Source organism: Juglans regia, chromosome 15 (genome assembly GCF_001411555.2).
Source record: "Juglans regia cultivar Chandler chromosome 15, Walnut 2.0, whole genome shotgun sequence".
Taxonomy (NCBI): domain Eukaryota; kingdom Viridiplantae; phylum Streptophyta; class Magnoliopsida; order Fagales; family Juglandaceae; genus Juglans; species Juglans regia.
Window position 1 is genome coordinate 13,393,242 of NC_049915.1, and position 144,179 is coordinate 13,537,420.

Here is a 144,179-nt window from a genome sequence, read left to right on the forward strand (position 1 = left end):
GCACAAGTTCTACGCATTTATTTAAAAAAAAAAAGTAGGATTCATCGTTAAAAAATAATTTTTTTCATGTGGGTTTTAGATTTACCTCCTTTTTTTAAAACGAGTGGGCATGGGTTTGCACATCCTAGGATTGCAAACATTATTTCTCTTATGTAAATTAAAAAGAGATTGAAAAATCATAAAAACATAACTATAAACTATTTTTTATATAGATCATCGACCTTAAATAATCTTTCTTGTATTTTCATTTTAGATTCCATATTAAGAAACCCAATATTGCATAACTAAAAACTTTGGGATCCATATTAATAAGTTTATTATTCCTCTAAACTTAGTTTTAATTTTAATTTTGGAGAAACCACATCCTTGAAAATAAATAATATATAGAAATTAAACAAAATTTTCGGACAATAAAAAAATTAGAGAGAGACATTTCTAGATTATAATTTTTTTTGGAGGCCATTTTCTATATTTGCAGAATTATGTATAAAATGCATGGGGTATTTTATGTTCGGAAAATGATAGTAGAATCCCTCAAACTTACCGCTCAATCTTATTGCTTGTGTATTTTAATTTTTTTTCTATTTATTTACTTAATGGTTAAGAAACTGATTATTAATAAAATTGTGTATTTTTTTTATTTTTTATTTTTAATGATTAAGAATGTTAAAAAATTACTTTAAAAAAATAAAAAAAAATAAAAAATATATAACTAGCGGTACCTCTAGCGACAAACATTAACCGGCCCCGCTCGCATGATACTTGACGTTTTCACAAAGTTTTAGGGAGGCCATGGCCCCTCCTTTGTACGATGTGGGTTCGCCACTGTACATAATTGATGTGAAAACCTTCTATATTAATTAGCATTCAACAATATTTGTATTTTGAATTTTTGTTATAACTGTGTTTCTACACTTATTTGTAAATAACAAAATTAAAAAACCATTAATAGAAGCGTCGAGGGCCTTGGACCTATTAGCTTTAAACAATAAAACAACTTTTAATAATAAGACCTCTAGAAAAACATATCATGGCGATAGTTCAGTTAGTACGAGTTGATATTTCATGACTTCGAAATTAAGAGTTCGAGTCAGAACATAAGTTGAAACCATTTATAATAGCAAAATCTAAAATTTGGGTTATGAGATGTGCTTTGAGCCAGCTGGCTACTTTGGGATGTGTGACGAGCTTACTTTTGGGACAGTAACTATAGTTCAAACATGATATTCCACAGTAAGGAGAGGCTCCCTATAGTCACACTTAGAGAGAGTTGCTACGCTGGTTGCCCATGTCTCACTTTTTGAAAGAAAAAAAAATAAAGACCTCTAGAATAAAAAAATAAAAAATTGCGTCTATAATCAAAAGTTCAATTATATATCCCAAACAACTCGCAATAGGCGCATAATCGGATTAGAAAGAGGTGAGATCTATTGGTCTAAGATAAATGATATTTATCATTTTAGAGTGTGCAAATTTTACGTAGTCTTTTTAAAAAAAAGTAAATTTGAAATTCATATAAAAAAAAAAATCATTTTTTGTAACGATGGACCTCCTTTTTTTTTTTTTTTTGAGAAGTAACATATGACATTCATATAATCAGTAGATACAAAAGGTCTTCCAACCAAACATAAACAGCAAAGAAAGTTACATAACAACAAGGCCAGCAGCATCCACCATAATGATACCCAAAATAAAATCCGGAGGTTCATACCACCATTGAGTAGTATCACTCACAAAACATGTATGTGTCATTGTCTTGTTTACCAACATATAGAACATGAAACTAGGACCCTACATTTTTTTAAATGAAGTGCGCGGGAATTGAAAATGCCACTTACTAGGTACGTGTACATTTGAGTCCCGTAAATTTATAATTTTATTTGACATTATAAGTTTTAAATAAATAATAATAATAAATATAGAATTAAGTATTGTATCTAAAGATTCATAAATTGTTTCTCAACAAGTGTATAAATCTATGGGTTCCAATCTTGAAAAATAAATGGAAGCCTAGTTTGGGTACGGGTAAAATACCTCATTACTATTTATTATTATTTTTTACATATTTTTTATTATTATTTAGTATTCTATCATTAGTTTTTTACTATGACATGTAATTAAAATTATTTACATAAATGTTTAATTGATGTTACATCCATGATAAATAAGACTAAGGGCAGGTTTGAGGGGTGAGATGAGAATTTTATATTTTGTTTGAGAGTTTAAAATATTGTGTTTTTATATTATTATTATTTTGAAATTTGAAAAAGGTGAATTGAGATTTGAAAAAGTTGAATTGTTTATTATATTTTGTATGAAAATTTGACAAATGTGTAATGATGAGATGAGATAAGAATTTTGTGTCTCATCCCACCCCCCAAACCTGCCCTAAGCCTGTCTATATTTCGAAACGACTTAATAATGTGTACAGATTTAAGGTATAAAGTATGAGAGATGCATAAAACGAAAATTATAATATTTGTAATTCTAGGATGAATTTTAGGGATGGTATTAAATATTAAATACTTATAGATAAGGCTATATTTTATTTAAAAAAAAAAAGAAAAAAAAGGCTATATTTGAATAAAGTCGAATTGAATTTTAAATGAGTTTTTCAAACAAATTTATAAAAATTTTATTCACGAGTTTATTTGTTTGAAATTGTGGTAGGAAATATATATTTTTATAATAATACTTTTAATTATAGAGCTTTACCAAAAATATTATTCTATTGTAAAAATTTGTTTACTGTAGGGTAAACATGCATATGAAGTACTTTTAAAATAAATTATTATAGTTTTTTAAAAATGCAGAGTTATCTGTAAGAGCTTTTCAATAAAAGTTTCAATTTGTTTTTTCTTTTTTAAATGGACTTTTAGCTTTTTTCAAGTGCTTAAAACACCTTTTATAAATTTACCAAATATACTATATTTTCTTTGAAAGAATTTTTAGATTATTAAAAATAACTTTTAAACTTCCAAATTCAAGCCTAAACAATGAGAGGTTTGTGGTCTTAGATGAGACATAAAATTTTCATCTGATCTCATTTTATCTGATCTCATCTTATTCTTAAACATAATTCAAATACAAAATTTTCAAACTAATTATTACAACTTTTTCAAATTTTCAAATAAAAAACAATTCAAACTTTTTCAAATCCACAAACAAAAATAATATTATAAAACTATATTATTATTATATTTTAATTTTATAATATTTTATATTTAATTTTTTTCTCTCATTTCCCAAAATCTAAAAAATATTCAACTCAAACTATCTCATTATTATTCACAAAATTCTCATCTCATCTCGATCTTCAAACAAGCCCTTAAATCAACTCAAGCCTATATCATTTATTGTTTTAGCCTCGTTTGTTTTTACAAATGAGTTGAGATAAAAGTTTAAAATTGAATAAAATATTGTTAGAATATATATTTTTATATTATTTTTATTTTGAAATTTGAAAAATTTAAATTATTTATTTTATTTTGTATGAAAATTTAAAAAATTTGTAATGATGAGATGAGATAAATTGAGATAGATTGTGAGATAAAGAAAAAAAAAATCTTCTTATAAACAAGTTCGCGCACTAAACCAGGCACTGATGTTGATATGTATGACATATGAGTCATATGTTTAACGAAATAATACAAATTGAAGATAAAAATGATTTTTATGAAATATATGACCTTCTTCTTCTCTTAATTTTTTTTTTTTTAATAAAATAATTATATAAATATTGATACGCGGTTTGGTATCCGAACTCGATTGTATTTAACAACTAACAAGGCTCTTGTGAAAACAAACCACGAGTTGAAAAAACAAACAAATTTTGTGAACCAGGTGTATACAAAGGAACAAGAACGTGTTGGTGACGTGGAAGCCTCGCCACCGTCGATTTTTTAAACTCGAAAAAATATGAAAAATGAAATAAAAAGAGCAATATTCCTTTTTCAATGGAGTCATGAGTCATCATCCCACCATTTTCCCTCTCAACTTCCTCTCTCTTTCTCTCTCTCTCTTGGTCCGCCGATAATAAAATTATCACAATTCTGAATCTGCAAGCCTTCTCGAAGCATTCATTTCTTAGCGTTTCGGGTTTGCTTACTCCTCCCACGGCGACGGCGACAACTACGGTGAGCTTTTTGAGTTTGTCTTGGGAGATCTTTCTTTGCGAATCTACTGTAGTGTAGCTGCTGGTGGAAAGATGTTCCAAAAAGGGTTACCTGAATTCAATCAATACTCCTTTTAACTCCAGTTGTTTCTTTTAGGAATTTAGGATATTTTCCCCTGTTTATAGGACCCTTAAATCGAGATTATGCACAGACACAAGTATGTATATATGTACGTATGCACATATGTATGTGTATATAAATATATATATATATATATATTTATATATGTTGCTCTTGGCGTCTTTTTCGGTTTATTGTGTTTTATGCTAATTTTTCTTACGGATATTGATGCATTAATTCACACTTATAAGTTCTTTTTATTGCTGATTGACTTATTTATTTGTTTGTTTCTTTTCCCATCAGATTCAGACATACGTATACTAGAAGGGATGACGAAGAATGTTAAAAGTGTTGCTGATCCTTCTATGGAGCTTGCTGGTGCCAATCTGGTAATCTCAAAATCCCACTGAAACTTCACAAAGTAATATTTACTTTGAAGTTTTAATTCAAATAGTAGGAGCTATACTTATATATACTTCTTTCCACTTTTTCTAAGCCTCTTTTTATATGTCATGAAAATTGGTGAATGTAAGGGAAACTCATTGTCACACCTAGTGGATAAAAGTATAGGCACGTGTTCTTGCAACAAGTTTTCTGAAATTTTTTTAATCTCCTGATCCATTTTCAGTTGAATTCAAAAGGATGTTATTAGTTTCTGATTTTCTATTTCAGTTCTATATGGTTTCTTTCGTCCCTTTGGCAAGATGATACCATCTGCAACATGTTCTGAAAGTGTTGTTTTTTTTTTTTCGTTCATCTTCTTCTAAAGAGATCAATTTTCCATATTTGAATTTTGGGGGCTTAAACCAAAATTATTCCTCACTTTCTGGGCCTAGGAATTTTCAGGGTAATCGAAGATGCGTGATAGGCTTTTACAAGTTTCATTCTTTGATATTTTAAGGACATAAGTGATGCTATACTGAATATTATAGCATTCTTTTATATCTTTTCTCCATCAATAATTTTCTCAAAATTGGATATTTTCTATGGCTATTTTTTATTGTAAAAAAGGGAGTCTTTCCTTTGCCTAAAACTGGTTTGTTAACATGGGTACATAATTTTAGGCTCCTTCGAAAGACACGGGCCCACAATTTGATGCAACATCATGTATATCATCTGCGGGAGACACAACAGGAAGTATAAAAGGAAGTGAAGTTGACCATGACTCCCTTGCTACTTATCAAGGCATGCCTTATTCAACCAGTGGCTATTATGGTCACTACTATCCAGGTTAGCTGTGGGTAGTCAGATACAGTTTGCTGTTATAGTATTTTTTTTCTTTAATTGGTTCAGTATTTATGTCTTCACATCTTACGTTAACACGTTGACAGGTTATCATGGTTTCTATGGAGAGTTGGACAACCAAGGATACTATGTTGCTGGTGATGGAATGGAACTTCAATATCCTGTAATTATCTTGATCTTTTTCCTGTATTCTCGTGACTAATGGTCTGAAGTCTGTAATTGTCTTTGACCTGCTTTCTACCCCTAAAAAAAAACCATTCATATGTTCCCTTGATTGTTTACTTATTAGATTGTTTACCCTTGACGGCTGATTTTGGGTCATTTGATTTGTAATGGAACTTCGTAGTACTTGAGATTTATGCACTATCTAGTTCTCAAGTAGATGATAACATAATTTAAAATGCTTTTTAGATAAGTTATTTTTAGCTTGTTCTTTTTGTGCTTCCTTTTCAAGAGCCGTGAAGATTATTAGATTCTTCTGATTAAGTCACTTTCTTGTGATATAGATCACAAGATGCAAATTTAAATGTATGGAAGAGCAAAACTTTACTCTGGATATAGTTATTCTTACAAACTAATAGCTGTGCTTAGCTGCCCAGATAATTTTTCATTTTTCGGTTGGTCTTTGAATTACCTTGGATATCTAAGGGTTTTTTTTTTTTTTTGTGTTGGAATTCAATGAAATAATTATGCTCAGCCATTAATATTGGTGTCCCCTTGGCATGTCAATTTAATTTCTGTCTTTGCTTTTTGAGTTTTCCCTGTATGATGATAGCAAGCTACAAATATCATGCTTTTGCAATTAGAAATTGCATAACAAGTCAGACTTATTTTCACTTTTGCTTCATTTAGGTCAGTCAAGCAGATAATGGATCTTTTGTCTACTTCATGCCAGGATTTCCGCCTGGTTATACTCCGTATTTGCCCCTATCGACAATTGGCGTCAATGGACAATATGTTGATCAACAGGCATATCCACCAATATTGCAACCACCTACTGCCTCACCTGGTTATTATCCTGCTTCTCTTCCTTTTGGGAAGTTGGCACCATCACCCTACATGTGGGATCCATCTCTTCTTGTTGGAGATGGATTGTTTGGAAATAACTATGCTGGGATTCCAGAATTTCCAGTCCCTAAACATAATTTATCTTCCCCAAGTAATACTCACTCTCCTCTTTCTAAATCTTTTACTGAGTTTAGTAATCTATTTGATATTAATAGTTACTTGCCATCGTTGTGTCTCGTCAGGTCACGGCAATCACAAACACCTAAAACCAGTGAACAAGGTAATCTAGTTATTTTTGGCATTTATGCTCTGTTTTAGCATGTGCTCTCCTACTCAGGCAATGTTACTGAATTTTGTAATTATTTTTAGGCCTTGCCTCATGGCTCATCTATCCAGTTGGATGTAGACGCCAACGGTTACTTTCCCATTTCAAAATCTGTAGCCAATACTCAAGAGAAGAGTGGAGTGCTCTATTCAAACAACCCAGTTAGTTTAAAAGCAAATGTGAGGGGTTGGGGTGGCAGTGAGAAGTTGAAATCAAGAAGCAAGACTAATGGAGTTAGTGATATTGGATTGCTTGATGAGCAGAACCATGGCCCTAGAACAGCCAATGCAAAAGGCACACTGATTTCTGGAGGTGCCGCTGATTCCCTGGATACTGATGGGAATGGAAACAATTGCGGCATAACCTCTCTCATCAGCACGAATCAATATAACCTTCCCGACTTTCCGTCCAAATACGATCAGGCATTTTTCTTTGTTATCAAATCTTACAGTGAAGATGATATTCATAAGAGCATCAAGTACAATGTATGGGCTAGTACTCCTAATGGGAATAAGAGGCTGGATAGTGCATACCAAGATGCTCAAGAGAGGATGGTGGAGAAAGGCAGCAAGTGCCCAGTGTTTCTTTTCTTTTCGGTATGCTCTTAGAGTTCAAAGTTGATTCTAGTTCATGAGTTTCCACTCTGTACACCTGTTCCCCAAAAAAGCAACTAATGCCTCTTTTGTGTTTGTTTGTCTGGTTCAGGTTAATGCGAGTGGCCAGTTCTGTGGAGTAGCGGAGATGATTGGTCGAGTTGATTTTAATAAGAGCATGGATTTCTGGCAGCAAGACAAATGGAATGGTTATTTCCCTGTTAAGTGGCATATTATAAAAGATGTTCCGAATCTGCATTTACGGCATATAATACTTGAGAATAATGACAACAAGCCAGTTACCAACAGTCGAGACACACAGGAGGTATGTGTAATTCACTATTAGCCACATACATTAGTTTTCTAGTTTTTAGTTTTTTTAATGAACGCAATTCCTGAGTTGCTTATTTCTGTTGTCTTTCATTCCTAGGTGAGATTTCCTCAGGGTATTGAAATGTTGAATATTTTTAAGAGCAATGTGTCCAAGACATCCATATTGGATGACTTTGATTTTTATGAAAGCCGCGAGAAGATGATGCTAGAGAAGAGGATGAGGGAATTTATACCCTACTATAATCTGCAGGTTTTGCCTTATTTCCTTATTTCCTCCTCACGCTTCATTTATCCTAATGAGTAAATTTGTTCATCACTTGTCTGTTCTTATTCAAGCTTGTCAATGGGTGCATTTAACGCGGGATCTTGTTGAAGTAATTGGAGGTGGTGGATTAGGAATCATATGTTTTTTCAGGACCAATGACTAACAGTGGGATTGTTTATCTTGAGATTCTCTCTTTGATTACAAATAATCAAAGAATAAAGAAGGTTCTTTATACTAGTAGCATAGCGTGGAGTGTTGTACCAATGAAATTTTTCTAATGGCTGTTGACTTTATTCTGTACCATAGAATGGGCCTTGATGGTGGTTCCTTATTTTAGTTTTACTTAAATCGTAAGCCCATACATGTCTTTTCTGTACTACTGATCTTTGATTTTGTTTTGGTTGCTTCACTTGTTATATATTTATGTGGCACAGCAGGAGATAGTTGAATTAACCTCCAGTTTTAAGACGGTAGATCTGTCAACTGTGAAGAGTATTGAGCAACCTGAGGTCGGAGATAAGGTGAAGAAATGACGACTCAAATGAAGGGAATATGGACCTCCCATGGTTTTGCCAAGAAAAAAAGGAGCGGCATCTTGGAAGCCGTCACAAAGGGTCCAACTGCCGTGGAGACTGACTCCAACGGCGAGATATAAGCGTTCTCAGGCAGAAGGCAAATTTTCTTTCTGAAGACTTTCAGTGTTCCTTTTACAAATAAAGGCTGATCCTTTCAAAATATAGATGGTGTCTTGGCTGCCAACAAGCTGTTTATGTACCATAAGTGTGAACCTTGGATGACCCCACTGATTTATATGATTATTGGGTATGATGCGGATGCAATCCAAGTGTTTTCGCTTTTCTATTTATTTTCGCTTTTCAAAATTTCTCTTCCTGTAAGGTGTATCTAGTTTTTCTTATTTTTTTCCCCTAAAGAATTCGTACGCATTGAAATATCCTGGTTAGTACCAGTGCTCCTAATGTATGTGTTGGAACTCTGTAAACTAAGAGTGAGGTTTAATTGGATATTGGGGGAAGGCAGAATGACAGTTCCTGATCTTTTCCTTTTTCCCTTTAAATTTCTTGTTAATGATCTTCCCTATGTTTAGAACCTAATAAATCAAGTGAAATGATATTTGCAGTCGTGAGTGTGCAAGAGCCGTGCAGTCGCTTTGAAAAAAGTGAATAAATACGAGATCTACATGAAAATAAATTAATTTTTTAATAGTGGATTTTACTTTTTTTCAAAGCGACTGCACGGCATTTACACATTCCACGACTGTATATAGCATTACTCATAAATCAATCCTTTTTGGTGCAAATAAAACAAACAGAAGTAATCTGAAGACTAGTTTACAAAGATCCTTCCCTCTAGCTATGGTTCTTCACCACAAATAAACTAGGCTGATATGGAGAGCCTTTCTTTTCCCCTAATTAAATCTCAAGTCATTTTGGTTCCATCCAATCCAACATAAAACAAAGGCTCAAAGCCACCTTCGAAATCCAGAAATGAGAACCAATGGTGGCCTCAAAAGAACAACCAAAATGAAAACATATAAGAGATTCTCTGAAATAAAAAGATCTGAAATCATCTTGCTTGCATTGAACTCTCGGAATATTGTACTTTTTCACCTGTTCACCACGAGTAGGAAGAGAAATGAGCAAACTTGATAAATCATGGAGATCGCACGTGGACCCAAAGAGAAATAAAATTGGTCAAAACTTCATTACTCATTTTCTCACACTTTCTAGGTCCCCAAACGACCACTAAACTGAAGATCTTGACTGTCATAGGACTGTGAAGAGATCACAGGTTGACCGACTGAGATTTGTCAAAATTGATAAATCGATTGATTTGAAATTTATGTGGTTCACTCTCTACGTTTTCATTTTTTTAACTAAATTGATATGGAAAATATTTTAACCACTAACATGACTTGATGTGTTATGTCAGATTGTAAAATTATTTTGATTATAAAATAGATTTAACAGATCTTATAAAATTATATCTGTTTGTAGATTTACTTTTATGTAAACTCTTTATAACTGTAGCAATTCTTGATCGATATATAAGTCTCTTACCAAATCGATATAAAGTTATGACAAATTTGGTTATGCACAGGCCGGAGCACCACCTCGGCAACTATGGGGTGGCCGAGATCTAGCAATCCAATGGTGGTTGAAAACAGGCCACCATGAAGGTCAATTGTGTAATGGGTAGGACATGAAGGGCTATGTGGGATACATAGGAAAATGTGGGATGTTTGAGTCTGGTCCGTGTGGGATTTGTCTTTTTACCTTTTATTTCCTTTTAGTGTTGTTGTTTTATTTACCAAGTTGACTGGGTCAGTCCATGATGGAATGGGTCTTAGTGGTTTGTTGTACGTGGGCTTGTTAGTTGTTGCATTCTTTTGGGAGTCGGTTATTTCAAAATGTAATTAAATTTTAAGTTATTCAGCAATGAAATACATCATCTTTTGCCCACACAATGAATCTGTGAAGTTTGGAGGTTATTTGCTCCTGGAATTGAAAAAATTCCCTATTTTACATTTACTGTTGCTATGTTCATAACAAGTTGTATTAGAGCTAGGTTTCTGCGCAATGGCGGAGGGTACTTGTCATGCTCAACTTGCTGATGCAGTGTCTACTCTGAAGGGTGAAACAATTCATTTGAGAGAGGAACAAGAGCGGCAACGATAGTTGCTGGAGATGGTGCTGAAGCAGATTAGTAATTTGGAAGCCAACTACAATCAATTGGCTATTACAACAAGGGCCAATAATTCAGGTGAGGGCTCTGTTGGACTGGTGATGAAAATCAATGGTAATCCACTGTTTGAGAGAAATATAGGGGTTCAAACTTGGACACTTAGGCTTGATTTTCCAAGGTTTGATGGTTCGGAACCCATGGAGTGGATTCTCAAGGCCTAACAATTTTACGCTTACTATAATACTCCGAAAGAATAGAAATTGTAGATTGTTTCCTTTCATATGGAAGGTAAGACTCTCTCATGGTATTATTGGTCGATGGATTCCAGCCCAATTCATTCTTGGGAGGAATTTGTGGTGGCACTCAAAGTTTGTTTGGGGCCTTCGGCCTTTGAGGATCCGGTTGGGGGTTTCACAAAGCTCCGCCAGACAAGACAGACTTAGTAGAGGAATACTAAACCCAGTTTGAGATATTATCCAATAGAATCAATGGGCTTACTGAGGAGTTTCGCATCAGTACCTTTTTCAGTGGGCTTAGAGATGATCTAAGGATAATAATTACCATGTTTAAACCTAATACTCTTTCTGCTGCTTTTGGTTTGGTTTGTTTGTAGGAGGAAGAGGTCACTCCCTGAGCCCAAAAATCTCTCATACACACTACCCCAAGGCCCATCACCCCAACTCAATACTCCTAGACTACCCGCACCTGCACCCATCCTAGGCTACCCCCACCTCCTCCACATCCAGAAGCAAGAAGTCTCCAGTCCAACAATCCACCACTCTTAGACTACTCTCCAATATTACATATGGATAGTTCTTTAACTCAATTGATTTTGACTCCACAAACTTACCACATATTTGAGAGGTAACGGGGCAATCCCAAATACAAAACCCTCAAAGTTTTCCCACTTCTAATGGTAGAACTTGTATGCTTCTACTTAAATGGAAAAGAAACAATAATTCATTTGCTCATTGATGCATTCTTTTTATGGGGTCGGATCCCAACTCTTTCATTCAACTTTCTTTATCTTTTTCTCTTCTTTTTATTCCTGACAATGTGTTTTCAATGGATTAGACACTAGTTGATTTTATATCTAACATAGATCATTTCACAAAAAAATAGAAGGTTATTCTCTGACATATTCGAAGGCCAAATGTTCTAAAATGCAGCTTTTCAGAAGTGATCTCGTTGGAAGGATATTATTGAAAACTTTTCAAACAAAAAGTTTGAGTCTGTCCTGGATTTTTAAAGACCACATTTTTTTTTCCAAGTTGAGGTGTTCTGGACATTAGCTATAGCAATACTGCTGTTTTGATTAACAACAACAGAGTAAGCAAATTTGATTGAGAATTTTCCAGAGGAGTGATGGATCCATTTCAGACTATCCCTTATGTTATGAAAATGTAGCTGAGCAAGAGGGATTTTTTCTATTTCTCTGGTAGTTTCTTGAGAGAAGAGAGTTTGTAAAAGGAGAGTGTTTCATCTTCTGGGTCCCTCTAGAACCAATTTAGAGACTCTCAGTTGCGGATCTTGGAATATGAGAGAGGATAATGGTGTTGGAATTGGAGGAGATAAAGTAAGAATCGATGGGTCACCCCAAATTTTGGTATTGACCCCGTTATTAATCTGCATGCAAAGACTAGAGGCTAGAAGTTCTTTTTGTTTTACCAGGCCTTTTCAAAATCTCGAATAAGTTGGTTTAATTTGTATAGACATCCAAGATGCTTGCTTCATATATTTTCCAGTTATGAGAATTTTCCACATACTGGTGTCATTAGTGACAAGATGCCAACCCAGTTTGCCTAGCAAGGCTTTGTTAAAGTGAGAAGTTAATCTCATGCCTAAACCTCCCTAAATCACCTCCCATAGATTTAGGTTTGCATGTAGAACTCCAGGACTTGGGAGTGAAATTATGAGATTTTTTGGATAACAACCCCACCAGAATCGCATGTGTGATTTGTCAATTTGTTTTTAGATTGTTTTAGGAATTAGAATACTAGACATCATGTAGGTTGGAATGGAACTAGCAATTGATTTGATTAAAGTAGTTCTGCCAACTTGGGATAAGAGTTTCAATTTCCAACCAGAGAGTTTTGTTTGAATCTTTTCCAAAAGATCATTGTAGTTATTACTAATTGGTCTTTCAAAACTTAAGGGGAGACCTAAGTATTTGATCCTAGATGATGAGGTTTTAAGACTAGACCATGATGACTTAGTATCCATGCATCTTAAGAAAGAGTTTGCATTGCGGATAGATGCGTTACTAAAGAGAATCAGGTCATTTGCAAATAACAAGTGGGATTTAGAGGGCTCATATCTGCTAATTTTAATGCCCTGAATATTACCCAAATTTTCCTCTCTATTGATGAGTCTAGAGAGTATTTCGCTTCCTATTAATCTAATCTAATCATTACAATTTTTTTAAATTCTCATACAAAATAAAATAAACAATTCAACTTTTTTAAATTTCGAAATAAAAAAAATATTATATTATATTTTATTCAATTCTCAATTTTATCACAATTAATCTCATCTCATCTCATCTATAAAAATAAATGAGAAAACCCTGCATACTATATGTTGGAGTGAGAAATGCCAAAAGACTTTTTTTGCAGATGCAGACCTCAACTAAATACAACTCATGAGTGCGTGTAAAGCATCTACATGTCTTGCTATGTTGGACATTGGCAACTGCTAAAGCTGTATTGTTTTGGTACCAGTGAAGTTCATCTTTTATGTGCTCTTTGAAAGAGAGGAAAAAGAGTCAAAAGACAAGGAGCAGTGAGGCAAAGAGCGATAATACCACAATTACTACTACCCAGCTACGGTGGAGCTTGCTGCATTAGGAAAATGATGTGTCTACACATTTGCTACAAAAGCGAACTACATAACTGATGTGACACTGGTATTGGACTCGGGAGTTCGTAAAGTGCATGAAAATTTCTAACATACTTCAGAAATGCTGAGCATACTTATTTGAAGACTGAAATAATTAGATATACACATCAGTTGTGTAATTGCTTTTGTAGACATTGTGTAGTCGTAGACTGATTTTTAATTTTGTTTTTGTTAGTTTGTGTTTGTGCAAGGTGAATATTCTGACTTTGTTCTCAGTTAAATTTTTGCTAATAGTGCTTTTACCACCAAGTATTATGACAATTTCTATATTCATACATCGTCGATGCAAAAGGAAAAGTAATCAACTTTTTTATGAACAGGGAAAGCAATTCGTAGATTCATTAGATCATTAAAATGGAGAGACAATCATACACTTTTCCAGTAGATCGTATTTGCTTCTGTGAGTGCAGGGAACAGCTTAGATGATTCGTTAACAAAAGGACGTACGTAAGCCACTATACAAAAGATCAAAATTGATTTTAGGTAATTACAATCACTTGTAAGTCTTCTGCATGCATCTCCTGTGGAAGTTCTATATATAGAATGCAGAGGCAAAATCTTAGAAAGGATATAATTAGAAAACAATAGGCAAAAGCACCAAGCTTTAACCTTGTTCATTGGATGATTGTCCACGCCCATCAGGTCCACCACGCCCACCACGTGGACCTCGAGCACGTGGGCCTCGAGCACGTGGCACAGCTCTTCCACGGCCTCTAACCACTGGAGATGAGACCACACCTAATCTCCTCGCAGCATTCTGCCTAGCTCGCTCTGAAAGATTAATAGTAGTTGAAGTAATACCTACAGGTGACCCCTGCCTTACCACGTCGGTTTCTGTGTTGACAGTTGAAATGCCTTGTTCTGATAAAGGACTACCTTGTTTTGAGACATCAGCTTCTGTAACTCCACCACCTGAAGTATTCTCGACTGGAACATAGGAAGTTTCGCTGACCTGAGCAGTTTCCACCACAATTTGTTCCTTCCCATCGTTTGACTTATCGGAACCCTCAGCAGTCTCTACTTCCGCATAACCTTCCTCATTTTTCTCATCATTTAAAGCCTCTGGAGAATTTATCTCACCAATCTCCATTGCTGCAGCAACTAGAGTTTCATCACCAGCCCTAGCTGGTGAAGCCAATGGGGTTGCAATAGCCTCCGGTTGTCCTTCCCCTATTTTTGACTTCCCCATTGTGTTAGAAATATCACCAACCTCAGGGTCGGTAAAATCAGGCATGAGCTCACCCTCTTCTCTTTCACTTCCAGATTCCAGATTCCCCTTCTTCCTCTCCTCTGCTTGATCCTTTGGCCCATCATCAGACACCATATCCGATCCATCTAGTCTATCTTCATTCTCATCTAGAACACTCTTCTTATCACCATGCAATCCACCTTGTCTATCCACATTCTCATCTGGAACACTCTTCTTATAACCCAGCAATCCACCTTGTCTATCCACATTCTCATCTGGAACACTCTTCTTATCCTCTGCTTTATCTCCTGTAGTCTCAACCTCTTCCTCACCATCCATTACTTCCTCATTTGGACCTTGAGGAAACTCACGAACCTCAGATAATCCTTCAGTAGCCACTAGTGTCCCAAGATTTTCAACAGGAACAGCAAATTGACATTCAGAACTCTCTTGTGCAGGTTCTGAACCTTTTGTTTTTTTGAGCACAGGTACACCCACATCAGTGCTGATTTCTCCTTGGATAACTGTCTCCTCATGCAACTCAGAAGTGGATGAAGATGCTATACGTTTGCGGACCAATGGTTGGGTTAGTAAAGTAAGATTTCCCTGAGTTTCTGTGTCACTAGAAGGTGCAGGTTTGCCCGCATTGTTTGCTCCTTCAACCTCTGACATCTCCACATCCCCTTGGGGCTCATCAGATTTTACAATACGTGGCCGGACTAGGACTAACTTCCTGCCAGCTTTTCGAGTCTCAACATTGGTTTTGGCCAAAGTGAATCTCTTCTCACTTTCTTCAGTTGCTTTGGCTGGCAAGCCACTTGTTGAAGGTCCCAGTGGGATTACAAGACTAGGGGCTTGCATAGAAACTATAGGACCTGCAAAGGGAATCATAGCTTTATGAAGGATAAATCAAATATTGCATGGAAATAATTGCAAGCAAAATATGAGATGAAAACACAGAGAAAAGGGAATATTAATGGTGATAACACGTGAAAAAGGTGAGGGGAAAAAGAAAAGAAAAAAACACCTGCAGCAGTAGTCAATGAAGTGTCTGCAATCGAAGAGGTGTCCGTGGGAACACCATGAGCTCCAAGTTCACCCAAAACTGAATGTGCTACCTTTTCTAAATTTTCAACGGCCATGACATAGGGAGCAGCAAGATCATCCAGAAGAGTGCCAGAAAGAATTTGAACCACTGAAGCACCCTGAGAAAAATTAATGAAACAGAGCTTGAAGTTTGGGTTAAATGGCAACCATGGGCAGTTCCAAAAGAGAACACTTTGCTTCTTTGTAAAAGTTCACCCTGTAATGTCACAAGTGGTTGGGAAAAAGCTGCTGTTTCCTATTCTTGAGAATTAAAATTCAAAAGGTAGAAAATATACCACAATATGCTTACCTTGATTGGTATATTTTCATGTTAGGAGTGGGGGAGAAGGCAAAGAGAACAATCAAAATTAAGATTCAGTACAATAGTTCATTGACATGACATTTAAATTCGGATCTCCCTTCCTCTTCCTATCTCCCCCCAGCAGTTTATGCAGAAAAAAAATCCAAAAACACGAGATTAATGACTAAGAAATATAGTTACCTCAGGTAAACTGTCTTTCGCATGCTTAAGCTTTCGAAGTTCATCTGAAAGCTGCTTCAATGCCTGCTTATGCATCTCAAGCTCATTTACAAACTTTGTTTTATCCTAAGGTTGGAAAATGGGAACTATCATTCAGAAACTTATCACACGCATATTGGGCTGGAAAAAGAAGAGTAGGGAAACAATCCACAATGACTTTAAAAATAGAATGAATGTTCTGTTTATCATGCTTTGCTTTGTAGGGGAAAGAATGTTCTTGTATTTGATAACGTTCCTTGTATCCTATAGCTGCATTAAATTCTCAAACTTGTCTGGCTTTATTCTTTCCTTGTTTTTTGGATAAGGTAATGATTCATTGAATAGCACAAAAGGCGATATTTTAGTACTAATGACTAGAATTAAGATTTGCAAATACAAGTGCACTTCCATTAACTTCTATTACAAATACAAATACAAGGTGATATTTTACTGTGGCTTGCTCCTTTAAGAATATAGAAGCAGGAGTATATGGCCCTAATCTGGATTCGGAAAGAAGGTTATTCTGGGAAGATTTGGCAGGGCTTCTTAGTTGGTGGGAGATACCAAGCTATATAGGGGGGCGGGGGACTTTAATGTACTTGTTTTCTGAGCAAAAGATCGGGGTGCGTCTCAAATTAACACTGCTATGAGAGATTATTCTGGTTTGATTTTCAAACATGATCTTATGGTCCATTAATTCCGCTAACACCCATCTTGGTCGAGGATTGATAAGTTTTTGATAACTCCTAATTGGGAGTTACATTTTCCGGATGTAATTCAAAAAAGACTACCCAAGTTATGTTCAAAACCATTTCCCAATCATCTTAGACTGTGGAGGCATCTAAGGGGGCAGAAGGTATTTTAAATTTGAGAATATGGTGGTCGGATGTAATTCAAAAAAGATCACCCAAGTTATGTTCAAACCATTTCCCTATCATCCTAGACTGTGGAGGCATCCAAGGGGGCAGAAGGGATTTTAAATTTGAGAATGTGGCTTAAATCTGACGGTTTAGTAGACAGGATCAGACAATGGTGGTCGTCCTACTGCTTCCAAGGCTTCCCAGTCTTCCTAATGGCAAGAAAGTTAAAAGCATTGAAAAATGATCTGAAGTGATGGAATGAACAAGTTCTTGGAAATGTGGCTCAATAGAGGGTCTCTCTCTTGGAGGAGTTGTAGGGTCTAGAGAGGGTGAGAAGGAGACAAGAACTCTCTCTGAATCCGAGGGAACTCGCAAGAGTTAGGTAGTCACGGAACTTGAAAGAGCAATATTGATGGATGAGATCTCCTGGAGACAAAAATCAAGGGCACTATGGCTAAAGGAGGGATACAACTACATGGAGTTCTTCAATTGGGTGGCTAATTCACATAGGAGGAACAATGCATTTGAGATGTTGATGGTAGACGGAGCAGTTTCCTTGGACCAATTAGCCATCAAGAACCACATCACATAGTACTACAAGCATCTTCTCTCAAAACAAATGCATTGAGACCGAAAGTGGATGGATTAACTTTTGAATCATTAGACCAACAAGGTTCAGTGTAGTTCGAGAGGCCCTTCGAAGAAGATGAAGTTTGCAAAGTCATCTGTAGCATGGTTAGTGGCAAGGCTCCAAAGCTTAACGATTTTACCATGAGTTTCTTCCAGGTTTGCTAGGATGCGATCAACGATGATCTAATGAGGGTGTTTCAATAGTTCCATGCTAATGAAAGGTTTGAAAAAAGTCTCAACATGACCTTTTTAGCCCTCATTTCCAAAAAGATGGGTTAGAGACCACCACCCTTTTAGCCTTGCAAATGGGGTGTACAAGATCCTTTCTAAAGTTTTGGTGAATAGATTGAGTATGGTGATGGATAAATTAATTTCAAAGCCTCAAAATGCATTTGTCAACAGTAGACAACTTCTTGATTTAGTATTAATTGCAAATGAATGTTTGGACAGACGGCTCAAATCTAAAGAACCCGGGTTACTTTGCAAACTAGACATGGAGAGAGCTTATGCTCACGTCAACTGAGACTTCTTGGTTTATCTACTTGCAAGAAGTGGCTTTGGGGGAGGAATGGTGTGCTTGGGTAGCGTATTGTTTTTCTACAGTTCAATTTTCTATCTTGGTGAATGGTTCTTCGGTGGGTTTTTTTGGTACCTCTAGTAGTCTGAGAAAGGGGGATCCATTCTCTCCATTACTCTTCATTATTGTAATTGAAGCTCTCAGCAAGATGATCTCGAGCCTTGTGGAAGGTGGCTTTCTCTATGGCTTCTCGTTGGGGAATGGTGATTACAGCTCCATTCATATTTCTCATTTGCATTTTGTTGATGATACTCTCATCTTCTGTGGAGAAAATCATTGGCACATTCAATCTTCGAGGGCACTCCTTTGCTTTGAAGTTATCTTTGGTTTGAGAGTGAACCTTTCAAAGTTTGAATTGGTGCCGGTGGGGGTTGTCCCTACAAAGGTTTACAACTGTATTAAGAAGCTACAACTGGATTTCTTGTGGAGTGGAATGGGGGACGAGTTCAAATTTCATCTGGTGAATTGGTCAATTGTTTGCACACCAATATGTGGGGGTGGATTGGGGATTTGTAACTTCATGAAGTTCAACCAAGCTCTTTTGGGTACATGGTTGTGGCGGTACCGGCAAGAAAGGAGGGGGGCCCTATGGGAGACAATTAAAGGTTGGGGAGGATGGTGGTCGAATGAGGTATGTAGACCATATGTGGTAGGTTTGTGGAAACACATTAGAAAAGGATGAGAGATTTTTCTAAGAGTTGCACATATTGAGGTGGGTGACTGTTCTTGAGTCAAACTTTTGCATGACAAGTGATGTTGTGAACAAAGCCTCGAAGACCCCATTCGTTGCCATTTTTTGAGCTTGTACGGGCGAAGGATGCCTTCGATAGCTGATCTCTTGGTCTTCTATAGTGGCTCCCCTCAATGGAATGTAGATTTCATTAGGGTAGCACAAGATTGGGAGTTGGAGGTTATCAGAGAGTCTTTTGCTTTATTGTAATCCGTAAGAGTGACCAAGGGCACCATAGACAAGATCGATTGGAGCCCCTCCAAGAAAGGTAGATTCACAGTCAAATTATTCTACCAAGTTCTAACTAGTCATGGCATGACCACTTTTCCATGTAAAAATATATGGAAGATGAAAGCTCCTTTGAAAGCAGCCTTCTTTGTTTGGACAGCCTCCTTAGGCAAGATTCTTACTATAGAAAATTTGAGAAAATCTCATGTAATGGTGTTGGATTGGTGTTGCATGTATAAGAAGAATAGAGAATTAGTAGATCACATGCTTCTACATTGTGAGGTGGTTAGGACCATGTGGGATGACTGTTTTAGCAGGAATCAAAATATCATGGGTCACCTCGTAGGCTGGTGGATTTTCTAGCAAGCTGAGAGGTCCCTAAGGCAATCCCCTAGTGGCAGCAGTTTCGAAGATGGCCCCTACATGTATGTGTTGATGCATTTGGTAAGAGAGAAATGATAGAAGCTTCGAGGATGGTGAGAGGACAATGGATGAGTTTAAAGTTCTCTTTCTTAAAACACTGTTCTTATGGGCAAGGGGCATTGATTTTACTGGGCTAAATGTCCATGATTTCCTATTTGCGGTTGTAAACTCTAGTTAGGTACTTCCCATGTATACATCCTGTGTATTTTGGCTACGCCTTCTTTTTTTATGAATCAAACTTCTTGATTACCTATGAAAAAAATTCACTTTAGACATTAGGTTTTCTTTTTCTTCGTTATAGTACTTGAGTTCTACAAATTCATGAAAAGAAAGAGACATGCACCCCAACATAAGACAACATCCAATCACACGAAGACTCCGAGAACAGAGTTTTTAAGTTTAAGAGTAGAAATCTCAACACAGTTAAAGGTCCAATAATTACTCTACAAAAAATCCTCATAAGGTAAAGAGGAGTGGCAAACCACACTAGGCTGTTCATACGTCACCAAATGTTTCTTTAAAAAAAAACACAAAATACTTTCTTTCCCTAAGGAGAAGATCGAAGATGACAACTCATTAGCCACTGAGCAATGAAGTAGTAGGTGATCTCTTTATTCCTCACTGAATATTACTTCCAAACACATGCTAACAAAAATTAAGACAATCGAAAAGGTCTATCGATGAATTTCAGATCAAAAAGCAATCTTAAACCAGCTTTAAGCCTGCCACAGAAATTACTCAATCTAAAGAAAATTAAACATTCCTCTCCATCCATAAACACCATTCAAGACACAATGAGATAACTTTCCAAGTCATACTATATGTGTTAATGAGACAACTTTCCACCAGACATGGCATACATGCTAGTTCTGTATACCGCACACGGCCTTCGTACGCGTGATATTTTGAAATGCAACATTGACGAAAAAAGGTGTAAAAAATAATATGTACATGTACAAGCACACTGCTGCTTAGTAAGTCTTGTAATGGCTGGTATGGATTTGCCTATACCACAATAGCGACATACTAATTAGTAACATAAAAATTCATACAAAACATAGGATCCTTAAAACAAAAAGGGGACGAGAGTAGAGGAGTTGAATAAAAAGATTATCATACGATGCCACATTACTTGTACTCTCATAAATGATCAACCAAGGTACCAAACAATACATGATGGTCAATCACACAAGCTCCAAATTTCAATTCATCTTATTTTCAATTTTCAGTTGATAAGTTTACTTGGGTGATTTGATAACAGATATTGGATGTTGTGTCAATCATGAAAAATGTCTTTTGCAGTCTCAATTATAGCACAAGGTACTCGAAGAGCATTAAATCATGCATCACTTATGCATCTCTTATGTGCAAAATCACTTACACTTTCTTATTTTTTATTTTCTCATGAGATTCATTTCCTTAAAGTTCTAGTTGGTTTTTTGGTTTAATCTCTTATTTTACGATTAAGATATATTAAGATTACAATGTTATTAATGACGAAAAAGGGTGTTAGCCCACTACATAGGAAGTATACAAGAGGATCACCTACCAAGCAAAAGGAATAGGTGCTAGAAATTCTGGAAGAGTAAAAATAGAAAGAGAAGAACCATGTTGGGCCATTATTGTCAATATTGGTCTGAATACCTCTTTCTACTATTTTCCTTCATTTATATAGAAAAGGGTTACAACCGAGCATTGAAGCCAGCGCTTAATTGCTGCTGGTTTTACTATACACGTTAGCTGCTATTTACACGTTAAGTCTATTTACGGTACACGAAGAGTCTATTTACTGTACACGTTATCTATTTATCTGATATACTATCTAGATATAGAAAGCATAAAAGTATCTCTATAAAAGTATCTCTGTAACAATTATCTGATGATAAGGAGTGTTAAGAAAGAAACACTTGAGCACTGGTTCCATTTTTTTGCAATCCTTGAAGCTACACTTATTTCCTTCACTCCATAGACACCATAATAAGCATGATGGTGTCATCTACCACAAAGGTGCTCCTTGATTGTAACTAAATTGTCGTTTTCAACATGTTAAGGGGGCCATCACCTGAGAAGCATCACCCAATCTATCTCAAACAGACCAAAGACCAAGTTCCAAAGAATGCTGCGAGCTCACAATGTAAAAGAAGGTTATCGAGTGATTGACACTTTTCTTGCACATGCAACAAGGCTTCATGACTAGTATCCTGTTTTCTCACGTCCTTCAAAGTCGGAATCGTCCCAATGCTGCTGTCGAAGTGACAAAAGAAACTCTAGGGGGGCCTTATTCCTCCAAGTAAGCTTCCAAGGGAAAGGGGCCTTGTCAAGACCACACAACACATTGTTAAAAGACCTTACTTCAAACATGCCTTTCCTAGGTGGGCCCTAGACCATTTTGACTTCTCCATTTTTTCATCCTGCACGAGTACAATCAGTTGAAAACAGATGAGAAGTGATCCACCTGCTACTCATTAGCCTCCTTTGTAAAGTTTACTCCCTATTGAATAGAACCATGCAAAAGATGACAAAGATCCATCACATAAGCCTCCTTAACCAGAACAGTTCTGAATAATTCTGAAAATCTACTCTTCAAGGGTTGATCACCACACCACATATCATGCCATAAGTGAATTTCAGACCGTCACCCATCACGAATCTAGTAAAGCAGAAAAACGTCCCAACCTCTTCTAATGTTTTCTTCGAAAAACCAACTGCGAAAGACAGTTGTGGGTGGATTTGGGCTTTTGCAGGGTCTTATGGTCCCAACATAGATAGAGATAGACGACGGTTGTGGGAGGAGTTGGCGGGAATACACTCTTTATGGGATGTGCCGTGGTGTATGGGGGGTGATTTTAACATTACTCGTTTTCCTAGTGAACGATCGGGGCATCATTGACACACTTTGGCCATGGCGGAATTCTCTGAGTTCATCTTTGATATGGATCTTATGGACCTCCCTTTGGTGGGTGGTGAGTATACTTGGTCTAATGGCCGTGCTTGGTCGAAATTGGATAGATTTCTTGTCTCGCCGTTATGGGAAGCCCACTATCCAGAAATTAGTTAGAAAAAGTTAGCTAGAGTCAGCTCAGACCATTTTCCCATCCTCTTAGATTGTGGTGGCATTCAAGGGGGTCACCGGTATTTTAAGTTTGAGAATATGTGGCTTAAGGTAAACGGGTTTGTAGAGATGGTGAGAACTTGGTGGACTTCGTACCAGTTTAGTGGCACTCCGAGTTTTATTCTTGCAGGTAAGATGAAGGCTCCAAAGCAAGACCTGAAGAAATGGAACTTGGAAGTTTTTGGTCACGTTGGCAATCAAAAGTCTATTTTGTTGGAGGAGTTGCAGGAGTTGGAGGGTAAGAAATTATTGGGAAGGGCCTCAAAGGAGGAGTTATTGAGGAAAGTAACGGTTGTGGCAGAGTTGGAAAGAGTTTTGCTGTTAGAAGAGACTTCATGGCGTAAAAAATCCAGAGCCCTTTGGTTGAAAGAGGGTGATAGGTGTACGAAGTTTTTTCACAAAATGACTAACTCTCATCGACGTAATAATGCAATTGAGTTGTTACATTCAGGTACACAGGAGCTATCTTCTTCGGCTGATCTAGAAAGTCACATTGCACATTATTATGAGACTCTGCTTACCGAACCAGTAACTTGGAGGCCGAAGCTTGATGACTTACCGTTTGAGGCAATTGATCCGCAGCTTGTGAGTGTATTGGAGAGACCTTTTGTGGAAGATGAGATTTTCAAGGTCATATCTGGTATGGCTAAGGACAAAGCGCTGGGTCCGGATGGTTTCTCAATGGGTTTCTTCCAAACTTGTTGGGATGTGGTGAAAGGTGATGTCTTGCGGGTGTTCAATGAATTTCATGCTTATCAAAAGTTTGAAAAATCACTTAATGCGACTTTTATTGCACTCATTCCTAAGAAATATGGGGCGTCGAATATTGAGGATTTTCGCCCAATAAGTTTGGTTAGCAGTGTCTATAAAATTATTTCAAAGGTCCTTGCTAATCAGCTTAGTGTAGTGCTGGAAAATATTATCTCCAAGCCCCAGAATGCTTTTATTCGTGGGAAATATATACTTGATTCGGTGCTCATTGCAAATGAGTGTTTGGATGCTAGATTGAGGGAGGGAAGTCCAGGTATTCTTTGCAAGCTAGATATGGAGAAGGCTTATGATCATGTAAACTGGGATTTCCTTTTGTATTTGTTGAAGAGGTGTGGTTTTGGAGATAGGTGGATTTCTTGGATGCGTTTTTGCATTTCAACGGCCCGGTTTTCAGTGCTAGTTAATGGCACTCCTGCTGGTTTTTTTTATAGTTCGAGGGGTTTGCGACAAGGTGATCCGTTATCTCCCTTTCTTTTTTTCATAGTTATGGAGGCGTTGAGCAAGATGTTGCAGGCTACTGTTAGTGGGGGTTTTTTTATCTGGTTTTCAGGTGGGAAATGGCTCTGGTAGCTCTTGTATCATTTCACATCTTCTTTTCGCAGACGACACTCTGTTGTTTTGTGAAGCGGATAGGAGTTAGGTCCAAACTTTGCGTGCATTATTACTTTGTTTTGAAGCAGTATCAGGACTTAAGGTGAACCTTGACAAGTCTGAGTTGGTTCCGGTGGGTGTGGTCCCTAATATACGCAATCTAGCAAGTCTTCTGGGTTGCAGGGTGTCCTCGTTCCCAATGAAATATCTGGGTCTTCCGCTAGGTGCTACTTTCAAGAGTAGAGCTATATGGGATGGGGTGGTAGAAAAGATAGAGAAAAGGTTGGCTTGATGGAAAAGGGTGTATCTATCGAAAGGGGGTCGTCTCACTCTTATCAAGAGTACCCTCACAAACCTCCCCACTTATTTTTTATCCCTTTTTCCTATGCCTGCAGGGGTGGTGAATAGAATTGAGAAACTCTTCAAGGCATTTCTATGGGGAGGCTTAGGGGAGGAGAAGAAAGTTCATTTGGTTAATTGGAAGACAGTATGTTCTCCAGTTGAGTATGGGGGGTTGGGTGTGTATAATTTGAGAACTTTTAATAAAGTGTTGTTGGGGAAATGTCTTTGGAGATATCATATGGAAGGGGGTTCTTTGTGGAGGGAAATAATAGATGCTAAATATGGGGTTGATTGGGGTGGTTGGTGTTCTAAAAAAGTGAGAGGGGGGACATGGAGTGGGGCTATGGAAGTTTATAAGGAAGGGGTGGATTATTTTAGTAAATCATATTCGTTTTGTCGCAGGTGAGGGTAACCGAATCAGTTTTTGGCGGGATGTGTGGTGTGGAGATCATGCATTGGAAAGGGTGTTTCCAGCTTTATATCGTATTGTAGTTAACAATGAGGTTTCTGTGGCGGAAGTGCGATTATTAGCTCATGGTTCGCATCAGTGGAATATTCTATTTAATAGAGATATTCATGATTGGGAATTATCTATGGTTTCAGATTTTTTCAGCTTGTTACACTCTTTAGGGTCTACTATGGCACAACAAGACAGCTTGAAATGGAGGTTCCAGGATCATAAGAAATTCACAGTAAAAACGTATTATAAAATTTTGATTTCACAGGATCACACCTCATTCCCTTGGAGGAACATTTGGAGATCTCGAGTGCCCTCTAGAGTTGCTTTCTTTGTTTGGAATGCCGCCCTTGGGAAGATCTTAACCACGGATAATTTGAGGAAGAGAGGATGCGTTGTGTTGGATTGGTGTTACATGTGTAGAAAGAGTGGAGAATCGGTAGATCATCTTTTACTGCATTGTGACGTAGTAAGAGAGTTGTGGGATGAGATTTTTCGACGGGTCGGTGTGGCTTGGGTAATGCCTAGGAGAGTGGTGGAGTTGATGGGTTGTTGGAGAAAATTGCAGGGCAGTCATCAAGTGGCAGCAGTTTTGATTCCGTTGTGTATCATGTGGTGTATTTGGACGGAAAGAAATATACGTTGCTTCGAAGACAAGGAACGAACAATGATGGAGCTGAAGAATTATTTTCTGTGCACTTTATTGCTTTGGTTTTCAGCTATTGTATTAAATGGGGATGATATTCATGAATACCTATCTTTAGTTTAACGCTCTTAGAATGTATCTAGGTGTTCAACTGTATACTTCCTGTGTACTAGGTATATGCCTATTTCATTCACATCAATAAAGTTTATATCTTACTTATAAAAAAAAAAAGCTGAGCATCCATCTCCTCCATGTTTCCATGCTTCTGGGTGTTAACTCCCTTCGAAGGCTCTATCTTTCAGAGGCAAAATGATATAACCACTTCCCCAAAAGAGGTTGTTAAAGAGAATTAACTTTCTCCCCCTATCCCGCCTTCTGCAACCGATGAACACACCTTGGACCACTTCACATGAAGGAAGTTATGTACCTCTCCCCATAAGAAATCTTGCTGTAACTTCTCCTGTCGGTTAGGGAACTCCAACAAGAAGTGGAAAGACAGACATGATAGGTGGTCAAGTTAGAAACCATGCTTTTAACTAATGTCCTCCTTTCACCCACACTCCATCTCCTCAATGATACCATCCCAAATAGCTCTGGCTTTGAAGGGAGCTCCCAGGGGAATCCCAGGATCGGTCATGGGTAAGGAAGGGAGGCTACATCTCAATACATATTCCAAACTAGCTACATTCTCAACTTGTCCAACTGGAAGCAATTTCGACTTACCCAAGTTCAACTTCAAACCGGATACTGCTTCAAAACAAAGAACTACACAAAGTAGGTAACGGAGGTGATCATGGTTGGCCCCACAAATTATTTAAGTGCCATCTAAAATAACAAATAAGAGATGCTAAGCCCAATTCCCTTTCTGGCATCCACTAAATTTCTCAACAAGATAACTGTATGCACTGTAGCATAATCATTATACTCAAAACCACATAATAATGACAACGGCAAAGGAGAAAAGGGATCCCCTTGATGCATACCACAAGTACTGCTGAAGAACTTGTGAAGGTACCATTCACCAACATCGAGAAACGGACTGAAGAGATGCATCAAGTGATCCAGCCACACCATCTTTTCCAAAAACGCCCAGCATATAAATTAAGAATTACCACTTCACATATTCATAGACATTTTCAATGTGAATTTTGCTAAGCAATCCTAGCTCTCCCAATGTCAATTTACTATCACTACATTCGCTAGCAAATAGACCTGAGTCAATTATCTGCTGCCCATTCACAAAGGCATCTTGAGAGTTAGAAATGATCTTTGACAGCATGGATTTTAGTCTATTTAAATACGCTCCCCCAACATCAACCACCCCAAGCTTCTTCGTAATAAGGGCAATGAATGTGGCATTATGGCTCTTGCCTTCCATAACTTATGGAACACCTTCATAATGTCTTCCTTTAGAACATCCAAAAAAGTTTGGGAAGAAGCCATGGAAAAACAATCTGGAAGTGGTGCCTTATCTCCACTTAGGGGCTTTCACCACCTCGATCTCCTCAAAGGGAATTTCCAATCATATGGTCTCAGCTTCCTTAAGGAACGCAAAAGAAATTCCATCCAACTTAGGTTGCCAATTAAAATGTTTGGTGAACAAATGCCTGATAGAACTGCACAACGTGATCTCCTCAGGGATCTGAAGAGACAATTTCTTCAATGATTAAGGAACCAAAAGGATTATTTCTTCCATGAGTTCACCTCATCAAAAGAACCTCGCACATTTATTCCCCCTTGCAAGTACAAAACCCAAGTTTTTGTCTCCAACATACCTCCTCCATCAGAGTTGTCCCCTCTAGATCATCGAGTAGCCTTAACGATTTACAGCAATAAATCGGACTCATGTACACCATATCACTAAGGCCCATTCCGAGGTATCAAACCCTAGAATAGGCCTTGATGGATCTGGGCTCAGCACTAGGTTTAACACCAAGGCTTTCTCTGACACTGCTACCATAGAAAATACGCCAATGGATCCTTGAGGATCCCCCATAGACTACCTAGTCTGCCCTATCAGAGCTCAATGATGTGTATACCATGTCAGAAATATGTAATTGGATTGTTTCGCTTGCCAATCCATCAATTTTTGCTGACCCTGACACGCAGTTCTCCTTTCGGCAACTCTACAGGAATCATCAGTATAACTTCAAACTCTGATGACGACGTAGGGACTTCACAACCTTTGGATAGCTGCAGCTCATCCCTCTTGCCACCTGGTTAGGCTGTAAACTCAACGGTTGAAGACAATCATCTCAAAGCCACCATTGAGACTTTTTTTTTTTTATAAGTAAAAGAAATGGAGACTAAGATATTGGGCCCTCATCTTATTCTCCATTAGGATAAGATATTGGGCACAATATCCTAAGGGGTTGTATCAATAACTAACATCTTATTCTCCATCAAGCAGCCATTGAGACTTGAGGATGTTACTTCATTAGGATAAGATATTGGGCCCTCATCTTTAAAAGAAATGGAGCCCAGCCTGTTTGAGGTATAGGACTGCAAAGCATTTTGGGATAACCTTCTATGAGGCAAAAACTCATGATTAACCTCTTGATGAAGCAATTTGGGCCTGTGGGAAGGTGCTGAACAGAGACTATCCTAAGGAGCTAACTGCAAAAATCTTTCCAACCCTTCCCCTCTCTTCCCTCTGGAACTACCAACAAACCTCTCTGACCACCTCCATATTTTGGAGTTCCAAACAGAGCAACAACTGTTTGAACAGCATTATACCTAATGTCTCCAAAGGGGTTGCAATGGTCTACAAAATCATTGCAACCCCTTAGCTTGGAGTAGAGCCTCCACAAAGGATATTAGCCACACAACATCGATTGTTAGGTTCTATATTTATCAACATGTATCAATAACTAACATCTTACCTTTATGACAAAAAAAAAAAAAAAGAATGCCAAAAGAAGAATAATTAAGCACCCTGTCGTCTTCCTTTTGAAAATTAAAAAAAACCCAATATTTGCAAGTAGAACACTATTCAGCAGTTGAATTTGATGTCACAATACATAATGTAATTGTAAGACTAAAACCATAGCATTCTTGTGTATCATCATCTTTTACCAAATCTGTTTCTTTCCTCTATGCTGAACGGTGTTAACCATATTGGATATAAGGGCCTCCAACAGAACATTTAGCAATATTCTATTTCCAATAGTAATCTCTATTAACAGTTTCAACTTCATTTGCAGCTTGATTTTTAACAAGCATTTGGTGCAGATCAGTTCATATGAAGGATGTCTATGCTGTGCGAAGAGGTTGACCACAGGTGTCTGCACCTTATGATTAATTGTTATCCCCTCGGAGCAAACATCAATCTTACTATGACTCAGAACAGGAACGGAAAAACATATACATCCCATGCTATATATATCTGTGATACCTCATATGATATGGATAAGGGTAGGTGGTGTATGAGATTCCACATTACTTGGGAAGGAGAAGTTCTTGGTCTTTATAAGGTTCCAATGAGGCTCCAATTGTATCATTGACTAGTCCTTTTAGAGTATAAGCCATGTGGTTTGGACTTTCCATTGGGGCATTACAAATGGTATCAGAGCCTATCCCAACCAGAATGTGGGACTTGAGCTGTGCCACCTATATGGACAGGCCCGACGAGGACGTCGGGAATTTAAGGGGGGTAGATTGTGATACCCCATATGATATGGATAAGGATAGGTGGTGTATGAGATCCCACATTGCTTGGGAAGGAGAATTTCTTGCTCTTTATAAGGTTCCAATGGGGCTCCAATTGTATCATTGACTAGTCCTTTTAGAGTATAGGCCATGTGGTTTGGGCCTTCTATTGGGGCGTTACAATATCATATCTGAAAACTTGGGGAAAATGCCTTGGCAATGAGAAGGCACATTCTCTAAGGGTTTGTCTGAGTGTGCAAAAATCAATATAGTCACCCACGTCGAATACCAAACACATGGAATGAACGAAAAAAATGAGGAAAACCTGCTCAATTTTATTATAAGAATCTCTTTGTGCCTTCTCAGCATTCAGACGTCTTTCTTTCTCCTTCCTTAACTCCTCCCTCTGCCTCGCCAAATGTTTCTCTAGAGTCTGGGTAAGCAAAGAGCATAGTAAGTACATGATAAAGAGAGAAACCAAAAGAGAATTGAGAAAAACAGCTGATAGTTGGATGAACCTGTATTTTGGTGTCTTTCTCCTCCTTTGTGGCCTGCTCACCAGCAGTATCACTGATAGACCTCTTCCCTGCAATGCATGATTGAAAAAAATAATAACAAGAACTTGATGGCTAACTTATATAAGAAGGGAAGACTAGTTGACTACCTTGTTTGACCTCCTCTAACTGCCCAGAGAGAGCTTGATTCTCCTTGCTCAGTTCCTCCTTTTCCTTTGACAGAGTCTCAAACCTCCTCTGCAGGATGAAACAGAAAATAATGGCAATTAAACAATAGAGCAATACAACTTACAAGGAATAAAACACATGCAACTCCATAGCCTAAACCCAGTTAATTAGGATAAAAAGGACATCTTATTACTAATACTAGGTGATAAACTTAAATTTCATGAGCTCAGTATGAATGTTTAACAACCTTCAACTGAATAAACATCTTTCTTTGCTTCTCGGCATCTAGCTTTGAACGAGCCTGCACATGTCAGTCACAATAAGGAGCTATACGATGGCCAAAGGAAGTCTCTTGGCTGTATGCCCATATCTTTCTCTAATCACATAACTACATTAAATACCTCAACTTGCAAAATCTCATTTATCCTCTTCTCCCTCTCACTCAGTTCTAATTTGCGTTTTGAAAGATCTTGTTCCAATTTTGATGTTGTATCCTGCCTTTCATACAGAAGCTTTCTGATCTCAGCTATCTGTGCATCCTTATCTTTCAGTTTCTCCTGATGGAAACAAAGCATAGGGCACAAATAGATGGTGAGTATAAGATACTAAAGAAAATTAAAGAACAACCAAAGATGCATCTTGATAGAAATAAAAACCATAGAAAATTGAAAGCAAATAATATTGATTCTTACATAGTTTAGTCAAACAAAATCCACTATAGTAAAATAAGCAAAAAGAATTAGAAAAAACAAAGGCATTTTTCTACTTTATCTCAATTTACACTTGAAAGATCTTACGCACGTATGATACTTTCTATTCGATAAGTGATAATTGTTCGTTAATGAGCACAAAACAAGTACATAAGAAGCACACAAAAGAGATGCCTATCAAGAAGAAGATAAAGATACAAGAAAGTAATGTCTATTTAGTCCTGTAAAGTGTATGGAGACAGTCCAAGATAGAAGAATATTGATAAACTTGATCCTGAAAGATATGATAAACCCAATAATATTTGTGATATCAACTTGATCCTAAAAGAAAATTCTGGAGCATCTGAGTATAACAGGTGTAAAAAATGGCCAATGAACACTGTTTCTAGCAAATAACTAAACGAAGATGAAACTGAAATTATTTAAATAAAGAAGAAATCAACACCGTTTCTAACATAATACTGGGAAGATATGCTCTTCCAGCACTTGAACCCATAATGAAAAACAGAAGGGAAAAATACACAAACCACCCTCAAACTACCACCCAAATTACGATTGCCTCCCAACCACAATGAAATTGCAATGCCTCTCCTTTTCCACGTACAAGATAAAATTGCTCCCAAAAAAGCTAAAAAAAATTCAAAATAACCAATTGAATTAAAAAAAAAATCCACTTTTGGAAAAACTATTTTCTAAAATATAAAAATATACTCCAAAAAATTAATTCTTCATTTAAAATTTAAAATATTAAAAAATAAAAATATTTTTCAAAAGAGATTAAACAATTAATTTTTGATATTTTTTATTTTTCACGTTTTTATTCATTTATTTTTTTTATCAAGGCATTTATGCCATTTATTTTCATGGAAGGTAGATTCCAATAGCTTCAACATTTTTTCTTCTCAGTTCGGTCGATTTAATAAGTACTAACGATACAAAATAATTGACAGCTTGAAGGCTCAATCTAAATTAGCAACATCTACTACCAGAATCGCCAGCCTGAATGCCAGCTTGAGGCCTCATGCTATTTCCAAGGGCAAACTAAAACTAAGGAAGTTTTAAAAGTTTATGCCTTCTGCATATTGTACACCACTTAAAAAAAATTCTGTATGCTAAAAATTGCACAGGAGCAATGAGTGGGGGCTAAAGAATAGCTAGTTCCAAGAAAACTAAGTTCAATATACGGCTAAAGAAGTTTACTGACCATAATTATGGTAAGAGTAATTTTTTAGGGAAGTAGCGGTAAAAAACTTTTTCTCTCTGTACATTTCCCATCTGATACTCATAAACCCTAATACACCCATCCAGCCGGCACCCATTACCCACCATTGATTGGAGAGTAGAACCTCACCTCCGCCACAGACAAGGCCGACGGACCCCGGCATCCTCGCCAAGGGCCGCCCGGCGTCGGTCCTCTCCGACGAACAGCTTCTTTTCGCGAGATCTAGTTGTCGGAGCTTATTTTCGCAAGATCCAACCACACTTGCCGGCGAGGGTATCCTCACCACCTCCACAGACAAGGCCGACGGGCCCTCGCGACCTCGCCGATGGGCCATCCGGCGACGGACATCCCGCCTGCGACCTGGATTTTCCCTAGGTCTTTTTATGCCGCTTTCCAAAGTGCTCCGGTGGCCGTGCTGCTGACAGGGCTATGGTCAACAGCCGCATCTTTCCATTCCCTTCAGCTGGCAATCTAGTTTTTCTCCCCTTCGGCACAGATCTGGTTTCCTTCAGCACAAACCTGGTTTCTGAAAGATGACTTTTGGTTGCTGACTAGGTTTCTTTTCACGACTGGGTGTTGGGGCTGTTTGGGGTCATAATGGGTTCTTCTATGGAGTTAGTCATAGAATCTAAATCCTTTACACTCATGAAGGAGGGGAGCATGTTGGGCATTACTGAAAGGAGTCGAAGGGTGATTTCGAAATTGGTTCTGGGTTCAACAACAATAAAATCGCTGGCAAAGGCCATGGCTGCGTGCACAAATGAGAAACAAGATTTTTACTCCACTGTCCGGGAAGGCAGACATACTTTCATGGCACATTGCTGCTCGAATTCTCGAGCACGTTATATGGCGGTGGAGGAGTATGGTGGTGGTGGGAGGAGGAATTTTATATTCATCCCTGAGGAGGGGGGCAGTGGCTAGAGAAGAATAGGGGAGGTACTGCATGATTTTTCCAACAGCAAAGATGCCGGGGGGCCAGTCCCTCCAACTCAAATGCAGGGGGGCTATAGCAAACATGTAGGTGGCATGGAAGAGAGCTTGGAAGGGAAAGACCCAAGTACATTCTCGGTGTCGAGGCGATCCTATGCGACTGCTTTGAAGACGGGTCATGCCTCCGGGGTTCAGAATGGGGGGGGGGGGGTTTACAAATCATCCCTCAGGACCCAACTGGTCGAGTTGAAGGCAGCAATAGCTTGCTTGTCTATGAAAATAGACCTGCTTTCAGCTAGAGACAATAGGGTTGTAAGAAACAAGACGGGTCCAAACCCTTTAAACTCTAAAGGAAAACAGAAAATCGGATTCGGCCTTGTCCCTATAACTAGATCCAAGAGAGTATGGCGGGTCAAAAGGAAATCTGGAATATTTGAAGCGGGGTCTACATCCAGTATCAACGTTGAGACATCAGTAATGGAATGCCATTCGCCTCAGGTTACACCCTTGGTCCCTGAAGAAACTATGGCTCCCTCGTCAAAGTTGAACAAAAATGGTGTACTGCCGAGGTTTGAAAGAGATGTAGAATCCGATACCACCCTAGAGGTGAAGGAACTTGCTGTCACCCCAGAATCTCCAATGGGCCTGAAACCATTGGAGAAAACCGATGGAGTTGCTAGAGAACCAAAGAGCTTGGCGTTGGTTGTCAATGGACAGCTCTGCTGTCCATATTTGTTTCCATATTTGTTTCCTTGATTTACTCTTCAGAATCATTAGCTTAACAATTGACAGATTGTATAGGGATAGAATTAGCGTATTCAATGTTATTTACATGTATAGAATCCTTTCCATGTATAGAATCCGATGTACAGTTTATATATTGGAGAGAAACCACAAGGCCGGGTACTTTTTTGGCTATTTTCATACAATATTTCGACCTATCTTGACATGGTATCAAGAGCCGTCTCCTAGTTTCTTCTCCTCGACAATTTTTTTTTCGTTTCCTCGGCAATCCCGTTTCGGGTCTGGTGGTTTCGGCACTTTCTGTTGTTGGGTGGCTGTCGACGCAGTCTTCTCTAGCCTTTCGGTCCTTTCTGTGGTTAGTTGCTTCTCGGCGCAGCACTCTGGTAGTGTTTCCGGCGTCTCTGTGCCTTCGTCGTTGCCTTCGCAACTCTCTGGCAATTTCTCGGCTCTGGGCTTCTCGTTGTTGTGACTTTCGGCTTTGTCTGGGTGGCTGTAGCGTGTTCTGGTTATTCCGTTTGGGTTCTCAACTTCGTCTGGGTGCAGCTTCTCACGTGGGATTTTCTTTCTCTCGGCTTGGTCAGTTTTCTTTTATGTTCTGTGGCTTTCGGCTTCTGTCTTGATTTTGTTTCCTGGAGAATTTTTTGGTCTCGGTTAAATTCCCTTGCTGTTTCCCTTGCTGTTTCTGTTTCTTTTGCTTTGTCTTGGCTTCATTTATTTGCGATGGACTCTGCACCTGTATGTGTCAAGTTTACGGGCACAAATTACTCTACTTGGGCATTTCAGTTTGAGCTTTTCCTCAAGGGAAAAGATCTTTGGGGTCATATTGATGGCACGGATATTGCCCAAACATCTAATCCTGACACATCCCATGATCTCAAGGCTTCTCCTTCATGGGCTGTGCTTGATGCTCGGATTATGTCTTGGCTTCTTGGTTCGGTGGAACCACATATTGTTACCAACTTACGGGCTCATCGTTCCGCTCAATCCATGTGGAATTACTTGAAGAAGGTTTATCATCAAGCTAATGATGCTCGTCGCTTTCAGTTAGAACATGCAATTGCCATGTTTCAACATAGGTAGTCTTTCCATCCAAGATTACTACTCAGCATTTCTAACTCTTTGGCATGAATATACTGATTTGGTTACAGCGGATGTTCCTGTTGCCGCTCTTTCGACTATTCAGACTCTTCATGAGACTAGCCGCCGTGATCAGTTTCTTATGAAACTACGCCCGGAATATGAATCTATTCGCTCCTCTCTGCTGAATAGATCACCTGCTCCTTCTCTTGATATTTGTTTTGGTGAGTTACTTCGTGAAGAACAACGTCTCAGTACTCAAGCTCTTCTGGAGCAATCTCATGGTAATTCTGGGATGGCAACTGTGGCTTATGCTGCCCAAGGACGAGGATCACCTATGACTTCTAAAAATTTGCAATGTTTCTGTTGCAAGGAATATGGGCATATTGCTGCCAATTGTCCCAAGAAATATTGTTCTTATTGCAAGAAAAATGGTCATATTATCAAAGAATGTCGCATCCGTCCACAGAATCGTCAAGCTCAAGCATTCCAGACTTCTGTTATTGTTCCTCCTGCAGCAACTCCTGTAGCACATGGCTCCTCCTCAGGTGCTTCCTCTGATTTTGCACCTCCTGCAGCAAATTACTGTACACCAGAAATGGTGCAACAAATGCTCATTTCGGCATTATCTGCGATGGGATTTCAAGGTAAAAATAATACTAAACTCTGGTACGTAGACTCGGGCGCTTCTAATCACATGACGAATACTTCCACAACCCTGTGTCATGTTCGGCCCTATGCTGGTCAATCTGCCATTCAGACTGCCAATGGCAGTTCTTTGCCTATAGATGCTGTTGGAGATGCCTCTGCCACATTTACTGATGTGTTTCTTGCTCCTCAGCTTTCCACAAATCTTATTTCTGTTGGACAATTAGTTGATAACAATTGTGCTGTTAATTTTTCTGGTGATGGTTGTGTTGTGCAGGACCAGGTCAAGGGGGAGCCGATCGCGAAGGGACCTAAAGTGGGGCGCTTGTTTCCACTATTTTTACCTATTCCCACACTTTCTTCAGTGTCTTCTATTAAATCTTTTGCTTGTAATAATGTTCCTGATTTGAGTATGGTATGGCATCGTCGTTTAGGCCATCCCAATACTCAGATCTTATCTCATGTATTGCACTCTGGTTTTCTTGGTAATAAAGAACGTTCTTCTTCTTTATCTTTTGAGTGTGATTCTTGTAAACTTGGTAAAAGCAAAACACTTCCCTTTCCTTTGCATGCTAGTAGAGCGTCTCATTGCTTTGATCTTATCCATAGTGATGTTTGGGGACCTTCCCCAGCTAGTTCACATGAAAAATTTAGATACTATGTGACTTTTATTGATGATCATAGCAGATTCACTTGGGTTTATTTTCTTCGCTCTAAATCTGAGGTTTTTCGTACTTTCACTGAGTTTTTAGCGTATGTCGATAATCAATTTTCTGCGACTATTAAGACGTTACGCACAGATTCTGGTGGTGAATATTTGTCTACTGAGTTTCAGGCATTCTTGGCTTCTAAAGGTATTATCCATCAACGTTCATGTCCCGCTACTCCCCAACAAAATGGAGTAGCTGAACGCAAAAATCGCCATCTTCTTGATGTGGTACGTACTCTCTTGTTAGAATCATCTGTTCCCTCCATGTTTTGGGTCGAGGCTCTGAAAACTGCTACTCACTTGATTAATCGTTTACCGTCCCAAGTCTTACACATGGAATCTCCCTATTTTCGTTTGTTTGCTAAGCAACCTAGTTACGATAATCTCCGTATCTTTGGTTGTGTCTGTTTTGTTCATTTACCTCCTCATGAGCGACATAAATTATCTGCTCAATCTGTTAGATGTGCATTCTTGGGATATAATGTGTGTCAAAAGGGATTTGTTTGCTATGATCCTAATTTACATCGCACACGCATTTCTAGGAATGTTATTTTCTTTGAAAATCAACATTTCTTTCCTGTGTCTTCTATGCCCTCTTCTTCCACTGTGGTCCTCCCCTCTTTTGAGCAGCAGCTCTCAGATCTTCCTCAAGTCAGTTCTCGCTTTAAACCAGGTATGGTGTATACAAGACGCTCCCGCCCACAGTCTCTTCCGGTGGCTCACCCGCCATCTGATCCTCACATGCATCAGAATCAGTTAGTTGCAGCGCCTCCAGAGCCTTTGGTACGTCGCTCTCCTCGAGTGTCTATACCCCCAGATAGGTATGGGTTCTCTTCTGGCAATTCTATTTCCGCTCTTACTGCTGCTTTGTCCAATTTTGATATTCCCACATGCTACTCACATGCTGTCAAGCATGACTGTTGGCGACAAGCTATGCAGGAAGAGATTGCCGCTCTAGAGGCCAATCATACTTGGGACATTGAACCTTGTCCTTCCACTATAGTTACTCTGGGTTGCAAATGGGTTTACTCAGTCAAGGTTCGCTCTGATGGAAGTTTGGATCGTTATAAAGCTCGGCTTGTTGCCCTTGGGAATAATCAAGAATATGGTGTCAATTATGAAGAGACCTTTGCTCCTGTGGCTAAGATGACTACTGTTCGTACGATCCTAGCTCTTGCTGCTTCCCATGATTGGCCACTACATCAGATGGATGTCAAGAATGCTTTTCTTCATGGGGACCTTAAAGAGTGTATTTATATGAAGCTGCCCCCATGATTGTTTCCCTCTCCGACCTCCAATGTATGTAAACTTCGTCGTTCTCTTTATGGTCTCAAACAAGCTCCAAGGGCCTGGTTTGATAAGTTTCGAACCACTTTATTACAATTTTCCTTCAAGCAGAGCAAGTATGACACTTCATTGTTTCTTCGAAAATCAGACATGGGTATTGTTGTCCTGTTGGTTTATGTTGATGATATTGTGATCACTGGTTCCGATTCTGCTTTACTTGTCCAGCTCAAGACTCATCTCTCAGAATCTTTTCATATGAAAGATCTTGGGTCTCTCACATATTTTCTTGGTCTTGAGGTACATCGTAGTTCCTCTGGTATTTCCCTCAATCAGCATAAGTATGCTAGTGATTTGGTGACTACAGCTGGACTACAGGAAGCTCCCTCTGTCGATACTCCCATGGAATTAAATGTCAAGCTTCGCAAAGAGGAGGGTGACTTACTTACCGATCCCAGTTTATATCGGAAGTTGGTGGGTAGCCTTGTCTATCTCACTATCACTAGACCAGATATTTCCTTTGCTGTACAGCAAGTCAGCCAGTTTCTTCAAACTCCCCGTCATCTTCATTTGGCTGCTGTTCGTAGGATTATACGCTATGTTCAGGGCACTTCTGCCCGTGGGTTATTCTTTCCTGCAGGCAATTCTCCTCGTCTTGCTGCTTATAGCGATGCTGATTGGGCTGGTTGTGCTGATACACGTCGCTCCATCACTGGTTGGTGTGTGTTCTTAGGTGATGCGTTGATCTCTTGGAAGAGTAAGAAGCAAGACAGAGTTTCTAAGTCATCTACCGAGTCTGAATACCGAGCGATGTCTCTTGCTTGTTCCGAGATTATTTGGCTTCGAGGTTTGCTTGCTGAGTTAGACTTCTCTGAGATTGATCCTACACCTCTACACGCTGATAATACAAGTGCTATTCAGATCACAGCTAATCCTGTCTACCATGAGCGCACCAAGCATATTGAAGTAGATTGTCACTCTATCCGTGAAGCCTTTCAAGCTCGTGTTATCACTCTTCCGCACATTTCCACTGAGCTACAAATTGCAGATATCTTTACCAAGGCTCTTACTCGTCATCGGCATTGCTTCCTAAGTAGCAAATTGATGTTGGTTGATCAACCCGCATCAATTTGAGGGGGGATGTCAATGGACAGCTCTGCTGTCCATATTTGTTTCCATATTTGTTTCCTTGATTTACTCTTCAGAATCATTAGCTTAACAATTGACAGATTGTATAGGGATAGAATTAGCGTATTCAATGTTATTTACATGTATAGAATCCGATGTGCAGTTTATATATTGGAGAGAAACCACAAGGCCGGGTACTTTTTTGGCTATTTTCATACAATATTTCGACCTATCTTGACATTGGTGCCTTGTATAGAGGAACGTCCAGAGTCGGGAGTGCAATTAGATACTGTGTCTGGGGATAATGTTGCTCCCTTGGTCTCTCTTCCTCCAATAGCGGACATGATTCTGCTTAAAGTTAACGGCATTCAATAGTTTGTAGGAATTTCACATGGAGGATGTGAAGACCAATTTAAAGAACTAATCACTGCGATTGAGGGAAACCAAATCAAGTTTCAAGAAAAGCAGGGAGTAACAGCGTCTTCATTGGGAAATCAACTATGACGCTAAGGGTGGTAGCTCAACTAGAGAGAAGTCTAAAGGGAGGGCATTGTGAAGTTTTAGTTCTAAAGGAGGAAATAAGAGGATGGGGTTGGGTTTTCGGGTAGCGTTTTAGTTCTACGGGAAACAAGGGGTTGGGGTCAAGCTTGGTGTATTTTAGGTTGTTTTTCACGGGTTTTTTGGGTCATTGGGGTCAATGGGCAAGGTGTGTTCTTGTATACATCAGATTACTTGGTTACTCCTTTTTGATATATATAATATTTTTACTTATAAAAAAAAAACAGAACAAAAGAGAGAACAATGGATAGGAGGCTAGATGTAATGTCAACAAAGGACAACAAATTACGCAATAGTTAATAGCTTTTAATCAATTGATGCATGAAAAAGTTTTTTTGAGTGAATAAAAACATGAACTCACCTGCATTCGTTGAATATCATCCTTCATACGGTCATAATCTTCCACATCTATTTTTTTACACCTTTCAAGTAACTTCAAACAAGTAAATGTCAGAACATTGATATAATGTCGTAAATGGCATAAAGAGCATTGCTTACATGTAATACCTCACAAACCCTCTTTTCCAGGTTATCTTTATTAACCTTTTGCATTTCAATTTCTTTCTTACAAGCTTCCACCTCAATTTGTCGCTCCCTCAGTAGAGACCCTAAATTCTCTGTCTCAACCTTTGCATTTTGAACTACTTCACGAAATTTCTAAGACCAAATCAAAATAATAAACTTGGTTAAATCTATTGATGAAGTACATAAAAGTTAAAATGACACTCAAACACAAATAACTTCTATTTCCATACCAGGCATTCCTCGAAATTGTGCTTGTTTTCTTCTCTGAGTTGCATGTTGCTTTCACGAAGTAAGTTCATTTCTCTAACCTGCACAAGCATTTAAAAAATACAGCTTACTGTTGGAATTAAAATGATATTCTACAGGGGAATATCTCAAGCAAAAGAGCCTAAACATCGCATGCAAGGAAATGGCAACAATTTATATTCTCAAGAAAGATTGAAAAAAGCAAAATGACATGTTAAAATAAGAGAATAAATGTAAACCAATAATGGTAGATAGAAAATTGACCTAGGATTCTACAGATGAAAGTTCCGAAGTGAACTCAACCTAACCTTAAGCTGTAGAGATTGGATTTCTTCCAGAATGATGGTAACAGAAGATATATTGAGTCCAGAAAATGTACAGAGTATGGGATTTGTGAAGTGTGTATTACGGGGGAAAGGGAAATTCCAGACAATGCAATGGCAGTGCATGACTCGGATGGGGCCAAGGGAGAGTATTGACAGGTGTTGTGTCCTGTCTCAGACAAGATTGGTGATGTACAAACAAGTCCTGTGGTCAGTGAAGAGGTGTACTGGGAAGAACCCACTCCACTGTTTTCTCTACACCCAAGCAACAACGGCAAAATCCAGGTCTCAGATTGGGTCTTACAAAAGCAAAGGAGATTCAACATTGTGTGGGAATCTTGTGTGACGGTTTTGAGGACCAATTCATAGCTCTCCTTGCAGCTATAAAGGCTGGAAAGACCCATTCTAGCTCACCCAGTAAGCGAAATTCAGCTAAGAAGAGAGCCAGAGAACTAAAAAGGCTTAACTGGACAGTCAATGATAGAGCAAACGAGAGGAGCTCTAACCGTGGAAGATCAAAGGGTAGGGCAATGGAGATTGTTTTATGTAACAAAAAATTGTTTCATGGAATGTAAGGGGGCTGAATGAGAAGGGAAAGCGCCTCAAAGTTAGAAATCGGCTCGGTAAATGGAGAGTATACATCATCGTATGCTTGCAACAAACGAAATTAGAATTTATCCCCCTTTGCATTATTAGAAGTTTGTGGGGTTGTAATCAAGTGGGGTGGCATTATTTACCTTCCGATAGAACATCAGGAGGCATCTTAGTGGTGTGGGATAAAAGAGCGGTGAAAAATATAAGAGGATTGTTTCGGGAACTTTATGATGCCTTGCTCGTTCAAGAATGTTGTGGATGGATATTAGTGGGCCTTTGCAGGAGTTTATGGTCCTAATCTAGATCGGGCAAGAAGTTTATTATGGGATGAGTTGGTAGGACTAAGCAACGTATGGGATTTACCTTGGTATATTGGTGACGACTTCAGCGTCACTCAGCTCCCAAGTGATAGATCGGGTCACTCAGCTTTAACCTAGCAATGGAAGACTTCTCTAGATTACATCTCTGAACAAGATTTACTAGATACTCCTCTTGCAGGTGGCTCCTTCACTTGGTCAAGCAACCGAGAACACCCCTCTTGATCAAGGATTGATCGATTTCTAGTATAACTCGAATGGGAAGCACATTACCCAGATCTTATTCAAAAGAGACTCTCCAAGTTGTGTTCAGATCATTTTCCTATCCTTCTTGAATGTGGAGGTCTTCGTGGAGGCCCAAGGTAGTTCAAGTTCGAAATTGTGGTTGAAGCCAAAAGGATTTCTTGACAGAGTCGGGCAGTGGCGGGCCCCTAACCAATTCTATGAAAAGCTAAGCTATATCTTGGCATGTAGATTAAAGTCTGAGGAAAAACTTGAAGTTTTGGAATGAGCAAGTGTTTGGCAATGTGGAAGGTCAAAAGAATACTCTCTTTGAAGAGCTCAAGGGATTGGAGGGAGTGGAGGAGAGGAAATTATCTGAAGCGGAGAGGGCTAGAAAACCCAACTGACCATGGATATTGAAAGGTCTCTTTATTGTAAGAAATATATTGGAGATAAAAATTGAGAGCACCATGGTTGAAGAAAGGGGATAAATGCACCAAGTTGTTCTACCGGGTGGCTAACTCACATCGATGATTGATGGGGTGGCTTCCTCCAACCAATCCTAAGATCACAGATCGCATTGTCAACTATTATGAGAATGTGCTCTTGGAACAATTTTCTTGGAGACAAAGCTTAGATGGGCTTACTTTTGATGCTACTGATTCACTGGAAGTAGAATAGCTAGAAAGGCATTCTAAAGAGACGGAGAGCAGGAAAGCATTACAAAACATGGCGGGTGACAAAGCCTTAGGTCCAAATGGCTTCTCTATGGCTTTTTTCCAAACATGTTGGGAAGTGCTTAAAGAAGACATAATGAGGGTCTTTCATGAATTTCATGAAAATGGAAAGTTTGAATAAACTTCAATGCAACTTTTCTTGCGCTCATTCCAAAAAGACCTAGCATTGTAGAGGTAAAAGATTATCGTCCCATTAGCATGGTGAGCAAGATGTACAAGATTTTCTATAAAGTTTTGGCGAATAGATTGAGCATGGTGATGGAGAAGTTAATATCAAAGCATCAAAATGCCTTTTTCAGAGGTAGGCAAATTCTTGACTCGATGCTTATTGCCATTGAATGCTTGGATAGCAAATTCAATTCGGGAGAGCCGGGGCTTTTGTCCAAGCTTGATATGAAAAAGACCTATGATCAAGTCAATTGGAGATTCTTTCTTTACATGCTTGAGGGATGTGGCTTTGGTATGAAATGGTGTACATGGATCAATCATTGTATTTCTACGGCTTGTTTTTCTATATCGGTGAATGACAAGCCAAAAGGGCTTCTTTAAAAGCTCACAAGGCTTGAGACAAGGTGACCCTCTATTTTCGGTACTTTTTGTTTATGTAATGGAAGTTTTTAGCAAGATGATTTCAGAGTGTCATGGTGGGAGGTTCATATCTGAATTCTTAGTGGAGGATGCAAATACTAGCACTCTCGACCTATCTCATCTATTATTTGGCGATGATACCCTAATCTTTTGTGGGCTAGCCATGATCAAATTCAAGCTTCGAGGGCTCTCTTTTTATGATTTGAAGCCACTACGGGGTTGAATGTGAACTTGGCTAAATCAGAAATAGTTCTAGTGGGGGATGTTCCTAACGTGAGATGCAAGATACCTTAGCTGCCCATGAAATATCTTGGCCTCCCGTTGGGTGCTCCATTCAAATCAAAATCTATTTATAATGATGCACTAGAAAAAATAGAGTGGAAATTAGCTAGTTGAAGAGGGTGTATGGTTTTGTGATAGGGCACTCAAGGAATCTTATCCACGAGTTTATGATACAACAAGAATGAAAGAAGCCTCAATTGCAAACCTCCTAATCCTCTCCAATGGTGCTCCCCAATGGAATGTTACATTCCTAAGAGAAGCACAAGATTGAGAAGTTGAATTTTTTTGGAGTTCTATGACCTAGTGTACTCTACCTATTTGATGGGAGGAGTTGAAGACAAGTTTTCTTGGTGCCCCTCTAAGAAAGGAAAGCTCATAGTCCGCTCTTTCTACCAAGCCATGAGAACGCACAATACAAATCCATTACCATAGAAGAGTATTTGGAAGACAAAGGCACCTCTAAAGGCAATATTTTTTGTGTGGACGGCTTCCTTGGGGAAGATCCTCACTCTAGACAACTTAAGGAAATGTCAAATCATAGTTATGGATTGGTGTTGTATGTGCAAAAAGAGCGGAGAGTCGTCGACCATCTATTACTTCATTGTGAGATTGCCATGACACTGTGAAATGAAGTCTTTGCTCGGATAGGATTAGCTTTGGTAATGTCGAGAAGGGTAATCGACCTCCTAGCTTCTTGGAAAAGCATTTGGGGCAACTCTTAGATTGCGACGATATGGAAGATAGTTCCAATATGTTTATGGTGGTGTATTTGGAGGGAGAGGAATGAAATATGCTTTGAAGATCGAGAGTAGTCAATGGATGAGCTTAGAAATTTCTTTTCCAAAACTTTACTCCATTGGTCGATTGTAATTGATTTTCATGGCATGACTTTTCATGAATTCCTTGTATCACTAAACTAGCACGATTAGGGGTTGATCTTATATATGTCCCGTATACTTGGGCTCTTGCCTATTCTCATGATCAACAAAATTTTGTTTACTGATCAAAAAGAAAAAAGAATGATTGTAACAAACCTGAAGTTGTAAAGACTTGATTTCTTCCTCAGTGAACAACGATGCTCTTGAATTTGCATGCTCAGCTTGCAGTGATGCTTGGGCAGTCTCTATTGCCTTGAGAGCCCTCTCGAGCTATATAGCAACCAAAAGAGATGTAAGCACTTCAAAGCATCCAATGACAGCAAAACAATAAGTTGGACCCTCCTTAAATATACACATACATATATTTATATATATAAACCTGCATGCTGCATGTTCACGATCACACATAGAAATTTAGGCATATATACACCAATCCATACATAGATTAATACCATAAGCACATATATAGGCATGAAGGTATAAGTAATTCTATACATGGCATCTACTACCGCTACAGTTGTTGACTCAACGTTTTTAACAATACAAAGAAAGCCCAAGCCACATCCGAGCTTATTCCTCCCTAGCTATTTGGTATCCCATTCAACACTCCATGCGCAATCTGGGGTATTACATCTTTTTAAGAAAATGAATAAGAGGACGCCTAATGAGTGAAGGAGAATCTCAGCACCCATTTATTAGAATATGGGGGACATCCAAACTTGCACCAACAACAATTAGTGTAGAAAACTCATTAGCCATAAAAATAAATGTCAGTTTGGGCGCGTGGGAGGGGGTGTGATTGAGCATAGGTTAAAGAAACAACTGCATCTGAAATAAATTCAGGTTTGCATGAAGGGTAATTATAACAACAAGAACAAGAACAAGAACAAGAACAAAAGGTTAGAGGATTGTCAAGTGAATTCCCAATTAAAGTAGGATTACATGAAAGGATCAGCTCTGAATCCTTATCTAATTGCTTTGGCTATGGATAAGCTTACCAAACATATTCTGGACAAGGTCCCTTGGTGGATATTATTCATTTAATAAATTATAGATTATGAAACTAGAGTAGTGTCAATTCCCAATTAGAACTATGGAGATCAACTTCAGAATCCAATGGATGTAAGATATGCATATTTAAGTTCGAGTATATAGAATAAACATTTAGGCCTCATTTCGATATCTATCTCAACCCATTCATCCCCATCTCATCTCATTTCCTTTCCAAACATCACTCAAACACAAACACTTTTCAATTTCAAATCTTCAACTTTTTCATCTAATCATTACCTAATCATTACAACTTTTCCAAAATTCCAAACAAAACACAAAAAACAATTCCACTTTTTCAAATCTCAAAACAAAAATAATATTAAAAAATTATATTCTAACAATATTTTAACTTTATAATATTTTTATTCAACTTTTTCTTTCTCATTTCCCAAAACCAAATAAAACATCTTAATTCAAACCATTTCACTACTATTTACAGATTTCTCATCTCATCTCAACATCCAAACAAGGCCTTAGCAAAACTAGAAGTAGAAATGTGGGGATAGTATGATTAGATGAGCATGAGATACCGAAGAGTAATTCTATCGACTGGGATGTTTCTCATAGAAATAGGGTGGGGTCAATGAAGTGGAGAGATACATCTAGAGTACTGTACAATTAGAGGATACCCATAAAGTCTTAAGGAAAAGTTTTGCGGAATGGCCGTAGACCCATCTCTGCCATTTGGTTCAGATTGTGAGGCAATTATCAAAATTAATATGGAAGGGGCAAAAAGGCAACAACTAGTTCAGAATGAGGCTTAATTATTGAGTTTAAATGAGGTGAAGTGGCCAATCCTTCTAGATCCTAAAGTAGGGAGCAGAAGTTAGTCCAAAGCAACATGGCTATTGGTATAGTATACAGCTGAGAGATATTAGTTATGAATGCATCTGATTAGGAATATGAAAATTCTAGACAAGTCATCCCACAAAATGACTATAAAATCAATTTTAAACAAATTATATCAAAAGAAAAATTATTGTAAAAGATGAAACTAGAAAACAGAGACGACAGACCATTTGCATGGCATCATTAATCCTAGTGCAGATATAATTACCCCCATGTACTTGGCAAAAAGTTACACTACAGGTACTTCCTGTTCTGGCCCTTTAATAAAACTTGTCGGAATGATATAAGAAATATTACTGGAAAGAAAGTTTTCAACTGGTTTTCATCATGGGAGGTATTTCAGTACAAAAATAAAAAAAATAAAGATAAAGTTGTAAGCTAACACCGAGACAACTTAAGACAAACTTACTTGTGATTGCAGTTGCAACTTTTCCTGTTTTAACAATGAAATCTCTGTTTCTGCCTGTTATGGTTGAAGAAAAAATTGAGAAGTTTACATTAGCCACACATACATATGCACGAGCAAGTGTTAGTGAGAAATAGAAAGAACAGTAGCATGGAAAAAGAAAATCACAATCTCTTTTGATCGTCGGAGATAATTAATAATATTCTGTAAACCAGCATCACCAAGGGTATCACTGCTGGTGCTTCCAGAAGAAACTCCAACAGAATTACGATCCTTCTCAGCCAACTGAATGTGCAAAGCTTCAAGTCGACTGTGCAGTATTTTGTTCTGCAGAAAATAGATGAAGCAGATAAAGAGAACACCAAAAAACATATAAAAGAATTTACAAAGATCTATCTGCAGAATAAATGCAAGGTTATGAAGTTTCTCCAACACGAACACAAAATCTAGTAACGTGAAATAAAATTTGTAAATTACCAAAATTGATAGATTGCACCCTGAAAGTACTAGGAACTGGCAAATAGTACCACGTGTAAATCTAACCATTGCATCATAATGAAGGATGCGATATGACCTAGTTTTGATCAAAGCACACTTGGACTGAAAGTGCAAACGCCAGGCCGGAATGTTTCGCTTTTGCTAAGCGAAGCACATTTAGAAAAGCATGCTTTTTGTGGGAGCTTAAAGTGCAGAAGAGCATGCTTTTGTAATTTTAAAAAGGAAAATTACAAAATATCAGTACAAGACCTAGAAAAATTATAAAATTATAAAATATCATTTATGTACCATGGCACTACATGTTATCATTTTTTTTTATCAGTTACTACATGTTATCATATGTGATGTGCATATGCTTTCAACTCAATATAATCGGCCAAGTTGGCATTCTTGATGGAAATTAGCATAGAAGCCAATGCCTACAATTCTTGAGCTTTTCTGGTTATGACCATTTTGGTATGTTTTGATTGAACTATATACTTGAATTTGATTATGGCTTATAAATATTACAGACGTGTATATTTAGTAGCACACAAGAGGATTATAAAAAATGTTATGTTAAGATTTTATCTAATTACTTTATTTATTGATTTTCATGTTGCATAATAATCTAATAAATTGTTAATAGGCTAAATATATTGCCATCCTCCTTTCTAAACCTTTTTTTTTAATTGTATTTTATGGATTTTGGGTTAGCATGCATCATCTTTAAAAATATGCGCTTCACTTCAATCAAGCGTGTGCATGTGCTTTGCCTTTGCGCTTAAGTGCTCCTAGCGCTTTCACCAACACTGATTTGACCGTTGTTGGTAGTTATAATGTGCAATGAATCAATTCCGATAGTTTAGCCTGCAAACTTATAAACACCAAATATCTACCTTCGTGACATTATATGCAAACAATGTCCACTAATCTTCTAGAAAGTTTGATTTGCAATTCCGGATCCAGGTGTTGACATAATATAAAAATGAAGAAATTGATTTGTTTTATATGTAGACTGACAAAATTAGTAAGGTTTAACATTTCAAATAAGATACAGAAGCTCTATTAATTCAACAAACCTAGCTTGTATATTTCTCTAGTTGCCCAGGGATTAATGAGAACAGCAAACCTACTTCTAGTACAAATTCCCTTTGATTGGATCTCTCTCCTCGTTGCTGCCCCTATGTCCAAGGCTAGCAACATGGAAAAGTTTTGCTATATTGAAGTAGAAAGTTACAAAGTGGCATAAGAAACTCTCTCAATCCAAACCCAAATTGCACCCAAAGAAATCTCTCACACACTCATTCTTAGAATTCTTTGGCTAGGTCTACTTTAAAAAAGGAGAGGGAATTGAAGAGATTGTAGTGCTCCGTTAATTATAATGGCAGGGGAGGAAGTGCCTCTAGTAATAAAGGCAAGGGGAGGGCTGCCAATGGTTATCAATGAAACCTAAGATAATTTCTCGTCTCCAGGTGAAAAATTTGATTTGTAAGTGGAGAATTGGCGTTATTTGTTTACAGGAAACCAAACTGAAGTCTGTCAATCAATCTATTGTTAATAGTTTGTGGAGTTGTCATTGTGTGGGATGGGTTGAGTTAGTATCGAAAGAGGCATCAGGGGGTATCATTGTTATGTGGGATAGGAGGGTGATGGAGTTGATTGATCATTGTGTGGGAGAATATTTGGTGGCGTGCCATTTTAAGATCGTGGACGATGGTTTTGAATGGGCCTTTGCAAGTGTTTATGGTACGAATTTGGATGGTAGGAGTATTTTATGGGATGAAATGGCGGGTCTTTGCTGTTGGCGGGATTCCGTTGGTGTTTTGGAGGGGATTTTAATATTACTCGATTTCCTAGCCATCGAGTGGGGGATTCTCATTTTTCTCATGCTATGACAATCTTTTTAGATATAATTTTTGAGTTAGATTTGATTGACTTACCGATGGAGGGAGTGGATTTTACGTGGTCCAATGGTAGGGCATGGTCTAGGCTGGACAGATTCTTGGTTTCAGCTTCCTGGGAAGCTCATTTTCCAGATTTCAGTCAGAAAAGACTTCTTACAATTTGTTCTGATCATTATCTATTATGCTGGATTGTGGGGGTATTAAAGGAGGGCGTAGGTATTTCAAATTTGAAAATGTGGCTGGAGGATGAGGGCTTTGTGGATAGGGTGAGGAAGTGGTGGTCTTCGTACACTTTTTCCGGTACTTCGAGTTTTGTTCTGGCTGGAAAACTCAAAGCGCTTAAACAATATTTGATGAAATGGAATAAAGATGTGTTTGGGAACTTGGATAGTAAGAGGAAGCTTCTTCTGGATCAGTTGTAGTGTTTGGAGGATAGGGAGTTGGGGGATTTATCCGGGGAGTAATGGAGAGAAAAAAATGGGTGGTTACTGAATTAGAGTCGATCTCTTTAATGGAGGAAATTTCTTGGGAGGCAAAAATCTTGGGTTTTGTGGTTGAAGGAAGGTGGTAAGTGTACAAAATTTTTTCATCAAATGGCGAACTATCATCGAAGAAATAATGCTATAGAGGTCCTACATGAAGGTGATAACATTCTTTCAGATCAAGAGGAAGGAACATATTGTGAATTTTTATGAGAAGTTGTTTTGGGAAGATTTCTCTTGGAGATCTAAGTAAGACAGGCTGTTTTAGTACTCTATATTGACCAGGTATGTGCAGAATGGTTGGAGAGAGTTCTTGAAGAAGAAGAAGTTCTTGATGTGGTTAGAGGAATGGCAAGGGACAAGGCGATGGGTCCGGATGGTTATTCAATGGCTTTTTTTCAAGCATGTTGGGACATAGTGCGAGAAGATTTTATGAAGGTTTTTCTTGAATTTCATTCATTTATGAAATTTGAGAAAAGTTTCAATACAACTTTTATTGCACTCATTCCTAAACAGGTGGGGGCTATGGAGATGAGAGATTTTTGGCCTATTAGTTTGGTAAATGGGGTGTACAAGATTATTTCTAAGGAGTTAGCTAATCGCACGAGTGTGGTGATGGAGAAGATCATTTTGAAGTCTCAAAATACATTTGTGAGGGGGAGACAAATTCTTGATTCAGTTTTAATTGCTAATGAATGTTTGGAGAGTAGAATCAAGTTGGGTGAATCTGGAATTTTAGTTAAATTGGATATAGAAAAGGCTTATGACCATGTTAGTCGGGAGTTTCTCTTGTACTTACTTGGGAGATATGGCTTTGGAGAGAAATGGCATTCATGGATCAAGCATTTCATTTCGACGTCGAGATTTTCCATCTTGGTGAATGGTTCTACGGTTGGGTTCTTCAATAGTTCTTTTGGTCCTTGTTATAGATGCTTTGAGTAGAATGATTGAAGCAGGGGTGGAAGGAAGTTTCTTGTCGGGTTTTGTGGTGGGAGATGAGTCTCAGAGTAGCTTAAGACCTGGTTTGGATAGTGAAACCATCTCAACTCATTTAATCATTACAACTTTCCCAAACTTTCGAACAAAACATAATAAACAATTCAACGTTTTCAAATCCCAAAATAAAAATAATATTCTAACAATATTTTATTCAACTTTTAACTTTCATCTTATCTCATCTCATCTCAACTCACTATCCAAATCAGGCCTAAAAGTCTCTCATCTTCTTTTTGCTAATGACACTTTGATTTTTAATGAGCCTAATCAAGATCATCTTTGTTCTTTGAGAGCTCTTTTGTTATGTTTTGAAGTTGTTTTGGGACTTAGAATCAACTTATCTAAATCCGAAATTGTTCCTGTGGGTTCCATTAGAATATTTCAGATCTGGACAATATTTTATGGTGTAAGGTATCTTTGTTGCCTTTGAAGTATCTTGATCTTCCCTTGGGGGCCCCTCACTAATTTGTTATGATTTGGGATAGGGTGATTGAGTAGATCGAGAGGGGATTAGCTGGATGATGGAAAAACTTATATTTGTCTAAAGGGGGAAGAATAACCTTGATTAAAACGTTGTCTAATCTTCCTACATATTTTCTTTCCCTTTTCCCTTTGCTGGCAGAGGTGGCAAATAGGATTGAGAGGATTTTTCGGAACTTTTTGTGGTGAGGTAAAGGAGAGGAAAAATAGTTTCATTTGGTCAATTGGAAGAAGGTTTATCAACCAGTTTCTTGTGGAGGTTTGGGGCTGCAAAATTTGAGATTTTTTAACAAAGCACTTCTTGGAAAATGGCTTTGGAGATATCATATCGAGAGAGATGCCTTATGGAAAAACGTTGTTAATGATAAATATGGGAGTGTGTGTGTGTGTGTTGGGGGGGGGGTTGGTGTTCTAATGAAGTAAGAGGAGTGTATGGGGTGAGTTTGTGGAAAACCATTCAGATGGGTTGGGGGGAGTTTGTTAATCATTTTAAATTTAAGGTGGGGGATGGGACAAGGATACTTTTTTGGCATGATATTTGGTGTGGGGATTCAGCTCTCAAGATTGCTTTCCCTTCACTTTTTAGGATTGCTAGGGATCAAGATGCTGCAATGGCTCATTCTTTTTCTTGTATGAATAATAATAATTTTCAATGGAATGTAGATTTTGTTAGAGATGTGCATGATTGGGAGGTGAATGTAGTTTCTGATTTTTTTTAGGACTTTATAATTCGAAGATTGCCCAAGGAAGAGAGGATAGTTTGCTGCAAGTTCATGCAGGAAATTCCTGATTTTCGGTTAGTTCTTTTTATAAGGTGTTAACCTGTCATTGTGGCTATGATATCATTTTCACATTAAAACTCTTAAACTGACCCCTTATATATAAGCTCAACCCCATGCACTTTACGTGTATCTCATTCTTCTTCAAAACTCTGCGTAGCTTCTGATTACCCAAAATCACGTAGAGCACCTCTAGTCCACCAGCATCCCTCATGTTTTCTCTCTCCTTCAAGTTCACGTGATCAATTTCATGTCGGAATATTAGATTAACGTTGTGAGATAAGTAGCATGATGATACCCTTACACGTATGTACGGTAAACAACATGTATTTTATAAAAATATTATGCATGTACACTCTCCATTGGAATTTGGAAGCCCCTTTATATACCCGAGTCATAAATATCATGCTTTTATGCATAAATTTCGTGTTAGTTGCAGGACATGCATTAAATATTTTATGAAAATCCATGATTTATGTGAAGATTTATGCATTAAATTATTTATGAAAAATCATAGTTTTATGGAAGGAGTTGTGCATCAAAATATTTATGAAAAATCCTGATTTTATGTGAGGAAATATGTATCACGACATTTTACGAAAGAATGCGATTTCATTTGAAATTTATGACATGACAAGTATGCAAGTATGATTATGATGAAGTATGAAAGATAAGATACGTAACGGCCTATGTTATGATATGAAGACAGTACCATATGTTATGGACATATTACATTGCTAGGTTGTACATGTTGGTAGTGCACCTAGTGTGTCTTTCTTATGTATAAATTCCACAACCCGCAGCCATAGGTGGAATCAGAATCTACTTAGATTTGCTAACCCCCGTGAGTTAGATTAGCTAACCCTAACTCACGGGGGTCAACAATAGATACCGACCTATGACAAGTGAAAGATAGGTTCATGTTATTTACATATGTATTTATGCGTATACATATTTTTCAAAAAACCTTATATTTATTATGTTTACTGTATGATGTGTTGCTTATTGAGTATTCGACTCATTTTTTGTATGTTTTTATTTTTTAACCACCCCAGGTGATGATATTTATGAGGATGAGACTGTAGAACAGGACTTGGCCCAGGGAGGCGAGACAAAATCCTAGATAGTTTATGTTATACTCAGTTTTATGATTTAGGTGCGGTTTGAATAGTGTGATGAGATGAGATAGTTTTAGATGAAAGTTGAAAGTTGAATAAAATATTGTTAGAATATTATTTTTTAATATTATTATTGTTTTGAGATTTGAAAAAATTAAATTGTTTATTATATTTTATGTGAGAATTTGAGAAAATTATAATGATGAGATGAGATGAAACACTTTCACTATCCAAACGGGGCCTTAAAGTTTAATAAGTTATTTTGATAAGCACATGAAATTTTATTGAATTTAAATAAGTGATTCCGTAGACTCTCTTTTGAATTTTAAGTATTTAATAAAAATTTTATTATGAGTCTTTGTACATAGCGCTTCATTAAGAAGAAAAAGTTTTTAAGTCAAAGTTTGGTAACACACCAGTTCCATGAAAATTCTAAAAATGACTTTATTGTGGGGAGCGGGGTGTTACATGCTGCCATATGGATAATGATTCTTTTGTGCTTGTTGTGGTGCTTATCATTGGAGAGGAATGAGAAGTGCTTCGAAGATAGAGAACGCTTAATGGGAGAACTTAGGGGGTTTTTCTTTAGTACTTTGTCCTTTTGGGCTAAGGCTCTTGTATTGAATGGTGATAATTTTCATGATTTGCTTTAGCCTTTTTTTGTTTCTAGTGTGAATTAGGTATTTCTTTTGTATACTTCCTGTGTACTTGAGTTTTGCCTATTCATGATAATAAAATTCTCTTATTAACTATAAAAAAAAAAAAAATCATTCTTAGAAATAATACATGGTTACATCTTGATTGATTCCCCCAACTGCAGTGCAAAAGGAGAGAAGAAAAAACTTCCGCTGAGGCGCTGATAGCTCCACTAACTCCAGATCTTGTCAATGGCGTAAATGAGAAATTTTGATAACAAAAACCAAAGCAAAATCATCCGAAGCACATCCCCACTTAAAACTGTCATCAAGGTCAATGGCTAAAGATGCAAAACAATGCCACAATGCAATGTGCAAAGGTGTTGCGTGATGTACAGTGCTATTCCACAGATGATAAAGTAAAATAACATCAACTTACACAGAGAGAACTGACCTGTTCATTGGTATCATTGTACTTCTTCTCAGCTGCATTTTTTGACTCCTCAAGCATTGCCTTACCTACTTCCCACTTGGACTTCAATTTATTCTATAAAGCCCAAAAATAATAGGCATAATGACTTTGAAGTTAGGTGGTGACGGTGATGATGATGATAATAGCAAGAATCAATTTCATTAGAGTGACATAAACTTTTGGGGCATGAACTACTAATGGGACTGCTCGCAAATTTAGCAGCAAAACATGGGAGGGAAGTAGCTTAGATAAAACCCACAATTCCATCGCAACACTGTTTTAACCTATTATTGGTCCAGGGACACCATCGGATTTATGGGCCCCATTAATGCAGCTGTTACACACCTATCCCTCTGAAATTTCTGCAGTATGTTTGCCAAACTTCAGAAAAAGGGCATGAGTTCATGTTGAATACATACTCATGATTTATACTCATGATCTAGGGTCAGGATTACAATTCATCATTATAGAACTTGTAATGTTTTATGGTAATAATGCCATTAGTCTATTCATGCTTTGACTTAGGGTCAGCATTACAATTCATTGTGGACCTTGTAATGCTTTGAGTAACAAGGCCACCGGTCTATTCATGCTACGTGCAAGGACCTAAAAAAACAGACAAATTCAGAGATGCAGAATAGAGTACAATTAGTTTTAAAATGACCAAGACAATGAACAATTCTTCAGACCTGAAGAAATCAGGGTGAATGGGTGGGGAGACCAACATGAGAATCCAAGACAGATGTGAGCATCTATTGTAACAAGACTGCCTAGTTCCAGTTCATAATCATTTCTCCAAATTTGAAAAAATACAAGTTAAAAAAAAGGGGAAAAAAACTACTTGAAATGCAAAACAAAAGCAGTACAGGACAGGAAGATACATTTTCACTTTTGTGTGCATCTGCCATTTTACGCAATTCAGATGCTTCCTCTTGGAGCGAACCCAAGGTTTCTGATGTTGTTGTCAACTCCTGAATAGTCTCTGACAGGAGGATGACCTGTGCAAAATTGGAATGGTACCCACAGCTGAGAAATGATGTTAGGATAATGAATTATATAGAGCACATATGCAATATGATTTTTAACTACTAATAAACTGTTAATTATAGGGTGGGCAGCTAAAATAAATCTTTGAAACCAAACAGCAAACTAGAAATTAATCACAGGGATTATATACTACCATCTTTCCCCTACTACATGGCTTAGATCAATTTTTGGCTCCAGGAAGAATTCCTCTAGGGGCTGATCCCCACACCACAATTCATGTCAGAATCTAATGTTGTACCCATCTTCCACCTCATATATAATGGATCTTGAGAAACTTCCCCACTCTAATATTTGGAAGGAAGTCAATGCTTGTACCTTTGACCCCACTCTCTAATATATGGAAGGACTTGCAATGGATGCACCTTTGAAGATCATGAGAGAATGGTGCTAGAGTTTAAAACCTCTATGCTTAGATCTCTCTATAATTGGGCAACCGCCCACAAGAATACACGTTACTCTTCTTCTGTAGACTTTATGGAATCCTTGATTAGGTGTTCTCTTTTGTATATTTCACATGTACTTGGGTTGTGCTCCCAGCGCTTTTTATAAAATTTGGCATATTTACTTATTAAAAAGGTACTAAATGAACATGTATTTTAGTAACACTCACGAGGAAATGATTATTGCGAAAACATTCCAAACCTAGGCTTCAAAGAGCATCTCAACAAAAGTTTCCCAACATAAAAATAGAGCTTCACTGTTCTCCCACACAATCTATGAAACATAATGTCTACACAACATATACTAACATCTATCAATATTCCTTATGTATTGAAAATCTAAACGAGTAACCTGTCTTTCATAATTGGTCTGAGCGCCACGCCATCGCTGATGCTCCTTCTCCAAGTCTTCTTTTAAGACAGAATTCTGAATTTCCATTGCTAAAATTTGCGAACTATAAGCAAAGACGAAATGTGAGACACCATACCCTAGGCAATCACCAAATATGCGGGTAAAAAAACACTGACGTTTTAACCAATGATTCTTCCTTAAGATTTTTTATTTCTGCTAAAGCAGACACAAGGCTCTCCTCTTTCTCTGCAGTTATAGAAGCTACTTCTTCGGACTTCAAACTAGATTCATATTCAAGTTCAGAAACCCTCTCTCTAAGGGAAAGAACTTCATCCTCTAGTGATTTCTTTAGTTTGTTTGCCTGTACATGATTGGAAAGGGAACAAGAAATAGCAGACAAATTAATACAAAAAATAAAAACAAGCGCATCGAAATTGACATAACACCAAAATACCTCAATCTTGAAGGTTTCATGGGCACTTTCCATCTGCTTTAATGCATCTTCATTCACCTGCACAATGCTCTTATACTGCAAAAGTGCAATATGTACTTGACCAATTAGTTTACTTGGCACTAAAGATTTTTTTTTTTTCTTTTGACGTGGAATTTCATCAAGACAGGGCTCCTCGGACCACCACTAGGGAGTAAACCCTGGATATAGGGCCCACCAAAACCGTATATCACGTAATCCAAGGGAACTCGTAGTGCAGAAACAAACTCAGAATGCCGAAGTCTATACCGTATTCCAAGGCCCCCCATTCCACCACTAGGATACACCCTAATGGGTACCAGGCAAGAAAGAAATTAAGCACTTCAAGGAGTAAAATAAGCACCTGTTGCATGTGATCCTTGTTAGCCTGTGCTTCCAATATCAATTTTTCAATCTCTTCCTTTGCCATTTGTAATTCGGCAACAATCTAAAGTGAATTCAACCAAAAAGTCAAACAAAAATAACAGGTACATATTCCACTTTGAAGTACTCGACCAAAGATTTAGCAAACTGTCCGATGTTTCAAAGAACAATTATCTGGCAGTTGTTAAGTTAACTGGTCCTGATTTAATAAATTTTTTTATAAGTACAATAAAGTTTAACAGAAAAAGTAAATAGACATAGCCCAAGTGCATAGGAAGTATACGAAAGAGAACACCTAGTTACAAGTTAGGAGCTAGAAATGGATGAGAGAAAATCATGAAAACTAAGCCCATTAAATACAATAGCAGGAACCCATGGGGATAAAGTATGGAGAAAGAAACGTCTAAGATCATCCAAAGAGTGTTTTCAATCTTCAAAAGGCTTCTGGTTCCCACACTGTAGCAACTGAACCATGTACATCTCTGCACTCAATGGACATACATGAGTTTGGGCATAAGGCCCAGGGCATGTGGAGGTTTATCTACAATATGGGGGACCATTGCTGTCTCCACAACCTTACGAAATATATATACTAACAAGATTGGCATCAAATGTCATTTAGACATTGCCAGAAAATGTTAACAATTGTTAGCTTTCTTTGCATCTTTACAAACATTACCACGGCTAGGCAGACCAGAGGATTACTAAAGCCCAAAAGAATACCGAAAAAAAATAGATATAAAAAGTAAAGGTTGGGATTAAATCATGAGTAGCAAAGGAGGAAATATATATCATTTTTAAAAAAAAGTAGGACGAAATATAAAAGATGAAAGAGAAACATATGCCTCAAAATGAGACGGACTGGAGAACATATTGATAGGAAAAATCCATTTTAAATTATAAGACGAAACATCAAATAAATTATTCAACAAGGTTCAACTTAGAACCAAATCCTCAAAGAAAAGTGAATAAAATTAAAAACAAATTACAAGTCAAAAGACAAATTAGCTAGAATGATCCACACTGACCTCCTTGCTCAAGAAAGACGAAGATTCACTTGCACCATCTATGTCAACATCCTGCATACGCATACAAAACGAAAGCGAATAAAATTAAAAACAAAAATTGAAGTATGTTTCCAAGGAAACACCAAGATCTTTTCTTCAAACTTCAAATAATGCATTTTTGAAGCTGCCAATACTCAGATTCTAGCATGCTAAACCTCAATTGAGTCCGCACCAATGACCTTGAACGATCGTACAAAACACTTACAACAAGGACCAGAATTCGAATACCATGGCCCTAAATATCGTCAATGTATCGGTTGAGATTCTAAAAATTAATAAGAATGTTTCAATAGTTAACCCTATCCTCCCCAACCTTCCCAGAAGCCTCAAAATACAAAAACAAGAACAAAATGATTATGCAGTTGATACGTGAAATACTAATAAAATTATATATAATCAAAGAATGGTATATATTTGAAGAGATCTAATACAAAGTGATTCTGAAATTCACATTATGTTGATAAGAATGTCTCAATAGTTAACACTCCCCACCCCCCGGGAACTCTCTTTGTTATTTTTATCGTTCAGAAAAAAAGAGACCTGATTCTACAGTTAAATAACTCACATCAAAAGTGCACAATACTAATGAAATTATATGCAATAAGCGAATGATATGCATACGAAGAGCTCCAACATGGCTATCTCAATTATTTCCAACTCCCAAAATGCCTTCGTCAAGGGCATGCAAATTCACGATTCGGTTGGTGTTGCCAAGTTTGATGATGGTAGACTGTGGTTGGGCATCCAGGAGTGATTTGTAAACTAGACATAGAAAAGACTTATGATCATGTCAGTTGGGGATTCTTCTATTTATTGAAAAGGTGCAGCTTTGGGGAGAAATGGTGTAGGCTGTAGCGAGATTGCTCATTATAGTTCTTCCATGTGCTTTTTGGTATGGGTGAATGGTATGCCATGAGGTTTTTCAGAAGTAGTTGAAGACTACAACACAGGGGACCACTTGTCCCCTTTACTTTTTGTTGTTATTGTGGAGGCGTCAAGTAGGATAAACTCTGATACAGTGCATGGGGTCTTCTGGCGAGGTTTTCATGTGGCTGCCAGGATAGAGTAGTGCTTGGTGTAGACGACACCATAATATTTTGTGAAGCCAACCAGGATCATATTTGCATTCTTATTTTTATGTTTTGAAGCTATCTCCAGTGGGAAGGTTAATTTGACAAAGTTGGAATAGCTCCGGGTTGTTACTATTTAGCTGGATACTCTTAATTGTAGAGTTTCAGCCTTACCCATGACTTACCTTGGTCTTCCATCAGGAAACCCCTTCAAAGCAAAACTTATTCCAGATGGTATCATTGAAAAAATGGAACACCGCTTGACTGAGTGGAAGCAGTTATACTTGTTGAAGGATGGTAGAAGTGTATTGATTAAGAGCACGGCATCCAATTTGCCTATCTATTTTATCTCTCTCCACACTCTATGGGAGTTACCAACTGCTTATAGAAGATGCAACAAGATCTGTGGGGAGTAATGGGGGAGGAGCCTAAATTCCATTATGATCAAGTAGTACAAGCTGTGTTCGCCAGTTGCAGAAGGTCGGTGGCATAACCAACAATTTTTCTTAGGGGGGGCCAACTTTTCTATCACACAAGATATTTACGTAATATGAAAAAATATTACAAAATCATAGAGCATATATAAAATTAAATCTCGATAATTTGCCAAATAACGTAGAAATAAAATTTTAAAAACGCAACTTAATGTTTGTTTCAGATTTTTTACGACAATATTTCATAGAATAATATTCATCCATTATTATTTTTGAAAATATGAAATATTTAGAAATTGTTTTCTTCGTATAAACTATCAAGTGATCTTTTAGAATGCTATATTTCATTCTAATATCTAAGCTAGTTTATCAAACTTCATGTAAAATCTATCTATTTTGGTGTCACATTAAGCATAGAATACAACTGAGACCTTAAATAAACTTTTCTTTGCTCAATGAAGTTTAGAGGATAAATCATCTCCATTATTTTTCATATAAATCATCAATATTAAATGGTCTTTCTGGTATTTTCACTTTAGATTCTATATTAAGAAACTTAATATTGTATAATAAAAAACTTTGGGGTCAATGTTAATATTTTATTGTTTCTCCTAATCTTAGTTTTAATTTAATTTTAGTGTGGCCACATCTTTGAAAATAGATAATATATAGAAATTATACAAAATCCAGGAGTTATAGAAAAAAATTAGAGACACATTTCTATATATATTGAAATTTTACAAAATTTTAGAAAACATATGGGAATAAGGAAATTATAAATTTTTTTGTGGAGGCCAATTTCTATATACATGGAATTATGAATAAAATTTAGGGGCTATTTTGAATTTTGAAAAAACGTTTGGGGGGGCCATGATCCATATGTAGATCCGCCATTGCAGAAGGTGGTTTAGGGGTGAGGAATTTAATTCTTTTCAACCGTGCTCTCATGGAGAATTGGATATAGTGCAATGCTTCTGAAAGAGAGCCGTTGGAGAGTGCTAGTTGACACAAAGTATGGAAGTTGGGAAGGAGGTTGGCCTTCTCATGAGGCTAATAGGCCTTTTGGGATTGGTATTTAGAAGAACATTAGAAGGTGTTGGAAAATAGATAATTGATTCCCTCAATCCTCTGTCTATTAGGAAACCTATATATTTGTATCTTTGACTTTCCTAGGATTATGGGATAACCATTAAGGAATCCCACTAATATAGAAATCTGTTTTAGGAAGGAAAATTTCCTATTTTATCTCCCTGTAATTAGCTCTGTAAATCAGCTAGTAATTGTATATATAGTCATGTAAAGGCTACAATCACATCAATACAATTGATTCAATTTTTCCCAGATGGTATCAGAGCTGTAGATACATATGGGAAAGATCTTATCCATTTCATATTGATGTACAAACATATATGTACACTATATACAATTGACACTTATACCCTCACACACTTATATTAATTACAAACATGTCCTTTAACACTTCCCCTCAAACTGGGGCATATATATCATATAAACCTAGCTTGAAATGAATAAGTTTTAACCGACTCCAACACAAAGACTTAGTAAACACATCTGCGAGTTGATCGCCTGACTTCACAAAAGGTGTAGCAATGTAACCACTTAGTATCTTATCTCGAATGAAGTGACAATCAATCTCTATATGTTTAATTCTCTCATGGAACACAGGATTAGAGGAAATATGCACTGCGGCTTGATTATTACAAAATAACTAAAGAGGAGTAGGAGCTGGAAACCCAATCTCTTGAAGGAAGTGTTGCCACCATGTCAGCTCACTAGTAGTGTGAGCCATTGCCCTATATTCAGTTTCTGCATTAGATTGGGCTACTACTGCTTGTTTCTTACTTTTCCATGTAACCAAGTTACCTACTACAAAGGTACAATATCTAGTAGTAGATATTCTATCTGAAGGGGATCCTGTCCAATCAACATCTGAAAAGGCTTCAACCCTAAGATGTCTATTTGGTCTATACAATAATCCAAGGCCAGGTGCTTGCTCAAGATAACAAAGAATATGAATTATCACATCCCAATGTGAGACCCTAGGCGTTTGTAAAAATTGACTCAATACACTCACTCATAAGAGATGTCTGGTCTAATGACAGTGAGATAATTCAATTTCCCAACAAGTGTTCGATACCTACCTGGATCTACAAACAACTCTCTTTCCTCTTTCAAGAATTTAAGATTTGGGTCCATAGGGGTGTCAATAGGTCGTGCAACCAGCATGCCGGTTTCTTCCAGAAGATCAAGTACATATTTCCTCTGAGATAGGTTGATACCCTCTTTAGATCTACTGACATCAATTCCAAGGAAATATCTAAACTTGCCCAAGTCTTTTGTCTAAAATTGATCATGCAAACATTGTTTCAGCCTAGCAATTCTAGCAGAGTCACTCCCAATAATTACAATGTCGTCCACATATACAACCAACAAAATGTGACCTGCATCACTATGTAGGTGAAATACCGAATGATCTGTTTGGCATCTATGGAGACCAAATGCCAATACAACATCAAAAAACTTCCCAAACCATTTTCGAGGAGATTGTTTCAAACTATATAATGTCTTTTTTAACTTGCATACAGTACCTCGATACTCTCCCTGAGCCAAACCCAGGTGGTTGCTCCATATAAACTTCTTCATGCAAGTAGCCATGCAAAAATGCATTCTTAACATCCAGTTGAAATAAGGGCCAATCTAAATTAGCAACAAGAGAGATCAACACTCGAGCAGAGGAGATTTTGGCAACTGGAGAGAAAGTCCCCTCGTAATCAATGCCATATGTTTGAGTGTAGCCTTTAGCAACCAAGCGGGCTTTCAAACGTTCCACAGAGCCATCAGGATGAAATTTGATTGTATATACCCATTTACAGCCAACAGCTTGCTTACCAAGTGGTAGTGGAACAAGATCACATGTCTCATTATGGTGAAGGGCATCCATTTCATCTTTCTTAGATGTCCTCCATCTCAGATCAGATAAGGCATCCTGAACTCTCTTAGGAACAGAAAGTTTTGAAACTTGGGAGGTAAAACATAAAAATGAAGGAGATAAGAGTCATAAGACATGATATGAGACAAATTGATTAATCGGATGTTGAGTAACAAAAGATCGAGTATCTTTGCGAAGAGCAATAGGTGGAGAGTCTGAAGTACTAGGTAACTCAAGATCCAAAGATGGAGACACGATTGGTGACCGCATGGAAGCCGGTAGCCGCGAGCGACGCGAGTAAACCTATATAGGAACTGGGGGAGGGGGTGGAGGACAGGCGACAGAAGGGGAAAGTGTAAGATTAGGTAATGGTAGAGGATCACACTTAACACTCGAAACTATGTCAGAGAAATAGGGTATGGACTCAAAAAAGGTAACATCAGCACTCGTGAAGTAGCGTCTAAGAACAGGACTATAACAACGATATCCTTTTTTAGTCCGAGAATAACCAACAAAAAAACATTTGGTAGAACGTGGATCAAGCTTATCAAAACTTGGGCCAAGGTTATAAACATAGCAAACACACCCAAAAATTTTTGGAGGAATGGTAAATGGTGGAGATGAAGGAAACAAGATGGAAAAAGGAGAGGAACCATCAAGAACTGATGAAAGCATACAGTTAATAAGGTGACAAGCAGTAAGAACACCATAACTCCAAAATCGTTTAGGAACATGCATGTGCAGTAAAAGTGCTCGGGTTACATCTAACAAATGACGATTATTGTGTTCAGCCACCCCATTCTGTTGGGGTGTATAAGAACATGAAGTTTGATGAATAATTCATTTGCTACTTAAGTAGCAAAGACTCTAGATATATATTCTCTAACATTATCAAAACGCAAAACTTGAACCCTTTTGTTAAATTGAGTTTTAATTTCTTTCCAAAACATTTTGAATATGGAAAGAAGTTCAGATCATGCCTTCATCAGAAACACCCATGTCACACGAGAGTAGTCATCAATAAATGTGACAAAATACTGAAATGTGTTTGATTCAATGTTGATTAATCCCCATATATCAGAGTGAACCAATTCAAAAGGACTCAAGGCTCATTTATCAACTTGAGGTATAAATGACACACGATGATGTTTACTAATTTGACATGTTTCACAAGGAATGGGAGACACATTTCCTAAATTCCTAACCTGACGCGTTAAAAGGGAAAGAGAGGGATGACCAAGACGACAATGTCATTCATAAGCAGATGATGTGAGTATGGGCTCAAATGGGTGACTGTTTAACATCAAGATAATACAGGCCATCAACTTCATGCCCCGTACGAATCTTGTTTACCGTCTTGAGATCCTGAAAGACACATGAAGAAGGATAAAATGTTACTGAACATTGAAGACTTTGAGTAATTGTACTGATAGACAACAAACTAAAGGGACAACTAGGAGCATATAGAACAGACGACAAGGATATAGAGTCAGTGAGCTTAGTGGATCCAATACCTGTAACTTTAGCAAGAGAACCATTAGCAAGGGTAACACTTTTTGGAGATATTACAGCATCTACCTTAGATAAGACCGAGGACAGACCAGTCAGATGTTCATTAGCTCCTGAATCAATGATCCACGGATCTTGAGTGGAAGAGGCAAGACATGCGAATGCTATACCTGAGTGGGTAAGAGTAGCTATGGAGGATGAAGTCCGTGTGTGACCCAAAAGCCACTCATACTCATCCTTCGATATACTAATCATCCCTGAGTTAGAGCTAGTTGATTGTGATGTAGCATCTTGACAAATGGCCTGATTAGCAAACCCAGATGATCTATCATGTAGATCCCAACAATAGTCCACTGAATGGTTAGTGCGATCACATTGGGTGCACTTACGAGGTTCTCGACCTCGAGTGCGATTACCTTTGGCATCACATCCCCCACGTGCACCTCTATCACCTTGACTTCCATACCCACTTGGAGCAACATAAGAGGTAATTGCATCATATAACTGTGACTCAAATTTAGTTGTCATATCGGAGAAACTCCACACAATATCTGAGAAAAAACACAATTCAACTTGAAAAATCCGAGAAACACAACCTGAAAATGTAGATACTTAGCCCAAGTACCTGAAAAAAAACTCGAATACCAGAATTGCGGTCCTGTATCGGCCTAAATCGGTCTGTTTCAGATCTGAATCGGGATGTTTCGGGTCTGTATCGGGCTGAACTGGTATGAACCGGGCTGTTTCAGGTCTGAACTGGGTTGTTTCAGGTCTGTATCGGCTGTGTTTCGGGTTTGGACCAGTACCAGTTTAAAACTAAGCTAAAACAGGAATAAGCTATCCTAAACGAGGATAAGAATACCGTATATGTGTTACCAAACAGGTGTTATTCTGGGTAGGAATACACTCTTACTCCAGGTTTTGGCTATTCAAACTGAAGTATTGGATAACTTATACCTGCAACCAAACACTCTGGGCTTCAACCTTTTGCCGGCAACGGAGGCCCTTCCCGACGGCGATGACGATGACGGTAAGCACAGACAAGGCCGGTGAGTCCACCCCTGGTGCCCAGTACTGGAGAAGACTCCAGAGAGTGGCCGGAAACCACTTCAAACACTTTCGATCGCTGACAAAAGGAACCACCGTATCAATTCCGGTGGCGACGATGACGCCGGTAACCACAGACAAGGCCGATGAGTCCACCCCTGGTGCCGGTGCCCAATACCAGAGAAGACACCGGAGAGTGGCCGGAAACCACTTCAAACACTACTGAGATCTATCCAACGTACACTACTCTCTAATACCATGTAGATACATATGGGAAAGATCTTATCCATTTCATATTGATGTACAAACATATATATACACTACATACAATTGACACTTATACCCTCATGCACTTATACTAATTACAAACATGTCCTCTAACAAGAACTATAGGCTCTTTTATGGGATTCTTGGCCTTCATTGCCGTGAATCAATATGTCTGAAATCACAGCATCCAATACTACGGCACAATCTGAGGAAGCTCTCTCACACCAATCATACAGTGACCTGCAGAACATTTAGGCGGTGTATAGGCTGAACGGGAAGAACTACTTGAAGTGGTCCCAATTTATACTTGAAGTGGTCCCAATTTATTTGAACCTATTTGAAGGTAAAGGGAAAGCTTAGCCATCTCCTAGGGATTGGACCAAAGGAAGGAGATCCACGATATGATGCATGGGACGAAGCAGATTCCATGATCATGTCATAGTTATGGAATTCGATGAACCCAGAGATTAGTGGCACTTGTATGTTTTTATCCACAGCTAAAGAGATATGGGATGCGGTTCGCCAGACGTATTCGAAGGCCCGTGATGCAGCTCAAGTGTACGAGATCAAGGTCAAGACAAGTGCAGCTAGACAAAGCAGTAAAGCTGTAACCGAATATGCCAACTTGCTGAAAAATCTGTGGCACGAACTTGATCCTTACCGGTGCATAGAGACTAAATGCGCATCAGATGCAGCCATCTTGAAAATTTTTATTGAGAAGGATCAAGTCTACGACTTCCTCTTAGGACTCAACGTAGAGATTGATCTCAAGATTCTCGGAAAAGAAAAGGTACCATCTCTTAATGAGACTCTCTAATTCGTGCTGAGGAAAGTCGTAGGGGCGTTATGCTGGAACCCCAAGTTCTGGAAGGATCAGCCATGGTGACTAAAATGGAGCAACCACCAATACAAGAGAACGTGAAGGGAGATCCATCGAGAAACTCGGGACGAGATAACAGAGATGCCCTCTGGTGCACCTATTGCAAGAAACCATGGCATACTAAACAAAATTGTTGGAAGCTGAACGGTAAACCACCAAGGAAACAATGGGGCTACCAAGGAGGACCGCAGAAGAATCCAAACCAAGCCTACTTCACCACGACTCAACCCACAAATCAGTAGAGTCAAGAAAAGTCCCAAAATCCGGTTGAGTTCAATAAGGAGGTGATCGAGAAATTCAGGGGACTTCTGGGATCATTGGAGAAATTCATGGATCATTTGACTCACTCTTCACTACATTTTAACACATATACCCCATGCCCAAGCAATCGAAAAATAGCCATTGCCGATGGTTCTCTCACTACAGTAGCCGGCCTAGGGGATATCCGTATCAATCCATCTCTTACACTAAAAAATGTTCTTCATGTCCCCAAATTATCCACCAACCTAGTATCCATCCAAAAACTAACTCATGATATTAATTGTAATGTGGTTTTCTATCCCTCTTACTGTGTATTTCAGGACCGGGATTCGGGGAAGAGAATTGGACTTGCTAGGGAGAAGGACGGGCGCTACTATCTTGAGGAATTAGGCATATCGAATATTGTCAGGAATAAATTACCTATGTCAATTTTATCATCATCCAATAAAGACACCATTTGGCTTTATCATTTTAGACTAGGGCATCCATCATTTGGAGTTTTAAAACTATGTTTTCTTTATTGTTTAAAGGGCTGAATTCTAAACAATTTTATTGTGATGTGTGTGAGTTTGCAAAATGAAATTAGAGTAATCTTTCAGTATATTTCTGTACATGCTAGTGATCTCTATTTAAGATACAAGAGAAATATCAAAGAAGGAAAGAATTTCCTAAAATAAGAGCAGGAAATCTGCCTAACTAATTACAAAAAACCAGAAACTTCCTAAACAATATCTACCATAAATTACTTCACATTGATCTCGATATCTGCCACTAATTACTCCTCCATATTTATCGGGATTTCCACACAAAACATAAACATGTACCCTTTCCAATAAGTAATGAGAGAAGTTCAGTTCCGTTTTCTTTGATTCATAGTGATATGTGGAGACCCTCCACAGTTCCAAATGTTTCACGTTCACGATGGTTTCTCTTTTATTGATGATTGCACTAGAGGCTCTTAGATCTTTCTCCTCAAAACCAAATCAGATGTAAGCAGTGTGCTCCCAAATTTTCATAACATGATTCAAAACCAGTTTGGTGTTAAAATCAAAAGATTTAGATCGGATAATGCACGGGATTATTTCAATCACATCCTATCTCCTTACTTCCAAAAAGAAGATATTATCCATGAATCCTCCTGCATTAATACCCCACAACAAAATGGCGTCGCTGAGAGGAAAAATGGTCATTTGCTAGCCACAACCCGAGCCTTCCTTTTCCATCAACATGTTCCAAGAACTTATTGGGGGGAGGTTGTGCTCACAGCTGCATATATAATCAACCAACTACCATCAAGGGTGCTAGGGTTTAGAACAACAATGGTGACACTTTCTTAGTTTTATCCCGATCTAAGAACAACAAATCATCTCATCCCACGAATTTTTGGTTGCACAACCTTTGTTCATGTTCATAGCGATCAAAGAGGGAAATTAGATCCAAGAGCAGTTAAGTGTATTTTTGTGGGGTGTTCGTCAACCCAAAAGGGGTGCAAGTGTTATCATCCACCTACAAGGAAGTTTTTTGTCTCTATTGATGTCACCTTTGAGGAGCAACACTCATACTTTACTCAGCCTTATCTTCCGGGGGAGCCCTTGTCATTCATTGAAGATAAGGACAGAGATTTGTTTTTACTTGACTTACCATCGAACCCTTCAATTCCTCATACCTCAAACTCAACCCAAATTAGTCCAATCCACTTCCATACCTACAGAACCATCTCAATCTATGTCAATTCCTTCACCTAGACCCGTGAAAAAGAATGATGAATCTTGTGACTCTATAAGATTTATGCAGGCTTATTCAAGACGAAGAGATCCGAACCATAATCCTAAGCAAGTTCAAGCTTCAACTCCAAATCTTGAGAATGAGGTAAGTCTCGATATTTCTCCTCCATCAACCCATGATCATGACCTTCCTATTGCTATTAGAAAAGGCACAATGCACTAAACACCCATTGTACCCTTTAGCAAGTTCGTGTCATTTAGAAAATTCTCACCATCACATGGGAGCTTTCTAGTCAGCATAAATACCATTCTTATTCCTAATACTTTATCTGAGGCATTATCTAATGAGAATTGGAGAAATGCTATGAATGATGAGATGCAGGCACTAGAAAAGAATCAAACATGGGAAATTTCTGACTTACCACCAGGGAAGAAAGCTGTGGGATGCAAGTGGGTGTTTACAATGAAGTACAGGTCAAATGGCTCCCTGGAAAGATAAAAGGCCAGACTCGTGGCAAAAGGGTACACGCAGACCTATGGCGTTGACTATCAAAAGACATTTGCTCCAGTGGGTAAGATAAGTACAGTAAGAGTGCTGCTATCACTAGCTACTAACTTTGACTGGTACTTAAGAACAATTTGATGTAAAAAACGCATTTCTTGATGGTGAGTTGGAGGAGGAAATATACATGGATGTTCCTCCGGGCTTCAAGGGAAATCTGAGAAGCAATAAAGTTTGTAGATTGAAGAAAGCATTGTATGGTCTTAAGCAATCACCAAGGGCTTGGTTTGGAAGGTTTTCCAAAGTAATGCTTGCCACCGGATACAGACAGAGTCAAGGAGATCATACACTCTTTATTAAGCACTCAGATACAGGGGGGGTCATGACTCTTTTGGTATATTTTGATGACATAATTGTGACAGGAAATGATGAGAAGGAGAAGGAAGCCTTGAGAAGGTGTCTAGTCAGAGAATTTGAAATAAAAGAACTTGGAAGACAGAAGTAATTTTTGGGAATTGAAGTAGCTCATTCCAGAGAATACATCTTTATTTCACAGCAGAAATACGTAACCAATCTTGTAAGGGAGTCAGGAAAGCTAGAGTGTAGACCCGCCTCCACACCGATCGAGTCAAATGAAGATCCAGCCATAGACAGGGAAATGTACCAGAGACTGGTAGGAAAGCTTATATATCTTGCTCACACGGCCAGACATTGCATATGCTGTGAGCGTGGTTAGGCAATTTATGCACAACCCGAGAGAAGTTCACCAACAAGCAGTGTACTGGGTACTGCATTACCTAAAGGCCAATCCTGGCAAGGGAATTCTATTTAGAAGAAACACCGGATTGATTCTTGAAACACACTGATGCAGATTATGTAGGCTCACCCGTTGATAGGAGGTCCACTACAGGTTATTTCACTTTCCTTGGAGGCAATCTTGTGACCTGGCGTAGTAAGAAGCAGAATGTGGTAGCTAGATCGAGTGCGGAAGCAGAATTCAGGGCGATGGCTCAGGGAGTGTGAATTACTATGGCTCAAGATAATTTTAGAAGACCTTAAAATTAGATGGGAAGGACCAATGATGTTATTTTGTGACAAGAAGTCGACCATCAACATTGCTCACAATTTTGTTCAACATGACAGAACAAAGCACATTGAAGTAGATAGACACTTCATAAAAGAGAAGTTGGATAGTGGATTAATTTGTACCCCATATGTGTCAACTAACGACCAACTCGCAGATGTACTCACAAAAGGACTTATCAGTGCAGCATTCCAAGGACTTATCTTCAAGATGGGAATGAAGTATGTATATTCACCAGCTTGAGGGGGAGTGTTGAAAAATAGATAATTGATTCCCTCAATCTTCTGTCAATTAGGAAACCTATATATTTGTATCTTTGACTTTCCTAGGATTATGGGATAACCGTTAAGGATGTTACCGTATACAATTTTAGGAATTTATACAATTTATGACTCTATTAATATTAGATGTACAGATTATCTTACCATGTATAGATGTTGAATATTAGGATTCAGTTAGACTCTGTGTATAGCATATACTTTCGTGTATAGATGGAATTTACGATATAATGAAAGTGGCCAAAAAATCACGGGATTAAGTTTTCCAAAAACAAAGTTCTCAGTTTCTCTTGGATTTTCTGAGTTCTTTGACATGGTATCAAGAGCAGGTTCTTAGTTTTCCTGCTGTCTACGATTTTTTTTTCTTTAGATCTTCATTCTCGGCACTATCTGAGTTCGTGCTTGGCCTTTAGTGTGATTTTCGGTGCCATCTGAGTCGAAGTTTGGGGTTCATGGTGAATTTCAGCACCGTCTGAGTACTGCTTGTGAATTTCGGCGCTGTCTGAGTCGACGTTTGGGGCTCCTAGTGACTATTGGCACCATCTGAGTGATTCTTGGTTCTTTTCGACGCTGTCTGTTGGTTCAGGGTTGATTTCGGCGCCTTCTGTGGGCGTTTTCTGGTTCCATTCTTCCCATCGGCGCCTTCAGTTGGGTGCTTGATTTCGGCGCCTTTTGTTGTGTCTCTCTGGTTTGGTTCTTCTTTTGTTGCAATCTTCTAGTTCATTTTTCTTTCAGGCCTTTTTGTTCATGGTTTGACTACAATCTTGGCACTCTCTGTTGTGCTTTTCTGGTGTGGTAATATATATTTTTTTTGGCAACTGTTGATTTTCTAATCAGGGTTTTCTCGGCACTTTTTTTTGTGCTTGTCACAGCACCCTTCTGGTGGGTTAATTTATTTGATTTCATCATGTCATCAGATAAATTAGACTCATTCCATATTCGTTTTACTGGCAAAAATTCTTCTGCTTGGGAATTTCAGTTTCAATTGTTTGTCAAAAGGAAAGAATTGTGGGGTCATATTGATGGGAGTAATCCCGCACCTAGAGATGTCGCAGCTTTGCCTAAATGGGAAATCAAAGATGCTCGGGTTATGACCTGGATCCTTAGCTCAGTTGAGCCTCACTTTGTTCTCAATCTGAGGCCTTATAAAACTGCCGCTGCCATGTGGAATTATCTAAATAAAGTTTACAATCAAGACAACACGACTCGACATTTTCAATTGGAGTATGAGATGGCTAATTTCACATAGGGAAGTCTCTCCATTGAGGAATATTTTTCTAGTTTTCAAAATCTTTGGGCTGATTATTCAGATATTGTTTATGCTAATGTTCCCACTGCAGCTTTCTCTGTTGTTCAAGCAGTACATGAAACAAGCAAGAGAGATCAATTCTTGATGAAGCTCTGTTCTGATTTTGAAACTACACGTTCTAATCTGATGAATCGTCATCTTGTACCATCTCTCGATGCCTATTTGATTGAACTTCTTCGTGAGGAGCAGCGTATCATAACTCAGGCTGCCATGGAACATCGGGCTAATGTTAGTGAACCTGTTTCTGTGGCTTATACAGCACAGGAGAGGAATAAGGGTAGAGACATGAGTGTTGTTCAGTGTTTTAGTTGTAAAGCTTTTGGTTACATTGCTCGGGATTGCCCCAAGAAGTTCTGTAACTACAATAAGAAACAGGGTCATATCATCTCTGCTTGTCCTATTCGACCTGAAAGGAAGCAGGGTACTGCTTATCATGCCTCCACTGGTGCCTCTAGTTTTGCTGCATTGCCTACTGCCTCACCAGTTCTTTCTATTCCTGCTCCTACAACCTTAGCAAACTCGAACACAGTCACTCCTAAAATGGTACAACAGATGATCATTTCTGCTTTTGGGCTCTCAGGTAATCATAAAGTTTCTTCTAAGCCATGGTATTTTGACTCTGAAGCCTCTAACCATATGACCAATACTGTTGTTTCTCTTTCCAACGTCAGAAATTATGATGGAAATCTGAAAATTAACACCGTTGATGGCAGTTCTCTGCCTATCAGTGCTATTGGTGATCTTTCATCTTCCTTAACTGATGTTTTTGTGTCTCCTGACCTCTTCACAAATCTTATTTCTATTAGTTGATAATATTGTAATGCTCATTTCTCCCGTTCTGGTTGTGTTGTGCAGGATCAAGTGTCAGGGAAGATGATCGCGAAGGGGCCTAAAGTGGGACGACTCTTTCCTCTTCACGTTTCTCCTTCTACTATTATTCCTAGTTTTTCTTTACTTTCCTTTGCATGAAATGTTGTTAGTTCTGGAAATAAGATGTGGCATAGACGTCTAAGCCACCCAAACTCTGATGTACTTCATACTTTGTTTAATTCTGGATTATTGGGAAATAAAACATGTTCTTCTCTTGATCTTTCTTTTGATTGTACATCATGCAAACTTGGCAAAAGTAAAGTTCTACCATTTCCTCATAATGCATCTTGTGCACAATGTTTTGATACTATTCATAGTGATGTCTGAGAGATTGCACTTCTTGTTTCTCATGCACATTACAAATATTTTGTTACTTTCATTGATGACTTTAGTCGCTTTCCTTGGGTTTACTTCCTCCGGGCTAAGGCCGACGTTTTTTCAATCTTTAAGCGCTTTCTTGCACTCCTTGAGACTCAATTCTCTACCAACATCAATGTCTTGCGCTCTGATTCTGGAGGCGAATATATGTCTAATGAGTTTCAGGACTTTCTTCAAAGTAAAGGGATCATCTCTCAGCGTTCTTATTCTTTGACACCACAACAAAATTGTATTGCTGAGAGGAAAAATCGCCACCTTCTTGATGTACTAAGAACTCTTTTATTTGAATTATTTGTTCCTCCTCATTTTTGGTGTGAAGCGCTTTCTATTTCGGTTCATTTGATTAATTGCTTACCCTCTCCTACATTACATCATGTTTCTCCTTTCTTTAAGTTGTTTGGTCATTCTCCTTCATATTCTGATCTTCGGGCATTTGGTTGTGTTTGTTTTGTGCATCTCCCTCCTCATGAACGACATAAACTTACTACTCAATCTGTTATGTGTGTTTTTCTTGGTTATGCTATACCACAGAAGGATTATGTTTCTTATGATCCTCATGCTCGTCGTATACGAGTTTCTAGGAATGTGGTTTTCTTTGAAAATCAATATTTATTTCCATCTCATGTTGAGTTGTCATATGCATCTTTATCTCTTCTGCCTAGCTTTTCTGATTCTCCGACAATTGTGGAAAGGTTCAAACCTAGTTTTGTGTATGAAAAACGTAGTCGACAAGAGTCTGGTTCCACTTCCTTTGTGCCCTCTCACGATCTTGGCTCTACGCCTGATCATGCTCCTACTTCCACCACACTTCGCCGGTCTACTCGCTCTTCTCGACCCCTTGATTGGTATGGTTTCTCCTCCCCTGTCTCTGTTGTGGCTACTTTATCCTCTATTTCCATTCCTTTTTGCTACAGACAGGCCATGAAACATGAGTGTTGGCAAAATGCAATGCAAACAGAACTTCTTGCACTTGAGGAGAATCACACTTGAGATATTGTTCCTTGTTCCTCTACAGTCAAGCCTATTGGGAGTAAATGAGTTTTCTTTGTAAAGCTTCGTTCTGATGGCTCTAAGGACCGGTACAAAGCTCGCTTAGTAGCTCTGGGTAACAAACAAGAATATGGAGTTGATTATGAGGAGACATTTGCTCTTATTGCCAAAATGACCACAGTTCGAACCATCTTAGCTATTGCCGATTTAAAATCGTGGCATCTACATCAGATGGATGTGAAGAATGCATTTCTTCATGGTGATCTTCAAGAAGAGATCTACATGAAGCTTTCTTCCGATATAACTACTTCTCCTCATGATGTCTGTAAGCTAAGGCGCTCTTTATATGGGCTCAAGCAAGCTCATCGGGCTTGGTTTGAAAAGTTTCGTAGTACACTTCTTACTTTCAGTTTTACACAGAGTCGGTATGATTTTTCTCTCTTCTTCCACAAGTCTGCATCGGGTATAGTCTTTCTCTTGGTTTATGTGGATGATATAATTATTACTGGCACTGACTGTAATTTGATTACTAAGTTTCAACAGTTGTTGCATATAACTTTCCATATGAAAGGTCTTAACCAGCTCACATACTTCTTAGGACTGAAAGTCCATCATCGGTCCAATGGTATTTTCTTGAACCAGCATAAGTATATTCAAGATCTTATTACTTTGGCTGGATTGGAGGACACTTCTTCTGTTGATACTCCTATGGAGGTAAATGTCAAATACAGGAAAGATGAAGGGGACCTTTTGGATGATCCTGCTCTCTATCGGCACCTGGTTGGGAGTCTTATCTACTTGACCACTACTTGCCTTGATATCTCCTATGCCGTTCATCAGGTCAGTCAGTTTGTCTTCTCCTCGGCATCTCCATTTTGTTGCAGCTCGACACATCATCCGCTATCTTCAAAGTTCGCCTACTCGTGGGTTATTCTTTCTTACAGGCTCATCTCTTCAACTTGTTACCTATAGTGATGCTAATTGGGCTGGGTGTCCAAATACGCGCCGTTCTACTACGGGTTAGTATATGTTTTTAGGTGATGCCTTAATTTCTTGAAGATGTAAGAAACAATATCGTGTTTCTAAATCCTCTACTGAGGCTGAGTATCGTGCCATGTCTACTGCTTGTTCTGAAATTGTATGGCTACGCGGTCTTCTTGAAGAGCTTGGGTTTCCTCAGACTACTTCTACCCCTCTTCATGCTGATAACACTAGTGCTATTCAGATTGCCACCAATCTCGTCTTGCATGAACGCACCAAGCACATTGAGGTTGATTGTCATTCTAATCCAGACACCTTGGAAAGTCAGGTGATATCTCTTCCTCACATCTCTTCTGATCTCCAAGTGGCTAATGTCTTCACCAAAGCTATGACTCGACAGCGGCATCAATTTCTTGTTGGCAAATTGTTGCTGATTGACTTACCAGCATCAATTTGAGAGGGTATGTTACCATATACAATTTTAGGAATTTATACAATTTAGGACTATTAATATTAGATGTACAAATTATTTTACCATGTATAGATGTTGAATATTAGGAATCAGTTACACTCCGTGTATAGCATATACTTTCGTGTATAGATGGAATTTACGCTATAATGAAAGTGGCCAAAAGCTCACAGGGTTAAGTTTTCCAGAAACAAAGTTCTTGGTTTCTCTTGGATTTTCTAAGTATTTTGACAAAGGAATCCCACTGATATAGAAATTTGTTTTAGGAAGGAAAGTTTCCTATTTTATCTCCCTGTAATTAGCTGTGTAAATCAGCTATGTAATTGTATATATAGCCGTGTAAAGGCTACAATCACATCAATACAATTGATTCAATTTTTCCCACACATTAGGGGGATTCTCCTGCTTGAAAAGATTCATGGTGGGTGATGTCAAAAATCCATTCCTAGCATGATGTATGGAATGCAGATCAACACTAGAAAAGATGCTTTCCCATTGTTATTCAGTAGTGCACATCTCAAGGATGCTTATATGGGGAATCATTGTCAACTCCCACGTGATTCTTAAGTGGGCACGCGATTCTTAAGTGGGCATTAATATTGTCAGAGAGGCTAAATGGATATCTTCACGCCGTTATTTAAACAGTTATATTCTAGTACAATGGGATGAAGTAGTGAAGACAAATTGGTTTGGGGTGTTAGTGAAGACAAACTATTATACACTCCTTTCTTATTGGTTTATATTCTAGAACAGTTATATACATAACCTATGGTTTATATGAGATAAATTGCATTGTCCATATATGAAAGCAGTGTCCAAAGTAAAGTCTTTTTAAACAGGTTATGTATTCATGATGGCAGAACAAGGGTACGCTAAAGTGAATTTCTTGTTATGGACAGCGGCTTTAGAGAGCATTTGTATCTTGGACAATGCAAGTGGCAAGTTGTAGTGGTTGATTGGTGTTGTAGGTATAAGAAAAGTTGGGAAACAGTAGATTATCTTCCACTCCATTGCGATGTAGCTAGTATTTTATGGAAAATTATCTCTAACATGTATGGGATAGATTGGTTCATGTCATTTCAAGTTATGATCTCCTAACATGTTGAAAACGGCAGTGCGGTGATCATAAAATGCAATTATGAAAAATGATAAACATAGAACACTTTTCACAACACTTTACACAACTATGCTTGAAAATGAAGGTATTTTTGTAAAATACCTTATAAAAGTAACATCACTTTACAAAAATATCCTCATTTTAAAACATAGTTGTGAAATGTGTTGTGAAGTGTTGTGTGGGTATCATTACTCGAAAAATGATAAACGCGACACTTTTCACGTCTATTTGGTGTGGTGCATATGGGGAGTGAGAGAAATGAGCATAGATTTGAGGATTGTGAGAAGTCATTGTTGGACCTCAAGTCATTTGTTCCCAACACTTGGACATTGGATTGTCTTACACAATACCGTTGCTTTCTATACTATTGTTTTTTCAGGATTTATCGTATTCATTTCCTTTTGTTAGGTATATTTCTTGTGTACAAGGGTAACACCCTTTTTAATATAATAACATATATCATACTTAATAAATGTACCATCACAGCTTCTCTGTGATATAGTATATCATGAAAATACAGAAAAAATATATATATATATATCATGGAAATCTACACTGGAAGCCAGAGTACACTCAAAACAAGAAAAACAATACAAAGCGCAAGGGAAAGAAAGAGCAAGACTTTTGATGATAAAGTAATACTTCAAATAACAAGCACAGACCACGCAAAAAGGTGCAAACTTCTACCTTGGCATCTGAGGATTTGATTTTTCTCTCTAGATCAGACAGTTTCACCTGAGTGATCAAACCAAAGGAGTCAATGCTAGTAAATGATATGGGATGAAAGCACAAGCCAACTAAATATTTCAATTAGTAATACTAATAGAAACAATAGCAATAACACGCTGTTATAATTCAGTGAGGTTTCAATATACAAAAAATAAAGAGAAATAAATTACCTCAGCAACCACAGCTCTCGATTCAGCAGCTGCAACAGCACGCAAAGCAAGAGTTAACTCTTTTCCCATTTCTTCAACTTGTCTCATGGCATCTTTTATAGTCTGCTCACGGTCTACTCTGAGGTTCTGAACATTGTCCCGCTCTTCTTGCAACTGTTTCTCAGCCTCGGCCCATTCTCTCTAAGAGAACATCATTTGAGATCATGAAGCAGTTAAATTTGATTCTTCATAGTAAAGAACTTTGAATACCGACAAATTCTTCATTATTAAGAGACAACAATGAACACAAAAGAGTTGACATGCGCAAAAAGAAGAACAAGAAGATAATGATCACTCCTAGTAACAACCATGCAATATATATAATTGGAAATGCAAAGGTCACATCTATATAAAAAGAGCAGCTGAGCAAGAAAGTAGGTTTGGATGGTGAGATGAGAATTTTTTGTTTTAGATGAAAGTTTAAAATATTATTTTTTAATATTATTATTGTTTTGGGATTTGAAAAAGTTGAATTGTTTATTATATTTAGTGTGGGAATTTGAAAAAATTGTAGAGATGAGATGAGAATTTTGTGTCTCATCCCACTTGCCAAACCTAGTCGATTTCAAGAACTTATGGGAACAAACCTCAACTTGCTTTATGTGCTCCTCTTGTTTTCTCCTCTCAGAAGTTCTTGCCTCCTGCAGTTCCCAAGAAATAAAAATCATATAACCAAATGAAGCATCTGACACATCAATTATGAAAAAAAAAAAAAAACCAAGTTAAACAAGATGAGCTACCTCGTGAACTTCCTCGGCACCCTGTATAGTGTCCAAACTAGCCTGCATAAAATTATATGAGAACAATACCACAGCTGATGTAAAGTAAAAGTCCCAGTAACCCAACCTGCAGATGGTAGACCCTCTCTGACAAACCACGAACTTCATTACAAGCTCTCTTCTCCGCACTGACTAACATATCTTTTTCATGCTTAAAAACAGATACCTATTTGGTAACAAGATATTAGGGAGTATAATCATAGGAGAATCTCAACAGAAGAGCTGATGAAATAAACACCTCCATAGTAAGCTTCCGAGAAAGGTCCTCAGCAGCATGCAAAGATTCAGAACTTTCACGCAGCTTTCGTTGATAGTCAATTATTAATTGCGAGAACTCCACATTTCTGGCTAAAATGCCATTGCTTTCAATTCTCTGGTATGTTATGCATTGCATAAAACTCCACACATCAGTCATGACACGTTGCACCATGTCTAGAACATAAGAAATGGAACATAATCTATGGGAAATGGGGGCCTGGGCAAATGGAGAGAGAGGAAGAGGAAGAGAGAGAGAGAGAGAATGGTAAAATATATCAAACAGTGTTGGTGAAAGTGCTAGGCGCACTCAAGCGCAAACACCATCTAGAGCCTAGGATCAAAATGCAAAGCACAAGCGCCGAAGCACGTGCCTAATTGAAGTAATGCGCACATTTCTAAAAGTTGATGTAATAATAAAAAGACTCCCTATAATACAATAAAAAAATGTTTAAAAGGAAATTTCTTAAAGTATTAAACAACATGAAAAGCAAATAATCATTTAATTACTTAAAATTTAAACATCGCATTTTATATAATTCTCCTCTGCTTTACTAAATACACCCCATCTATGATATTTGGTAGCCATAATCAAATTAAATCACATGGTTGAATCAAATATAACGGAGAAGGCCATGATCAAACAAGCTCACGAATTGTAAGTATTGACTTCCATGCTAACATAAGCAATCAAATATCAATACATCTAAAAGGCCAACTTGGACTATTAAATCGTGTACAAAGCATATACATCACATATGGAAACATGTGGCGCCACGGTTCATAAATGATCTTCAATGTCAACTAAATGTTTACAAACATTTGTTTACATCATTTTCTAGGTCTTTAATTGAATGTTTATATTTTTTTTTTCAAAAAATAAATTACAAAAGCATGCTTTTCCGCACTCTAAGCTCACACAAAAAGAACCAAAAAGGGGTTTTTTTTTTATGCACTTTGCTTTGGGTAAGTGAAGTGCTTCAGCCTTGGTTTGTGCTTTTCTTAATGCAGTTTTACAAACACTGAGAATGAATGAGACATAACCATGGGGAATGGGGATCAAGGTGAATGGGCAGGAGGGAGACAGAGAGAATGTTCAAACAATATGATCACCTGCTGCTCAAATTCCTTCGTGAAGCTATCAAGTCTTTCTCTTGCAAAATTTGCTTCCAGAGTGAACTTGTCACGCTCTGTGCATAATGATATAATCTCAGTCCTACCAATAGGACAACAAATATTTAGAATTTGATCAAGATGTGGGGAGAGAATTCTGCAAACAATTACAATCAAGATGGTTCCACTAAAGTTACATGATATAAGATTACACATTGAATATCAATTCACAGACATAACTAACGCAAGGTAGGTAGGTAGCATTCTATGTTTACGCCTTCCTTCCACATGCCACAACAATCCCAATTCTAGATACCCTGGCTTAGACCATAAATGAAAATCGACCCCCCTTTAACTAGGATTAAGCCGTTGATATATTTTTAACATCATCCCCGAAATAGAAACAGTGACTGGTCAAGGGAGAGAATCCAGCATCAAAAGTCTCCCCCATGTTCAAACCATGCAATAGCATAATAAAAAAACTCTAACAAAATAAAATAAAAAGTTCTTACTCCCTCCCACAATACATCTTTCATTTCAATGAAACACTTCCTAAAACGCCCTTATATAGGCCAAGAAAGATGGATTGAAATTAAGATATGAGAATTTGAATTTGAAAGAAAATCAGGTTAAATTAGGAGTAATTTGGAAAATGGATAAATCCTTTTACTCCACAACTTTCATCGATTTTTTAACTATTAAAAAAATAAAGAAAACACGTCATCTACTTTGAGACATTAGTAAATAAAATATGTATTATAAAACATCACGTAGAATTCACTGAACTTAAAATTTTCAAGTATTTATATGAAGCATGACCTACACAACCCCCTTTCTCATGTTGCTCCACAACTAAGACTGGAAATTCCCGATCCCTGATTTTTAGGGATACCACTGCATCAATTAGGATTTTATTATTAGTTGACTACATTAATTTAGGAATAAAGAGATTCTGGAAAACTCCTGATATCTCTAAACTCATCACCTTCCCTCTTCTCCCAAACTCATCACGTTCAAGACCCAGTCATTCTCCCACTCTCTCTCTCTCTCTCTCTCTCTGTGTAGACGCTGCTGCTTTGGGCACCTTAGCTCAGACAGTCATCAGCTCTGTTGCCACACACAGTCAAAGCTTGAGGCCATGAACAAAGTTAGTAGGAGCTAGTGATGGAATGGTAATGGAAGTGGTAGAGTTAGAAAGACAGGGAGACACAACGGTAAGCTTGTGGGAGTCGGGGATCTCAGCTCTCCTCAGCAGCGATGTTTGTCCCATGTACCTTAATAACACAAACAATGGGAATTGTTGATACCCATAATTTAAGTTGACTGGTTCCCAAATTAGATGGATATGTGCTGGCGTTTGGGTAGTCCAAATCGCTACCCAAATCAATTCCTAGTAAACATAGTCAAAAATGTCTATTCCAGATCAGTTTGGCCCAGAACTTGGGCAAACTGGTTTTTAATTATAAAAAGAGTAATGTTATATATCATCCTATTATCCATCAACCTTTGATGTGGCATCAAATGATTGGAATACTATTTGTTGTTTAATTATAAAGAGCATTGATGAAAGGATGATGATTAAGAGGATGATAATAGAATTTTTCTTAACTAAATGACATGATACATGAGAAAGTAAATAAAAAATTAGCCATCTAATATTTTTCGTGAGTGCTCTCACACTAGGAGCTAATACATACAGAAGGAATATGAAAATAGCACATAAACATATATAACCGAGCAAAGAATGTTAAATTATTCCATTAACTCTAGATTTATTTGTTATGAGCAATTTTATTTTTTTGATAAGAACGATATCTGTTCTGAGCAAATTAAATTGCTACTGGGCAATGAAGAAAGGAATAAGACTCAGAAAAATAAACCCAATGAATGGAAATTAGGAAGGGCATAAGTGTTGCAAATATTCTAGATAAAACTTACATAGCTGCTCATAAAAGTAGATAAGTGCTGTAGCAACAATATATAACTTTAATGGATCACTGATGTAACTTCATTTACAACGCAAAAGCATTTAATGTCAATTGAGTTAAGTAAATCTATATATTAACATGAGAATCCTAGCATACAATTAAGCTGTAAAAACTTAAAAAACTATTGACCATGCATCCAAGACAGAATTGCGTTAGATACCTCCCTATATATCCAAAAACCAAAATAATTTAAAGTCTCATGCAAGCAATAAAAATCAAAGCTAGCACACAATGTATAAACTTTTTTTTGATAGGTAAAGCTAGCACACCAATGTATAAACTAAGATTTAGAAATTAAAAAATTTACCTAGACTTCACCAGTTCTTCTTCAAGGCATCTCCCTCGCTCCACAGCATGTTCCTGGGCCTTTGTTGAAGCTTCCTATATATATAAATATATATATATATATATAATGTGAGAGAGTACAAAGAAACAATGACATAACAAAAGTTCATTTTTTAGATAACATTCTCTGTAACCACACCTGAGATCTTTCAAGAAGAAGCTTGAGATTGGTCCTGCCATCATCTGTGACAAGCAATTTCTATTTATAGAGCCAGACAGAAAACAAAATATGGAAACACAATAGGTGCACAGTACGCTAAGAACATGCAATAAAAATCATGTCAACTAAGAATGCACACAATTTCTACAGGACCTTCCTATATATGGCAGACAGCAGCTTCCAATTTGAAGACAAGCTCAGATTTGAAACAGAAAAGGCCCACAAAGGGAAGCCAAAATCTCAACACCAGCAAAATGCACTACGGAGATTAAATGGAACGTCTTCGGTGAATTAATAAGACAAAAGTCTAAATTTGCACACACAGAGAGAGAGAGAGAGAGAATCAATGCATGCACCTGGAGCAGCTTCTGAAAAATGGGGCAGACATGAATCAAGTTTACGTTCCTCTTCATATAACCTTTTGTACATAGCAACCTGTGAAGAAAATAGCAAGAAAAAGATCTTAAGTCAACATTTATATTATCAACAGTATATCACCCCGAGGTAATAATAATAAAGTACATATATTATTTATCAAAAAAATATGGTAAATATCAACAATAATCCAATTAGGGTAAATTACACCTTACCCCTTCAAACTACCCTGTTCTTGCCTAACTTCAAATTGTTAATTACAGTTTCAATCAGCCCCCTCAAGTTGATGCCCAATTTTATAACAATTTATCAGGTAATTCCATATAAGGGTGTCTCTAGTGGGCCTTATATCGAACACTGGATGTGCTACTCCAACATTATATGTATTATTTGAGAATTCAGTGCCTGCTTCTTTGTATCCTCCAACTTTTTTCTTTTCATATTGGTGGATGGGAATGATTACATGAAGCAGTGCAAATGTTATTTCTTGCCTTGAGTCTTTGGAAGAGGTTAGCTTTCTTTAAAGGACAGCTAGGTATGAAGATGAAGACAATGACTGAGGCCAGAATGGTTGATTTGAAAAAATTCCATTTCATATTGGAGTCGCTTTAAAAATAATGATAAAGGGACCATTTAGGGATGTTAAGTCATTATATTGACCCAAGAAGCATGGGAAGCTCGTGGCGCATTTCTCGTCCAATTTAACATCTGATTTGGATATGGGGGTACATTGAACTGAAATTTCAATTTAAGTGATCAATTGCAAGTACTTCAAAGTTAGGAGGAACATTGAGAATGCAATGATCATTTGGAGGGACAAGGTGTAACTTACTCGACCAATTATAATAATAACAAAGGGGAGAAATACACAAAGCCCCATCAAACCACCACTCAATTTGCAATCATCACCTCCCCCCCAAACAACTATCAGTTTTGGCAATCATCCCCTCAAACTACCAAAAAGTTGAAATGTACCTCTATTTCCCCTTAAAAAAGACTTACGTGAGGTTTGGATAGTGAGTTGGGATGAGATGAGTCGAGATGAAAGTTGAATAAAATATTGTTAGAATATTATTTTTTAATATTATTATTGTTTTGAGATTTGAAAATGTTGAATTGTTTATTATATTTTATGTGGGAATTTGGGAAAGTTATAATGATGAGATGAATGAGATCAACTCTGAATCCAAACGGGGTAAATTACACCTAATGACTAAGAAATGACAAAATACACTTGAAATTCAAACGAAATAATATTTTAAACAATAAATTATTTTAAAAATTATTTTTTAAAATTAACTACTTTTTTAATTTTTTCAAACTTTCTATTTTTTTCATTTTTTATTTTTTATATCCATAAAAAAAATTTTATCGATCATAAGAATAGGCAAAATCCCAAGTACATGGGACATATACTTGGACTCCCTACTCTTTTTGCATATGCAACACCAATCTATGACAATTATTCGCCATTTCCTTAGTTTGTCTAATGTAAGGATTTTCCTCAAGGAAGCCATCATACAAAGAAGATTGCTTTTATGGGAGCCCTTGTTTTCCAAATACTCTTCCATGGAATGGACATGCATCGTGCATATTATTTTTTATCAACGTTTGTATGTCAAGCATTTTTATGCAGGGCATTGCCAAAATTGATAGTTTGAGTGGGTAATTGCAAATTGGTATACAGTTTGCAACTTTGAGGGGGATTTGTGTATCTGTCCCAATAATAAAAATTAGGCCAGCAGCAAAACAAAGGAGGCATTAATTAAAGCTTACAGAGGTGTGGAGAGATTCAATCATTCGCCCTTGCTCCTCTGCTCTTTGTAAGACAGCAGCAACTTTAGAGGAAGATTCATCAGTATGGTTTTTAAGCTCCATTTCAAACTTTTCCTGTAATCAGTACGCGTCAATGAAACAATGTTATCAACTAGAAAAAGTACTATTTTGCCAAAAAACAAGTGACAAAGAGAATGTTTTTTCAGGACAACCTTGAACTCCATCTCTGTACTTTCAACTTGATCAGAAAGACTGCGCAAAAGGCTCCTGAGTTGTACATTTTGCTCCACTAATCCATTTATGTCCTTAAATGTCAACTGATTAAGTGTTTCACCCACAAGTAGCATCAACTACCGGTTAATTACTTCTACAGAGGAAAAGCAGAAATGTAAGGAGTTATGTCGAGGAAGAAACATTGCAAAAAACCTACCAGTCGTTCAGAAATCACTTTTTCAGTATCAGACTCTGCATTTGTCCCCGTAACAGTGCTACCATCATCAAAACTTTCTAGCCCAGTAGATCCACAACGAAGTCGTATATCTCGACATTCCTTAAGAAGAACTGTCACCTAAAAATTCTCACAAACAATGCTAGAAAGGTAAGCTTGCACTGAACACTACTATAGGGTTGCCCTGAACACATTTGGGAAAACACTGTCAACACAACTTCAATGGTAAATTTTTTGGATACAATGTAACACTTCAGCAAAATGTAAATGATACTAGAAGTAACAGTAGAGCACAGAGTTGCAGCTCATCCAACTGCAGCACAGTATCACAGGCACCCATAAAAAGGGAGCTGTTAATGCAAGACACATCAAGGCACCATTATGCCTAGATGCATGTTTGATAAAACACAACACAAAAACAGTTTTTAAGAGTATATTCCTTACATATGGAAATTTTTTCCCAAATGCCAAGACCCAACAATTAAGATATAAGTCGTTCAGTTTTTTTAAAGCAAACAGGAAAAAAATAGAAAAAGTTGACAATTAAGACTCCACTTTCTAATCTTCCCACATATTTTTTCATCTCTTTTTTCCATTTCCAGCAAGTGTGGCTAATTGAATTGAGCAGATTTTCCAAGCTTTCTTGTGGGGAGGAATTGGAGAGGATACTAAGTTCCACTTAGTCAAGTGGAATAAGGTATGCAAACCGATTTCTAGTGGAGGGTTGGGAATTCGAAATATGAGAATTTTTAATAAGGCACTCCATGGGAAATGGTTATGGAGGTACCATTAGGAAGGGGAGTCTTTATGGAAGATTATTATTGAGTTGAAGTATGGGCGTTTGCGAGGGGATTGGTGTTCTAATGAAGTGAGAAGTGCACATGGTGTTGGTTTGTCGAAGAATATTAGAAATGGATAGGAGGATTTTGCTCGTTTTAGTAGTTTCGCGGTTGGTAGGATCAGTTCTTCACATGACTTTTGGTGTGGTGATTCAGCTCTTAAGACCATGTTCCCTCTCTCTTTCAGTTGGCTCTCAATCAGGAGCCTTCGGTGTCTCAGTCGAACGTTTATTTCAGTAGAGCTGCTCATGATTGGGAAATTGGAGTTATTTGTGGTTTTTATAGTTTATTGTATTCCTTGAATTTTGGCAATAATGTGGTGGACAGAATGCTTTGGATGAAGACAGGGAGTGAGAAGTTTTCTGCACGACCTTTGTATAAGGTTTTGTCAAGTCAAAATCATACTTAGTTCCCTTGGAAGTATATTTGGAAAAGTACGGTGCCGCCTAAGATTGCTTTCTTTGGCTGGACAGCATCTCTTGGGAAAATTTTAACGTTGGATAAGTTGAGAAAGAGGGCTCTCGTTATGATGGATTGGTGTTATACGTGTAAGAAGAGTGGGGAGACAGTGAATCATCTTTTACTTCACTGTGAGGTGGCAAGAATGTTATGGGTGGAGATCTTTTTTTTCTTTTTGATCGATAAACAAAATTTCATTGAGCATAAAAGAGACAAAGGCCCGAGTATACAGGACATATACAAGAGCGTCACCTATGTATGCTAGTTTAGTGATATAAGGAAGTCATGAAAAGACATGCCATTAAAATCAATTACAATCGACCAATGGAGTAAAGTACTGAAAAATAAACTTCTAACCTCATCCATTGACCACTCTCAATCTTCAAATACACCACCATAGACAAATTGGGACCATCTTCCACACTATTGCAATCTGAGGGTTGCCCCGAATACCTTCCCGAGAAGCTAGGAGGTCAATTACCCTTTTTGACATCACCCAAGCTAATCTCATTCGAGCAAAGAAGTCATTTCACATGGTCATAGCAATCTCACAATGTAATAGTAGATGATCTACGGATTCTCCACTCTTTTTGCACATACAGCACCAATCCATGACTATGATGTGGCATTTCCGTAGGTTGTCTATTGTCAAGATCCCTAATGAGGCAGTCCATACAAAACAAATTGCCTTCAAGGGTGCTTTTCTCTTCCAAATACTCTTCCATGAAAATGGATTTATATTATGCGTGGTTATGGCATAATAGTAGGAGCGGACTGTGAACTTCCCTTTCTTAGAGGGGCGCCAAAAGATCTTGTCTTTAGCTCCCCTCGTTATATGGGTGGAGTACATTCGATCATAGAACTCCGAGAAAGTATCAATTTTCCAATCTTGTGCATCTCTAAAGAATGTAATGTTCCATTGGGGAATACCATTAGATAGGATTAAGAGGTTCGCAATTGAGGTTTCTTTCATTCTTGATATGCCATAAAATTCTGGTTAAGTTTCCTTGAGTGTCCTATCGTCACACCATACATCATGCCAAAATTTGATTTTGGATGCATCACCCACCTCAAAACGGACATTTCTTGAAAATGTGTCTCATCCTCTTCTTATGTGTTTCCATAGTCCCCGCACACTTACCTCATTCGAACACCATCTTCCCCATGGTTCACCAAACTTCGACCCTATGACAGATCTCCATAATGCTCCATGTTAATTGTGGTATCTCCATAGTCATTTGCCAAGCAAAGCTATGTTAAAAGATTGCAAGTACCAGATACCCAATCCTCCTTCAGGATAGGGGGGCACACCATATCCTCCCATTTTACCAATTGGAATTTAAACTCATTGATCATCCATCCCCCCCCCCTCCCCCCCCCCAAAAAAAAAAAAAAGAAAACAAGAAATCATGTGCAATGAGCCACCTTGGTGGGAAGCAGAAATAGTGATAGAAAGTAGGTTGGCAAGTTAGATAGGGTACTTTTGATTAAAGTGACCCTATCTGGATAGGTACATCCTCTTCCAACTAGCCAGTTTCCGCTCCATTTTTTCCAGTACATCATCCCAAATAGATTTCGATTTGAACGGGGCACCCAAAGAAATACCCAAATATTTCATCGGCAGATAGGATATCTTGCTTTCCAATATGTGAGTCATGCTCTCCACATTCAGAACATTCCCCACTATACTTATGATTTAACCAAGTTCACCTACAAACCCGAAACAACTTCAAAGCATAAAAGAAGTGCCCTCAAAGCTCAAATTTGATCATGACTGGTGCCACAAAAGATTAGGATATCATCAGCAAATAATAGGTGAGATATGTGAAGTGAGCTAGTATTTGCCTCCCCCACTAAGAATCCAGATAAGAACCTGCCACGACCCCTGAAATCATCTTGCTAAAAGCCTCCATTACAAAAAAAAAAAAAAAAAATAGCAGAGATAGAGGGTCACCTTGTCTTGAGCCTCGTGTGCTTTTAAAATAGCCCTTTGGTGTGCCATTCACCAAGATAGAAAAACAAACCGTAGAGATACACTGTTTGATCCAAGAACACCATTTCAAGCCAAAGCCACATCTCTCGAGCAATAGAGCAAAAATCTCCAATTGACTCGGTCATAGGCCTTCTCCATATCAAGCTTTCACAAGAGCCCCAACACTCCCGACTTGAGTATACTATCCAAGCATTCGTTGGTGATAAGCACCGAATCAAGAATTTGCCTACCTCGGACAAAGGCGTTTTGAGGCTTTGAGATTAACTTCTCAACCACCATGTTCAATCTATTCGCCAAAACTTTCGAAATGATCTTGTAAATTCTGCTCACCAAGCTAATAAGGCAATAATATTTTACCTCTACAGTGCCAAGTGTTTTTGGAATGAGAGCAATAAATGTTGGATTGAGACTCTTTTTGAAGATACCATTTTCATGGAATTCATTAAAGACCCCCATTATATCTTCTTTGATCACTTCACAACAAGTTTGGAACAAAGCCATAGAAAATTCATTTGGACTTGAAGCTTTGACACCCGCCATGCTTCTTATCAATTTTATGATTTCTGTTTATTCAAAAGGCCTCTCAAGTTGTCCTCCTCCTTGCAAGTCAAGAGCATCAAAGTGGAGCCCATCTAGTCTCAGTCTCCAAGAGAATTGTTCTGAAAGCAAACTCTTATAATAGTTGACAATGTGATCTGTTATCTTGGTTTGGTTGGAAGAAGCCACTCCATCGACTATCAATGTCTCTATGGCATTATTCCGCCTATGCGAGTTAGCCACCCGATGGAAAAACTGGGTGGAGATCTTTAATAGAACGAGCATAGCTTGGGTAATGCCTAAAAGGGTGGTCAATTTGTTTGCATGTTGGCAAAGATGTGGGGCCAATTCACCTATTGAGGATGTATAGAGGATGATTCCTCTATGTATCAAGTGGTGTTTATGGATTGAAAGGAATCGTCGAAGCTTTGAAGAGAATGAGCATTCTCCGGATGAGCTAAGAAGTTTCTTCTTCCATACTTTATTTCTTTGGGCATCCTATTGCGTATTTAATAGAGCTTGCTTCAATGACTTTCTTGTACCACTTTCTAGCTCCTTGTTAAGTAACTAGGTGTATGCTCCTTTGTTTTCTATTTTTCCACACCAGCATTGATTTTATTTTTTATTAGTTTTTCTTAATTTTATTATTTCTTCAATTATGTCTCTTGCCCTTCTCCTACATGTAGGGACGCTAGGTCTTCAGGGATTTAATTGGGTAGGAACCGTTGCTGCCTTAATTTCCTTGTCTCTTGCGCTTCTCTAGATTGGACTTGAACTCAACATTAATTTTACTTTTTATTTACATTCAGCACCTTCAATTCCACCTTCAATCTCTAGCCCCTGCAACTTCAATTTCCCCCTTCACTCTCCAGCCCCTTCAACTTCCAGCCCGTTCAATTTCTTTTGTTTTAGTTTCCACACAAAACCACAACTCCTCCTTAACTCCGCGCCCCCCCTCCCCCCGGCGGGGGGTAATAGTAAATAGTGAATGGGCTTGAACTTTACTTGGCGGTTACTCTATGACAGAAAGCATTTAAGGCAATGTCTACCTTCATTTAGGTGTATTAAGTACATGCCTCATCGTCTAAACTGACCAATGCTAACCATTAGCAAACACACCTCTGTTTTAGGCTGTCATTTCTAGCCTTGGTTCATGAGTTTCTGAATTTCCATATGTTTATAATGGTGAATATCATCTCTTCTAAGCTGTGTAAACATGTAGTCTGGTGAGGAGCATGTGGCTGTGATAATAGGAGTTGCTGTTGCTGATGTGACACAAAAAGTGCAGTTGCTGATTAAAAAACTTCTCAACAATCAAGACAAATAAGATTTTCGCACAATCAATTTTGTTGAGCAAGGTATGTTCGCTTTAGTTCTTCTTCAGGTTGATAAGTTTATACATGGTTTATCTTTGTATTGATTGATTCAGTTTTCCATGTTCTTTACAGTGTATTGTTGTACTCAACCAAGCATTTGTTGTAACACTTCCATCTTTAATTTTTATTATATGTGCAAGCTTGATAAGTCATGAAAACAGTCGTGAAATGTAGACGTAATAGTTCAGGACACAATTTCCAAATTCTAGGATGGTCATGTAGGTTTTGAAGGTTGTTTATAAGGAGAAGGCAAAGGAAAAGAAAAAACACAGAGGAGCCAGACCAAATGAAGTGCAAGGTTCCTGGACATATTCTAAAGATATGACTGTTTTATTTGGTGCTTAGTGCTTGGAGATTAATAGAATTTATATATGTTTTCTGATTATTTGGTAGATCGAGTTATTGGTAGTGGGAAGGTTCACGTTGTTATTGGCTGTAGAGTTGTCACATTTGCTAGAAGAAGTTAGAGCAGTGCTGCAATGGTTTAAAAACTTGGAACTTTCTGCAAATAAGGTTAACTCGTAATGAAGTGCAAAGACTAAATGATGTTTCTGAGAGTAGCTTATAACTCTTAGAGTATAGCTTCAACTAAAACTTTATTCAGTTTTTAAAGAATGTCTTTTTTATGAGTAAAAGATTATATTAATAAAAATAGGCATATCCCAAGTACACAGAGAGTATTTTTTAAAGAATATTTATCCAAAGTTTTATAAAAATGAAAGTATCAGCTCTTCCAAATTAACTCGGCATGCATTTTCACTATCAAATGTTTTGCTCTTCATTTTGTAGGATGAAAATAAAAACTTATCAACAATATTATTAGACTAGCCAAGACGCTTATTTATATGTACAAATTTATTTGAGTTGATTTTTCTTAGCCTCTACACAATTCTGTGCCATGCATGGATCCACAACTAAAAACCAAGGATTGCACCTTCTGCATTTTTTAATGAAATCTTATTACTTATCATGAAAAAAAATATATATATATCAAAACCACCACCATTTGATGGAAGCATAATCATAAGGCAGAGAAAGACAATCATATGACAGAGAAAGTGAATAAAAAGAATAGGAAGAAGTGATTGAGAACAATGCAGCTGTATATTTTCTGTAACTAAATGCTAACATTTATAATAAGTGTTTAAAAATTTGTTCATGGCCTTTATTGTTATGCTTTGGTGCTGAAACGCAAATAAGAATAACGATGATGATCATCATCATCATAGTAATAGTAATAACAATATAATAACTAGACAGAAGAACAAAACTTTGTGCATCAACTAATCGATTATCAGAACTGACAATTTTTGTCACCTACCTGTTTCTGGAGGTCAACAATCTCTTTTTGCGCGAGAGTATAGTCACGCTCATGTCTCCTTAAATCAGCCTGGAAGATATATGTGTCAACACAACCAACGAGAAATGCCATCAGACATATTTATTCTTATGAGAAATGCCATCAGACATATAACTTAAATAAATATGTCAGACCTTCAATTTCTGTATGGTTTTCTCAAAGTTAGTCTGTTCAGACAGCAAGTTCTGCAGCTTCTGGTTGATTTCAGAGTATGCCTCGGCCATTCTTTCATGTTCCGCTGCATAAATATCAATTATGTTAATAATGAAACATATATAACATGCCAAGCAACAAATTTAAAGTCACCAAGAATTTGCTTTAAAGTGAAAACAGTGTATCCAGATGAATGAAAAATATTAGCTCATGAACTTGAATAAAAATATGAAAAAACAGTATCTACAGTTGAAATAGAACAAGAGATGAGGGAGAGAGAGAATATAGAATTGCTATGGAAGAGATACACCCAGCCAGATTTTGAGGTCCTCTATTCAGTGAGTACAAGTGCGTTTGAGTGCAAAAGAATTTCACAACATACTAACAAAGGGAATTTAAGGAGCTGTGATGAACGAAAGATGACAGATGCCATGGAAGATGAGAAGGACAAGCTTTTTTGTGATCACTGTAATCAGTCGCAACATAGTCACAAGACATTTTGGCCAAATTCACCAATTGTCCCAAAAGACTGAGTTTATGGAAAAATGTGAATATAATTATTTAACTTATTTTAACACCCACCTTACATATGGGCAAACTCTTTCTTAATAAGTAGGCCCAACACATGAAATATTTAATTAAAGTGAGGTGAAGTGTGAAATATTTAATTTATATATTGAAATGTATAAAAGATGGGGGGGAGAGAGAGAGTATGGAATTGCTAAGGAAGACAAACTCCCAAAGCCAGAGTTCCACCAGTTGTAAATTCTGATATAACAAGTGTCAAAGAATCAAAAAATAAATTTAGAGCTCTTACAATAATGATAAAATCAACAAATAAAAGGAAGTAAAGCTAATCTTCTGGACAATCACATGACAATTGAGCACCAAATCTGTCACAAAAGGGAATAACTTTTCCCCCCAAGTAATGTGGGATCGCATTCACCACGTTCCTATGCTCAATTTGGGATATTCCAACCTCCACCTCTTATATCCCTATGTCCTCATGAAGCCATTTCATCCTAGGTGGCAAGGCTCGAGTCCCACAATTCTAGTTAAGTTTAACCATGATAGCATTTATAATAATCCAAGGAAAGCCAAAGCCACATTTAGGCTTATACTCCAAAAGGAACTTCTCAATGTTACAATTAGAGCCCTTTGGAATAGTTATAAAGAGCAATAATAACTTCTACCTCCTAAGTAATGTGGAATCTTCTTTACCACCTTCCTAAACTTAATCCGACTGATGGACAATTCTATGATAAAGATATTTACAATGACATGTATTTGTTATTCAAACTAGACAGCTTTTATTATGGATTAATAGTTAGGACAGATTTTCAGCATTTCCATATATACTCACACATGAGCATCAACCGGTTGTCAAGCAAATTTTCATTTCAAAGGATAAGTGGCTTCTTCACCCAAGCAGAGCAACATCCAGGCCTCAGATTGGGTCTTAGACAAAGCTAGGGAGATTCAACATTGTGTGGGGATATTGTGCTATGGTTTCGAGGACCAATTCATAGCTCTCCTTGCAGCTATAAAGGCTGGATAGACTCACTCTTTACCGAGTGTGTAACGCCCCAATAGAAGGCCTTAACCACATAGCCTATACCCCAAAAGGACTAGTCAATGATACAATTGGAGTCACATTGAAACATTATCAAGAGTAAGAACTTCTCCTTCCCAAGTAATGTGGGATCACATACACCACCTACCTTATCCTCTTATCAAATGGGGTATCACAAAGTCCCACATTTCTGGTTGGGATATACTCCGATACCATTCATACGCCCCAATAGAAGGCCCAAACCACATGGCCTATACTCCAAAAGACTAATCAATGATACAATTGGAACCACATTGGAACATTATAAAGGTCAAGAATCTCTCATTCACAAGCAATATGGGATCCCACACACCACCTACCTTATCCTCTTATCATATGGGTTGTCACAGAGTGAGATCAATTCAGCAAAGAAGAGAGCTAGAGAATTAAAAAGGCTCAAATGGACAGTCAAATATTGAGTAGGAAAGAGGAGTTCTAACCGTGGAAGATCAAAGGGACGGGCAATGGATGTTATATGAAGCCGAAAATCGTATGTTGGAATGTGAGGGGGCAGAATGAGAAGGAGAAGTGCCTCAAAATTAGAAACCAATTATGTAGTTGGAGAGTAACAAAATTGGAATCTATCCCCCTAACCACTATTAGAAGTTTGTGAGTTTGTGGTGTTGTAATCAAATAGAGTGGCACTATTTACCATCCAATGGAACATCGGGTGGCATCTTAGTGATGTGGGAAAAAAGAGTGGTGGAAAAGTCAAAAGATTGAATTGGCTGGCCTAAGCAGTATATGGGATTTACATAGGTGTATTGGTGGCAACTTTAAAGTTACTCGATTCTCGAGTGAACAATCGGGTGGTTCTAGCTTCAATTCGCCAATGGTAGATTTCTCTAAATTCATCTATGAACAAGATTTACTAGATATTCCTCTTGCAGCTGGCACCTACACTTGGTCAAGCAACCGAGAACACCTTGGTCAAGGATCGATAAATTCCTAGTATCACCTGAATGGGAAGCACATTACCCTGAACTCATCCAAAAGAGACTCCCCAGGTTGTGCTCAGATCACTTTCCCATCCTTCTTGATTGTGGAGGTATTCATGGTGCCCCAAGGTCCTTCAAATTTGAAAATATGTGGTTGAAATCTAATGGGTTCCTCGATCAAGTCTGATAATGGTGGTCTTCTTATCAATTTCATGGCACTCCAAGTTATATCATGTCATGTAAATTGAAGTCCTTGAAAAAAGATTTTAAGGCTTGGAATGAGCAAGCGTTTGGCAATGTGGAAGCTCAAAAATCTACACTCTTTGAGGAACTCAAAGGATTGGAGGGATAAGAAGAGGAGAGCGTATTATCTCAAACGGAGAGGGCTTGTAAAATTCAAGTGTCTGCAGATCTCAAAATGGTTTCTCTATTGGAAGAAATATATTGGAGACAAAAGTCAAGAGCACTGTGGTTGAAGGGGATAAATGCACCAAGTTTTTAATGGCATGTCTTTTCACGACTTTCTTGTATCGCTCAACTAGCATGCATAGGTGACGCTCTTGTATATGTCCCATATACTCAGGTTTTTGTCTATTTTATGCTCAATGAAATTTTGTTTATCGATACAAAAAAACTATTAAAAAGTGACCTGTCAGCAGAAAATGACTGCATATCATAAAACTAAATGGAGTGTGTTGCACCAAAAAAAAAAATACCTCTTTCATCCAAAATGACTTCAGCTTTCTCCTCTAATTCATATAAGACCTGCAATACCATATTAAATCTAAATTGAGCACTCTATCTTAGACACACTATGAAAATAGCATCCAATGCATATAAAATATTTTTGCTCAACAATAATTTTTTTTTTATAAGAGATAAAGTTTATTGATACGAATGAAATAGGTATAGTCCGTGTACACAAGAAGTATACAAAAGAACACCTAAATTTATTCTAGGAACGAAATAATATGAAAAAACCAAAAATCAACAACAAATTGACCGATCGAATGATGAAACAGTTGACAAAAGGAAGTAAGAAACATTCCAAAAGCTGGGTTAAAATTTAATTTGAAAGGGCAGTAGTCATCAAGCAAAATTTTATGAGCTTTCTGCAAAGAAACTCTGCAACATTCCATCTTCAAAAACAGTAAAACATACTAAGCCTGATATTGCAAATATTAAGCAGAAAGAAAGAGAGAAGCAATCTAAAACCTAAAGTAAATGCAATGAACTTAAACCATAGGTTACAGTTGTTTTACAAAATAAGACCCTGAAATGGAATAACCATTCCTCCCAAATAACTATTCCATTGTAGTAAAGATTTGATTAATAAAAGGGTATACATAGCCCAAGTCCACAGGACATTTTACAAGAGAAGTCTTTTATCATTGAAATAGAACACAAACTATTTTTATCCTTGCAAGAAGATTATACATTAATCCCGAATGGCTATTCCATTGTTTTTTTTTTTTATAAGTAAAAATTTGATTAATAAAAGGGTATACATAGCCAAGTACACAGGACATTTTACAAGAGTTTTGTTATGATTAAAATAGACCACAGACTATTTTTTATTCTTGCAAGAAGATTATGCATTAACTAGTTGTATACCCACGTGATGCCTCAGAAATTATTGAGGTTTTAATTCTATTATTTCCCTATCCGTTATTCCCTTTCCTTTTTGTTATAGTAATGGAGGCATTGAGTCACATGGTGGAGGCTTCCGTAAGGGGGGGATTTCTTGCTGGTTTTTCAGTGGGCAACAATGGTGATGGTATCAGTTCCATTTCTCACTTACTATTCGCGGATGATACGCTCATTTTTTGTGATGCTGTTAGTGGCCAGATTCAAACTCTAAGGGCAGTTTTGTTGTGCTTTGAAGCTGTTTTGAGACTGATGTGAACTTAGGGAAGTCGGAGTTGGTTCCGGTGGAGGATGTGAGTAACATTGCCTCTCTAGCAGAGTTGTTGGGCTGTAAAATTGCCTCTCTTCCTATGAAATATCTTGGACTTCCCTTGGGAGCGTCATTCAAAGCAAAGAGTATTTGGGATGGTGTGGTAGAGAAGATTGAGAAAAGATCATCGGGGTGAAAACAGTTATATCTATCAAAAAGGGAGAGATTAACACTTATCAAAAGCACCATTTCCAATCTTCTCACTTACTACCTTTCTCTCTTCCCATTACCGGTGGGTGTGGCAAACCAAATCAAAAAGTTGTCTAGAGCTTTATTGTGGGGTGGCATGGGAGAGGAAATTAAATTTCACCTTGTGAGTTGGCAAAAGGTGAGCTGTCCGATTGCAAATGGTGGTTTATGGGTGCGAAATTTGTGCGTTTTTAACAAGGCACTATTAGGGAAGTGGTTATGGAGGTACCAAATGGAAGGGAACTCGTTGTGGAGAGAGGTTATTGATCACAAGTATAGTAGTGCGTGGGGGGATGGTGTTCTAAGGAGGGTAGGGAGTCTTATGGAGTAAGCCTATAGAAATTTATTAGAAAGGGGAGGAACACTTTTGAAAAACATATTAAAGTTTGAGGTGGGTGATGGAGCAAAAACCCACTTTTGGTTCGATGTTTGGAGTTGGGAGAGCCCTCTTTCCACTGTTTTTCCAGTTGTATTTAACTTGGCTGGAAATTAGCAAGCTACAGTTTCAAAATTGTTGTGTCGTGCAAATGGAACGGTAACTTGGAATGTCACTTCTACTAGAAATGCTCAGGATTGGAAAATTGAAGAGCTAGCAGATTTTTATAGATACTTGCATTCAATAAAGTTAGGAAGCAATGGGGGTGACCGTATGTTGTGGATTCACACGCGGAGCAAAAAGTTTACTGTTAAATCTTTTTACAAGACTTTGACAGCCCAACAGCCCACATTCTTTCCGTGGAAGAGCATTTGGAAGGTTTTAGTGCCGTCTAAAGTTGCTTTTTTTATTTGAACAGCTACACTTGGGAAGATTTTGACGGTTGATAATCTAAGGAAGCGCGGAATGGTGGTCGCGGAGTGGTGCTACATGTGTAAAAGGAATGAGGAATCGATAGATCATTTGCTTTTACATTGTGAGGTGGCTGGGGAGTTACGGGCTGGTATCCTTAGTAGAGCCTAGCTAAGTTGGGTAATGCCTAAGATTGTGGTGGATCTACTAGCGTGCTGGAACAGGAGGCATAATAGCGCTCAATTGGCAGCAATGTGGTGAATGATACCTTTGTGCTTAATGTGGTGTTTATGGTCGGAAATGAATGATAGGTGCTTTAACAACAAAGAGCGTACAATGAGTGAAATCTGGAATTTATTTGTATTCTCTCTTTTACAGTGGTTTTCTGCTATTGTATAAGGGTGGGAATGTTCATGAGTTTCTATCTTCTTTCTATCTTACTAGAACGTAATTAGGTGTCTCACTTTGTATACTTCCTGTGTACTTGGGCATTGCCTAGTTTCATTCTATTCAATAAAGATTCTTACATATCAAAAAAACAAATTTTGATAATCTGGAAACCGAACAGTTTTAAGGTAAAATTGAACTTAAGAAAATAAAAAGCGGTAACTGACAGGAAGTGCAAGAGGCGGGAAGTGTAAGAGATAGCTAATCAAGTGATAATAACGGGTGGAAGTTTACAGGAAGCGCAAAAGACAGCTAATGAATGGTAGTAATTGTAAAGGGTGGAAGTTGACGGGAAGTACAAGAGATGGGTAATAAGTGATAATAACGGGTGGAAGTGTAAATGTGTTAGTATTGTAATTAGGGAATAATAAAATAATTAAAAAATAAAATTCAAATAGACAAATGCGGAGACGCAATATTTTACAAAAAGGATGTATCAGCTTTTATAAATTGTAAAAAATTAATGCACAGTGCAGAGATTACCCGTTGCAGAATGACCTCAGATTGCTTCCTTCCCAACTGTTCATGTATTAGGGCATCAACAGTCTCTTGATATTTCAAATACACTTTAGCCAGCTAAAAGAAAGAAAGGCAAGAAACAAAATACAAAATTTCAAAATTAGTTAAATGGGTTTTTTGTTTATAAACTCAAAATTAGTTAAAATTCAAATATACACTTTAGCCAGCTAAAAGAAAGAAAGGCAAGCAACTAAATACAAAATTTCAAAATTAGTTAAATGGTTTTTTTGGTTATAAACGCAACATTAGTTAAAATGTGAGAACAAGTAAAAAGTTAAAATTCAAAACCCACACTCCAACCATCACGCAGAAGCGAAGCTGCCAAGGCTGTTCCTGAAACACCTGCAGGAATCTTGGGGACAACCATGTGATTATCCTCAACCATGCAATTTGTTTCAAATGAATTCATCAATCTGCAAAAGAAAAATAAATTTAATTACGTAAAAAATTGAGTCAAAGTGACTTTGTAAAATAAACCATCTGCATCTAGCCCTAAAATAAAATATTAGCATCATAAATATATTGAATGAGTCTAAATTAGTACTACATTACTCAGCAGATGATTAAGAAAGTTGAAAACCAGCACATAATGTAATTGACTAAACAAAATGAAGAGAGTTTAGTTTGTGGAACATCAATATTACACACAGCATGGATATATATATATATATATATATATATATTGATAGGTACATTGCATGGATATTAATCCAGGATATCTCTCCAGCATTAATAACTATCAAGCACATCCAAAAAAATTTGATAAGTAAACGGTTAAAAGGAAGAATTAGAAACAAGAAAATCTTGAAAATCAAGGCCATTGAAATCTACAGCTTTGGCCCAAAGAAAAAGAGTTCTAACAAATAATAATCTAATATCCTCCAATGCACCATAGAAGATGGCCTCAATGCCTCCAATTCTTCTCGGTGGGAAAATTTGAGAAAAGCCTCAATGCCACTTTTATTACACTTATTCCCAAGAAGATTGGTGCATCGGAGGTTAAGGATTACAGGCCCATTAGCCTTGTGAATGGGGTGTATAAGATCATTTCCAAGGTACTCATAAATCAACTGGGAGGAGTTTTGGGGCAGATTATTACGAAACCTCAAAATGCATTTGTACGAGGAAAACAGATCCTGGATTCAGTTCTCATCGCCAACGAATGCCTTGATAGTAGAATAAAAGTGGGTAAGCTGGGTCTCTTGTTCAAGTTAGATATGGAGAAGGCTTACGACCATGTCAATTGGGATTTTTTGTTGTATTTGTTAGGGAGATGTGGTTTTGGGGAGGGATGGAGCACATGGATTAGATGGTGCATATCGACGGCGAGGTTCTCAATTTTGGTGAATGGCTGCCCAGTTGGCTTTTTTAGCAGTTCCTGAGACTTAAGGCAAGGGGATCCCTTGTCCCCACTTCTCTTTGTCATAGTCATGGAGGCACTTAGCAGAATGATCTCATCGATGGTTAACAATGGGTTTTTGGCTGGCTTTTTGGTCGATGACACACATCAAGGTACTATCCACATTTCCCATTTGTTGTTTGCAGATGATACACTTATTTTTTGCAAGGCAGATCTATACCAAATTCAGGCACTAAGGGCACTCCTATTTTTGCTTCAAGGCGGGTCTCTGGGTTGAAAGTTAATTTATCCAAGTCAGATCTGGTTCCAATTGGCAAGGTTCGTAATATCCAATTATTGGCTAACACCTTGGTTGTAAGATCTCTCCTTTCCCTATGAATTACCTTGGGCTTCCTCTGGGGGCCAACTCCAGGGCTAAATCTATTTGGAATACAGTAATTGAGAAGATTGAACGAAGATTGGCAAGTTGGAAGAGAATATTTGTTGAAAGGTGGTAGGATTACTCTAATTAAAAGCAATATTTCCAATCTACCTACCTATTTTCTATCATTGTTCCAAATTCCTACAAGTGTGGTGGCACGTATTGAGAAACTAAATCGTGAATTCCTTTGGAGCGGACTTGGTGATGAATTTAAATTTCATTTGGTCAAGTGGGAAACGATATGCTCCCCAATCTCTTATGGTGGTTTGGGAGTTAGAAGCTTGAGGGTGTTCAACCGGGCTTTACTTGGGAAATGGCTCTGGCGCAATAATATAGAATCCGAAGCTTTATGGAAGTTGGTGATTGATTATAGACATGGAGGATTGCGGGCGGGATGGTGCTCAAAGGAGGTAAGTGGGGTTTATGGTGTGGGTTTATGGAAGCACATTAGGCGAGGGTGGGGAATCTTTCCTCGTCATACTAGAATTGTGATGGGAGATGGCTCAAGAACTAAATTTTGGCATGACATATAGTGTGGAGATAGAGCTCTCAGGGACTTTTTTTTTATAAGTAAACAAATTGTATTACTCCAAATAGGCCTAGCTTAGTATATACGTAGACAACCCTGACTAGGAGGTCGCAAGAGATATAAGGAAATCATGAAGGGCCATGCCGTTGAAATCAACAGCATTGGACCATGTACATAGCATGCTATAAAAGAAAGTTATAAATTCCTCTATCGATCTCTCCTTGTTCTCAAACGTCAGCGCATTACGTTCCTGTCAAAGACACCACATGATGCACATCGGAATCATCTTCCAAACCACTGAGATTTGGTGTACCCTTCCAATGATTGGCTAGCTGGCCAAAGCTACTACCACGGTCTCTGGCATAAGCCAACCCAACTCTACTCTACCCAACACCCCATCCCATAAAACCCTCGCTATCTCGTAGTGTAACCCAGCCCAAGCTCTCAGGGACTTATTTCCTGCAGATTTCATACTTGCACGTGAAAAAGAAGCTCCAATGGCAGAGCTCATGGAGAAGGTTGGGGATTTATTCCAGTGAAATGTGAATCACCAAGGCGGCCCAAGATTGGGAAGTCAACAATTTTGAGAATTTTTTTCAGCTTTTATACTCTATGAGACCGCACACTCAAGGAGCTGATAGTTTGTGATGGATACCTACCAGGAAAGGTACATTTTCAGTTCGTTCTTTCTATAAGGCTCTCACACAATCACAGAATAATCACTTTCCATGGAGAAGAATTTAGAGAAACAAGGCCCCCCTAGGGCGGCATTTTTTGCCTGGACAAAGTCTTTGGAGAAGATTCTGACAACAGATAACTTACGGAAACAAGGGATGATAGTGGTGGAATGGTGCTATATCTTCTACTCCATTGCGAGATCGCTAGAGCATTATGGGTCAATGTATTCAGAAGGGTAGAACTAGTCTGGGCAAACTTCAGCGGCATCCCACAAATTTCAACTATGGAAGATGCTTCCTATATGTCTTCTTTGGTGCATTTGGAAGGAACGCAATGACAGGACCTTTGAAATGAGTGCAAAAATGAAGTCAATCCTGTCTCTTATTTCTCTATAAATTTCTAAATCTACTATCTATATCTACTCCCTTGCTGCATCATATAAGAACCACCGATGAACTTGCAGCCACTAGTTAAAAAAGAGCTAGTCAGATCCTTCAATGGGAAAGGGATTTGAGAACTTACTTCAAATTGCTTGATTCAGGTATTGACAAAGATGAAAGCACAAAATTTTGAAGGACAGGAATAGAAGAATGAGAGAGAAAAGACAAGCCCGCTCTAAAGATCCTTTGGGAATGACAGAAATTACAACTCCCCCCAAAAGCACATGATTTAAAATAACCATACTTTGTGGATCCCTCTCAAGACACTTATATATTAATCCCAAGACCTTCCAATAAATCTAACTCCAACCATTCCCAGAAAAAATAAAAACAAATCAGAGAACAAATAAAAACATAAAACAAAAAAAAAATCAAATTCTATTATAAAACCAAAAATTAAAAAAAAAAGAAGATATTTTCTCTTTTATAAATCAGATATTTTCTCTTTTACGAATGGAAATCAAAGATTAATACATAGAGTTGTGCTAGTTACAAGCCTCGTTCTAACACGATGTTTACTGCAGGACCAATTATATTCATGAAAAGAGTCAATGTTCGAATACTTTTTTATGTAAGCTGGTGTGGAAGCTTGCCACATCAGCAGTAAGGCTTCCACATCAGCGGTATATTTAGTGTGTCACTAAAGATGCTTGCAAATAGATGTATTCACATTTACAAAAACAAATATACAGTTCAGAGCGCATACAAGCATAAAATATACCAATTAAGCCAGCAACAAGAAAGAGAGACAGAAAAATTATTCTTGAAAAAACAAACCAAAACAAAAAATACAAAGAAAAGACTAAGGCCTCGTTTGTTTTCAAAAAACATTTCATCTTATCTCATCTCATCTCATCTGATCATTACAATTTTCCCAACTTCCAATACAAAATAAAATAAACAATTCAACTTTTTTAAATCTCAAAACAAAAATAATATTAAAAAATATATTTTAACAATACTTTATTCAACTTTTTAACTTTAATCTCATCTCATCTCTGAAAACAAACGAGCCCTAAACCGTGTACTAGTTTACACCATAAAAACAACCAGCACTGTCAAATAAATGCAAAAACAGCCGCCAGATCTAAAACTCCATTATCCTGGAGATACATACAAACCAAAAGCTAACTTTAAGAAGAAGTTCAAGGGAGTTTTCTAATAGCTTCTTATGCCTTTACCATTTGAATATTAGGATTCTTTTTTTTTCTAATCTTGAATATTAGGATTCTACATTGTTGTTCAAATATATTTTTTTGATAATTAATAAGAATTTTATTACCAAGAATAGGCACAGCCTAAGTACACAAGATGTATACAAAGGAAATACGTACTACACTCTAGAAAGCAGGAAACTAAGACAGAAACAGATTCAGTACATTATCATCATTCCTTACAAAGATCTTAGCCCACAAACTCAAAGTAGAAAAGAAAAAATTGGGAAGATCTTCAAAAGAATGCTCTGTCTTCAAAACATCTCTCATTCCTTTCCAGCCATCAACACCACATTAAACACAAAGGAATCATTCTCCATCTAGCAACAACACATTTCCTTGCCTCAAAACCACGCCAACAAGCAAGAAGATCCACAACTTCCTTAGGCATTACCCAATATAAACATGTCCAACCAATAACCTCATTCCACAAAGACTTTGCCACCTCACAATGTAAAAAAAGATGATTTACAGATTCAACATCCTTCTTCCACATGACACATCAATCAGCTATACACAAACCACGTTTTCTAAGGTTATCCGTGGTCAATACTTTCCTTAGAGCAACTACCCAACTGAAGAACGCCACCTTAGTAAGTACTGTCACCCTCCAAATGCTTTCCCAGGGGAATACACAGCCAGAATGACACTTAAGCACCTTATAAAAAGAACTGACCGAAAACCTGAAATTTCTAGCATGATCCCACAATAGTCTATCCTCTCTTCCCTGCATCACTTTTGAATTATAAATTCTTCCCCAAAAATCCGACACAACATTCATTTCCCACTCATTTGCATCTCTAATAAAGTCAACATTCCATAGAATATTATTATCCATACATTGAAGAAAATCTGCCACAACAACATTTTGATCCCTTGCAATCCTGTAAAGAGATGGAAAATCTTATTTAAGAGCTGATTCCCCACACCAAACGTCATGCCAAAAGAGAATCTTCTTCCCTTCCCCCACCTTAAATTTAATGTTTAGAAAACTCCCTCAACCTTTCCTAATAAACTTCCATAAACTCACCACATACGCTTCTCTAACTTCAGTAGAACACCAATCTCCCCACTCACTCCCATATTTAACAGCAACAACATTCTTCTATAAAACATCTCTCTCTTCATGATATCTCCAAAGCCATTTTCAAAGGAGTGTTTTATTAAACAACCTCAAATTTCTCACCCCCAATCCTCCACAAGAAAATAGTTGACAAACATTGTTCTAACCAAATGAAACTTCCCTTCCTCTCCTATTCCTCCCCATAAGAAATTACGATAAATTTTCTCAATTCTTCTAGCAACCCCAGCCGGCAAAGAGATCACTGAAAGAAAATACGTAAGAAGATTAGACTATGTACTCTTTATCAAAGTAATTCTTCCCGCTTTAGACAAATATAACTTTTTCCATCCAATCAACCTTCTCTCAATCTTCTCAATCACCCCATCCCATATCAAAACAGATTTTGTGAGCCCCCAATGGAAGACCAAGATACTTCAACGGCAATGAAGTAATCTTACACTCCAAAATATTAACCAAATCTGAAACATTACCTACAGCACCCACAGGTACAATTTCAGACTTGTTTAGATTCCTGAGACCCAAGACAACTTCAAAACATAACAACAATGCTCTCAAGGATCGAATATGTTCTTGGTTGGGCTCACTGAAAATCAAAGTGTCATCGGCAAAAAGAACAAAACCCGACAAGTACAATTTCATGCTACTTTAATGGCTGGGTTTTTATGATTTCCTTGTATCACCAAGGCCATTTTCCCAATAACAGCAATTTTCTTTTACAAGTAATAAAATTTCATCAAGTAGCATTTTTTCTTTAAGTAAATTTCACCAAGAAATATATTAACAAAAATATTGAAAATTAAGCAAACCACTAGACGAGAAGAGGAATTTGTTTTTTTCGTTTGATAAGTGAGACAGGGATTTACATCTGCCCAAACCAGCATATCCAATAAAGTCAAGAGCACATTCACCTATGCCACATCAGTGGACTAACACTATCAACATTTAAGACATCCTATCTTTCAAGAAAAAAGCAGCAGGCCAAAGTACTATTAGATGAACCATATTGGAACATACATTTCAGTACTGAAATTGCTGTGTGGAAGAAGATTCAGTTCATTTGATTTTCTACTGTTTTCAACATCAGCTTCACACTTTTCAAGTTTTGCTTTCAGATCTGCAGCATCCTATTGAGGAAAAAAAAGATATAACTACAATTATAGGAAAAACATCAAAAAGGACTTGGGTACAAAGTAATTGGGTATTGACTACACAACAAAATAAAATGATAGAACAACCAGCTACTAAGTAAAGGCACACCAAAATAAACGCATATCATGAGGTTTTCAAAACAAAGCAAATGATAGGAACTGCAAGTACTGATCTGGAATAGTTCAAATGGGCGAGAACTAACACACCTATGAAATTGTCAAGCAATTATTTTTTTCATGAATAAAGAAAATTATCAAATTTTCATGCAATGATGGCATTGGTAAACAAAATAAAGCAAGGACAGCAACAAAAAAATTGCTTCCTGATCCATTGAAATATTATTGTCCGTCACAAATAAGTCAGGGAGCATACCTTTTCAAATTGGTTCCTTGCAGATACTTCCTTTTCAAGTCTCTCTTTATAATCAATTTCGACTTGAATCAAATGTGTCTGCTTAGGATAGCAACAAAATCTCAAAATCAAGACGAGGAAAAATACACCACAAGTCCAAATTTAAGAAATCACCAAATTGACAGATAACTTGTCACCTTTAGGGCTTTAACGACGCCCTCAAGCTCTCCTGCCCTCTTGGACCATTCATCAGAACTTTCCTTGTATAGTTCAACAAGCTTATTTAGCTGCGAAGTTGTAATCATTTAAATGAAAAATAAGTGACTGAATTAGATAAAACTCAAATGGCTGCCATCTGCTTTGCTAGTCAGAAACGAAAACAATGGAAATACATGACAGGTAAAATTAGGTAAAAATCAAATGGCCATTCTCATGCTTTGATAGTCAGAATCAGAAACAATGGCCTACTTGAATTGAATAAACATAGAACAAACAACACAGAAAATAAATGATTTTTTTAATTAAATGCTAGATTGATTCCAGCAGTCAGTCTTCTTTCTATAGAGTAGAATCGTATCAATAATAGAAAGCAGGATTAACTGCGGCTGTTCAAATACACGCCGGTCAAAACCATACATTAATAAGATTATTTACTCAATAGCATTCACAAGTTTTTGCATGTCCCAAACAAATATAAATATTTTTTTTGTGGCACCGGGTGTTCAAGAACAAAGTCCTGACTAATCCCGCGGGTGCACAGGCTCTCAGCAAGGAGTCTCCCGCAAGTACACCTCGGTAATTCAAGGGAAAGCTCTCCCAGTACAATAGCCCCTAGAAATTGTTTGCACCCAAGAGAATTTGAACCTTAAACCTGGAGGGAGCATACCACTAAGACCAAGGCCTTTATCACTTGAGCCAACCCCTAGGGGTTAAGAAATATGAAAATATAAGCAACATATCTAAAAATATATCCGCCGACTCTTTTAAATTGCAAACACATATAAAACCCACTGTTGAGAGTTCAGCAGATAATCGCTCTTCATTGGCGGCGGCAGCATCTTTAGATGAACACAACTCCTACATGTGTCAAGACAAATATTGATGAGGTAGCTGCCACAAAACAAATGGCACACAAAATAATATAGAAGGTCAAAAAACATATCACACCTCCTGCAAGGATGTTAGTTTTGTTTCTAGTTCCCTCACTCTTTCCCTGTTCCATTGTAATGAACCAGAGCATTCGTTGTATTGCCTCTCAACCTAAAAGCATTGATATAAAAATCCAAAATTGGCACAGAAATAGTATTATAATTTAAGCTTCACCAGTTACAAATACAACTTGTAAAGGCATTCTTACTTCTGCAAGCTTAGCAGACATATCAGCCTCAATATCATTATATTTTCTCTGCAGTTCATTGAGACTATTAACTTTTTCAGTCAACTCATCATTAAGCCAGACATTATGCCTCTCAACAAGCTCCTTTTCCTGCTCCAATTCAAACACATCTATGTTGTAAATGAACCACAAAATAAAGCAATAAATAGATGAAATTCAAAGCAGTAGGGCTTGTGTGCAGTAAGAGGAAGTACTCAAAGCCAAAACCTGCCATGAACATGCCAAAGGAACAGAATGCATATGAAAAGCAAGCACAATTCTAGAAGTCTTTTAAAATCGAAAAAAATGAACTACACTTGTTATTGATGGACCATATCTATTTGTTCAAAATCGCTTGTTGCAAAGATGAATTTGTGAAATGACTAGGGTTTTATGGTTCTCAATCTTCAGCTTCTTCCAGATTGATTGGGTGATGCCCCAACTGATGGTGGAGTTATTGGCATAGCTTTGGGAGGTAAAACAAGAAGGCACTTGAATGCAAAGGTAAGGCAGATGGCTACTTTGTTAAGATGTTGAGCATAGGGAAGGAAAGAAATACCCGCAACTATGAAGAATGTGAAAGAACGTTGCCAGAGTTAAATATCTTTATGCTCGCATCTCTTTATGCTCACATCTTTTGCAGATTTTTTAATTCTTGTTCTTCTCACTTGTTTTTTTTTTTTTTTTTTTATAAGAGATAAACTTTATTGATGTGAATGAAATAGCCATGTACCTAGTACACAGGAAGTATACAATAGAACACCTAAATAGATTCTAAGAGCGATGAACTAAGGATAAGAATTCATGAATATCATCCCCATTTAATACAATAGCTGAAAACCAAAGCAATAAAGTATGTAGAAAAAAATTCTTCAGCTCCACCATTGTTCGTTCCTTGTCTTCAAAACAACGCATATTCCTTTCCGTCCAAATACACCACATGATACACAACGGAATCATTCTCCAAACTGCTGCCACTTGATGATTGCCTTAAAATTTTTTCCAACAACCCGTCAAATCCACCACCCTCCTAGGCATTACCCAAGCCACACCAACCCTTCAAAAAATCTCATCCCACAACCCTCTCGCTACGTCACAATGTAGTAAAAGATGATCTACCGATTCTCCATTCTTTTTACACATGTAACACCAATCCAATACAACACATCCTCTCTTCCTCAAATTGTCCGTGGTCAAGATCTTCCCAAAGACGGCATTCTAAACAAATAAAGCAACTCTAGAGGGCACTCGAGACCTCCAAATGTTCCTCCAAGGGAATGAGGTGTGATCCTATGTAGTCAAAATTTTGTAATACCCATTTACTGTGAATTTCTTGTGATCCTGAAACCTCTATTTCAATCTATCATGCTGTGCCATAGTAGACCCTAAGGAGTGTAGCAAGCTGAAAAAGTCTGAAACCATAGATAATTCCCAATCATGAATATCCCTATTAAATAGAATATTCCACTGATGCGAACCATGAGCAAATAACCGCACATCCGCCACTGAAGCCTCCTTATTAACTGCAATATGATATAAAGCTGGAAACACTCTTTCCAATGCATGATCTCCACACCACACGTCCTGCCAAAAACTAATTTGGTTGCCCTAACCTGCGACAAAACGAATATGATTTACAAAACTTGTCCACCCCTTCCATATAAACTTCCATAGCCCTACTCCATGTCCCCCTCTCTCTTCTTTGGAACACCAACCACCCCAAGCAACACCATATCTAGCATCTATAGTTTCCTTCCACAAAGATCCCCATTCCAAATGATATCTTCAAAGCCATTTCCCCAATAACACTTTATTAAAAGTTCTCAAATTCCAAACACCCAACCCCCCATTCATAACTGGAGCACATACCGTCTTCCAATTAACCAAATGAAATTTATTCTCCTCCCCTATACCTCCCCATAGAAAAGCCTTAAAGAATTTCTCAATCCTATTCACTACCCCTGCAGGCATAGGAAAGAGAGATAAAAAATAAGTAGGAAGGTTAGTGAGGGTGCTCTTGATAAGAGTGTGACGACCCCCTTTCGATAAATACACCATTTTCCATCCAGCCAACATTTTCTCTATCTTCTCTACCACCCCATCCCATATTGCTCTACTCTTGAAAGTAGCACCTAGCGAAAGGCCCAAATATTTCATTGGAAAAGAGGACACCCTGCAATCCAGAAGACTTGCTAGACTGCATATGTTAGGAACCACACCCACCGGAACCATCTCAGACTTGCCAAGGTTCACCTTAAGCCCTGACACTGCTTCAAAACAAAAGTAATAATGCAAGTAAAGTTTGAACCTGACTCCTATCCGCTTCACAAAAAAACAAAGTGTCATCTGCGAAAAGGAGATGTGAAATGATACAAGGGCTACTAGAGCCATTTCCCACCTGAAAACCAGATAAAAAACCTCCACCAACAGTAGCATGCACCATCCTACTCAACGCCTCCATAACTATGACAAATTGAAGAGGAGATAACGAATCACCCTGTCGCAAACCCCTCGAGCTATCAAAAAAACCAGCAGAAGTGCCATTAACTAGCACTGAAAAACAGGCCGTTGAAATACAATGACGCATCCAAGAAATCCACCTATCTCCAAAACCACACCTCTTCAACAAATACAAAAGGAAATCCCAGTTCACATGATCATAAGTCTTCTCCATGTCTAGCTTGCAAAGAATACCTGGACTTCCCTCCCGCAATCTAGCATCTAAACTCTCATTTGCAATGAGCACCGAATCAAGTATATGTCTCCCACGAATAAAAGCATTCTGAGGCTTAGAGATAATATTTTCCAACACTGGACTAAGCCGATTAGCAAGAACCTTTGAAATAATCTTATAGACACTGCTAACCAAACTTATTGGGCGAAAATCCTCAATACTCAAAACCCCATATTTCTTGGGAATGAGCGCAATAAAGGTCACATTAAGTGATTTTTCAAACTTTTGAAACGCGTGAAATTCACTGAACACCCGCAAGACATCACCTTTCACCACATCCCAACAAGTTTGGAAGAAACCCATTGAGAAACCATCTGGACCCAGCACTTTGTCCTTAGCCATACCAAAGATGACCTTGAAAATCTCATCTTTAACAAAAGGTCTCTCCAAGACACTCACAAGTTGCGGATCAATTGCCTCAAACGGTAAGTCATCGAGCTTTGGCCTCCAAGTTACCGATTCGGAGAGTCTCATAATAATGTGCAATATGACTTTCTAGTTCAGCGGGAGAAGATAGCACCTGAGTACCTGAATGTAACGACTCAATCGCATTATTACGTCGATGAGAATTAGTCATTTTGTGAAAAAATTTCGTACTCCTATCACCCTCTTTCAACCAAAGGGCTCTAGATTTTTGTCGCCATGATGTCTCCTCTGACAACAAAATCCTTTCCAACTCTGCCACAACCGTGGCTTTCCTCAATAACTCCTCCTCAGAGACCCCTCCCAATAATTCCTTACCCTCTAACTCCTGCAACTCCTCCAGCAAAATGGACTTTTGATTGTCAGTGTGCCCAAAAACTTCCAAGTTCCACTTCTTCAGGTCTTGCTTTAGAACCTTCAGCTTACCTGCAAGAACGAAACTCAGAGTGCCACTAAACTGGTACGAAGTCCACCAAGTACTCACCATCTCTACAAACCCGTTCACTTTAAGCCACATATTCTCAAACTTGAAATACCGGCGACCCCCGTGAATGCCCCCACAATCTAAGAGAATAGGAAAATGGTCTGAACTGACTCGAGCTAACCTTTTCTGACTTACTTCTGGATAGTGTAACTGCAAAACAAGGAATCTATCCAATTTTGACCAAGCACGGCCGTTAGACCATATGCACTCACCACCCACCAAGGGAAGGTCCATAAGGTCCATATCAAAGATGAACTCAAAGAATTCCGCCATGGCTAGAGTGTGCCAATGATGCCCCGATCGTTCACTAGAAAAACGAGTAATGTTAAAATCACCCCCCATACACCACGGCACATCCCATAAAGAGTGTATTCCAGCCAACTCCTCCCACAACCGTCGCCTATCTCTATCCATGTTGGGACCATAGGACCCTGCAAAAGCCCAATCCCACCCATCGCTCACATTTTTTAATAACACCGAAACCGAAAACTCACCAACACACTCCTCAATCACCTCAACCACTATTTTATCCCATATTAATAACACTCCACCTGATGCTCCCTGAGAGGCCAAATAGGATCAATCCACATACGAACATCCCCAAATACTACGCACCAATCTTCTATCAATAAAACCCAATTTTGTTTCTTGCAAACATATCACATCACCCTTCCACAACCTTAATAAAGCTTTGATACAAAGACGTTTATTGCTATCATTCTCCAACCCCGTACATTCCATGAAACAATCTTAGGCTTCATTAAAACTTAACTTTCCCCTCCCTTTCGGTCTAACCCTTCCGCTACTCCCCTCCTTAACATCATAATTGATGGAGCATGTTAAACGTTTAAATTCTCTATCTTGTTTTGTAGCTGATTTTGAACGACTAGCTTCAAAAGCCACAAGAAGGGCCATAAATTGTTCCTCATAACCTCCAAAAGAGACCCCAAAAAATCCAATTCGACAAACAACTCCCATAATCAGAACTGGGATGGAGTGTACACAGAGGAGTAAGAGCCCCCTCCTCCCCAACACTGTTATTGGGGATCAAAATCAATTCCGAAACACCCAAATTATTTGTTTCACCACTTGAAACCATATTATTAAGAGGAATGCCATCCCCAGAAAATATCCCACCAAGAATACTCAACTCCATTTGTGGGAAGCCACACGGATAATCAGACTGCACTTGCACAACCTCACCCCGAAATGAATTCCCACTATCCCGTGAAACAAACTACTCTTGCACAGCCTCTGAACCTTCAACCACCATGCACAGCTCAGAATGCCCATTCTCCACCAACATCCCTAGTGACGAGGACACGAAAGCAGTTCTCAAACTCTCCAGCACCATCGACTCCACCAAAATCTCCCCCTCCTCTAAATCTTCCCGTCTAAGCACCTTTACCAGCTCACCAGGGTGGTCGACAGAGGTCATCAGCAATTTCTGTGCCGATAGGGTCCCGATAATGTGCTTATCGGCGCCACAGTAGCTTGTCGCAATCCCTGGTCTGATATCTCGGACCCGAAAGCCTTCCCCGACCCATCTATAGCCACTGCCCTCCAGGCCTTCTTAGGGCCTGAGGTCTGACCCGTACCATGGCCCAACGCACGACCCGTAGAACAAGGCCCACTCTTACGGCCCACAACCTCCTTCAGCTCAACCTTGCCCTTAACATAGCGTTTTAAGTAACTGATTTCGTCTAACACGATGCCCACTTTCTCCTCCAAGCCAACTAACATCTTCAAAACACTTTCCTCATTTAACCCCAACAGTATGTTGTCTTCTCCACCATACCTCTGCACATCCTCAGAACTGATTGCGTGTGGCACCACGTCTATCATAGCATGAGGCGGTACCTTCTTCAACATCTCACTGTACGACCTTGCTCCTCCTGCCCTCGATGATGGAGCACCTCCCTCTCCTCTGTTCTTCTTTGCAAAAACTATCTGGGATGTGTTCGAAACAGAGGGTGAACAAATCTCCATTAAAGTATCTCCAAAGTTCCTCCACCCAGCCCCTTCCTCCCTTCTGGAATCACAAGCAAACTTCTCCTCTTATCGCGACCAAATTCTGAGAGGGAGATGAAACTACCATTGAGATTACGTCCCTTCCTCACTATTAACACAGTGTCTCATTTTCTACGAGTTCACAAAAACTCATGAGGACCCAGTGTTTCTGCACATTCCTTCACCATAGAACCCAGCCAACCCAGAGTTTCCCAATCCACTGAAATATACTTCACTACACGACGACTACTTTCTATAATCCTCCACCACCTTGCGTTCTCCTTTCTGAACTCAAAAAGCTTCTGGTCAATGAACACTTCCTTACACAACCCCATCTAAACCAACCCACAAACAATACAACCCTAATGTTTCAGTGATACACTAATCCCCTCAAGAAGGAAAAGCCACATTAACGAATCACTACCAACAGTAAGGAAAAACCACAACAAAAACTGAAACTGTATGGAGAGAAAATATAGTAGAGAGAGAAAAATCCCAGACTTTCTAGAATCAATCCAAGCCGACTTTTACCTTTCCAAAATGAAGTTTATTCTCACTTGTTTTAGCTTGGTGTCTTTCTGCTATATACATATTGTGTGCTTGGGTTGCGCCCCTAGCACTTTTTGTTTGATAAAAGTTTTCATCCCTTTACTTATCACAAAAAGAAGTGTTGCCCTATCTTGAGCCCCTGATCCGTAAACAATATTCACCCACTTAACCACAAAGTTTAATATAACCCTACACCATGTTGAATTTTTTAAATGAGATAGGGAACAAACATGGACCGATATACACTATTCAAAATATTTTTATCCTGTCAATTTAGACAACAGACAATGGAGAACGAGTTCTGTTAAAGAAACCTGTTGAAGTGTGAACCAAATAATATGCTTCTCATTTTCCTTTTTATTCCCATTTATTACTCAAACATTGTATCCAAAGGTTAAGCAACATTAAACAGGCACTGTAATGAAAATCTCTATCATGAGTGAAGAACAGTGCATAGAAAGCATAGCAGCTCTGTTCTGCCCACCTTTTTCTTATTAAGCATTTTGTTCCACCCATTAACAATATTTTGAGAAGCAATAAAAAAGAAAATATTATAAATAGCCAGAGTTCCATATCACAGCTTTTTCCATACTATAAGTAAACTCCCTAATAACCTATTTTCACACAAGATTTTGCGATTCAGAATTCAATTATAATTAGCCCATGACAATTGTTGCACTTGCTATTTGCGATATCATGAAATCACACTCCAATTCTTATGGACACCCAAGGAGCAAAATTGAAGGGCGCCCCCGTATCAAATGCAGCCCCCAATTCTAATTATGAAATTCCAGGTGGCGAAAAATATTAAATAAAGAAACGTCGACAAGAGAAGAGAAGTTGCAAGGGAAAAAAAAAAAAAAAATAGATAACCAGGAAAAAAAATTAACTTTTTAGAAGAACAAAAAATTTAAAGCCAGCCCTATATCTCAACTCACTACTATGAGAGCTCAACTCCGCTCAACATCCAAAAGCAGCCTAGAGGAGTGTAGGTACCTGTGAAAGACGAGAGCGTGTAGCCTGCGCACGCGACAACTCAGCCTCGATTTCACTCAAACGGGACTCTCTTTGCGCAGCAGTGGCGGACAATTTGACCTTGGGAATCACCAACAAAAGGATAAACAACATTAAATTGATTGTTAAACTTAAAAATACGAAAATCTAACAAACATAATTGTTAAGGCAATAAGATACGCAACTCACAATCTTATCAAGATAGCTCTTGCTAGTGGCATTCTTCCCACCAGTCTCCAAATCCTTCTGCTCCACCAACTCTATCAACTGTCTTTTAGACTTATGCAACTCCGACACCTCCGTTGTCAACCTCTCTATCTGCCCATCCTTTCCGATCTATGAAATTCCAAGAGATTATTCCATCCAACATACAAAACATATTTGTACGTACACACACTCATATAGAAACCCATAAGAAAAAGAAACAATTACTATCCAGCACACGTGCAGGTAAAAATGTTCTTACGGATTGCAACTGGAGTTGATGCTTTTGGGCCTGGACTTGGGCGAGGTCGGAGAGACGCTGATCGAGGGAGGAGTGAAGCTGTGCGTTTTGGGACTCGAGCTTGGAGAATTCTGCAGAGAGGGAGAGGTACTTCTGCTCGAGCAGAGAGCAGGTCTGCTCGGCGGTGATGGCAGAGGCGTCGGCCCGGGCCCTGACGATCTCGACCTCCTTGTACAGCTCGGCGATGAACGTGTCGGCCTTCTCCGCCACCGCAGCGGCGTCTTCTGCGCACTGCGAGAACTCCTCATCGGAGAGGAACAGAGGCATTTTGTGAAATCGAAACCTCCCCAATCACAAAGATCGGCAAGGAAGAGAAACACGAAAGGAGCGTGGAGTAATAAAGTGAAGAAGAATGAGGAGGGAAATAAATGGCTATTAATTTGAAGGAGAGGGAAGCTGAAAGAAGAACAGACCTGTAAAGTTGTTTTTCTTTCCTTCTTCCTTACTTTCTTTTCCGAAAGAAAAATTCTACACTACATGAGTCGTGTTGGATAGAAGCTACACATTATGTATATGATTTAAAAATATATAATTTTATTTTTTTATCTTCATATTTTATATCTCATAAAATATAAAATTTTTCTTTTAGATATAAGCTCCACACTCCTACACACCACTTAAAAATATATAATTTTACTCTTTTATCCTCATATTTCATAAAATATGATTTTATCTGTTATACAAGTCATTTCTACTTATTCTATAGGAGTTTTCAAACTTCCTAAAGGCTTACTAAAACAACTAAACAGGTTGATGAGAGGGTAGGGTAGTGGTGGGGTCAAGCTAACTAGGAGAGAAATATGAATTGGTTGAGTTGGTCTCAAATGGGGAAGTCGAGGTTGGGGGCTTGGTTTTAGAGATTTTAAGAACTTTAACCTTGCTTTGTTAGCAAAACAAGGTTGGAGGATTATTAAAAATCCAACTTCTCTAGCATCAAGAGTCATGCCAGTTAAATATTTTCCTCATTCTTATTTTTTCAATGCTAAGTTGAGAAGCAACCCCTCTTTTATTTGGAAAAGCATTTTATATACTAGAGCTCTATTTCTAGAAGGAACAATATGAAAAATCAGTATTGGCAAGTCGGTAAGAATTTGGTAAGATTTTTGGCTGCCTCAACGTACATTATACAAACCTCAAAGTGGGAACAACTTACTAGAGGATGATGCTAAAGAGGAGGTTCTTATTCAACCAAAAACCAAGGAATGGAACATACCCTTAATCAAAGCAGTTTTCACTAACAAAATATGACCTAATAATTCAGATTCCAATTAGTCAGAACAATTAGGAAGACAAGTTGGTTTGGAGAAGCAATGCAAATGGAGTTTTTACAGTTAGGAGTGCTTAGCACTTACAAAGGAAACTGCATGAAAGACTAAAAGGAAAAAACTCTCATAATTCCCACCTTCGAGAAGAATGGACCAGATTGTGGAAGTTTGTTATACCACCAGCAACCAAGAACTTCTTAATGAGAGCATGTAGGAATATTCTGCCAATCAAATTTAATCTTTGCAAAAGAAAATTTCTGGAAGACCCCATTTGCTCAATGTGTCTACTGGAACCAGAAACTATAGAACACATATTTTGGGAATGTGCTTCAGCTACTAATATTCTGGGTCAATGTTCTAGGAAAATTAAAAAACGTCAGCTGTCATACAAAAGTGTTAAGGATTTATTGCAAGACATGTTCAAAAAGCTAAACAAGGAATAGGTGATTGAACTTTCTTTAATTCTCTGGAATTTATGGTGGAGAATGAATGAATTTGTTTTTAAGAACATATTCATTGATCCAAACACTGTGTTACGCAGAGTGAATCAAATGCTGATCGATATTTATGATGTAGACTCAAGATATGTTAACCAGACATCATCTACAAACGCAAGGAGAGTTACATGGGAGTGTCCACCACAAGGTTTTTGTTAGATCAACTGGGATGTGGCAGTTTATAAAAGTCAGTGTAAAATAGGGATAGGTGTTGCTCTTAGAGACGAGGATGGCAATTCTTTGGCTATTTTGAGGAAGAAACAGGCTTCTTTTCTTGATCCACTTCTAGCAGAAACCACAGTTACACTCAGAGCAATCACATTTGGTCTTGAGCTGGGCATGAACAAAGTAATTTAAGTAGGAAACTCTAAAAAAGTGATCAATGAAGTCCATCAGAGGAGGCAAAATGACAGTTATTTTGGGATGGTCATTTCAGAAATTCAATCTAGTATGGCTATATATGTAGATTGTCAGTTCTGTCACATATATCGTGAAGGCAATTCAGTTGCCCACAACTTAGGAAACAATATCTTATTTGTAATAGATTGTATAGTTGATATAGAGGATCCTCCTAACTATTTCTAGTTCTTGTATTAGAACAAGTTATCAATGAATGACTTTTTTTCAAAAAACAAAAAGAAAAACATTCTCTCCTTTTTAATTCTTCCTAGTATAAATTTTAAAGCATATGCCTAAAAATAATTTATAAAAAAAATTATAAATTGATATAACTTAATGTAGTATATTATGAAGTTGAGAAATTCTATTCATTATTCTCACACACCACACATAATACTTTTTTATTTTTATTTTTTTCTCTTGTAAAATGTGTGGTATATAAATAATGAGTAGAAGAATTCAATTAATTTAAGAAAAATAAATCAAAAAATAAATAAATATGATGTGTGGTGTGTAGGGATGATGAGTAGTAAAGCTCAATAATGTTATATTGAGTTTTACAATAGAGTTATTATATTCTTCAGTCGATGTGTAGAACATATATTCTATATCACTTAAATTGTGATATTTGATTTATAAAATTCAAATTTAAAAAACTCTCTTTCAAATTAAATTATAACATGTAAGCATTTTATTAGGTATATTCCATACATCGGCTTGAAAATAATTTTTTTTTTTTTTACAATATAGAGTACTAGACTACTGCTATTGAGTTATCTAAAACTTACTGCTCAGTTATCCTTCTCAACGCGACACCACCACGTTATGCCACATGGTTTATTAAAACAAAACACAAATATATATATATATATATAATCAAACCAAAATAGAGTCCAAAAATATAAAAAGAGAGACTGAAACTCTAGGTTCCCTATACTTCTTTTGCGTTTGCGTTTTTATTTTTAATTTTTAATTTTTTAAAAAAACCGCGTGGCATCACATGTTGGCATGACACAAAGTTTTCATAATTTGTTCCGTTTCGGTCGGAACGGCCTAAAATTTTCGTGTTGGAATAGTAACCGGCACGACTTAAGTGGGTGTTCCATTTCGAACTAAATTCAGGCCATTTCAGCCTGTTTCAGCCCATTCCGATCGGATTCCTGTATTCTGGCCGGAATCTTCATTTCTGTCTGAAATCTTAAATGGTAATTCTTGACTGAGGTCTGAGAGCATGTCTTCGTAGTCTACTGTTAGCTGCCTTTTCACATCACTTTGTCCTTGTTTGATTACACATATGAAATGAGATAAGATGATATGAGAGTTGAAAGTTGAATAAAATATTGTTAAGATATATTTTTTTAATATTATTTTTATTTTAGGATAAAATAAATTATTTATTATATTTTGTATAAAAATTTGAAAAAGTTATAATGATTAGAAAAGATGATCTCATTTCATTTATCAAACCAAACCAGGCCTTACTGTTTATATTGTAATTTGCACCAATCAAGTCAACTACATTTAAATTTCCTTTTTCCTTTTCCTGAATATTTTAGTGTCTACCAATAATATTTTTTTCATCTTAACTGTTGAAAATACTAAAATTGCCTACTTTGACTCCTCAAAATAAAATAAATAAATAAATCGATTTTTGTCTCACTTACATTATCTTTATGCTTTGATTAGAGATGTCAACTACAAGTAAAACAAATCTTATAATATTTGAAAAAGTAATAGTTCTATCCAATACAACACCTAGAGGGGAGTGAATAGGTGCAGTTCGATTTTTCAGGTCTAATAAAATAAATTGACAAGTAAGCAATCAAAAGATAAAACAAATCATACAAATAATCAACACAGAGATTTGGTTACAAAGTGGAAACTCAATTGAAGAATGTCTTAAAATTCTAAAACCACTCCGAGTGTAAGGCACCACCTAAAATCTACTATAGAAAACGTTTGTTACAATCAATATAGAGACACTCACAAAACCTTTGTAGTTTCTAAACTTGGCTTGCAACACCACGAATGACCCACTCGATCTCTACACGCATGTAGTGTCAGAACTCTGACCTTTCTATAGCATCCCACGAGAACCTCTCGATCTCTGCAGCAACAACAGCTCCGAAAACCTTCCGGCCAATGAGCACGTCCACTCTAATGGACTCAACGGTGTTTTATCTTGAGTGTGATATGGTGGAGGTATAATTTCCAATAGATATTCAACTTTGAATGTGGGGAGAAAACTCTCTCAAGTGCTCTTGGAAAGACATTATGTTTTTGCTCTGATTTCTCCACCCAAAGGAAAATACCAAAAGGTTTCCTTTTATACAAACAAGGAAAGAGGCGCTCAAACCTAAGAGAATTAGGTTTTCAGAACATTCGCTCGAGCAAAGTTTCAAGAACATTCGCTCGAGTATTAGGTTTTCAAAACATTCGCTCGAGCCGAGTCAAGCGAACTCTCTGACTTGAATGTAGCTCGAGCGAAGTCTCTGACTTGAAATTCGCTCGAGCGAAGTGTTGATCCATGTCAAGCGAACTCTCTGACTTGAATGTAGCTCGAGCGAAGTGTTGAGCCATGTCGAGCGAACTCTCTGACTTGAATGTAGCTCGAGCGAAGTGTTGAATCATGTCGAGCGAACTCTCTGACTCGAAGTTCACTCGAGCGAAATGTCGAGCCGAGTTGAGCGAACTCTCTGACTGCCCTCCCTTTTTCACTTCGACATACTTCACACTTGTTACAATACAACTTTACACAGGTTTTAACAAGAATATGACAATCAACTAATTTTTCCCTCAACAATCTCCCCATTTGGCATTTCTATGACAAAACCTCTAATCTATACATAGGACCTAATCCTGACACACCCTAAACAGGATTCCCATTATTCAGACATAGTCTTGAACACGTTGAGATATTTCTGCAAATACTTAGCAAACGGTTAAACGTACCAACAGAAATATGCAAGAAATAATCTCATACGCATAAAGAATGTCTGTAGCACAGTTTTCATAAAAGACTTTTCATTGAAAAATTAATCAGATATTGAGTTCAATTAGACAAACAATAGCAGCACAAGCAGCATGTGATACAAAAATAAAGACTGCTCCCCCACAAAACAATGTGTTGCTAACAAAAACAAAAGTTGCTAGCTGCTCTCCCTACATCTTTACCACTCCCCCTAAATTTATACTACTCCCATTTTTGTCACAACAGGCCAAGGGTCTCAATTATCACCATCATTCTGACTGACTGCCTGCCATCATCCTTATTACGGAGGAGCTCCTTAATGTTGTCGAGGTGTTGGATGACATCCTGTCGGAAGCCATCAAAACTAGCTTGAAGACGACAGCATCTGTAGACTGGGCTCGGTCGATGGAGTCGGGCCTGGAGATGCCGAGGAGGATGGTGCGGAGCTTGAAGGCCGAGAGCTCGTTTGCTGATATGCTAGTGCTGGTGCCGGAGGATGCTCAATGTTTAAAGGTTGATGGGCAGGTGAGCATGGCTAAGCTGTATGGTCTTACGACCAATGGGAGCCTTGAGAGAAATCATTGGCTCATGAGAAATAAGGGAGATGGAGTGGGCCAAGGCAATCCTGGTGATAAGACAAGGGAATGGAAGTCCAGTTCGGACTTTGTTTGACCGGAATGTCTCAAGTATGACCCGGCAAATATGACTCCCCAAATCAATGGAGATGTCATTGATCAAGGCATACAGAAGAAGTGCTCGATCATAACTAAAATCACTATGATGTGCAGACGGGTAGAGATTAGTCAGCACAATCCGACTATGAAGAAGGTGGTTAGGTGAAAACCAAACCGTGTGCAAAGGTATCCTGCCATTCCAGGTACTTGGCCTCCCAGTCAAGCATTCAGCAATGACTGGCATGCGAGGAGTAGGAGTGGTCAGATATGGATAGACCGGGTCGTATACCTGAGGGGCATTTAACAAGTCCGCCACCATGGTAGGGGTTACTCGAAAATGGATGGTCCGGAGACTTACCTTAAATGAGCCATCATCTGAAAAGTCATGGATATTTGAGTAAAACTTCCTCACCAACTCCAAAAGCAGGAGTGGGAAGACCAATGGTCAATCCAAACCACTGGCGAGATTCAAAGATACGGGGCACAATGATCTCATTTAGCTCACCTAAGGAGACCTCATGCTCAACAATCAGGGTGTGTCTACCGAAGTTCTCATCATAAAGATCCCGAGCCCTAGTACTGTGTAAGTGAGGTTGGGCTGGGGTAGGGGGTCCTGGTCTGGAGTGGGAGTATCTTTACGAGGACGCACACGACGAGACATAGTTTTAGGCTGTGGACAGAATCAGTGACTGTTAGACTCAAAATGCCCAGTGCATGATCAAATGTACATGCTTAATGTAAACCAATGTATGCACATGCACATGCCCAATTCAAAGAACCAATGTATATTTTGCCAAACTTGGGTTTTAAAGACCCATTTCAAAATACACAATGCACATGCCCAACAAGAACTTCAAGTCCATGACCCTCCCATATGCAAACCCCATTCCAAACATAATGCCAAGGTTGGGTTTTAAACCCAATGGGAATAATGCTATGGTAATGAATGATTAAAAAGTGAAACCAAAACACCATTGAGGCATTTCACCGAACACTTGGAGTGCATCCAAGTAAAAACCAAATGAAAACTTCATGGGAGTTCCATGAACCTCCTCAATACAAGAGTGAAATAATCATTCTCTACACCCAAATCACAAATCAACAAACATCCCAAATAAAATCTCCATTTCGAAGTCCAAAAATAAAATCCCCAATCACCGAAATACATGCTTATGGAAATGCATGATGGAAATGAAATTAAAAACCAAAAATGATTGAGAAGAAATGAAGATGATAGACCTACCGTGATTAAAATATGATTTCTTGAGAGAAAACGAGTGGAAAACACACGGAGAGCAAGGGGAGAAGAATCGCATGAAGAAAGGAGAGGAAACGGCGTAGGAGATAAAACGAGTCTGGGGAAAAGAAAAAGACGTGGGGGCTTTTTAAGCCATTTTCGCTTGAGAGGAATTTAAGTTTCACTTGAGCGAAATCCCCAGAATTTAAAATAAAATGTATACTTTTTCATTAAGTGATTTAAGAATTAATGAAGTCAATTTTGAAGCCTTAAAAACACATCAAATGTAAAAGAGCATCATATTATCTCAATTTATGCAAATAGTAAAAACAGAGTATCACAGGTAAGATGAACATGCGTGTTTTGTGAATCCTAACTCAATCAAGAAGTTTCAACCAAAAGATGTGAGTGGGGTTGGGCTGAAACATGAAACCATAAGTGCTTAGGAAGTCTTTCCACGATACAGAAAGTAAAACCTAATGCTGCTAGGACCTAAATACTTCTATTTGAATTCCTATAACAGTATTGGCCTATTGAGTAATATAACCCATTTTTCTTTTCTTTTCTTCTTCTTCTTCTTCTTCTTCTTCTTCTTCTTCTTCTTCTTCTTCTTCTTCCTGCCCCTTTTTTTATTATTATTAAAATTATAGATAGAGAATTTTCACAGCAGAAATTTTGATATATAATCATGAGGTCATCTAGCCCATGGTCAATTTTGTATACACGTAGAGCTCCCTTACACCTTTGATTGCCTCCCCAAGAACTCACAAGTGGCAAAACAACAATTGATTGAGTTGGAAGTGTAATGTGTGATGCAGGTCACAAATTACAAATAGTACATATATTTTTAACATTTGTAACTTATAACGGTACATGATACAATTTTCAAAAGACATATGTATCTAAGATTTTCAGAATTGACATCACTAACACTCTTTATCACTCACAAGTGCAAAACATTATGCATGATTTTTTAGGAACACACACAACAATATACAAAGAAAAAATTATGCATGAGTTGAACACACACAATATGCTTTTAACAACAAAAAATGAAGAAAAACTATACAAGACCTAAACATATGTAAAATGCATAAATGCATGACCATCGGTCTATACCATGTCTGGTCTGCTCCTCCCCTTTTCTCATCCACACTTGTCTCACTTTTGAATGATTCACCTTATCAGCCTTCTGGATAGTAGTCAATTGGTCTAACTTCATATTGATAATCTCATTTTGTTTGGTCAAGACTATGACTTGACTCTACAAATTCTGATGCCCTTTTCTTGAGTAGGGTTTTTCCATTTTCTTAGGATGGCCCTTAAGCTCAAAACAGTTTGGTCGAATGTGACCAATGTTACCACAATTGTGACAAACATGGTTTGCCTTGTGAACTTCATATCTCATGGAGGGTGAGACGTACCTAGGAGCATTCAAGAACTTCTTACTCTTTTTAGAAGGATAAGCAGTCCTACTTTTAGAGAATGTAGGAGCATGAATAGATTGATTTTTTAACTTGAAGCAATATGGTCTAACATAACCAACATTCCCAAGTGATGACATATAGGGCTCGTGTTGCGAGCACTTTGTCTCTTGGGAGGTGGGATAGACTTTTGCACATGTAGGGTTTTCTTACCCTTTTTAAAAGGTTGTGCTTTACCATTCTCATTCGATGCAGAAACAAACATAATTTTTCCTACATTTTTACAGGAGGTTTTTTAAGTTTAAGCCACATCAGATTTTCCTTCAACATATCCTATACCTCTCTTGTCACCAAAGGACTTTCCCGAGTTTAGGATTTTGTCAAGCTTTTGTTTCCCAGTAGAAAAGTTTTTCGGTTTATCATTTAACAAATTCAACTCACTTTCCTGCATTTTTACTTTCTCCTCGAGTAACACATTCCTCTTTTGTAACTTATCAGTTAGACAAATGGCTTCATTCAATTTACCTTGGAGATCTTTCTTTTCTCTTTTGCAGATATCTATATTCTCAATATGTGCTTTATTGAGTTTCCTCAATTTTACACATTCCTTGTACAACTTCTCATAGATTTCCTACAACTCATCTTCATCCCTAGATTTACTTCCGGATATACTCTCATTTTCAAATGTTGATTCACTTCTATGACTTTGGCCACCAACAGAAGAAGTGAATGCCATGTAGTTGAGATTTTTCTTTGGAGAGAGACTTTCTGAAGAGTCACTTGTCTCAGAACCATTGTCACTCAAGGAAGCACCCTTTGTCTTCCCTTTAGTCTTTTTGTAATTTGTACACTCAATGCGAATGTGCCCAAAACCATGACATTTATGACACTGTATATCAGATTGTACATTGTCTTTGATAGCTCTAGTGTATTTCTTATAGCTCATTTCCTTGTTTCCTGAACTAGAATTTCTATTGATTCTCTCAAACATTTTCTTCTTATTTCCCCAGTTCTTTCTATTTTTGGACACAAACATCTTCCTGAACTTTTTAGCATAAAAAGCTACTTCTTCGTCACTCATAGCCAACTCATCAGATGACTCATCGATAGTGTTGAGGGCTATGGACTTATTTTTCTTATCCACAGGAAGAGTATGTTCATAGGTTTGTAGAGAGCCTACCAGCTCTTCAATCCTCATATTGTCCAAGTCTTTGCTCTCTTCAATGGCAGTGACTTTGGGACAGAATCTCTTAGGAAGAGATCTGAGAACTTTTCTCACAGTTCTATTCTCAGGAATTCTGTCCCCTAAATTAAAACGAGAATTGACAACATCATTTAGTTTGGCATAAAAGGTATCAAATGTTTCATCATCATTCATTCTAAGTTCTTCGAAACTCATGGTCAGCGTTTAAAACTTAGAATTCTTTACAGCCTTGGTACCTTCATGGGTAACCTCAAGAATGTCTCAAACTTAGCCATGAAAATCGCATTCAGATCTTTGCTATTCCAACCACACTCATTTATTTCATCCCTAGAGTAATTTTTCACATTTTTGGGAATTTCAATTTCTTCAATGACTGTAACAGGTTGTTTCCATCCTCTTACCATGAAAACACACACTTGTTCATCTATGGATTTCAAAAAAGCTCTCATTCGAACTTTCCAATAGGCATAATTGCTACTATCAAAATATGGTGACGATGTGAGTGATTGAGACCTATCCATTTTAACCACTACAACAGGATCACATTCAGGAGTTAAATCCTAGCGGAGTGAATCCGCTCTGATACCAATTGAAAAAGCAGTAGTTCTATCCAATACAACACCTAGAGCGGGTGAATTGGTGTAGTTCGATTTTTCAGGTCTAATAAAATAAATTGACAAGTAAGCAATCAAAAGATGAAACAAAATCATACAAATAATCAACACAGAGATTTGGTCACGAAGTGGAAACTCATTTGAAGAACGTCTTCAAATTCTAAAATCACTCCGGGTGTAAGGCACCACCTAAAATCCACTATAGAAAAAGTTTGTTACAATCAATATAGCGACACTCACAAAACCTTTGTAGTTTCTAAACTTGGCTTGCAACACCACGAGTGACCCACTCGATCTCTACACGCATGTAGTGTCGGAACTCCGACCTTTTTATAGCATCCCACAAGAACCTTTCGATCTCTACAGCAACAACAACTCCGGAAACCTTCCGGCCAATGAACACGTCCACTCCAATGGACTTTAATGATATTTTATCTTGAGTGTGATATGGTGTATCAAAGTGATTCCCAAGGTGATTCCTATTATTTATTAATTTATATATAAATATATATATATATATAGTTAATTCCGAAATGGTATATCAAAACGTACCGATACTGAAATATTCAATTCCAGTACTTAAACTGGAATGATGACCAAAACGAAATTTAAAACACTGGTATCATGTCAAGAAGGTCATCTCAATGGTAAATTTCTGATGGTTAAATAACATTATTCTAGCACACTAAATTAAACAGTTCAAATTTGTAGATTGGTTTTTTATAATTCTTTTTACCAAGAATTTCTCAAACTTAATTAATACTAGACATTTTAAATGACATCTTATATTAATTATTTATACGAAAAATACTTAAAATATATTACAATAGTGGATATGACAGATAATATAACCTAAGATGAAATGCAAATTTTTTCTATTGCCTTTATATATAAGCATTGTAATTAATATTCTAGATCAAATTCAACCAACACCTCTTTATTAGTACAATTAGATAATAGTATACATTAATAAACCAAGTCCTACCTGATTGCATGAAATCCCTTCCCAATTAATTGTAGCCCATAAATGCGAAAAAGCAAAAAGAAGACAATTTCTCATCGTCACCCACAATCCCACAGGGGATACTTGGAAATGAGATGAGATGATAATTTTGTAAATAGTAGTACGATGATTTGTAAATAATAGTGAGATAATTTGAGTTAAGTATTTATTTGGTTTTGAGAAAAGAAAGAGAAAAAGTTGAATAAAAAATATTATAAAGTTAAAATATTATTAGAGTATAATTTTTTAATATTATTTTTTTTTTTAGATTTGAAAAAGTTGAATTACTTTTAGTTTTTGATTTGAAAATTTGTGAAAGTTGTAATTATTTGTTTGAAAAGGTTGTAATGAATAATTTGAAAGTGCTTATATTTGAATGATATTTGGAAAGAAAATAAGATAATATGAGATGAGATGAGATGAAAATTATTTCCAAATATCCCCTTAGAGATTTGCTAGGTGGAAACTAGGATAATCGAACCTGGACAATGGTCATGAGAAGAAGGTTTGTACAGGCATAAGCAACGACGCATCCCCATTCGAGTAATGGGCAAAAGGCTACACCGCATTAAATGCACTAGCATGGATTGCGAGCATGAGATCCTGCCTGGAAATCCTATTGCCGACAAGGAACTACCGACAAGGAATTGTATGGCAATATGAGCTTACAAGATCCCAACAGGAAGGATATAAGTAGTGTAAAGCTGACAAATTAAAGGGGAATCACTTAGTACGCATTTTTTACACACTCTCTCTCTCTCTCTCTTCTCTCTAGTTCTCCTATGGGAATTATCTTTTGACTTGGGCATCAAAGGTATCTCGGACACACTTAACCACCCTCATCTTATTTCTTTTACAAGTTCAGGGCATGGTTCAAGGTTGGTGGTTAGAAACACGTCTTAACAGTTGGCACCATCTGTGGGGTTGTTGTTTTCGGTCTAACATCATCAACATGTCTGTGTGAGCCAACTACGACCCGCTCTTGAATGGCCCATGTACAAGAAACCGCCCTAGCCACCTAGGAGGATGCACCAATAGGGTTAAAGGAACCAAAGACAAGGTCATCTTCGAAAGAGGAGAAGCTCAAGAATATTGAAGTGGAGACGCTTGTGACAACTATCGCAGGCCACCTCGCAAGCACTATCTCCACCAACTGAACTCATCGACTGGGAGGTGGAGACTTGGAACGAGTGAAATTTGAAGCAAGAGTGGCTGACGAACCCCTCGAGCTGGTATAGTTGGACACCACACAACCAGAAAGGAGGGTGAGGATAGGAACAAAGATAAGTCGTGAGGCAAGGTCACGACTGATATGGTTCCTTAATGAAAAACAAGATGTATTCACTCGGAGCCACAAAGACATGCCCGAGATCGATAGTGACGTGATCGAACACCTCCTAAGTGTGAACCCCAAATGGCGGAGCTTCAGTGCAGAGAAATACATTACAATAGTAGATGAAGTAGATCGACTACTCACCGTGGGGTTTATCTGGGAAGCCCATTACCCAAAATGGCTTTCCAATGCAGTCATAGTTCGAAAGTCAAATAGCAAGTGGAGGATGTGCGTCGACTTCACCGACTTGAACAAGGCATGCCCAAAGGACAGCTTCTTATTGCTACGCATCAACCTGATCATCGACTCAACAGTCGGGCACAAAATGCTGAGCTTTATGAACGCCTAATCCAAATACAACCAAATCCAGATAAGCCATGAAGACGAAGAAAAGACTACTTACATTACAGACCGAGGCCTCTACTGTTACTTGGTAATGTTGTTTGGTGCTAAGAAACCAAGAGCCACAACTAGAGGTTGGTTAACCGAATGGTCAAGGATCAAATCGGTCGTAACGTGGAAGTATACATCAATGACTTGCTCGTCAAAAGCAAGGAGCCCAAGGGGCATCTCGAAGATCTACAAGAGGCCTTTGAGGTCCTCAGGAAGTACGGGATGAAACTCAATCCCATGAAGTGCACTTTCGGGGTAGAGTTGGGAAAGTTTCTCTGATTCATGGTCTTAGAAAGAGACATTGAAGCTAATCCATAAAATATTCAGGCTGTGATCAACATGAAGTCCCCTTGCACCATCAACAAAGTACAAGGGCTTACGGGGTAGAATTGAGGCTCTGAACTGGTTTGTTTCCAAGTCAACCAATAAATGATTGTCGTTCTTCCAAGTGTTGCGGAAAGTTCCTGAGGGGAATGATGATTGCGAAGAGGCATTTATCCGGCTCAAGGAATACCTCGCTAACTATCCCTTCGTGAGCCAAACCATACCGGGAGAGACCTTATATCTCTATCTATCGGTCATGACCATTGCTGTCTCCATGACACGAATTAGGGAGGAGGGCAAGACGCAAAGGCCTGTTTACTACACCAGCAGGGCGTTAAGAGGAGCAGAGCCAAGATATCTATTGCTGGAGCCATTGGCATTTTCACTAGTGGTAGCTGCCCACCAACTAAGGCCTTACTTCCAAGTGCATCTGATAAAGTTCCATATGGAAGTGTTGCTAAAGAAGGTTCTTCAGTGCTCAAACACGTCTGGATGCCTACTTAATTAGTCAATTGGGCTAAGTGAGTTTGACATCGACTATGTCCCCTAGACAACCATCAAAAGGCCAGCCCTAGTAAACTTCATTTTAGAGATGATTGGACCCTCTAGAGATGCACCCACCCCACCAAAAGGCAACCAGTGGCACGTCTACATTTATGGATCGTCGTGCCAGAAAAGGGGGTGCAGGAGTGCATATGATCCCAGACGAAGGCTGGGAGACCTACTACCTGATAATGCTCAAGTTCAAAACTACCAACAATGAAGCAGAATATGAGGCTTTACTAGTAGGTCTTGCCATCTTGAGGACCTTGGGCATGACAAACGTGAAGGTGATGGCAGACTCCAAGGTTGTAGTGAATCAGGTTAAAGGGAAATACATGGCGAAGATCGAAAGACTCCAACTCTATCTACAACAGGTGTGGAAAGAGTGAGACCATTTAAGGCTTTGCCATAGAGTGAATCCCCTAAAAGGACAACTGGAAGACAGACTGGTTAGCGTGAGTCGCATCTAGCTTGGATGACATGGAGCTACCATGGGCAGCAGTCACTAGAGCTATATGGGTCTCAATCGTGGGAATGGAGATCTCGAAAATAGGGGATGTCGTACTTGAATGGACTCTTGAGGTAAATAAGTTCTTAACCACTAGAGAGTTGCTTAGCCAAAAGGATGAGGTAAAAAGAGTAAAGAACAGTGCGCCCCGATTCGTCTTGGCAGACGAGAAGCTATACAAGCAAGGTTCCTTTCCCCCCCTTTAGGTGTATCTCCCTAGAAGAGGCCTAGTATGTCATGGCATAATACATGAGGGAGTATACAGGAACCACTCAAGTGGGAAGACCCTAGCAGGAAAGGCGTGAAGAGTTAGTTACTATTGGCCCCGAGCCCTCAAAGACGTGGAAGAATTTGTCTGGAAGTATGAAAAGTGCCAGATACACACGCCGATCGGTTAGAATCCCCACCGGGGAAACCCCATTTGCTCTAGTATATGGGAGTGAGGCTGTCATCCCAGTGAAGGTAGGTATGTCGAGCTTCAGAGTCCATCATTTCAATGAAGAAACAAATGAATAAGATCTACGTATAAATCTGGACTTAATAGAAGAGAGGAGAGACGAGGCCGAGGTAAAGGCGACGACTGGCAAGAGAAAAATAAGAACAATACTTCAACTGAAGAGTCAAACTGCGGTCCTTCAAAGAAGGAGATCAGGTGCTTAAGAAGACATGATTGACCTCCCAAGAAGAAAGGAAGCTTGGTCCAAAATAGGAAGGGCCATACGTGGTCATAACTTGCCATCGACCTAGAACCCACTGGCTTAATGACTCTGAAGGAAAGGAGTTGTCGTGCCCTTAGAATGCGTAACATCTCAAACATATTTTGTATGAAAGTTTCCCTAGATGGGAGGCATTCTCATCTAGTCATGTAAGTCAAATCTTTCAATGAAAATGATTTTATCATTACCTTATTACTAACATGTCACGGGAACTATATAATCTGATGCCTCACGCTTGCACCCTAGTGATTATAGGAGCGAACACCACTCTCAAATGTCCCAGTCTCTCCTCGCCACCCAAAGCGGTCGAATCCATCTCCCACCTAGTTATCTAAGTTGATGCTCCACGCTCACACCGTGGCAATTATAGGAGAGAACACCTCTCCCAAATGTCTCAGTCTCTCCTTGCCACCCAGCGCGGTTGAGTCCATCTCCCACCTGGCTATCTAAGTCGATGTTACTTGCACCCTGAAAATTATAGGAGGAAACACCTCTCCCAAGTGTCACAATCTCTTCTTGCCGCCCAGCGCGGTCGAGTCTATCTCCTGCCTGGTTATCTACGCCGATGCTCCAAGCTCGCACCCTAGTGATTATAGGAGAGAACACATCTCCCAAGTGTCCCAGTCTTTCCTCACCACCCAGCACAATTGAGTCCATCTCTGGCCTGGCTATCTAGGTCCATGTTTTGCGCTTGCACCTCGACAATTATAGGAGGGAACACCTCTCCCAAGTGTCCCAGTCTCTCCTTGCCACCTAGCCCGGTCAAGTCAATCTCCCGCCTTGTTATCTAAACTGATGCTTTGTACTAGCACCCTAGTGATTATAGAAGGAAACACCTCTCCCAAGTGTCTCAGTCTCTCCTGGCCACCCAATGCAATCAAGTCCATCTCTCGCCTGGTTATCTAATCCAATGCTCTGCTCTCGCACCCCGGCTATTATAGGAGGAAACACCTCTCCCAAGTGTCACAGTCTCTTCTCGCCACCTAGCGCGGCAAAGTCCATCTCCCACCTGATTATCTAAGTCGATACTCCGTGCTCCCACCCCACCAATTATAGGAGGTAACACTTTTCACAAGTGTCCCAAACTCTCCTCATCATCTAGCATGATCGAGTCCATCACTCACCTAGTTATCTAAGTTGATGCTTAGCACTCACATCTCGATGATTATAGGAGGGAACACCTCTCCCAAATGTCTCAGTCTCTCCTCGCCATCCAGTGCACCTGCAACGCTTGCAACTGGTTCGGTCGAAGACCCCAACCCGTGTCAAACCCCAATGGGGGACATACAAACTTGCAAGAAACACTTTGCAATGAAGGAGACTCAATGGAGGCCTAAGCCAGGTCAGGATGAAGAACATAGAATTACAAAAATGACAATAGGCGGGAAAAAACCCAAACATGTACTTGCAAAAAACAATCAATAGTTATGTATGTCAAGAATCACGTTCATTATGCGTTCGAAGTGCAACCAAGTACAAAATTCCTACTGCCAAGGTAGGGTAGCAGACATGGCAGTGGTATAAAATAATAAAGAAAAGTATGTATACATGCATTATTAACAGGTCAGGGATGAGGTGTCGAGGATGGGAAAGCATCGGGCATCAAATCACAGCCCAAGAAATCAAGGAACTAGAGTGAGGAACTATCAGGGCGTAGGGTCTTTAGGTCGAGTTCAAGGAGGTTGACCTTAGAGTTCTCAAGAATAATGTCTTGCATCTTTTCCAGGTTGTCCTGATAACCATAGCCCCAAGCCCTGTTGTGGATAGTACTAATCGATGTTAACTGAGGAGACATCCGCAACAGGTCTCCCTGAGAAGAGATCAACTAGGCCTCCAAGGAAGCAACCCTAAGGTCACAGGCGACGATCTCACCCCTGGCCGAGGTCAACTCGGATCTTAGGGCCCCGAGTTGTCCATCCCAGGATCCAATCTCCTCCCTACTTTGTCTAAGGGAGTCATTAAGTACCGCGAGAAACCAATCTCGAGATCTGACCTCTTCCTCGGGCCGCTGTCACTCCCCGAGCACCCACACACATTGCAGTTCCAAGTCCTACAGGGATTTCTTGACCTCCAGGACAACTCTATCATGCTCACAGCAGAACTCTCTTAACTCCGGCAGCTCAACCTCCTGGCGGGATAACCTCTCCCTATCGGCATCTCGCTTCTCGACGAGCATTTTGACCTTATGATGGTGGTACCCTCTCTCCTTATCCCTTTCGCGAAGGTGGAAGCACCCCCCCCCCCCTTTGCTCCTTGTGCCACCACCGAAACATGTCGATGAGAGCTTCCACCCCACAGGTTCTCTTCGTCCAGGCCTCGAGTACTTCTTCTTAGGTCTGGGTTGCAAAGGCTCGTAGCCCACACACCTCCAATTCTAAGTCAGCCCTCATATCATCAATCCAAGCCACCAGGTGATTGATCTCTTGTGAAAGAAGCTTACTAGAGACAAAAGCCCTTTGAGCAGGTTGTTGTGTCTCAAATGGCTTCCACCTAGGCATCGGCTACGCTCGAGCCGACTATGGAAAATCCTGATGTGCCTTATCCTTTTCCCTGAGGGACACGCCCTTATCCTCTTCCTCGGGCCGCTGTCACTCCCCGAGCACCCACACACATTGCAGTTCCAAGTCCTACAGGGATTTCTTGACCTCCAGGACAACTCTATCATGCTCACAGCAGAACTCTCTTAACTCCGGCAGCTCAACCTCCTGGCGGGATAACCTCTCCCTATCGGCATCTCGCTTCTCGACGAGCATTTTGACCTTATGATGGTGGTACCCTCTCTCCTTATCCCTTTCGCGAAGGTGGAAGCACCCCCCCCCCCCTTTGCTCCTTGTGCCACCACCGAAACATGTCGATGAGAGCTTCCACCCCACAGGTTCTCTTCGTCCAGGCCTCGAGTACTTCTTCTTAGGTCTGGGTTGCAAAGGCTCGTAGCCCACACACCTCCAATTCTAAGTCAGCCCTCATATCATCAATCCAAGCCACCAGGTGATTGATCTCTTGTGAAAGAAGCTTACTAGAGACAAAAGCCCTTTGAGCAGGTTGTTGTGTCTCAAATGGCTTCCACCTAGGCATCGGCTACGCTCGAGCCGACTATGGAAAATCCTGATGTGCCTTATCCTTTTCCCTGAGGGACACGCCCTGACCCCACTAGCTCGCCTAGATGGGTTGGAGAAAAGCCGAGCAAAAAGTGGAGGGTCTCACCTCTAGACACCATTGAGGGGAGTGAATGGGGAAAGTTCTCCCCCTAACTATTCCCCCGTTGCCTCAACTGTGGTCGTAGCTGAAGATGTCTCATCTACACCCTCGAAGGGGATACCAATAGCGACTGAACCCATCGAGATGAGGTTTAGGAAGGTCACGAAGAAGGTCATATTGAGCTCTTGCTCTACCTGGTTAGACACCATGTACTGATCCTGATCGCCCAGTGAGGTAGGAGCTGCTATGTCAAATCACCCCTCGGGAAGGGAGTTGGGCGGTCGACTCCCATCACTGCTGCAAAATCGACCTCTACTTGCTCCATGACAGCTTGAACGCCATTTGGGGAGGATGAGCTACGCTGAGCCGTCGCCCTCTAATTACACCCAAACTAGTACGCGGTATTATAGTATAGTTCATGGTGTTGATCTACAGGGAGTCAGAAGAAACGCAACAAGACGTAAGCTTAAAAGAAAAGTTCAAATTATAATATGACAAGAATCTGAAAGTTCTATCTAAAGTATGAAATTAAAATGAGATTACGGTATAGATAAGAAGGCAAGTAAAGCTTTGGGCTTCAATCAACTGGATCCAATACTGACTTTTTCAATCCAAACGATATACACAATTAAGAATTACAACACCAAATTCTTAATTGGAAGATATGACATTAGATTCATCTATTTTCTCAAATTTAATTCTAGAATCTATTCTCTATTTACAAACCACGGTTTTCATATATAAAAATGAATATCAGATCTAGAGATGACACTATGTTCACAAACAATAATGTAACAAAAGATCATATTAATGGCATGAAAAGCCTGTTTAAGTCACAATCATATATTCATAATCTTATGACTCAATAAAATCAAATCATAGCAATATTTAATATAATTGTCTCAAACATATAATATCCAAAATAAATAGAGAATTGAATCCTAAAATCTTAAACAATAAAGCTTAATCTCTGAATTGAAATATAGTCAAAGTATTTTCACTAATCAATTTTCGCTCTACGCTTTACCCAAGATTTAGTTCTCCATAGAAGAACTAAAAGATAAAAATGGTATTTTCTCTTCTCTAAAACTGTGCCTCCTCCATTCTAAAACTCAATTTCGTCCTAATGATATGCATAAATAGAGTAGGAAAGAAATCCTAATGTCTTCATGATTCCAACATAAAAATTAGCCTAAATTTTAGGACTCGTCTTAGATGTCGTACGCACTTCAGAAATTCAAATTTAGAAATCCTTATAGAGACAAATTTGTAACCCTTTAAGATAGCTTTCCAATTCATTAGGAATCGCATCAATTTGATATGTGAGTGAAAAGTTACGATCAAAATACTAAAATATGTCCAGGCTATCTCCTAGTGCATTTTGGACTCTGATCTTAATTACTCTAAAACCCATCATTATCCTTATTTGTAGAGTCCTACACTCGTTGAAAAATCTTAGATTGTTCCAACGTCTTGCCCACTTGAAAGTCCTCCTTTGAGTTTGACTAAGCTTTGACTTGCTCTTTTATAAACCCTGAAATTAAATATAAAAATCTGCTTAGGAGTATCCCAAAGTAAATAGAAACTCAATTCAAGAGTACACATTAATTCTTATGATTTCTATTCATATTTTAGCATTTTAGTCCAATAATAAGGTATTTAGAGTGCATTTTCGTATACTCATCACCCTCATTGTTTGCCTAGCTTGTTGTGCTGGTTGCGACAATGCCCCAATCGAAGCGACAGGCTGAGCTCGTGGAGTTTGGCTTCAGCTTCCAGGGCGAGGAGCAACCCTCCCCTCTAGCTACCAGTGGAGTCCGGCAACCCCCACTTAGTCTCGACACGGTCCCTTTTTCCTTTATCCTATGCGACAAGACTACGGGCCTTTTCTCACCACGAAAATCAAATGTCTCCCTTAGGAAGTTGCAGCCAGAAACAGTTGATTGGTTAGGCATTACTGAAAACCGTTCGATGTTCACCTTGGCGGTAGAGCCTCACTCCAAACCTCCTCCTAGTGCCCTACTAGCCAGACATAAACCCTCCCGATGCGTTCACGCTCGTGGGCAGACAAGTTTATCGTGAACTCCTTGTTGTCTGGGACAACTCCCCACAAGGCCTGAATGGGGAATTCCCAACCTCCTCTCTACACAAAGAAGAACTTCTTGAACCAATACTTGATGTGGGAGAATCGTTGTTCATGGTGGCCCACTAGAACAAGGCTGCACAAAGGAAGTTGCTACCCCTTCGAGAACATCATAGAGAACAAAGCCACTTTCTCGGTGAACCCCTCATAGTCCATGTCCCCCTAGCTGGGTCTCGGGATCTCCAAAGTATTGTAGTCTGATATCTCGAACGAATCATGCACAACATACAGATTTGGGAGAGTGGTAGATGCTCACCAATGGTATCCCTTAAAATATTGGGAGATGTCGTGGGACAGATGCCCAAACCCTAAAGGGGGCTTCAGGACGCTGTGAATGTGAATCTCGAGATGAGGGAGGGAAGCATTCCTAGGGGCCATCTCCTAGGGTTTGAGCAGTTGAAAGACGAGTCAACAAGAGATGAAAGAAGATAATATGGGCATGGAAAGATTGGCTACTTGGAGTTCGTTGGTATAAATAGGCGCTCTAAGCCATAAGACACTTGAAGTAGTGACAAGTGTCAATATAAGTGGGGTGCCAAGCGCAAGGTTCATAACTCCCATCCTATGGGTGATCGTGGAAAATGAGGAGTCGCACGTTGCCCTACGCTCATGATCACAAACTGTCACGGGTTCTGGTCGTGGGGGTACGGAAACATCGTGGAGGCATCAAGGACAATTTCTATCGTTTGCATGGTAAGAATTAGCGGAGTAACTTGAAGGAATATTCCCCCATCTCCCCCTTGAATGGATCGGGCCTATGTCTATAATGCTTCAAGGCCCAAAAATTGGCATAATCGTACCTAGCCCACTGATATAGGAAGAAGGCCCAAATGGGCATAAGCAATGGTGCATCCCCATCCGAGTAATGGGCAAAAGGCTGCACCGCATTAAATGCACTGGCATGGAGCGTGAGCATGAGATCCCGATTGGAGATCCTATTGTCGACGAGGAACGACTGCATTTAATGGGGGCAATATGACAATCTGAGCTAACAAGACCACAACATGATGAATATAAGTAGCGTAAAGCTAACAAATGAAATGGGAATCACTATGTACGCATCCCTGACACTTTCTCTCTCTTTTCTCTTTAGTTCTCCATGGAAACCTTCTTCTGACTTGGGCATCGGAGCTGTCCCAGACACACCCAACCACCCCATCTTATTTCTTTTACAAATTTAGGATGCAATTTAAGGTTGGTGGTTACAATACACGTTTTAACATTAGGATTATGAACTTTTGCTTTCTTCTCTGCCCAAAAGCATCTCCCACCTTCTCTCACTATTGGATTGAGTAATAGGAACTAGGCCATTATGGATGTGGAACAAGTCTGTCACACTCAATGGATTCAATTCTAATAAAAAAATTTAGGCTCGAGCTTAACTTTATGTCTGGTTCATGGTGATAGTTATTGAAGTTGGTTATAGAGTGGCGACAATGACACATCATCAAATGAGATAAGTTTGATGTTTGGATACAAGAGGATGTCTAAAATCTCACATATTTTCTTGTATCCAAATGTCACGATGCTAAAATCAACAAATTCAAAATTCATTTGCCAGTGTCTTGATAAGTGTCATCCCCATTTGTTATGAAAACGTGGGAATGACACTTATCAAGCGAATAAATAATCATACAACACAAAATTAACATGGTTCGGCAATGTACCTATGTCAACAGAGTTGCAGATAATCTTATTATATTGAGGAACGAAAAATGTACTTTGGAGCAAAATTCACTATTTAGAATAGGCTATATTGTTCATTAAGTACATATTTGTAGTGTCATACGATGGAAGCCCTAATTTTCATTTTTCTGTGTTATTCAATTGAGTGGAGTGATGAGTTCCCTTGAGTGAACTTTTTGTCAGGTGTTTGCTTGAAAAACCTATCGAGCGATCGTCGAGTAAACTCTATGCCTGAACTTTACTTGAGCAACCTGTTGTGTGAACTTTGAGTAAACTCTATCTACTACTTCTTGAGTCCATGTCCGTTTCATCTTGTGCTTTCATCTTGTGCTAATAGGCCCAAGCCTTATTAAAACTCCACCAAAAAACTGCGATGAAACCTTGGCGGGTCGGTTCATCAAATCAAGCAGACATAACAACAAACCAAGCTCCACAAACCCAACACCATTCACAAACATTGGACACGCCAACAATATTTAAGCCATTTATTGCAGCACTTCACCTATCAAGCAAGGCATTTTATTGTCTTCTTTGAACGTACTCTTTTTCCGTATTCTTCTGTAAACTTTTCCACCCACACAGGGCTCGTTGTTTCTGTAAACTTTGAATTATTTTCGACCAATTCAATTGTTTTTTTTTTTTGTCCATGACCTCGTTGGTTTTCTTTTAACCCCATCACACTTCCCAAAAGAGAACCTGCCATGGATGGTGAATCTCAATACTGTTCTCATCACTAGCACCATTGCCAACGTTCCCTCAAAAGCCATTTTCCTTTGCCTCGAGCTTGATTTGCCACTGATGTGGAGTCTCATTTTCAAAGCCTTTGTTGAAAGGGACTAGCAAGCCAATTGCACTGCATAATCTCCTCATGATTGTGGCCATTAAACTTGCCTTTTTTCACCATCATCTTCCCACGTAGCGTAGCAAGTTAGCTTGGCAAACTTCATACATGCATACACTATGCATATTCGATCTTCAATCACGGGACCTACCATATGATCAATATTCAAGGTATTTCAAACCCTTGACATTCTCTACAAAATTCAATGCAATCTTGCTTTTATTTGTTCTCTAATCTGTTGGCATCTTACTTTAGTCTCGCATGTTGCACTATTTCTTTGTCGGTAACGAAACTTGGTTTTTTGTTTTAGTAATATACATATGAGTAGTCTATAGTACTACACATCATCTATATGACATAATTTTGTTTGTAAGATTTAAATTTTAAAATTTATTTTTCAAATCAAATTATGTCATACAGATGGTGTGTGGTGTAGAAACTTTTAAATAGAATTATTCATATATATATTTGTTAGCAGAAGATTTTTTTTTTTAGTCGTATGTGCTCAGATTGCCTACTAGTGAATTATGAGGCTTCATCAACCTAAGAGCTGAAAAAAGGAGCAAGAAATTCATTTTCAAAATAGCTACTTTATATATTGAGCAATTATTTTGATGAGCCAAAAGGGAAAAAATGATTTTCAAGCTTTCGCAAACAAATATCTCTTGGACTTATTGCAAACTACATAAAACACAAATATGGATACTAGTGTAATTTGGGACGAGTTCAACCGCTTAAGTTCCAATAGAAGAAACCAAGTTTAAAAATCACGAGACTTCTGATTGTTATAGCAGTCGGGGTCATTGGACACTCCAATTAGGGATTATGGTTTCATAATGATTTTGTAGAAGGGAATGATTGCAAAGGTTTTGTAATTGTATTGCTTGTATGTTTTCTTTAAATTGTGGATTGGTTTCTTTTGGGTAGATTTCTTCTAAATATTTTATCTTTAATGAGTTCTATAAAGGGTTTTACTTCATTTGCAACTTTTGGTTTGATGATTATTAAACCAATGTCCTTGAAACCATTAGCATTACTTTATCATATTTGTTTATATGGTAAGAAGTTCTTTAAAATATATAGACTGATAAGTTCATTAGGGGAGTTGCTAGCTAGTCAAAAGAGTTGAAGTAACTAAAATATATCTTTTGTATTTCAACTCGGTTGTAAGCCTGCTCATCTGTATCCGGATTAGGACATCTTAAGAAATATGGATCCGTATTTGAGTGTAACTACAGATGACTCGCGTCCGCATTTACATCCACATCCGAGCGAATATCTACTTGCATTCAAATATTTAAGATCGAGTATGTGCATTATCCATATGAGAAAAGCTGGGGGAGCGGTTGGACTGTTAAAATTAGAAGAGCAGCCCTCCAATGAGATGGTGACACGTGGAAAATTTATAACGTTTAATCTGCACTAGCATACACTTGATCAACAGCCCAAACCAAATCCAAACGAAATCCCTCACTCTGTCGTCTTCCAGGAGATCCCAACCTAAACAAAATCTCACCCACACTCATCCTTGACGGCGCTTGATCCATACGGTGGTAAGGACAGAGCTCAACCTAGACGTTGACAGAGCTCGACCCAGACGGTGATGAAGCTCGATATTTCTCTCTCTATTATCTCTCTCTTCATCTTTGAAATTCATTTTCTTTTTGGTGCTTTGATTGATTGTATTCTTTTTTATCTGCTTCCTATATGATGATTTGAGAAACTTGAACTTTGTTTGTCAACCCAGACAGTGGACGAAACTCGATTTGGCAGTTCATGACTGATATCGATTTATGTTTGGGAGATTTTTTCTTTAGTTTTTCATGAAAACATAGTTCTTTTTATTTTGGAATGCTTTCATGTTTATTTTGAATGTATTGGGCAAATTATAGTGAAATTGTGGGCGTATTTTGCAGTAGCATTTAGGAGGAATGCATCGGTATTATTCCCTAAAAACCATAGTTAACTGGTTTTGAAAGTCCATCCTTTTTTAATCACCCAGTGAACCTAGGCTTGGAGGCGGTGGAATTAAGCTTGGTCTTGGGCGGCGGTGCAAAGAGACGGCGACGATGTGAACAACGTAAAAGGGTTTGGCTTGTTTGAAATGAGGAAGAGAGAACACGAGAATGAGGAAGCGCTTATGGTGATTCTGTGTGGTGAGGTTGCATTTTCGTGTTGTATTTTTTTTCTACGTGTCACCATTTCATTGGAGGGCTGCTCTTCTAATTTAAACAGCCCAACCGCTCCCCAGCGCTTCTGTATCCATATTAATGGATATGTTCTAGCTAAATACCTAGTTTCATATTGTCTTAGGCTTATGCTTATGGACCTTTCTATAGTTTCAGATGGTTTATGTTTTTTTTTTTAATATCTATTCTTTGGCCGATTTAAAAGTTATAAAATTTTAAAAAAAGAATTATGTAAAATTACGGTTTGTCCAAAAAATTTAAACTAATAAAAAGATATAGATTATTTTAACAAACTAAATTAATTATAAATACACATAAAAACTAAAATATTAAACCTAAAAAATGATAAAAATAAAATAAAATTCATAAAAACAATTTTAAGAAAACAATTGATTAAATTTATAAATAATAAAGAGCAAAATATAATTAAAAACAAAAAAAATAATAAAAAAATTTGAAAAATAAAAGCCCATCTATGAGGGGTGGCCGTCATGGATAGCCACCATGGCCCTTGACGACCACCACTTTGGGCAGCCTAAAAGGGTACCGAAGGTGGCTACCCCTTTGGGTGGCTCATATAAAGTGGGTCACCGTTTGCATGCCCTAACCAAACGGGTGGCATTGGTGGCCATCTCCTAGTAGTTGGTTTTCTTTTTTTTATTATATTTTTGTTCTTATTTTTATTATGTATTTTATTTCTCTCTCTTTTTATAATAAAAAAAGGGTAAGAGATAGTGGGCCACCGCAAGTGTAGGGGCGGACAGTGCAACCAGTCTGCCCATGCAGCAGTACTAGGCCGCGATCTGTGCGTTAATCCAGCCTAGATAAAACTTGGCCCGTGTGCACAATTTTAACTTCTTGTTTGCATGTATTGGACATTTGTCCCACAACTATCCTTGATTGGAGATAAGGCCCAAATTTAGACTAAATTGAGATCAATTTAATTGAGTCTAATTTTAAACTGAGTCTAATATTTAAATATCTAACTCTCAAATTATTAAATTCATCTAAATTCAAAATATTTTTATACATGGGACTAACAATTTTTTTCAACTTAACACATATTTACACGTGAGATCCATAAATTTTTTCAACTTTTTATAAATATATCTAAACTCATCTTAACATCCAAACACATCTAAACTTATTTTAGGTGGACTCTACAAAACTCACTATTATTTATAAGGAATTCAATTCATCTCAACTCAGCTCAACATCCAAAAAGAGCAGAAATATCCTATTTCGAAAAAGTCATTGTTATCCTACAATAACTCCATGTTTTTTTTTCTCTCTGTCTATGTAACTATTATTATCTTCTTCTTTAGGTGCGACTTAATACAAATCGAAGTCAAAGGTAAAATTTAAAATGATATTTTTTTTATTTGTAATAAAATGAAATATTATATATATATATATATCATTATATTAAATATTGTTCAAAATTTTAAATAAAATGAGGTTTTATTATTTCTTTGAATAATTTTTTTTTGGTATCATGGCCAATGTGGCCTTGCACGCATGAGAAAATATTTAAAATGCGGCTCTTTTTAAATTTTTATTTAATGTGATGACCTTTTTTTCTGACAAATAAAAATATACACTTTTATTTTTGGTAACCTTATACAGGTGAGGCCTTGGCCTCGATTGGTTGTGCTGTTCAAATAGGATGAGATAAAATATTTTGTTGAAAGTTGAATAACATATTATTATAATATAATTTTTTAATATTATATTTGTTTTAAAATTTGAAAAAAATGAATTTTTTATTATATTTTGTGTGAGAGTTTGAAAAAATTGTAATGATTATATGAGATTAGATGGTTTAATTTTGTGTAGCCAAATCAACCCTCAGGCTCTGTTTGAATACTAAGAGTATCACATATAATTTGTGAATAGTAACAAAAATAGTAATAAATAATTTATAAATTGTAAGAAAGGGGCACCCATAGTGGGCACCCCTTCACCTCCTTTCGGAGGTTATGAAATGGCTCTTAAGCCACTTCATGAGGCTTGATGGCTAGCCTTTAATGGCCAGCCAGTGAGTTACACTAGAGAGGCTATTTACATAGTCTCTCCTCCTCTTTAGAAAAAAACACACTGGGATAAATAAGTTCTCTCTCTCAAATGATTCTCTCTAGTCATGACATTTAGGTGGTAGAATGTGTGAGTGTTGTTCTGGTATTACCATGTAGCACATTCCACTATTGATGTGAAGATCGTGAATGAATAACGACGTTGGAGAATCCGTAGAACAACCGCACTAGATCCAAGATATTTTCTATGAGGTAATATCGTTTCTGCTGTACATTCTGATCTAGTATTTCTAACATAAATAATAGTGAAGTAATATAAGAAATTGAGAATATCTGAAAATAGTTATATTTCCAAACGATTAGTGGCCTTACCGTTGGACCGGCTCTATTCTTCTTACTGATTATAAGCTCTGTTACTCGTTTCAACTTACTAAAACCAAGAATGGTATTTTAATCCGTGTTCAATTTTTAACTTAAAAGTGCTAATTTTAACAAATACACGAAGACAGACATCCTAGGATTCAAAAATAAGGATAGGCATATTATATTTAAGCCTTGTTAGGGGCACAGATGGTTGTGCAAAGGCATACAACGATCCACGACACTCCCACGTTAGGGCTCACTACCATATCAGCCCGTGCACAGTCATTCACGGCTTCCATGCTTAGAGTTTTTCTTTTATGCTATCCCGGAAAAGTAATTTATACAAGTTTTAAATAACTAAATCTCATATAATTTCTCGTAAAAAAAGTAAATCTCCCTGAAAAAAAATATCATTTTTAACAAGATTTATATTTTTATAAAAGAATTGTATGAAACTTATCTATTTAAAACTCATTACTCATTATTCTGTTGCAAAATCTCTTACCAATGTGTTGTAATTTGTTGCAACTTCAGTTAATTTGGCATCGAGATGTTTTCATAAAGAATAATAATATATTTAAGTCTTAAATATACAAGTAATACATATATTTTTTTTATAAAACATAAAAAGGGTAAAAAAAATCTTTTGTGAAATTTATTTTTTTACAAAAAATTTACTTAAAATTTGTACAATTTTTTTTTTTTTTTAAAAGGGTGTATCGAACTCGAGACCTCTCTTTTGAAGGTTGGGAGTTATGCCAACCAAACCATCAGCATTTGATTAAGATTTGTACATTTATAGCTTGTCTATAACATTACTTTTATAAATTATGGTTTTTATTCAATAGAGATCGCTTTATTAAATTGTAACGGCTTTCTCCGTGTGCTTTAAAATCTGGAGGTAGTGTGGTCAAGACGTTAACAAAAGTCAAAGTCTTTCTAGTTCACCTGTACAAGACTGGAATCTTATACTCGAATGGTAGTTAGCTAGGGTCGAGTTGTTACGCCAATGCACAAATGGTCTAATTAATGATCTTAAACTATGATTTTCCTCCCGCCCCCAAAAATAAAAGGACTATTCCCATCGGACCTCGGTTGAATCGCTCGAACATAATATTGACTGATCATTATGTATATAATTTTAAAGTGTATAAATTTAGTATATTTTTTTTTGAAAAAAAATAGATATATACTTATATATAAAGCGCGAAGAGGTCTGTAACAGTGTTTTCGTCTAACATTTTTTTTTCCAATTTTACCCTTACTGTTATTCCAAATCTACGGTTTTGCCACTGGGAATTTTCCCATTTTGCCCCTGCCTCTCCCGCGCGCGAGCCCCTCCTCCCCTCTCCTCCGTTCGTTTCTTCATCTGCTACGGTGCACCGTCGCACGCCGTCGTGCTCGACACCGCTGCTCTCATTCTCTTCCCCTCCGACCGGCGTCCATTCCCTTCCAATCTCAGCCCCTCTCGTGCTGCCGTTGATCGCCACGAGCGAATCGAAGCCGCGACCCGTCCGATTCTTCATCGCCTCCAGTGGTGCTCCGCCGCACGCCGGCATGGCCAACACCGCCCCACCCATTCTCTTCCCCTCCGTCCGGCGTTCCTCCCCTTCCAATATCAGCTCCTATCGTGCCGCCGTTAACCACCATGACGAATCCAAGCCGCTGCGGCTCTGTTTTTTTTTTTTTTTTTTATAATTTTATAATTTAATTTAATTTAATTTTATTGATAGGAACGTTGTGTCTTTATTGTGTTTTATTTACTTTAATTTTGAATTATGTAAATATTGAATTGAATTGTTACAGTTTCAGTATAAATCTAATTTTTTTCTTTTATTAATGGTTTTTGTTTAATGATTTATTAAGAAATAAACTTAAATATTTTTTTTTCATTTTTGGATAAATTGAATAGTTTATTAATTAACTTGAAATTAATTACACTATTTGAGGTAGATCTATAATTTTTAATGTACTATAGTTTGTTTAATTTTTTTTAAAGGAAAATGATAGGATTACTACTCTCCTACTACTCATTTACTACTCTTTTTATATTTGATTTTTTTTTAATTTTTTATTTTACTTAATGGTTAAGGAAGTGATTATTAATAAAATTATATATTTTTTTAATTTTTTCGATTAAGGATGTTAAAAAAATATTTTAAAGAAAATGATAAAAAAATAAAAAACTTGAAATTAACTATGAGTAGTAATTGGGTAGTAATAGGGTAGTAACCCTATCATTACCTTTTTTTAAATGTAAAGGATGAGACTTTATAAAATATATGATTAAATTATTTAATACTTACCACTGTAGTTTTGAATTTTAAAACTGACACATTATATATTTATTTTGAAAATAACAAATATACAACATGCGCATCCAACTATAATTATTAAGAGTAATAATAATAGATTGGTTAGTATAATTACAAATTTTCATAAGGAAATAAATTATAACTTCTTAATAATTTAAAAATATAATATGTCATTATTACTATTTTATTTACCCAAATGTGAAAATGTTAAATAAATTAATGCTTTTTATTGTTATTATTTTTTATAGTGTTTTTGTTTTAATAATATTAAAAAGAGTTATGAAAACTTTTGAAGTAAATTAAGATGATCTGGTTTGCATTTTTAAATTAAAAGCTAAACTGCCTTTGAACTAACGCAATAATTTAACATTATTTGTAGTGTTAAATAATATGGTCTAGAATATGTTAATATATATTAGAACATTTTTAATTTTTTCTTCTCTGAAAATTTATATAATGTTGGAGAGAGTTAGATGAGATGAAATTTTATAAAAAATAATTGAAAGAGAGAAAGAGTTAAATAAAAAATATTATAAAATTAAAATATTATCAGACACTTAGATTATAATTTTATAATATTATTTTTATTTTAAAATTTAAAAAGATAAATTATATTTTATTTGAAATTTGAAATTTTGAGAAAGTTGTAATGATTATTTTTAAAATTTTGTATTTCAGTTATGTTTAAAAAGAAGATATGATATGATATGAAAATTTTGGAATAAAATCTATTTTCAAATAGACTTTTATTTGAAAATAAGTAAGGGATGAACAATGTTCTTATCAATTTCTCTCTCTCTCTCTTTTCCTTTTTTCTCATCAAATCCGGTTCTCTTATGTTTTTGCTCTTTTGCTGATTAGGTGAGTTTGGATACTGAGTTTTTTTTTTTTTTTTTTGATAGCTTAGATCCTAATTGAGATGAGATTAGTTGAAATGAAAATTAAAAGTTAAATAAAATATTGTTAGAATATTATTTTTTAATATTATAGAAACATTAGTCTTTTAAACAAGAGATTTTGATAAGGTTAACCAAACAATATTTCATTTTTAGTAGAAGAAATAATCTTAATTTGCTTATGGATGTTACATTTCATTTAAATGCATTCAATTCTTGAGTTTGCTGCCTAACAAGATCCAAGATTCTCATTATATATTATTTTATCTTAAACTCGTAAAAATACTATTGGATATAAGCATTGATATTAGGGTTTATAATATGAGATAAAAAGGGAAATGATTTAGTTAAAAATCCTTATTCATATGCTGCTTGTGATAATATGATGATTTAC

General features: G+C 37.9%; 2 protein-coding genes across 3 annotated transcripts; one reads left to right on the plus strand and one right to left on the minus strand.

Moving 5' to 3' along the window:
* Positions 1-3,960: 3,960 nt before the first annotated feature.
* Positions 3,961-9,079, plus strand: LOC109021484 (YTH domain-containing protein ECT2-like). Of its 2 annotated transcripts, none has more exons than XM_019004123.2 (10): positions 3,961-4,136; positions 4,539-4,624; positions 5,300-5,465; positions 5,567-5,643; positions 6,333-6,639; positions 6,731-6,768; positions 6,858-7,409; positions 7,519-7,731; positions 7,837-7,989; positions 8,439-9,079. In XM_019004123.2, exons 2-10 carry the CDS (start codon positions 4,565-4,567, stop codon positions 8,535-8,537), a joined length of 1,665 nt encoding a protein of 554 aa, XP_018859668.1. In that variant the 5' UTR covers positions 3,961-4,136; positions 4,539-4,564; the 3' UTR covers positions 8,538-9,079. The 2 variants fall into 2 exon arrangements, with proteins under 2 accessions (XP_018859668.1, XP_018859674.1); XM_019004129.2 differs by having other exon boundaries at positions 3,977-4,136; positions 8,442-9,079.
* A 4,819-nt stretch (positions 9,080-13,898) lies between these two features.
* LOC109021499 (nuclear-pore anchor-like) lies at positions 13,899-113,460 on the minus strand. The gene is made up of 48 exons (XM_019004138.2): positions 112,978-113,460; positions 112,701-112,847; positions 112,494-112,592; positions 105,280-105,408; positions 105,090-105,182; positions 104,934-104,999; positions 104,120-104,209; positions 103,944-104,021; positions 103,437-103,546; positions 96,989-97,109; positions 96,661-96,753; positions 93,514-93,562; positions 90,229-90,332; positions 90,056-90,124; positions 83,513-83,650; positions 83,295-83,399; positions 83,083-83,196; positions 81,288-81,366; positions 80,911-80,954; positions 80,734-80,807; positions 78,439-78,541; positions 77,309-77,443; positions 77,138-77,236; positions 77,032-77,073; positions 76,879-76,932; positions 76,253-76,432; positions 76,041-76,088; positions 57,195-57,245; positions 56,147-56,230; positions 55,768-55,842; positions 55,490-55,674; positions 55,314-55,416; positions 54,356-54,472; positions 53,457-53,549; positions 46,297-46,455; positions 46,132-46,185; positions 43,977-44,090; positions 39,864-39,941; positions 39,616-39,765; positions 39,470-39,541; positions 30,500-30,655; positions 30,346-30,399; positions 30,080-30,167; positions 29,934-30,001; positions 29,741-29,848; positions 16,383-16,487; positions 15,822-15,999; positions 13,899-15,669 (listed from the first exon to the last, which is right to left on the minus strand). Exons 1-48 carry the CDS (start codon positions 113,281-113,283, stop codon positions 14,210-14,212), a joined length of 6,321 nt encoding a protein of 2,106 aa, XP_018859683.2. The 5' UTR covers positions 113,284-113,460; the 3' UTR covers positions 13,899-14,209.
* Between the last annotated feature and the right edge of the window lie 30,719 nt (positions 113,461-144,179).

Coding starts and splice junctions, on each gene's coding strand:
- LOC109021484 (XM_019004123.2), top strand. CDS start 4,565: ATGACGAAGAATGTTAAAAGTGTTGCTGATCCTTCTATGGAGCTTGCT. Junction 6,769..6,857: donor ACCTAAAACCAGTGAACAAG/GTAATCTAGTTA, acceptor AATTATTTTTAG/GCCTTGCCTCATGGCTCATC. Junction 7,990..8,438: donor TACCCTACTATAATCTGCAG/GTTTTGCCTTAT, acceptor TATGTGGCACAG/CAGGAGATAGTTGAATTAAC.
- LOC109021499 (XM_019004138.2), bottom strand. CDS start 113,283: ATGCCTCTGTTCCTCTCCGATGAGGAGTTCTCGCAGTGCGCAGAAGAC. Junction 80,808..80,910: donor TTCTTCTTGAAAGATCTCAG/GTGTGGTTACAG, acceptor TTATATATATAG/GAAGCTTCAACAAAGGCCCA. Junction 30,168..30,345: donor AGATGTTTATTCAGTTGAAG/GTTGTTAAACAT, acceptor TTCATCCTGCAG/AGGAGGTTTGAGACTCTGTC.